Raw genomic sequence first — 122,564 nt, 5'->3', positions numbered from 1 at the left:
ATTTTACAAACGTTTAAGCAACTAAAATTATCTTGAAACATCTCCATCTTTCTTTGAACAATCCTCCACCAACGGCAAGATCATGGGACGGTGATGTGTTTGCCTCTCTCAGCTGAGAAGAGTCAGTCTCGATTAGCACCTGCGATATGTCGAAATGTGTTGCTGCCTCAAGTGTCTGTGTTACATTCCCATGTCTCAGCTAGTAGGACATCATGCACTGATCCAAGGTTACCCGCACCGGCCAAAATGGTAGAACCCTCCTGATCTCAAATTATAAAACAATAAGCCTGTTCTTGGACTCCATCTTATATGCACTGTCTACATTGATCTTTAATTGATTTTGAGGTAGTCTAAGGGCGGCGATGGTGCCGACGAGGCTGTAGCATTGGGATCGCTTTGGAGCCGATGAGGCGCATTGGGATCATTCTTCAGTATGTCTTCCACCAGGCTCATCACTGTCCACATCGTCTCCTGACACGGTGGCGTCAATTCACCAGCGTTCACCTTGTTTCTCACATTCCACTCAAAGTCTTGATCGTATGCGAATTAATGGTGGCTCCCTTTTCATTTGCTTGCTTATCTCGATAGTCACATCATGCATGAATCATGGACAAGACACACGATCGCATGGGCATTGAATTTCTCAACAAATGCGATACATTATTTCTATACGAAGGGCAACACTAGTAATTAGACAGGAGCGTAGCGAGGAGATACATGTGCTGTCGACGAAAGCTGGTCGGCAGTCTACCTTGGGGTATACCCACGGTAGTAGTTTATCGGTATACGGTGCGCAAACTACGAATTCGATGGTGACGCAAGACACGGACAAGCTTTTTATCCAGGTTCGGCCGCCGAGTTGGCGTAATACCTACGTCCTGCGTCTGGTTGTATTGATTTGTGTTGAGAGAATAATGATGTGATGTGTCCTCTAGGGGACCCCTGCCCCTCCTTATATATCCTGAAGAGACAGAGTTACAAGCAAAGTATCCTATTTGGTACAAAATCTTGTAGCCTTGCGGTGCACGCCGACCAGTCGTGCGCCGCACGTCTTCATCTTGTGGGCCGAGCCACCTCTGATGGTGCGGCCCATATAGGCCCATGAGGGTATAGGGGTTTATACCCCCACAGCTAGTCCCCGAGCACCATGTATTATGATGTAACACGTCGTCTTGAGCTTCTTCGATCAGTGAGGCTTGACGTCTTCAATAAGCAGGAAAGTCGCCCAAACAGTTGCAACGGTATTTTGACCAACTCAAAAGATAGTTGATCAACATTGACATCGAAGAAGCAGGTTGTTCGAAGAATGCATGGTGCTCTAAATTAAAAAAGATTTCTTTCCTTGGTGAAGTGTGCCCACTTTACTTTTCTGAAAAGTATAGACGTCAAAAAAGCAAGCATATTCACCGCAAGGTGAAGTGTGCCCACTTAGTCCCCGAGCCTGGTAGTAGGTAACGTAGGCACGTGGTGCCAGGGTCAAAAGAAAAGTCCTCAAAAAAATTCTGAAACTGAGATGCATCGCCAGATGCATCGTACCGATGTAGTCCCCGAGCTTGCCGAAAGGCGAAGTATGAGCCTTGTAACAAGGTCTAAAAAATTGAATTTACCAGTCCGTCTGCAATTGAATAGACTAATCGACCAGTCCCCGAGCATATAACGCTCGGTGGTCGGTACAGTCCCCGAATTCTCAAATTGGTGGGCTGGTCGACCAGTCCCCGAGCGTATAGTGCTCGGTGGTCGGTACAGTCCCAAAACTCTCAAATTGGTGAGCTGGTCGAACAGTCCCCGAGCGTATAGTGCTCGGTGGTCGGCACAGTCCCCGAGCACGGCGTAGGGACCGGTGGACAAGTCTCCGAGCGTGGTTGGGAACGTAAACGTGCTCGGTGGTCGGCACAGTCTTCGAGCACAGCATAGAGAGTAGTCGACAAGTCCCCGAGCGTGGTTGGGAACGTAAACGTGCTCGGTGGTCGGAGCAGTCCCCGGGCACAACGTAGGGAATAGTCGACGAGTCTCCAAGCGTAGCTTGTCGACTGGGCCAAACTCCTGAAAAATAAATATAAAGAATTGGTAGTACATGATGTATAAATAACCTTTAGATAAAAAATCAGTACTAAGATAAGTTTTAGATTTTTTGTTATAAAAATAGCACGAGTAGTTAATTCATCCTAGAGCTTGTACCAGCTCTGGTCCCAACAATCAGCATGAGGTGCGGAACCTAGGCACGCATAGGATTGTCAGCCACGTCAGAGAGCTACTGCCGACCACCCGGAACGCAGAGGGCGGATCTCGTGCACGTGTAGGGAGGAGTCGGAGACAGTACCGGCTCTGGAAAGCTCGTGTAGGAGAAAAAACTAGTCGGCTAAAAAAGTTATTTTGAAGAATAATAATATTAAAAATATTATGTCAAAAATAAATAAAATATTAGAATTGTACTTATCTTTGGACGAAAGTCTGGTCAGGAGAGTTGCTTGACTTGTTGTCGTGATGGTGGTCGCGGCTGTCGTAGCGCCGTTCTTCGCGGCGATTATTATTGCGACTCGTGGTCAGAGCAAGTAGGCCAAACAACTTGGTCGATAGCCTGAGCAGATCGGTGTCGTCGATCTGCCTCCCTTTGTAGCAGAGAAACGGGTGACGCGTTGTCGGCATGGTCGGAGACGTTGCTGGAGTAGTTGGAGTCGTAGCCAGCGTGGTTGGAGCCGCGGCCGACGTCGATGAAGAAGTGATTGGTGCAGATCGGATCTACGTCTCCTCCGTGGTCGTGGCGGTGAAGCTGTGGAAGATGACGGTGAACGTGAAGCTGTCCGCCATGGCCGCGAAGTCGGGGATGATGGCCATCTTGTTCGTCTAGGAGAGCTGTACGCACACCCCCTACCTGGCGCGCCACTGTCGACGAAAGCTGGTCGGCAGTCTACCTTAGGGTATACCCACGGTAGTAGTTTATCGGTAGACGGTACGCAAACTACGAACTCGATGGTGACGCAAGACACGGACAAGCTTTTTATCCAGGTTCGGCCGCCGAGTTGGCGTAATACCTACGTCCTGCGTCTGGTTGTATTGATTTGTGTTGAGAGAATAATGATGTGATGTGTCCTCTAGGGGACCCCTGCCCCTCCTTATATATCCTGAAGGGACAGAGTTACAAGCAAAGTATCCTATTTGATACAAAATCTTGTAGCCTTGCGGTGCACGCCGACCAGTCGTGCGCCGCACGTCTTCATCTTGTGGGTCGAGCCACCTCTGATGGTGCGGCCCATATAGGCCCATGAGAGTATAGGAGTTTATACCCCCACATATGCCTAACACGTTATTACCCATCCAAGACAAATGATACACTAACCTTAACATGGGTCAAAAAAAGATTGACTTATAATTAATCAACTACTCCATAATATGTAATAATATTAACTCAGTGAATTCACGCTCGATGTATAAATACAAGCTTCAAGCTCAGCTTTCTCCTAGCTCCACGCCTCTACCACTACGAGTCACCAAGCATAAACAATGCCAATGAGGGTCAATGGCTTCATTGTGGTTGTGGCAATGGTGTGTGAAAGGTCCAAATGGCTAGAGGGGGGGTGAATAGCCTAATTAAAATTTCTACAAACTTCACTAAGCAAGCGAGTTAGTAAAACAAATGGCGAAGCAAATTTAACACTAGCTCAACTAAGCTATGCAAGCCACCTATACAAACAAGTACAAGGCTAAACACTAAAGCACAACAACAAGAGAAGGCTAGTTACACTCCTAAACAAGAAGACTAAACTAAACTAGCTAAACAACTAGCAAGGTATACGAGTAAGTAAAGGAGTGGAGAGTGATTGTTATACCAACGTTGTAGAGTAGAGATATAACCAACCAATCACTCACAAACACAAGAGAATCCTCGGCAAGAGATGACACAAGATTTTTTACCGAGGTTCACTTGCTTCCCGGCAAGCTACTTCCCGTTGTGGCGATACACCCACTTGATAGATCACGAGCTAATTGGCAATCCAAAGCCAAACCCTCAGCGGGTGCCGCACATCCACTCACAAGATGGGGATCCTCCAAGCCACGAGCAATCCACTAGAGTAGCCAATTGCGATCTCCCGCGGGGAAGGCTCAAGAACCCCTCACAAATCACTTGGTGAGGCTCGAAACAATCTCCAATTACGAGCTCAACACCACCGCTGCTCCAAGCCGTCTAGGGCGTCGGGAAACACCCAAGAGTAACGAGAAATCCACAGCAAACTCAAGAATCAAGTGCCACTAAATGCAACTCTCAAAGCGCAATGCACTTGAATCTCACTCAATCTCACTAGAATTTGCAATCAAGCAAGGAGATGAGTGGAGGGAGTGTTCTCTAGCTCAATGTATGCCTCAAGTAATCAAAAGTGCAAGAGTTGACCTCCCAAAGCCGGCCACCAACTATTTATAAGCCCCTCAAAGAAACTAGCCGTTGGCAGTTTTCACTGGGCTGAAAATGGGGGCACCGGACGCTACTAAGTGAGCACCGGACGCTCGACCCCCTGCGTCCGGTGCACTGGAGTTGGCCACGTGTCGATCTTGTCTCGCGTGTCAGTTTCTAACGGCTACCTGCAACACACCGGACGCTCTGCAAGTCCACACCGGACGGTCCGGTGCTCACCGGACTCGTGCGCAGAGAGGGTGTCAAACTCGCGACCTCACCGGACGCTGGCATCGGACGGTCCGGTGCTCACCGGACTCGTGCGCAGAGAGGGTTGCAAAAACCCCTCACACCGGACGCTAACCACCAGACGCACTCAGAGAGCGTCCGGTGCTCAACCCTAGCAGGGTCAAGCACACCGGACTCTGAGGCCAACGTCCGGTGCCTCCGCACTCAGCATCCGGTGAGTGTTTCTCACTGAGAAAACACTCCCACAACTTCTCCAAATTTTCCACCGGCGCAATAGAAAATATACACTTATTTTTCTCAAAAAGCGCCGAATCCCGCCTCGCAAGCTCGGCGGGAGGGAGAGAGGAACCCACACCCCTCTCAACCCTAGGAACTCCACCTCCTTTGTAAATGTGCTAACACCAACAAGTGTCCACCACCAAAGTGCAAGTGTGTTAGCTTTTCACAAACAATTTCACCAAAGGAGTTAAGTTAGCACTTTACTAGATCCTAATGCATATGCTCAAGATATGGACCTAGTAGCACTTGATTCGAGAGATGACCGTGATTTCCCCTCTTGATAGTCGGCTATCTATCCTAAACCCGGTCAATCACTTCTCTACTCATCTTAGACCGGCAAAAGTAAAACCCTATGTTTATACCTTTGCCTTGATAACTTTGCTCCTCGTCTATCACCATGATCTTCACTTCATGCTTCATCCCTTTGTGATCATGTGGTCACCTTTCCATGTCACCATGCACCTTCATCACATGTATTGCTATGCCTAACTCAAATCACTTAAACACAAGGCATTAGCAACTTGGTGTCATTAATTACCAAAACCAAACTTGGGCTTTCAGTGTGCTATGTTGCCACCTGCCGCACGACATGGCCGCCACTAAGTCTAGTATTTGCGGCAGATGTAGCGGCAAAAGCAGTGGCGCAGTTGGCATGTGCATGCAAGGGCATGTGCTTCCATCTCCATAGCCATTGGATGTGCATTGCTTCCGTCGCCATCGATGGCACCCCCACTTCCCCCGTGTCTCGGTAAGGTCATAATGAACATCCTTTTTGCGATTGCGGGAGCAGTTGTAGTCCATATCTCGACGACCATGCTCCATTGGCGCCACCTGTTTGGAGGTCAATGTCTGTATTTTAGTATTTGTTAGAAATCTGTAGACTCAAAACTCTTTCACAATTGCATGGCTCCAGGGATATTCAACTATCCCTTTTGAATCACAATAACTGGTTACCAAGTTGAGGATGGGGCCGGTGAACATGCAACAAGTAAATTCTAAAAGTGCTGTGATTATGCAAATATTGATTTATTATATACGCACAAGACATGAATAGAACTCTGATTTCCATTTTTTTTCATGGTTCATGTGCCCATTATAGATTTTAAAATGGACTTTTAGTAATTGAATTTTAGAAACTTAAGTAGTATTTATAACTGAATGTTACCTATTTGTTTAATTTATTTCACATAATATTCCTTTTTGTTTCTGGTTGAAATATATTCAGTTTAATATCATACTATATAATTATTTAGACAATATGAATACATTCTATTCAAGTATTGTACCTTTTTTTTATTTTGAAACAATCACTTGTCATTACTAGTACTTCTAGCCATTACTACTCAATGGCAATATATTATTAGAGGAATTACAATAAATACATAGATTAGTAGGGGAACTAAGAGGATTTCCGTGTGTTACCGCGTGGATATGAAGGAGAAATATGAAAATGCTCCATTATAGTCTATCGAGTCTTCTATATATAACTTGATTATTAGTAATTAGTTTTCGAAGAGAAAGAGAAGAAGTTATGTAAGAGAATAATGCTAGTTGTATGTGTATATGGTCATATAAGCACTTAATTACATGTGGCATCAGGAAAAGTAGATAATGACGTGGCGTAAGAAGGTGCAAGATAATTAGTTTATTATGATTTGTCTTTATAAGATATATATAGATATAGATATATATATAGAGTAGCTAACTGCTACAACTACATGTGGTAGGTGCTTGTTGTGCAAACGACCTGTGTTAAGAGCTATTAGGAAGCAGTGTCAATTCTATCCTAGCGGCCTACACGATAGAGAGTTAGGCAGTTGGAAAACAAATGTACACAATCCATATGTCGTTACTTTTTGCCACCATCCTTATCACATTTTAGTATTATTTACCTCTAACCTACCACACACTAGTGTCATCTACCATCAAGATATGTACCTTGTCTTAATATAGGAAAAAGTCTACATAACCCCCCAAACTATCTAAGGTGGAATACTTTATCCCCCAAAGTATAAAACCGGATATTCTACCCCCTGAACTTTCAAAACCGGTCAAATAACCCCCTCGAGTGGTATTAGATGGTGGTTTTGTCTTTTTCTTTTTTATCTATTTCCGCTGAATCTTTGAAAAATCATAATAAATCACAGAAAAATCCGGTTTTTTTCAAGACGAATCTTTTGAGCATAGTTAGTTCATGATTAAATAATAATTATCAAATATAAACGAAAGTGCTACGGTAGCTAAATTTAAAAAAAATCACAAACTAAACAAGATCTTAACACGTGACCTTAACATATGTAAATTGATGGTAATCTGACCAGTTTGCTTATCTTATAAGCCGTATTTTTCCTGCTAGTTAACAATATATTTCTCTCACGATAAATCAGCGAACAATATTTTCAGTTATGATTTTTCTGTGATTTATTATGATTTTTCAAAGATTCAGCGGAAATAGATAAAAAAGAAAAAGACAAAACCACCATCTAATACCACTTGAGGGGGTTATTTGACCGGTTTTGAAAGTTCAGGAGTAGAATATCCGGTTTTATACTTTGGGGGATAAAGTATTCCACCTTAGATAGTTTGGGGGGTTATGTAGACTTTTTCCTCTTAATATATATGAAACTGAATATTCTTGATTTTCTTGCCATCTTGGCATTTCGATGTTTGAAATTCATGCCTGGCAAGATAATTAATTTCGATGTTCGATATTTAGACGTATGCATGGAGTATTAAATATAAATAAAAATAATTAATTGTACAGTTCACCTGTAATTTACAAGACGAATCTTTTGAGCATAGTTAGTTCATGATTAAATAATAATTATCAAATATAAACGAAAGTGCTACGGTAGCTAAATTTAAAAAAAATCACAAACTAAACAAGATCTTAACACGTGACCTTAACATATGTAAATTGATGGTAATCTGACCAGTTCGCTTATCTTATAAGCCGTATTTTTCCTGCTAGTTAACAATATTTTTCTCTCACGATAAATCAGCGAACAATATTTTCAGTTATGATTTTTCAGACTAGCCAACAGTTTTACGCGACGTGACCAAATGGTTTAGATAAAGCAAAACTACATTCCTATTTTTTTTATTTTCATCCCAAAACCCAAAATTTTTCAAAATTTATTGTCACATCGAATCTTTATACACATGCATGAAGTATTAAATATAGACGAAAATAAAAATTAATTGTACAGTTTGGTTAGAATTTACGAGACGAATCTTTTGATGCTAGTTAGTCCATGATTGGACAATAATTACCACAAACAAAAGTGCTACATTGTTACAAAATTTTTCTCTAATAAACTAAACACGACCCATCTCAATAAATTTTATTTTCATGACTTGTTTTTGTCGAAATGAGAAGGAAAACACACACAGAGACAAAAGAAAAACACGAGAACAACGCCGAAGGGCAAAAATGCCCCCACCTTGCTCGTCCGGTTGCGCCGAGTACATCCATACCCTCGGCAATTCCGACTCCGACAGTACAGAAAATCGCCGCGTGGTCGGTCCATCCGGGGCGACCTTGACTTCCCTCTCCAACCTCCTCAGAACCCAGCCAATCCGCTCATCCGCTGATCTCAACTGCCGGGCACTCCGATCCGGCGACGATGGAGGGGAACGCCGACGCCTCTTCGACGGCGCCGCTGGCTTGGCACGACTTCCTCGAGCGGATGCGCCAGCCTTCCGCCGCCGAGTTCGTCAAGTCCATTAAAAGGTCAGCTCTAGCCCCCGCGCCCACTCCCCCTCAATCCCATGGGTGAAATTAGGTTCATGTGAGATTCATTCAGTTCGTGGGTGACGAGATCCGCCGCGAAGCATATTGCGATTGGTTGAGCTCTAGTGGCCTGTGTGGCCGAAGTAGCGGGAGGAGGGAAGTAGGAATTAGATGCACGAACGGGATTTCATTGCCGTGCTCTTCGAAATGCAAGCCAACGGTGTTTGCGAGCTTGTAGGGTCAGTGGGTCTGTTTTTGCAGAGCTTAACCTAGGTTTGGTATTTGGTTGGAGAACCTATCGTCTATGTAGGTTCGAGCTGGATCACAGGTAATTCCTTTTTGAGCCACTTCTGGATTTCAGGATTAGGTTACTTTGTCGGATGCCTTTCAAGCTGCAATATGATAGAGACATCTCACAATGTGAGATAGTTTTGCATTGAGGTTTATCATATGTACCATACCGTAAACCTGATTGATTGTGTGTATGCTTTATCTTTAGCATATGTAGACGATGCCAGAGTTGGTAGAAAATAATGGAGTACATCCATTGGGCTTAATGCAGTGAGTTTAATTTTTTATTTCATTTTAACTGTCTGTTTCCTGTTTGGGGTCAGAGTATGGCTTGAATTTCCCAATAGTGCCTGGTACAAAACCAAGGTTGACTTGAGTTGTGGTATAATCACAATAGCTGAGTATATGTTACTAATTGATCTTATGTTACTAATGGGGCAAGAAGACCAGAGTTGTGAATAAACGTTTCCCGAACTAATTTTCCAAATGCAGCTGTATGCAGTGGAGTTGCCTCATTTTCTTACTAGACTTAGTAGCTATTAATATTTGACATTTATGTAGGTCATTTTTCAAAATGTTTGAAATTAACTAGTTATGTTTCATGCATACAGCTTTATTGTGACATTCTCAAACAGAGCTCCTGATCCAGAGAAAGATAGTGCTGCTGTCCAGGAGTTCCTGGAAAACATGGAAGGGGCATTCAGAGCCCACACTCCTTGGGCGGGCAGTTCAGAGGAAGAACTTGAGAGCGCTGGTGAGGTAATTTCCTTATTCTGCACTCTGTAGTGCTATTAACGTGGCTCAAAATTTTTGTTCATATGGATGCCTGAGTCAGAAATAAAGATGAACTAACTCATGTTCAGCACTGAGCAACCACACTAAATGCCTAATTCTTAAGCAGACTGAGATTCAAATACCGGATGAATAACGCTCACACTGCAGGGCTAGTACTACACATGTTTTTAGTTTCCAGTCAGGGGCGGATCCAAAGGGGGGGCTGGGTGGACTCCAGCCCCCCCTATGAGTCTGATTTTTCCATTAAATTAGTGTTAGTTAATCTTAAATCTTTATTAATCTCTAGCTTTAACCCTAAGTGTTTACTATTTAGCCCCTCCTTTGTCCCCATCCTGGACCCGCCACTGTTTCCAGTGACATTCTTTCAGCCTTTTGAAACCCATCAATAGTCGGTGTTATTTACTTGTCTCTTTCATCTGTCAGTAGCTGAGTCTGCAGGTTTTTTTTTTCCTACAGTCTCATAGGTTGCCAGGATGTTGTGGAGGAGTCACGCCATGGTTATTTTCCACACCAGTGCTGATTTCTCCTTTCATCTCTTAGGAGTTTAGAACCACACATGCTGGTAAAACATTGGCTTACTGAGACAAAGTAATGTTAAAAAGATATTGTATTGTAAGCAGAATTAAAACACAGGGTCACCATGCTCCAAACTGCGGTAGCAAGTTAGCAACTCAGGAAAGATGCAAAATAGTTTCAGATTTATTACAAAAGTACCATATAGGATATCCTGCCATCTTATTTTGGTCATCCTTAATTGAAACAGCATTGTTACCAAATATCATTCAACTATAGAAATGTCTTCTTGGAATGAAATCTTGTTGCTAATCCACTACAATGATCTCTTGAAATATTTGTAAACGTATATTTGTGAGAAGTATTTGCTAGATACCCACCACTCAATTGGGATTTATTCTTTTCTTCGGATATCAGAATACCTAATACAAAGACTTATTCTGTCTTGTTTGGGTACAAGATGACTTTAAATCTTCCCAGCATCAAACATGTCGATATTGGATTTGGTTTCATTGCATATTGTTAGTGCTCTTAATTAATTTTCTTGCCCCTTCATCTTGGTGGACATATTATTGAGTAGTTTCTCTTCTATTTAAATTTGATTACTCTTTTTGATCATTGCTAATTTGTAATTCCCTGTCCAATAAAATGGCATTTGATGTCAAAACTTCACTCATTTACAATAGTCATGCTGCCCTTTTCTTTGATTATGACTAGAAGTGGTAAATAATACTGCCAACTGCTAATCGATTCTACTAATAGTAATACCGTTGTTCTATTCATACAAGCAGCTGAAACTAATGCTTTAATGTTTAATGCATCTTGCAAAAAAAGGTATTAGTCATTCCAGAATTTACTCACTAATAGTTTACCATTTTATTATGCTGTATGCTGACTAATACCTTACCATTTTATTATGCTGTATACTGACTAATAGTTTACCATTTTATTATGCTGTATACCGACTAAAATTTTATCATTTTATTATGCTGTATACCGGATAATAGTTGTATGTGCTGGAGTTTGATAATGTTTGACTTCTCTTTTAGGGACTTGAGAAGTATGTTATGACAAAGCTGTTTAATCGGGTATTTGCTTCAGTCCCAGAAGATGTGAAGAGTGATGAAGAACTTTTTGAGAAAATGTCTTTGCTACAGCAATTTATAAGGCCTGAAAACTTGGATATAAAACCAGAGTACCAGAATGAAACATCCTGGCTGGTATGAAAAAAATTAACTTCCCTCGTTTTGGGGGCATTTTATTTGCTGGATGTGTACTTGTGTCTTGGGTTGGGTTGCCTGCTGGACCTTTCTATGTAATATATGCCTATACTCTATACACTACTATTTATATGCCATTCCATTCAAGTATTACACTTCCATTGTAAATTTTTGCTGTTCAATTTGTTACCACTGCCAGCCACTGAGCTATCCACTCAAGTAGTAGTTAAGGACTCATTTAGTTTTGAAGTAAATGTGAACTTCTATGATTCATTGTCAGTGGATGTGCTGATCTTCAAATTAGACAACAAATGTACATTGCGACCCACTGGCCTAGCCATTTATTTAGGTCCAAGCCATGTATTTAGATAGACCTCATAACAGCTGTTTATTCTTCATATAGGTGTGACTAATTGATACTTGTTCTTGTTTTTGGTATAGCTCGCACAGAAGGAGCTGCAGAAAATAAACATGTATAAAGCTCCAAGGGATAAGCTTGCCTGCATTCTGAACTGCTGTAAAGTTATTAATAACTTACTCTTAAATGCTTCGATTGTGTCCAATGAAAACCCCCCTGGCGCTGATGAATTTCTTCCGGTCCTCATCTATGTCACCATAAAGGTATGGCTTATAGCCTTCGCAAAAGAAGTATCTGTTGTCATGAGTACTTTTTATATCCAGTTCCCCATTGAAGATCAACCCCCATTAACACACAAGGACAAAGTTTCATTGTGCCGGTGTCAGTTTGGTAGAATTACTTAGCTTTTATATATGTTGGAAAAATATCAGCAAAGTGTCTGATAAAATCTGATGCATTGGACATGTCTCTTGTGACTTGTGAGGTGTCCGTAAGTGTGTTGGACTGTCCGTGCATGGTGCATCCTTGCTTTGTTCCTCATTTCCTTTCCCTCAAGCACTATGGCTGCAGCTATCTACTCAGATACATCCTTTGTACGTATGGACTCAATAGTGAGCTAGTGATATGGTGCAGTTGTTCCAGATTAATAACTTTTAGTCAGGATCTGCTTGAGTTTTGCTTACAAGAATGATTATACTTCCAATAGCAGACAAACTATGTATTTCTTAGGTTCTTGAAAAGATTCAAGAAGACAAGAATAGAACCGCTGACTAACATTGTATGAACATAATAATGAGAAACTAGTTGTTGAACTGATCAATAAGGACTTCGAGTTGGAGCATCTTGTATAGGTGTCAGTATTGTTTAGTCAATCACACATAACCAATAAGTGGTCTTAAATAAGTTATTACATTTTGCCCTTCTGCAATAGTCTCACTGAGCACTAGCAAATGTATTGCGGTTATCTTCTAACAGTAATTGAAATTTTTGCCCTTGTGGCCTGAGTAGCTTTAATAGTTTTTGTTTCAAATCTAGACAATAATGTCAGGATCCTTTTGTTGTTTGCTTCAATATTATTCTATTAGTCTTTTTTTTGCTGTTCACATAACAGTCAGGATTGTTGTAATAATCAAGCACATGTTCTTAGTGCAGGCTAATCCTCCGCAGCTCCACTCAAATCTTTTGTACATACAAAGATATAGACGGCAAACACGATTGGTGTCAGAGGCTCAATACTTTTTCACAAACATATTGTCTGCTGAGTCTTTCATATGGAACATTGATGGGGAATCATTATCCATGAATGAACTGGATTTTCAAAGGAAGATGGATTCGGCAAGGGAACGTTTGTTGGGGTTATCAGCTGACTCAGAAAACCAGGATAGTCAAGCCAATCCTGATGTCCAAGATTGGAAATCACAAAATCTTAAAGCTAACAGGAATTCTGATGCCAGCTTATCTTTGAAAGATCACGTCCAAGGTTCAGGACAGGATATGAGAAGGGACAGCGATGTGACTGTGAGTGGTAAACATGTTGAGCAGGTGCAATCTGTTTCTGATTTAGAGAAGAAAGGAGCAGCAGAGCTCCTCAATGAAGATGATTTGAACAAAAAATTCCAGGAGTACCCCTTCCTGTTTGCCCGTGCTGGTGATCTGACCGTTGCTGATGTAGAAAGCCTTTTGAATTCATACAAGCAACTAGTACTTCGGTATGTAGCACTTGCACAAGGTATGGGTGTCAGCCCTGAAACCACTCTTGCTCGGAGCGGGCAGACATCTGATCTTGTAGTGTCTGAGGACCCAGATAATTTGAATAGCGTGGTAAATGACAATGAGAAAAAAGTTGATGATGTTATAAGTGAAAATCATCATTCAGAAGCGGTTGACACAGAAGCATCTGAACAAATGACCCAGAAAACTGCAGTTGATTCCAGTGATGATCTGAAGGTATCAGCCTGAGTTGATTTCTGTGTCATCAGCCTGAGAATGCATGACCTGTTGGTCAAGCCAAGATGAAGTGGCGATACATGGCGGAAGTACTCTTAAGTTTGGTCCTATAGCTAAAGACGACAATGATCACAAAACAGAGTGCACATTTCCCCTAAGCCATATGCAGCAGCTCCTCGAGCCGCAAATGTTCATAGTGGAAGATTAATGCATTCTGCTGAAGCTGTTCTTAGATCCAAATGTTCATTGCATTGTAGTTCTTGGGCTCTGTTGTAATTTCATTTTGTGGCGAGCACACCCTTTCGTGTTCTTATGCTTCTGTAACTAGAGTTTCGGTTAAATGAAGCTTAGGTCATATCAAAATTTTATATTCAGAGCAAAGAGTGAAAATTCCGAAAACTGATGCAATTTTTTGGTATATATTTCGTTAAATTTTGATTCATTGACTCCCGAGAAGCAAGAATGACACTCTTTGGAGAACAAAATAATGGAATATAAATGATTAGATGCATGTATACACCTCTAATCCAACTAGTTGAGTTAGCCACCTAGCTTTACGGATTAGATGTTGGTTACATTAAACCGCTACCTGTCTGGTAGATTCCGATCACACACAAGAATTTCGTCGGCTCAATCATAGGGTATCTACCATTAGGATTGAGAATACGAGATCTACGAGAGGTAAGTGCCCTATAACAATACTTTTCCTCTTCTGTTGAGCTGTACATAACATGCGTACGTACTTCTCTCTGTACCCTCCCAAATCGCTGCGTAGTGACTGTTCGATTCAAAGGCTCAAGAACCGACGCGTGTGCTTCCTAGTTTGTTTGAATACTTGCCGACATCATGGACAATTAAATGTTTATTAGTTATCTTAGATCGTTTTTACGCGGATGCTGATGCTAATTTGTTTTGAGAGAAAAACATTGTTCCATGATTGAAAAGTAATGACTGATAAGCTGAATGACTTGTTCAACAATTTATTGGCCACTACATTATTACACCACACATATATAGATTACTCCCTCCGTCCCCGAAAGCTTCAACTCCTAGAATCCGTGCCAGTCAAACTTTTCTAACTTTGACCAACTTTATAGAAAAGAGTATTGATATCTATGACATAAAATAAGTATCTTTCAAAAATATATTCTATAATAATTTTAATATTATTAATTTGATACTATAAATCTGAGCATTTTTTTTCTATAAATTTAGTTAAAGTTGTAAAAGTTTGACTTAGGACAACTCTAGAAATTGCAGCTTTTAGGGACTGAGGGAGTATTATCTAATAGTAGTAACATGGATCTAAGGTTCTATACGATGGCGTAACTTGTTATCTTTTGTTTGGCCGGTTGGCCCTTGGGGCCTGACTCAATCACCCGAGGTTGCAGCAGCCACCAGGACCAGGTAGCACGATTTTTGACGACACCAGGTACTATGTGTAACTGAGAAGTTTTGCCGATGAACGCACCCGTTTGACACCCTTCCTTTCATATTGCCGATGATTAACCGCAAACCTCTAAAATAAACTAGTAGATGTGTGAAAGGAAACGCGAACGACGGGTGCGCTAGATTCGAGCTGGATCAAAAGCAGCGTGTGCATTCACCTTTACAACACCAAAAACTATGATAGAATCAGCAGTACAGGTACAGCACAGCTAGCGTGCAACTGCAAACTGCTTAAACGCGAAGCCTCCTCAGGATCGTCGGAGACACAAAGCGCGTCCTTCCGAGCACTTTCTGATTAGATTAAGCGATCACGAGAATTGTGATTCAACAAACAAAATGGAGGCAAATCTAGCTTGCAAAAGTATCCAATGCCCTCGCTCGCTCAACAATCCATGCATGCATGAACTTTTACTGTTCAGATGAGTACAAATAATTAAATTTATCTTTTTGATCTTATCAAAAAACAAAAGAATCTTTGGTGGAAGCTGGCTGGCTGGAGGCATGCATGCACCTACTCCAGCTCGGTACTCCTTGCAATTCTGTCATACTGACAGGTTGAAGAAAAAAAATATATGGAACAATGCATGCACACTGGCACGGCATAGCGATTGATCTTTACAGGCCTAGCAGAAACTCCACAGCCTCATCAACTCGCCGTCGTCCTCGGGCTCCTCCCACGTCGACGAGAACGGCGCGGCGGCGCCGGTGTCCACCAGATCCATGAACTTGGGCGAGGCGAACGCCTCCAGGTCCGTCCACAGCTCCTCTCCCTCGGGCGGCGAGCCGGTGCTGGCCGCGGCGGGCGATGTCGTCGTCGCGTGCTGCTCCTGGCGGACGTGATCGCTGCTGCCCTGCGTCGACGACAGCGAGGCAGACGTCGGCGTCATCGCGCAGGCGCTGGAAGAGCACCTGTCGTCGGCGCTGATGCCGCCGGCGTCGGCGTCGATCGCAGCGGCAGCCGCGGCCGCGGCGCGCTGGATGGACCTCGGTGACATGCCACCGCCGGCAGCCGGGTCGTCGTCCTTGTCAGCACGCCGGTGGGACGAGGACGCGGACGCGGACGAGGAGGTTGAGGTGGCGGGGAAGTTGAGGACGGCGTCGGAGCCCTTGAGGCAGAGCAGCGCGGCGTCGTAGGCGCGCGCCGCGGCCTCGGGCGTGGCGTAGGAGCCGAGCCAGATCCGGCGCTTCTGGTTGGGCGCCCTGATCTCCGACACCCACGACCCCCAGCTCCGCATCCGCACCCCCTTGTACGGCCTCGCCGCCGCCTTGCCATTGCCAACTACGCCGCTCTCCGGCCTGGCCAGCTTGTTGTCAGAAAAGGCGGTCGCCGTGAGGACGCCATTGCTGCCTGGGTTCTTCACCATTGTATATGTCGCCGTTCGCCGGGGCGGCGCTCAGATCTTTCTCTGTTCGATCGTGCCTTGGGCGGGGACGGGGAGGGTGACGCTGATGCGTTAGCAAGTCGACTAGTATATATAGTGGCGCGTCGAGCTGGAGTGGGAAAGGCAGGGCAAGCAAAGGGTCGGTCACCTCCACTCCACACACTCACAGTTCACACTAGCTTAGCTGTGGAGAAAGGGTTGGGGCTACCGATTTGGAAGACGCGCGCGTGCTTAGGTGTCATGCCACCCTGCTTTTAACAAAGTGTGTACTTCTTCGATGCTCCGCTTTTCTAATCTAGTTAGATCGTTCACATATACTAGCTGGGACAAATTAAATCTGTGCTGTACTGACTTCTTAGTTTAGTTCGTCGAACACGGTAGTAGTAAAACACATGCGGTGTAAAAGACACACGTTCTATATTTTCGACATCTCATCACGACATATACAGTGAAAACAATACTTTGAACACATCGATCGTCATTTTTGTTATTATTTATAATAAAATCTAGTAGAATCATGATACTGTCTTTGCTAAGAGAAAAGAAAAGGACTACCCATATGGTTTCAGAAGGTATCATTGTTCAAAGTGTAACCAAAGTAAAAAAGGATGTGCTATGCATGAAACGTTTTGAGAGTACTAGGGGTGGCTAGTTGTACAGGGCCTTGAGTGTATTTGTAATGTATGCGTTAAACTTTACAACAACAAATCACGTTGGGGGATCAATATAATGTTTACTAACTGTTGAGTACTTTTGCAGTACCCACATTAAACAGCAAAAGGAAAAAAAAAATCTACAACTAAAAAGCAGCAAATGTTCTGGCAGGACGAATGGAGCTTGTGTGGTGTTTTTTTTCCTCCACCACACGGCATGCCACTACCCAGACTTCGTCACCCTGCCATATGTCACTCCTGGGACAAATTTTGCCCACACCCCGCATCAATGTCACTCCTCGACAATCACATCCACACACATGTTTCCCTTTGGTCCTATTTGTCACCGCACCCTCTTGTTTTTCGACTAGGATTTTCGTTCCATATTATAATTTTCTCTTTCCATCAAATTTCAGATATAACTACCATATAAGCCACAACCACACCACATTCATGCCACAAAAATTTTTGTTTCTTAGTCATGCCATCAATTAGGAAGATGTGAACAAGGAATTGTTTATTTTGACTAAATATTGAAACAAATAAATTGTCATGTTTGACCCCCGCACCTAAAATAAAAATACAATTTCATTTCTAGCTCTGCCTCTTATTACGGTATAAACTAGATTGTTTGTATCTCATATAAAACTTGAATTATATTATAATAATTATTTATGTTTCGTGAAAACTTATGTAATATTGATGATTAACTACATACTGAATGTTGTGAACCCCGTTAGCACAATACACGTTCAATTCAAATTACCATGAATTGTTGTGGAATTATAGATTCATTTTTTTTGTTGCAACGCATGATCATGCCCGTGCTTTGCCCAAGCAGTGACATACATGTGCCGACTTTTGCCCTTTGGCTGCTCTTACTTGACAAGCTAGTGCCTAGCTAGATCGATCGTAGTAGACATGGCATATGGGAGAACGGAGGAATGCAGCAAAGCCCACTGGAGTTTCAGGAATATTATTCTGCATGAGAAAGAAAAAGAAACGCAAACCATCACATGCACGCACTGCCAACATCGCTGATGCTGTCGGAAACCAATAATAATAAAGCCATATTTAGAAATCATAAAACTAGATCGATTAGCTGCCAGAAAGCAAAATACACTGTGGAAGGCTAGAACAATAAGCTTTCTCATTTTCGGTCTCTATATTTTGTTTATAAAAAGGGTAGTGTCAGATCTGCAGCGGAATAAATGACGTCGTCAGATTGTTAATTAGCCTGATTATGGCTGTGGTGACCCATGGAGTAATTTCTCAACTGTCTCCCTACGCTTAAGTGCAGCTTAGCCTACAAATGTGTGTAGGTCCCAGGTTACATCCAAGATGAACTCGTCAACCTATCGTCACATCCAAGCAAGTTCAGACCCGGCCGGTCCCATCGAGGTCCCACCACTAGAACAAAGTGTGGGGCCCCAATTGAAGGCTGACACTGAAATGATCGATTACCCCATATACGTGTAAAGACATAGCAAGCGATTTAGGGAAAGTTTTGCTCCCCACGGCAAGTGATCAGGCCATAATTTGCTAGCGTTCCCGATCGACCCAGGACCAGGAACAACGAGGATATGTGTTATGATGGCGAGCTTCTCGTGTGGGATATTATAATTAGCGTGTTTGTTCATGATAACCCATGGTTTAGTGTTGACAATTAATAATGCCAAACCCCAGATGCGCAAGATGACCACAGGATCGGAGATAAACGTGGGTCGGGTACCAACTAACCAAACCCTGTGCTAGTTGTTTAGTAACATATACAGTACATAACACGCGACCGTGATGCCTCGATGACACGGGATAATTTGCCGCCGGCCGGATCCGCAGGCCGCAGCTCCTGGTTTCGCATGCAGTCATGCAGATCCACTGCATGGTGCGTCCCGCTGCATGTGTCAGCGCGTCACGGCTTGACGCACGGCGGCATCTTTTCAGCGAGAAGACACGCTTGTTCCCGACCATCCATCATTGCAAGATGGAGAGAACCAATCGAGCCACTACCGAAAACGTACACCTGTACGTGTAGTATGCGTATCTCTTCGCGCCGGGGAGAAAGGATTCATTTCAAAAGAGCGATCAAGAGCGTGCCGGGTATATAGCTAGGCTAGGCTAGCTAGTCGGGCACTTTACCTCACGTTTGCACATGGACACGGATCGGAGCGTGCTGCGCTGCAGGCATATGCGTGGGCGCCACGGTGGCTCCCTTGCATGCCTTGCCACGGAAGGAAGCGGGCGCTGCAGTGCTAGCTAGTAGCTACTAGCAGCCGGAGTTCATATCCTCCGGCGAGCTCCCTCTATTTTGCCTTTCTCCGATCCGTCCCAAGGAAAGCCTACTACAAGCTGGAACCCAGCAGCAGCAGCAGCAGCAAAAAGCTTCCTTCGCGAAGGCCGGAGGGTCTGTGTCTTTGACAGGACTGCAGGCCAGACTGTCCGTCCAGAGCATCTACAGGGGCTTGCGGCGGCCTTTCGCCTTTTACGTGGGCCGCACAGTGTATGGGCCTTAGGAACATACGGGGCGGCACTTTATAGCCCATTGCTCGCGCCACGAAGGCCCGACCCATGTATGAGTCCCAACTCCCAACATTACACTTGCACGGTTATACACTAGGCAGGCAGATTCCTCTCAGAATCTCAGAAACAAAACAACCAAAAAATGTAAACAAAGGCAGAAGAATCTTTCGTTCAGGATTTTGTCGATTCGATCACATGCATGTTCCTTCCTCGTAGGCTAGGGCCTAGACACGATATGGATTACTAGGCACTTCTTCCTCGCGCAGCATTGAGCGCTGCTGTTGAGTGCCCACTGTCACAGGCTCACAGCACAGTTCACCAACCACCACGTTTACAAGTTCTTTGTGTGGTGTAGCCATTTGATTTGATTACATTGTAGGCCGTCGTCTGATCTGATTCCTCACAACCGGAGGAGAGGTCCTCGCCCTCATCTCAAGGCATATATGTGCAGTGCAGGGCAATGACATCCACGTTTAATAGTTTTTCGCGCTTAGCGACTTGATTATGCAGGACAGTATCATAGAGGGACCGGTTTGTCTGCTGCAGAGTCCGTGAGCGTCCGATCGATGTCTAGCTCTACCATCCACGTTTAAAATGTTCCCGCGCGTTTGCCTTAGCTATTTGGTTTTTACCTTAGCCCTCGAGATCATATTATAATAATCTGATTCCTGATCAGAAGCAGTACACAAACACACAATAGGGAACCCGTGTTCTGAAGTGCGTGCAGTGCAGTGCAGTACAGCGGCCTGTGAAATCTGAGGATCCACTGAAGACCACACGGTCGTGTGTCTCGGCGAAACAAAACAACCTGATGGCTCTAGTCTCACATGATCGCCTAGTTACTCCCGTCAACTGTAGCCGCCCACAAAAACTAGGCATGCCTTCAAAATTCCAAAAAAAATATAAGATTTTTTATCATATCAAATCTTTAAACACATAATAAAATATTAAATATAGATAAAAAATAACTAATTGCATAATTTATCTGTAATTTGTGAGACGAATCTTTTAAATCTAGTGAGTCAATTATTAAACAGTAATTATCAAATACAAATAAAAATGCTATAGTATCAAACTTAAAAAACTTTTGACATCTAAACAATGTCCTATTGTTCCTTCACCATTCAGTATTCAGAAACCGACGGGCAGGGATGCGCTGTGAGGCTGTGACCTCAGCACATTGCTTTGGGGTGATTTTTTTTCGTTTTTATTTGATAATTATTAATTAATTAGGTTTAAAAGATTTGTCTCATAAATTAGAAAAATTATTTATTATTTTTATTTATATTTAATGTTATATATATATATATATATATGCCGTAAGATTCACCGTCATATCGAATCTTGCAATGTTTTTGATTTTTGAGTGGAACTGAACAATATTTGGGATGGGACCCTGTCGTCACTGTGTGAACAGGAAGGCGAGTTTGGTATCCGGACACTACTTGTGACTCATCGTGAGTGATCTGGCAGGGAGATTTAAATTTTGCAAGTTGCAAACGGCAGGCAACTGGGCAGTATTTTCAGTCTTTAGAAAAACACAAACAAACGCTCCTCCATGTATCTCGACGATGGTTGGAGGAAGGGCACGGGTCGTTGGCATGTCGTCGAGCGATACGAGTACTTAAAAAAAACCTGTGAGTTTTGCATTAGGATATGTATGGTCCGTTGCCAAGGGACATGCAGCATCATTGGCACTCAGCGATAGTGGCTACAAAAACCATCAACTGCTCAAGCCACAAACAACTGGAGCCACGCACCCTGACTCACAGGATTGTCTGTGGGGGTTCTAAACTGCTACCCTTAATCCAACCATTGTTCACAAGAATCTTTTGATTCGCCACAATTATTGAAACAAAAAAAGAAACTTCACGCTTCCAAATCAAGTATAATTCCTTCTCTGTCCCTTGTGTTGTATTCTACTACTGATGTTACATACGCTGCACTTGGTTTTGAGGTCAATAGAAATGTATTTGCCAGCGCATCAGCTTCTTAGAGTATGCCTTGCCAGTGGTTAACAAACTCACATTTGAAAACTGTTGTCACTAAGGAGCAGGTGTCCTACACCAAGATGCATGGGTTATCCGGAAGCAAATTGCATGCAGCCATGTACTTTAGTTTGCTTAGCGCAAAGTTCAAAATCCTTGACACGAAAGGATTCAGATTCTCAGAAGCTATACGTACTCTTTGTTTTGTAGCGAATGGATATGCATTGAGCAAGGATGGCATGAAACACATTCAGTTATTATAAGGGATTGGCATCTTATATGTTTTGGCTTTAACAAGCGAGTACCATATTTTACAATACTAAGTTACTAACTGAAACATGGATGCAAATTCTTTTCTTTTTACTAGCCTGTGTGCGCCTCCCACTATCGCGGGCGAGTCCGTAAACGACTCCACGGGGTATGGCGGCGGCCGGCACCCCCTGTTGGTGCGTGCCTCCCTCCGTCTCGGACGGATCAACTAGAGCACTGACAAAGGTTCTGAACAAAAACTCAACTCAAACAAGTGACGATGATCTCCTTTTTAAAGGCGTCATTGAAGAATATCTTACTGTTGTCTCCTGGATCGGTCGACTCAATACCTTGGCATAAGGCTCAGGCGAAAGCCTTGCCAAGCTCCTGCGGAGTCACCTCTTGCTGCTTGGCTGACTATAATTACGTTGCGGCGTCATTAACCTTCCATATCTATGGTTGTGCTATCGTTTGCCCTTGTGCTGGGACGTGTTTGTTGTTTTCTTATTAGTGGATATGCCACGATCTAGCTCTTGTGCTGGGGCTACTATATTGGTTTTAATCCAGTCAAATTAACCGGACATCAGGGTTTTTACTTATTTCCTATGAATGAGGCTGTTGATCATAATCAGTACTATTCAGGTGAGATGTTTTCCCTTGGTGACAGTTCAATTTTTTTTTCTTTATCTGTTATTATCAAGTAGCTAATATATCGTGTGCTTCTGACATCAAAGAATATAAAAGAAATGGAATATTAGTGCAATTTATTGCATATCTAATTCTATATGATGCAGTTGTATATAGAAAGAAATAAATAGAAGAACATTCCAACAACGATCCATGCAAGCAAGTCAAGTAGCTATGTTCTATAAAGATGATATCACACATCAATTCCATCTTGTGACAAGGAGCCAGTTCACGAAGAGTAGTTCCTGTTAGTTGCTTTGGCAGCACCTCCGGTGGCCTGTTCTTTTTGCTCTTTTAGGTCTTGTTTAGTTCCAAAAATTTTCAAGATTTCCCGTCAAATGAATCTTTAATCGCACGTATGGAGCATTAAATATAGACGAAAATAAAAACAAAATGCTACAGTAGTCAAAAACAAAATTTTTTGCGAACTAAACAAGGCCTTAGTTTCGAGCGTCGGCCGGCTTGCCACGGTAATTTTAAGTCGGAGCCTTTTAGTTCAAGTAGTGGTCTTAACCGAGGTTTTCAGTAGCCAAGTTGTCACTTCTGTAACTCTGTTACTTTCTTTTTTTATCATCTAATAAAATCACGGCAAACCTCTTGACCTCTTTCTTAAAAAAAAAGTTGCATCGATTTCCATTGCGCTACTCTGAAATAATAATAAGCACCTATCCAAAGTTAACAATCTCTATGCTTCTAGAAGCTACAAATCCAGTCTAACTGGAGCAACCTTAAAGTTATTGGCCGAGCCAAAAATAAATTTTCTGATATAGTATTTGTGTTGCTAACTTGCTTGGTTTCGAGGTCATTACGAATGTGTTTGGTTTCTTAGACTACTACTACCTCCACCTGTAAAAAGTGTCACTAGTTTTATTTCAGTCAAATAATCTTAAATTTAACTAAGTCTCCACAAAATAGCGAAATACTAGTATTTATGATACCAATAAATATTATTAGATTTATCATTAAAAATATTACTATAGCAAATCTATTTGATGTTATAACTTTTGATAATATTTCTCTGTAAATTTGGTCAAACATAGGATAGTTTAGCTTAGGTCAAAACCAAAGCATGACTCTTTGCTAAATTGGAGATAGTATCCACCAACATGTTCCTTCCAGAAGTGCTAAGAATTGGCCATTAAAAAGCGCCAGACCATTAATTGTAGTGCGAATGAATAAACTACCGGGGAAAAGATCATTATAATCGTGCAAAACTAGCTTAAGTATCAGTTGTGGAACTATTGGGGTGCAAGTGAATTGTTTAGCCTTTCCTATATACAGCTTAAGTTTCAAATGGTCAATGCATGCTACTCAATATAAGGCCAGAGGCCTTCAGTTCGAAGCTTGGTAGGCACCATTAACTAAATTAACTACTTGGCTTCTATTTCCTGAGGATCCTGCATATATAAAGGAGACTGGGAGAATTTTGAAGTATAAACAAATTACCCACTATTCTTCCTCACTAGATTAAGTTTTTAGGTTGAACTAACCACTGTACGCAACTCAATAGGAACCCATAGTATGCATGCTTGAGTGATAGCAGTTGTTGGGATGGCAGTCCGATATGTGGGTTTGGGTGCCCCTAGTTGTCACACACAATTGGTCTCCGGGTCTCCCTCATTTGTAGCTAGTGTATTTCAATCTTAGTTGTTAGCATAAAATGGCAGTGGGGCTTTGAACAGTATTACTAGTGTTCTCAATAACCAAGAAATTTTTTAGAGCCAGGTTATATAGTGTTAGCGTAAAATTTAGATTGTAGTTTTAAGATTACATTCAAATTAATGTTTCATGCTAATTATATATTACAAATTTGAAATTATTGTTTTCATGCATATAACACATTTAAAACTATTGTGTCACTAAGGGCAAGGTTATCCAGAGATACATGCATTACAGCTATGTCAGCAAATTACCTCACTCTAGTTTGCCTAGCTTGGAAGTTCAACATTTTAGATGCAAAAAGTTACACTGAGACCGAATATGCATTTGCCTATTAAAGGTTGAACATGGAAAAGTATTAATTGACATGGATGATGGATGCCAATCTTTTCTACTCCAAATTAGAAGACGTTTTAGGTTTTCTAGATGTATTATTTTAACATATATCTAGATATAGTATATATCTAATAAGTGCATAACAAAATCTATGTATCTAGAAAAGCCAAAAAGTCTTATAATGCTATTTTTTTTCTCGAATAGTGTGTATCATTGTATTAAAAGAAGAAAAAAGAGTCATACAGAGACCCAAACACGCACCCACACTCACAAACAAACTGACTAAAACTACTCGCCTATGACTGAGAAAGACGACCTGACCAAAGACCTGACCAAAGACCTTCTAACCACCATCCCAAGCTACGTGTAGGGACAGCCCCTTAGCACCAGCTAAAGACCATAAAATGGCCTCCTCCCGAGCCAGGTTCAAAGCCGTAGATAATCTAGGGGTAGCGCCATTGAAGACGCAGTCATTTCAATGCTTCCATATGGTCCAAGAACCTAGGATGATGAGGGAATTCAATCTTTTTCGCGCATCTTCACTTATTGTCAAGACCACCTTATCCCACCAGGCATCAAAGGAGGAATCGACTGGCTACGGGGCAAGTGTTGCAAGACCGAAGCTATGTAGGATGTCATGCTAGAATTGTCTTGCAAACAGACATCCAATGAGTAGGTGTTGGATGTTCTCTTTCTCTTGATCACATAATAGGCACCGGTCAGGGTGAGGAAGGCCTCGCCGAGCTAACCTGTCTGCTGTCCAACAACGATTGTGAGCAACTAACCACATGAAGAAGCGGCACTTAGGGGGCACCCGAGATTTCCAGATGCGCTCATATGGGGCAAAACTGAGGGCTCCCTCAAAGAGCGCATCATAGGCAGATTTAGCTGTATATTCTCCTGAGGATGAAAGTCTCCAAATGTGCCTATCAGGACCCCCTCCTGTAATACCACTCCTAATAAATCCCATAGTTCAAAATATTCCAACAAGGCTTGCACTGGCTAATTTATCATATGCTTGTGATGTAATGGCAAAAAAAAAATAATCCAAGAGGATGATGTGTATTTCCCCGTGAGATGAGGCTATACATGGGTTATCATGAAGCTTGAGCACTAGTTGCAGTGAGTGAATGGATGTACTCCCTCCATTACAAATTATAAGATATTTTGAATTTTTCAGATATGGTAGCTTTTGCTATCCACTTAAGCTTTTGCTATGCACTCAATATAGACTAAGTCTAGATACATAGCAAAAATTAATGTATCTAAAAAAATCAAAATATCTTATAATTTGGAACCAAGATGGTACATGTGTAGCTTCTCAGTTAAGATTACATAGAAATGCGCCACGATTATTGTATAACGCACTGACATCTTATTTTGGTTTTATCAGGCGCATAGCGCAATAATACTATACCTGGTAGGTATGCAGCAATAGAAAGGCTATTTTATCACTGCCAAACTAATAACAAATTGCTCATATCGCGACTAAACATCAACATATGCCGTCGGCTAAATTTTTTTCTTTATATGAAGTGCTTAGATTATATTACAAGTTGCTAAGTATACCCTATATTTTTAAAACAAAATGAAATTTGTACATGTGATTTATCCAAGAAAGAGTAGTATTTCTTCAAAAAAAAAAGAGTAGTACTTTGTCATGCTCTGATTGATTGGACCTTAAGCACGTTGACGCCCTCTTACTGGTTGTACATATGGAAAACAACATATATAGAGCTGAATGACCTAGCATTCCTATGATTCTAGAACCGTACTTGACGTTCGTCCTTTCCGCAGGGAGAAGTAAATTAACTTTCCTGGTTGTGGTCAGCTGCTTACAGATCCAAAGTGCTTCAGTTCTATAGGCTCCCAACTGCAACCAACTTCTTCTCTTTTTTTCTCTTTTTCTTCTTCTTTTTTTTTTTTTTGCGATGGAGACTTCCACAAAAACAACAAATTAAGGACATTTCAAGAAACTGTGGGTGGAGAGTAGAGACACCAAAACACTTTTTCGATGACGAGAGCTCGTTGTGGATGCTTCTCGAGGAAAGGCCAAGAGCTCATCATGATTCAATATTGTTTAGTTGCCTGCCACTACTTCTAGCACAAGGATTAAAACAGCCTCATGATTAGGTGATCAGGGCCCTAATAAGCATACACCTAACAAGTAACTTAATAAGAGTTTTTTCCTCTCTATAACGTTTGGAATATTTTTTAGACAATGATAACGTTTATATTTGAGGGTGCATATATAGAGGCTACTCCTAGGTAGTTTGACCAGATGCCGTATGAGATGACTGAGTACAAACTCTTTGCTTCATCAGTTTTTGGAATATGGATCATAGTAGTAGTTGTTTGAATGTTGCGTAGTTTTTTTCGAATAAAACAAGTATTTGTTACTTTTTCAATCAAAATACATTGAGTTGATACGAAGCATTTAACAAAAACCTTCCGGTATATATCGCCAAACAATATATAGCGAACTCTAGGCACACTCTAAATAAAGACTAGAACACCACTCATGTGTCCGGAAGAGATGATAATGTTAGCCAAGTGCTGCGAAGCCACCATGATCAAACCATGTGAGTCCGGTGTGTGCGCGCGTGGATCAACTCGATCGGAAAATGGTTTCAGGTGCGTGTTAGCTGAAGGTTGCAAGCAAACTCCATGAGCTAGCTGATGTCAAATTAGGATGGTCGCAGCTAGGATTTATAAACAGTTTCGCCGCCCGTTGAATTCATGGGTCGGTTCCACAACCACCGCAAGCAATGATTTTGGTCCCACCTTCGCTTACCGAAGCATATGCATCGGCCATCACCAGAAGCTTAACAAATGAAGAGCATTTTCCTGCTTGCGGCTTTAGTTTATCAGCAACTCGGCTTTCGCTGATGGCGGCATCGCCCGGCATGTTAACGTTATCAGCGTTTGATTCTCGATGCCCTTCTGACCCAGACCGCGACAAGAAACCACTTTATTGAAGTCAGTCATGTAATTTACTTAATTATATTAGTAACCACAAATGTAATCGCGAGGCGGATTATGCCGAGCATATGCCACCGGTTTGGGCTGCTGATGCCACAAGAGACAGTGTACGAGTTGAGCGCCCGTGTTTGCAAACTGGAAAGCTGTCTCATCGAGCATCTTCAAGTTGGCAGATGGAGCTGCTGGAATTGGAATGGGGGTTGGACACAGCTGGAGCAGGTGGTCCAATTAGGGAATGCTATCCTTTTGGAGTTTTGGTTCAATTCTTCTTGAAATAGATTGATTGAGATTTCTCTTCTCTGGTCTCTTGTTTAAGAAATAGAGCATGTAGCATAGCGATGGCGATATGATTTGTCTGCAACGAAAATAGCCAGGGATTTGAATTCCGGTGAATTCTGAACTTCTTTCACGCAAAACATGCAAAATCTTAACTCCCCGAATTCAGATTTGTCGATGAGTAATATCTCAATTAGGCAATTTGGACAGAGATTTCCAAGAGCGTTCTAATTGATTTTATTAGTCAGCCGTCTCTCCGGGCAAAATCAGATAGCGCAAGTAACCTGGTGGATTGAAAGATGCATTTAAAGTACCTAATGCAATGCAACAATAAGAACGCTCCACTTTCTTGAGAGAGTGAGAGACGGCAACAGCAACACTACTTAAAGTAATATCGCTAGATTTCACCCCTTGTAATCGACGACTCTAGTCAACAAGTTGAGAAAGATTTACCTAGTCAAGTGAACATATATATAGCAATCAAGGTTATTTCTTCTTCGAAAGATAGCTCATAGATCAGCTCACTAGGAAAACCTAATTTAAACACCCATCCGCAAGACGACGGCCATGAGCGGCCACCAAATGAATTTTAGCCCCTGTCAGCATCAAAACCATCTATTAATCCTACAATCATCGTTGTACGCCTAGTGCGTCCATCTTGGAAGACGACGCCGGAAGCAAGCATTTGTCTAGTGCCACCACCCTTTAAACAATTGCAGGCATGACGTCTCTGCTCCAAGTGCCCATCAACCCAACAAAACCCATCACTCCACACCAGGCCGCGCGCAAGAGACGGCGCAGCGCTTTTTTGCCTGACGACGTCGTCCTCGCCCCTACTACGGCTCCCGGCCGGTCACTGTCGTCTCCGGCCGGCGTGCCAATCCCGATGCGAGGACCTCGCGACGATGCGATAGTTTTTATCCCCCAGTTCCAGTTGGACGCACGCAAACGCGACGCTGCTAGCTGCTGCCTGCATGCTTCGATCGTGTACTGCAACTGCAACCCACGTACTACTGGGTCATCCGGACCACGGACGGCGACCGCGACGGCTCCGGCCGGAGCTTTGCCGTTTACTAATGGCGGAACGCACGTACCTGGCCGGCCAGCAGCCGGCTGTGGCAGCGTGTGGCGATGAGGCCGCGCTATAGCTTTGCAGCCATGCATGGTGCCACATGTCAGCATCGGAGTTACGTCTCCGTGCTGTGCTGGACTGCTGGTACTTATATTTGGCTTCGATCGGACAACGAGCTGGTAGCAGATGCATCATGCCAGTGGGTAACTGGACTGCCGGCCGGCACTGGCTCTTTCCCATGATCCATGAAATTTTAGTATTTGGTTGACCGCTGGCTGGGAGCGGCATAGGCATATTGGAATTTGGAAGATTCCATAGCAACATGGGATGGAGGATGATGATGGAGGAGTGAGTGAGTGAGAGCTCTCAATCATATGTTTACATGGAGGCGTTAGGCTCTAGGTGGATTTGCTCCAGTGGTCTGGGGGTTGGGGGGCGGGGAAATTAAGCAAGTGGCTTAGGGGGGAAATTGTAAGGGTAGGCTGTCAATTTCTGCTTACAGGTTAACAGTGGTTCATGAGTCATGACTGATTAAAATTTGACGCAAATGGTTAGGGTATTTGACTATTTGTCTCCCGGCACATGTGTGGTGATCTAATTCTATAGTCTCATGATTAATTCAGAATCATTAGAGTGCTGCCGTGCTGGGCAGTTTCTTTATTTGTTTGGTTTAGGCTGTATATGTTTTTGTAGAGGCCGGAAGTGGGTTTTTCTAATAATTATTGTATCAACTCGATGTAATGATTGAGAATTAATAAAATTCTTTCTTTTTTTAAAAAAAATAACTGATTAAAATAAGTTAAATGTTGATGGCCCACTAAGTTGGGATGGAGGTCAAGTTGTCAATTTGCTCTTAACCAAATGCAAACAATGGAAGTATATTTTCCCCATGAAAGGTAAAGAAGCATAGAAGATTGCCAGGTACAGTGACAGGGGAGCATTAGGTGCAAGATCACAGGGATCTTTTTTTTTTTACGGCCAAGACTAGGGATCTTTAATTCGCAACCCATACGGCCGACTAGCAGGGTTAGCATATGGCACTCATATAAGAGTTTAAGACCGTAAAGTGGATGCTAATTGATAAGTAAACTAAGAGTCCTTTTCTTAAAAAAAAGAGTAAAATTCCTTTTGAAATGGAAGAAACTCTACAAAATAATCCAATTTCTGCATAACTTTAAAGTCTTTTTCTACCCATGTTGGACGCTCCTCCGTATCAGGCTATCAGCACTAAAATAACAAGTACTAGCATAGCAGCCTCAGCCCTCCCCAACAGAGAGACAAATATGGGTGATCATTTGGAATCCCATGTGGAAACCTTCTTCGTCATTTGTCGGCCCTGTTAACGCCCTTTAAAAAGCCTTAAATCGACTAGTTCGTTGCGTGCTGCTATTGCAAAAGATTTGGCAAGCACACAAGCCACTTTTGCCGTAAGTTTAAGCTGCAAAGATAAGTTCCCTCTCTTAAGAAAAGCTGCAAATTGTGATATTTCCAGAGGTCTATAATCAGCAATAGATATACATTTGATCAGTTTCCTAGAGCTGGCTATCCCTTCAGCTTCCAATCACCAAGCTTATCAAGGCCTAATCTCCACTTCAGCAGATGAGACATCAATAGAAACAAGCTAGTGCTCACTTACAAAAAGCTTCACTACTTAGTGAGTTGGAAGAATCTTTTTCGATCATTTTATAACCCTACAACTCATCGTGCACTGATGCAACCAGAAACAAGATCAAACAAAAGTAGGGGTTATGTCCAACAAGAAAGACAAGAAAGGAAAGGAATCATGGACAGAAACAAAAGGAAGATAAATTACTACTTTTGTATCGTTTGATGGTACCCAACAGAAAGCCATATGAATTCCTAAGAGTCCATTTGGAGCACGGTAACCCATATACTCCCCTTGTTCCAAATTATAATACACTTTGATATTTATAGATACAATAGTTTTAACTATATCTAGGTGTGTAATAAAACCTATAAATTTAGAAAAGCCAAAACGTCTTATAATTTAAAATGATATGAGTATATTGATAAAATTTTCACTTCTTTGATTGCCCCCCAAATAAGAGCAGTTTAACTTGTTTTAAGCCAAATTATTTTAAGTTTGATAAAGTTTGCGAAGACAATTGTCAATATAGGTATATGCTTTTAAAATATATTTTAGATCTGATATATTTATTTTGTATAATAAAATACTAATTATTTTTTATATAAAGTTGGTCAAACTTAAAATTGGATGGAGGATTATATGTTAATATTTTTTAAAATTTATCTCATAATTTTTGTTGGCATAATATTATGTTGTGTGATTCTTTTAGACTAATGACCTTGGCATGCTTCTGTTAAAATCTTAAAATAATATGCATTGGGGTCATCAATATGAAAATGAGCTCTAGAAACTACATCACCAAAATACTCTCTCCACTATGTCGGCCAAAACACAACACCCTATGTTTGAATATATTATCTTTGAGTTTAACACAACCATTACATTTCCAAACAAAAAAAAATAAAACTATCCTATTAGTTTAATGTTGGTCACCATCGTGCTAGACCCTCCTTCAGCATCCCGAGTATCTCTTCCAACTTCTACGCTTCCTCTTTGCTCGCCGTCATTCTCCATTGGTTCAAGAATGCAGTCATTTTATGAGCAGCCACAAGAGATTTTTTCATCGTACCATTAAAAATCCAATCATTCTTAGTTTTTCATAAACTCTATGCAAAACAACCCACAATTATGATACTCCACCCATTATTGCTATTCCTCACTGTTCCAAGTATCTTTTTCTCAAAAGATTTAAGTGAAAATGGGTTGTTACTTTAGCCACATTGACTCTAATCCATGTCCCACTAGTACACAGAGGTACTATACAGACAATTCATAACCTCTTTTTACAGGTAGATTGACGAACCACCTGTGATGTGGTCTGTGGAAATAAACTTTTCCGCAGGCGGATAACTGAGAACCGCCTGTAGAAATTCGAACCTGAGACCTCGTCTTTGCGTGTAGGCTCCTCTACCACTCCACCTATCACTCAGTTGTGTCTATGTTAGAGTTTAGTTCCCCACATATTATCCTAAACCGAGCATATATTGATTATTTGAGGCCCTAAACAGATTTCAATGGAAAAGTTGTCAACTATAAAGTTTCATAACCTTTCAAGATCTACAACTTCTATATTGGTAGTTTCTCCATCCGAGGTCATTTATAAAATTTGAATTTTAAATTTGAGAAATTCAAACGTAGTTTTCGACGACAAGATGATTTCAAATGAAAAAAATTATCAACTACAAAGTTTCATAACTTTTTGAGATCTACAACTTTCATTTTGATGTTTTTTTCAAACAAGGTCATTTGGAAAACTCAAAAAAATCAATTTTAAATTATTTCTACAGCCGGTTTTCATAAGAAACCTCTTGTAGAAATATGATTTTTACAGGCAATTTCTTAGGAGAACCGTCTGTACAAATACATGATTTCTACAGGCGCTGTGAAAATTGATTTTCACTAGCGGTTTTGAGTTGGGCCCGCTAATTTTTTTTACAAGCGTTCTTTAATTGAAAGCGCCTGTAAAAATTAAATTCCACCACCAGCGTAGAGCTTCTCTGTACTAGTGTCCAAATCATCTGTAAAACAGGTCACTAAAAAAATAGATGATCCCTTGACTCTAGCTTATTTCATACCTTACAATTCTTAGACCATATTCCACTTTCTTCTCTTTAGTTGTTCAGCCATACTTTACGGCTCTATGTCACAAGGTCCAAACAAAAACAATAATTTTTAATGGTAGATTAATCTACTATAAATCCTTCATTCTCATATATTATGTAACCTCACTATTGGTAACAACTGTATATAGTGATTTTGTAGAAAATTTTCTAGAGACCTCCAACTGCCAAACTAATTTGTGTTCTTCCTCATTGGGTCTATCTATTCTAGAACATCTATCGCCATTTTCCACTCTCCACCTCAATGGCTCTAATGGAATATAATGTATTCAAGTTTGTCCTGAATTTGTGTTAATTTTGATCAAAATTATAAAAAAAATAATAATAGTTACAACATCAAATTAGTCTCATTAGATATGTTATCAAATGTATTTTCATAATTTACATCTTTGATATGATACATGTTAATTTGGTTAAACTTTATAGTTTCACTTAGGATAAACTTGGATCCCTTATATGCTAGGATAGAGGGAGTAACTATTTCTAAACAAATTTAAAAAGACAATTCTCAGGTGGCATTCGCCCACCCAACATCATGCAACAATCTCACTCAACTACTTGCCCACAATCTAACCAAAATCCTCCTCATACCAATCTCTCACCTCAAGTAGTTCTTACCAAAATTGTGACACATCCTCTTTTGTCATATCGGTAGAATCTTCTAGAATTCAAGTACTTCTTTGTTAGTTCGTTCATGACGATATTCTCCACTACACTATCCAACTTATAAATTCATCTAGATAAAGGTTGTATTCATGGCTCCAATGTCTATGAACTCAAAGCCTCCAAATTACCTAGGCCTAACCAAAACTTCCCACTTCACCATATGATATTTTCTCTTGTTGCTTGTCCCTTCCTAGAAGAACTTTTCTATTGCAGAGTTAATTTTTTGGTGTGTGCCATCATACATCTAGTAAAATCCCAATATCTCATAGATTACATTGGCATGCTGCTAGCCAAGCTTGAGTTGATTTGGATGGATCTATATATAAGATAAGTAGACACACTTTTAGATCTCTAACCGCTTCTCCATTTTAGTTTCTGTTCATTAAGTTAGCCTTGGATAGCTTCTTGTCATTCATAAGGAGTCCCAAATTCATCATTGGGAATTTAACTAATTTGCAATTAGAGGCATCAATGGTAGAATCTACCACCACCACCTCTATGCATATTGTAAACACCTTTTGTGGTAATCACTCTTCATGATAGAAAGTTCATATAAAACAAAACAATAAGAACCTAAGATTTGCAATATTCTGTGCAGAGTTCTCCATGAGAAGCACTACCATCAGCATAGTGAAAATTAGTTAAACCTCCCTCCACAAGCTCAGGGCCTAAACCTGTGACAACCCCTTTCCTAACAATCACTTTTAGCATTCCAGCTATACCATCAACTAGTAAGTTAAACAAAAGAGGGGACAACATATCTCCACACCTCAATCCTTTATAGCTTGGTAGCCACTATACCTCCTCCATTGCTTTCATTACCAATTACATAAGTTGTAATGGTCTATTCCCACATTTTCACGTGTGCACTTGTTATATAGAACTTCACGAGACAAAAAAATGAACATTTAGTGAATACTCGAGTGTTTGAGGGTCTGTTAGTAATTGATTTATTGGATAAAAAACCAGTCTCGGATGAAGGATCAAGGAATATCAACTAGGAGAGAATGATTAGAAAGTTTCAACTAAAAACACAAACACTAGTCAAAAGTAAACTAAGCACAAGAGATAATTAAATTGGAGAAACCAATTTTATTCCATTGTATTTGTGAACTTTTTGGTCACCCATAACCCAAATTGAGTTGGATTCAATGTTCACCGCTTTTTTATAATGATTATTCTTGATCCTGAGCCAACTAGAACTAGTATCCTTCTAACTTTTGTTACTTAGATTGCACTTTTTCACCAATTTACAATTCCATATCCTACTCTAAAGTTTATGACTTCATTAACTTCCATTATCATCAAAAGTAGTTGTTTCCACTCTGATCAATCGTGCATGATATCTCTCTTTTTCTCTTTTTCAGTGGTTAGATCTATGATCCGGGCGTATATATTTATCCCCAAGCAGTACAACTCACATGCTCTCGTACAATTCCCTTCTATATCCTAGTTACATATTAATATCTCTATCAGTGTCATCTCTTTTCATTAAGATATCAAAGTTTAATAATTTAGCCTTCCTTAATTGCCACATTATCATTCTTATATTTTTAACTTTTCTATTTTTATTTTCAAAACTCTCTCATTCAACTATATTTTTTAGTTATGTCTTCTATCAAAAATAATTTAAACTATAAATTGGAGCCACGTTTTATTTCAGGATAAAGATTAATCAATTAGCTAACATAAAGAAACTACTTTTTGATAATTGCATAGGTAGTAATACACAAATAAATGTAATAACTATTTCAGGTTATTTTTTTGCATAGGGGGTGTTTGGCTGGTTGTTAAAGTTTAACAGGTACTATAACATTTTCGTTTTATTTCACAATTAGTGTCCAATCATGGACTAATTAGGCTAAAAAGATTTGTCTTGCAAATTGCTCTCTAACTGTATTTTTAATTTCGTAAATAGTCTATATTTACTACTTCATGCATGTATCCAAACATTCGATGTGACGGAAGTTAAAGTTTAACAACTAGAACCAAACAGGACTTAGTCTATACCTATCTATAAAGAGGGAAAATTTCAGTCTGCCGATATCTTTCTTCCCTTGCCCAAACCTCCGTCCGTGCCCTGTTCGGGTTTCGTTGCGGGTCCGTTTAAGGCAGATGAGAGAGAAAAGGAAAATAAAATGCTTTCTAGGGTTCCAAATGTAAAATTTTTTATTACGTCCTGAAACAATGGCTAGCCTATCCTATTTGTTTAATTCGGTTGAAAATTAATAAATATATAATAATTCATAGAAAAATCTAAAAATTACAAAATAAATTTTGTTTAGCTCCACATATGTAGATCCATGTAGTAAACAAAAAATAGATGCAAAATATCTGTCCTATTAATTTGTTTTTCTTTTATTCTTTAATTCAGTTGAAAATTGGTAAATGCGTAAAAATTCATAGAAAAATCTAAAAATTACAAAACAAATTTTGTTCAGCTCCTCATATGTAGATCCATATAGTCTATACCTAATAATAAATTATGAAAATTTCAGTCCACCATATCTTTATATGTTCACTAGGCCTTTCATCGGTGTCCATATAAATATATATCTATATGACTATACAAGACTATGTTTCTCTTTTTCGGATCTGGTTTCTTATTATTTTTAACTTATTTTTTGTTTATGGCACAAAAACTCCTGGTCCCATAGGGTTAGCGGGAAAAAAGAAAGTTATGGACTGAATCTAACTCGGAAGCCTAACACGAGTTTAAACCAATTTTAAACCGAAACAAGCGAATAGTTAGACTCAACTAAAATCCAAAACAGAGCTCGATCAAAATTATCTTTATTCTTATAAAAAAAGACATAGTTACTTCAAAGAAAAAAATCACGGACACCTAATTATGAAAATTTCAGTCTGCCAAAATTTTCTTCTGTCCCGTCTCGGCCGGAATCAGCCTCTCCGTCCGTTCCGTTTAAGGCTTGTAGGAGAGAAAAAGAAAGTAGAATATTTTCTAGAGTTACCAATGCAAAATCTCCTTTTAACCCACTCTCGGAATCGCTAGCCTCGGCCGTCCGCTTGTAGAAGAGCAAAATGAAAATAATTTTTTTTCAAGGTTCCTAATGCAAAATCTCCTATATCTATTAATTTTCTTTTCTTTTATTCTTTAATTTGACTGAAAATTAATAAATACATAGTAATTCATAGAAAATCTAAAAATTACAAAACAAATTTTGTTCAGCTCCACATATGTAGATTCATGCAGTAAACAAAAAATAGGTGCAAAGTGTTTGTCCTATTAATTTACCTTTTCTTTTATTCTTTATATCGGTTGAAAACTAATAAATGCGTAGAAATTTATAAAAAAATCTAAAAATTACAAAACAAAATTTGTTCAGCTCCACATATATAGATCCATGTAATAAACAAAAAATATCACAAATTTTAGTATATTTTTTGCTGGAGATGCATGTCTATGCTTTTTATTGTAAAATTTAAATTGTAGTTATCTTGCTCCAATTATTATAAAAATTTTATGGTAGCCTATTTAATGTGATGCTTGATTTGTAGTAAAAGTTTTAGCATCATTTCTGCATATCTCACTTATTTACTAATTTACCTAAATTTATGTTTGCTAAATAATTTAACATCAAATTAAGTGTGTAAAAATATAAAAAAGATACTTCCACTACCTTTGCACGATGTGTTGTTATATCATATGAACACTTCATAATCCCATGTGTTTATAATCTACATACATTTAACTGATATATCATATTTTATAGGAAATCTAAATAAAAAAATAAAGCTAGCAACAAACTTCTCGTGTTTTAATATAATACTATTTTTATTGTTAAATAAATATGTCTCCAAGCTACATAATATTATAAATATTAACTATCTCGTACCATAGATGTCATGGTTATCAATAAAATAAATTATGGACTTTAAATTTTATAAAAAAAGATAAATATAAATAGATATGTAACATTATTTCATTATTTTTATGACCATTTGATGTTTTTCCTCCATATTGGTTTAGACGCAAGTTATTCTAAGTTGTATGAGCACGGGTTATATATATATAAGTCTAGATAAAAGAAACTGTCCATCGTTCGGTAGTTAGAGGAAGACAAAAAAAAGGATGGACGAAAAAAAGAGCATAAATTTTTGCCTATTTATTATTAGATATAGATTATATATAATTAGATAATAGAGATATAAATATAGATTTGATAGTTTTTTTCTCCCATTGCAACGCACGGGCATTTTTTTTTTTGCTAGTGATGAATAATTTCTCAGCATATAAAGGGGTGTATATATATCTCTTATTGGCCAAATGCTAAGACAATATATGGGTTATTCTCTCCATTTTCATAACATAACTTGTCGCATAATGGTGGTTTGCTGAAATAGTAAGACACTCGCGTGTCGAACTGACATGTTTGACGAGTTTATTTGTGAAATTTTTATGACACATACCTACTCTCGTAAATCTTAGGAGCATTCGTTATACCAAACCTTAAAGTTGCCTACGATGACAGTAGAATTAATAAAGTTGTACGGTGGATAAAAATGGATAAAACACAGTACTGTTTGTACGGTTTACCTAAAATAACATGAAAAACAAAAGCCGTCCAGGTCGTCAAATATACTACTCCAAAATGTCATCGTGCCATCGCCGGGCCGTCGGGGTCCCGGCGCCCAAAATGGTCAGTGCAGGTTCCTCGTCCGAGTCTATAAAAAGGCCACTCCCCCCTGTGTCCTCCCGTACTCGTCGATTCCCTGCTCCCCTCCCACCGATCCATCTTACCCTGTTCCCACGCGCCAAAACATTTCCGGATTCCGAGTTCCGAGCACCAAATCAGAGCAGAGCTCGGCACGACACTCACCTACGGGAGAGGACGCAAGCGCACGCCATGGAAGTGACTATGGACGACGTGGCCGGGGATGTCGAGTTCTCTGGCTGCAGCTCCACGACCACCTCGTCGTCGTCGCCGTCGCTGGACGACGGCATGGGGATGTACGCGTGGAACGCTCTGTCCCCGGTGGCCGACTGGGGCTCGCTCTGCCCTGACGACGGCGCCCAGGACCTGCACGGCCTCATCGAATCCATGCTCTGCGACGACACGCTCCTCGGCTCGGCCGACCTCAACCCGGCCATGTTCCCGGACGATGTGTACTACTGCTCCAATGGCTCCGCCCCGAGCAGCACCACCACGACGAACCCCGGCACGCCCGTGAACGGCGGCGACGCCCAGAAGGGCGACTGCCACGAGAAGGGCCTCCGCCTGCTGCACCTGCTCATGGCGGCGGCCGAGGCGCTCTCCGGCCAGCAAAAGAGCCGGGAGCTGGCCCGGGTGATATTGGTTCGGCTCAAGCAGATGGTTTCCCACATCGGCGACAACGCCGCCGTCTCCAACATGGAGCGCCTCGCCACGCACTTCACCGACGCGCTGCAGGGGCTGCTCGACGGCTCCCACCCCATCGGGGGAGTCGGCAGGCAGGCCGCCGCGGCCGCGTCCCACGGCCACCTCCCGCACACCGGCGACGTGCTGACGGCATTCCAGATGCTGCAGGACATGTCGCCGTACATGAAGTTCGGCCACTTCACCGCGAACCAGGCCATCCTCGAGGCGGTGGCGGGCGACCGGCGCGTGCACGTCGTCGACTACGACATCGCCGAGGGCGTCCAGTGGGCGTCGCTGATGCAGGCCATGACCTCGCGCCCCGACGGCGTGCCGCCGCCGCACCTGCGCATAACCGCCGTCTCCCGAGGAGGCGGTGGCGGCGCCCGGGCGGTGCAGGAGGCCGGGCGTCGCCTGGCCGCCTTCGCGGCGTCCATCGGGCAGCCCTTCTCGTTTGGGCAGTGCCGTCTCGACTCGGACGAGCGGTTCCGTCCGGCGACGGTCCGGATGGTCAAGGGGGAGACCCTCGTCGCCAATTGCGTGCTCAACCAAGCCGCCGCGACCACCACCGTCAGGCGCCCCACCGGCTCGGTGGCGTCTTTCTTGGCCGGCATGGCCACGCTCGGGGCCAAGGTCGTGACGGTGGTTGAGGAGGATCAAGGGGACGCGGAGAAGGACGACGAGGAGGTGGGCGGCTTCGTGGCGCGGTTCATGGAGGAGCTGCACCGGTACTCGGCGGTGTGGGACTCGCTGGAGGCCGGGTTCCCGACGCAGAGCCGTGTTCGGGGCCTAGTGGAGCGGGCCATCCTTGCCCCAAACATCGCCGGCGCCGTGAGCCGAGCGTACCGTGCCTCGGACGGCGATGGCGAGGCGAGGGCCGGGTGGGGGGAGTGGATGCGCGGCAACGGGTTCAGGGCCGTGCCGCTGAGCTGCTTCAACCACAGCCAGGCCAGGCTGCTGCTCGGCCTGTTCAACGACGGGTACACGATGGAGGAGACGTCGCCGAACAAGATCGTGCTCGGCTGGAAGGCACGGAGGTTGCTGTCGGCGTCAGTGTGGGCGCCACCGCCCGTGTCCGTGCCGTCGTCACCGACGGAGGGGGCGTTCCAGCCCGTGGGGATGTCGCCGACCAGCGGTGGCGTGGGCCGCATGGACTTTGACTACATCGATTCGTTCCTCGTCGAGCCCGCTTATGCGCTAGTTTAATCGTGGTTGGGTAGAGCGATTCAGCAGCTTTTATCTCTGAGAGATGTTTTAGAGCTGTTCAGGTGTAAAAAGTTCAGTAGTGTTTTGCTATTTCACTGGTTTGTAAAATCCAAGAGGTTGAGAATCGCTAACTCCAGAGTCCAATCTCCTTCCACCTGAATCTAACCGAAGATGGACAAATGCTAAAACCAATTGCGTGGATAAGACTGGATGTACCTATATCTATGGGCAAAACCCATATCTACCATGTTTCTTTGATCTCCTCTGAACAAAATTCTGCACTAGCAATTTCCTACTCCCCGTATGAAATGAAAATGACAAGAGTTCTTTAATGTTGTTTGAAACTACTAATCAATATTTCTTTATTAATGGCAACCGCCTGGCCAGGCTTTCGCCAGCGTTAAGGAATGCTCTGAAAAGTCAAGGCTAAAATTATTGTTAGCTGATTTATTGTGAGCGAAAAATACTGTTGCCTGACAAAAAAAAGTCTACCAGGCCCATCTGCCCATAATGCCAGTGTTTTTTTATTACTACGTTTTTTTTCTATGAATTTGAACTGATTGTTTGAAATTCCTACACGATTTATTTGAAATTCTCATGTCCCTGCAGGCTGTCCTGCTGTCCAGCGCGCTACAATCTGAAATAAAGCTGGTATATCCTGTGATCTGATTTGTGAGCTAGCTTGTTGCCATCGCTAATTTTCCACAACTTGCGCTGGCTTCATCAGTTGAGAGAACTGTTGGTTTGAGTGGCCTTCAGAATGAATGGAGACACCGGTGTTCCACTTCGATGAGAACACCTTCATCAGCCGTGTTTAAGAAAAAAAGTGCAGAGGAGCTGCGGAGTTGTCAGCAATGTGGAGCTCACATAACCGTCCACGCGGCAAAGGATTACCAATGAGCAATGAGTTGCGAATTCGATGCGTTCTTAAGCACTTCCAAAATGGTTCCAATGGCGTTCGTGCTGATTAATTTCTTCTCAAGATCCAGCCCACGTCATCTTGCCACCTCAATTTAAGGCCTGTTAACAGTTTTGGGCCTTGTATTTTATCCAGCCCCGATTTCGTTTGGAGATGGGACAACCGAACTAGGCAGTTCTCGAACGAGCGGGCATCGTGAAAGGACAAAATGGCCGTCGTTGCCTCGTGATTTGTGAAATAAGGTTAATCTCAATACAAATTTTGTAGAAGTTTTATACATATTAAATAGAGTATCACATTAGTAAAAAAATATAACTTTTACATGTATTATCAAATAATAGAGAGAAGAAAAACACTTTACAGAGACAAAACGAGTGAGTGTTATTTCCAAAACATTGGAAACCGATCTAACCCCCGTTGAGAACCTTAATTTGTTTCATCTTGTGCGCATGAGAGATATAGATGGGATTCACGAAGGGTAAAGATAATCTCATAAAACCATGCCGATAAAACTATGCATTAAAAAAGACTTTTCCTGTTAAGTTTCACATTTTAGAAATTAGGAGATAAGTTTTTCATTGAGAGTGACCTAATCACGAGAGTACCGTTGCATATGCATCGCTTTGATTGGCCATTTATGCTACCCTGGGAACTGGGATTTCAGCTGCCAGCAACCGAAGCAGCAGATCAACAGAATTGTCAGTACGCAAATGAAGGCTGCACTGTTAGATTCAAAACACGTGAGACATCACATGGTCCAGATTTCAAAGTTTCAAACCATGTGGTTCCCATGAACTCGAATGCTAATGCACGATACATTCATTGCGTGCCTCATGGCATATGACTGTGCGAGGCCGCTTCGTTTGTCCACAAAATTCAGGCCTTGTTTAGTTCACCCTGAAAACCAAAAAGTTTTCAAGTTTCCCCGTCACATCGAATCTTGTATCGCATGCATAAAATATTAAATATAGACGAAAACAAAAACTAATTACGCAGTTTAGCTGTAAATCACGAGACGAATGTTTTGATCCTAGTTAGTTCATGATTAGATAATATTTGTCACAAACAAACGAAAGTGCTACGGTACCGAAAAGTGAAACTTTTTCGGAACTTGAGTGTTTCTTCCTCGTTTCCGCCGTGCGCCGCATCTTTTTCTCCGGCGCAGACCGCAGAAAAAACCAGCCCGGATATGCCAAAATCACCCCGGCGCGCTCGGGCCTACTGTCCAGTTGCCCAGTCCCGTCAGCGCAGCGGGTTCTTTTGCCGTGCCCCGCGACACTGCCCCCACCCCATCCGCGCACACAAATCTCGCGTCGGAGGCCGCGGCCCATAGGAAAAGCAGCAGCCAGCAGCCGCGCGTTAGGCGTTAGCGGAGCACACCAAGGGGCGCGCCACTTTACACGCCAGCAGCGGCCGCCGGCAAGCGCGGTCAGGTCGGGACTCGGCAGCGGGGAGCTCCCTCCCAGCTTCCCCCGAGCTAAAGCTAGGGGGACGACGCCTGCAGGCTGCGGCACCAACGCGGCCTTCGCCGCGACCCCCTCCCACCTCTCCCTCCTCCCTACCATGCGCGAGGCCCACGCCCACGCTCTCCTGTCGGACACCCAGCTCCTCCCGTGCCTCCTTCGAGATGGCGAGCCGCGACAAGGTCGGGTGCTCATCGGCCCCGCTGCCCCTCGACCGCGTCCTGGCCGCGCTGGTCGCCAGCGCCGAGCAGCTCGGGAGGCGGTGGGAGGCCGCCGCTCGCGTCCGATGCGGGAAGGCAGATGGAGCGGCGGTCGGGAAGGCGGAGGGGAAAGGGGAGGTTATAGAGATGTACACGCCGCTGTTCTACGCTACCTGCGCCCTCGGCGGCGTCCTCAGCACCGGACTCACTCACCTCGCTGTAACGCCTCTCGACCTCGTCAAGTGCAACATGCAGGTCCGTCACCGTCAAAGCGAAAGGCTCCTTTGCTCAATTGCCTGTTCTCCTTCTCCATATCTCAATGACTAATGTGATGGAGCTGCTGCTTGCTTCAATGTTCCTTCACTCAGGTGGATCCTAGCAAATACAGGGACATTCCGTCTGCGTTTGGTGTCATGCTCCATGAGCAAGGCCCCCGTGGCTTATTCAGGGGCTGGATGGCCACACTGGTTGGGTACAGCTGCCAGGGAGCCTGCAAGTTTGGGTTCTACGAGTTCTTCAAGAAGTGCTACTCTGACATTGCTGGTCCCGAGAATGCTGAAAGGTTGAGGACTTTAATCTACCTTGCAGCTTCAGCGTCTGCTGAGGTGATTGCAGATGTAGCTCTCTGCCCCATGGAGGCTGTCAAGATTCGAGTCCAGACACAGCCGGGATTTGCTCACTGCCTGATCGATGGGCTTCCGAAGATTGTCCAATCTGAAGGTGCCTTTGGGTATAGATACTGCATGGCTTGTATGATCTGTGTTATTGTTCAAGGTTTTGGAGAGCAACTCTTTAACACTGGGTGCAAATTTCAGGCTTTACAAAGGACTGCTTCCTCTTTGGGGCCGCCAAGTTCCCTGTAAGTCAAAATGTCTTGTTAGTTCTTCCATTACAGTTGCTTGTTAAGGGATCACTGCTCATTTCATACACCCAGTACTTTGTAATTTTGATCAGTACCAAAACTTATGTAATTTAGCCCCCTGTGCAGCATTTGCGCTGCTGCTTTGTTTCATTGCTTACCCATGTGGCTGGTGCCAAAATACTAGTACGAAATATAGTTTTGGAGAGTTTTTAAATATCCATGCAATTCATTGTACTCTGCACTACTGCACTAGAAATCCAAGCTACTAGTTATCAAAACACACAATGATTACTAGTGTAAACTATGTCTCTATGTATCAGATTCCATATACTTATTCCATTTGTTGTAAAAAATGAAAAAAAAAATGGCACCAATTATTTGTTATGTTTTTCTTACTAAGAGAAAAGTGCAGAAGACAATCTTCGAGGGTGGTGTTTATGGATAACTTGGAATAAATAAATTGTTCAGTTGACTACCTAATGTCCACTCACCTTTGAGGCACTGTGCAGAAAACATTGCCATGTAGAGATAATCTGCACAGAAGCCTTATGTTGTCATGTGCTTCCTAACTCCCTAATTACTTGTGTACTATCCTGCAGACACTATGATGAAATTTGCTTGCTTTGAGACCATTGTTGAGATGGTCTACAAGCATGCAGTACCAAAACCGAAAGACCAGTGCAGTAAGCCACTACAACTAGCAGTGAGCTTTGCAGGGGGATATATTGCTGGAGTATTCTGTGCGGCTATATCTCATCCTGCAGACAATCTCGTATCTTTCCTCAACAATGCACATGGAGCCACCGTGGCCGATGTAAGCTTCTAGTCCTATCTCAAAATAAAGAATACAAATTCAAGGTTGAAAAATTACAATATAATTTAAGCTCATCTAATTGTCAGACCATATTATTCTTTCCATTTTGCTGTGTTGCACAATTTTGGCTTCTGATGAATTCATCATACTTCCAGGCTGTAAGAACTCTTGGAATGTGGGGTCTTTTCACGCGCGGCCTTCCTCTTCGTATAATTATGGTCGGTACTCTCACAGGAGCGCAATGGGCAGCCTATGACGCGTTCAAAGTATTTGTTGGATTGTAAGTAAACCATGATTATGGTCTCTAAGTGTGTGTCTGTGTATGAGCATCATTAACCGTCTATACCATGATATCAAGTCATTTTTCATGTTTTTTTGTTGTATGTACAATTGTACAGGCCAACATCTGGCGGAGTGGTTCGAAGCTGTGCTGCTGCCTCCTCTTTGCGCCAAGAGGGTCACAAAAAGCAGAACTGACCACACTGAGAAAACGTGCTGAACCAGCGGAGAATAGGAGATGTGGCACACTGAGAAGATGTGCTGAACCAACGAAGGAGAATAGATGTACTTCGATTTCACTGAATTTTGTAGCAGTTCGAAATCAGATCGTTTAAGTTTTAGCTGGTAGAGCAAAAGAGCATTCACTTTCAAGGGGCTTTTGTCGGAACCTCTTGAACAGACATTGTAATGATAGACGGCTTTTAGTAATGCAAGTTGTTTAGCCATGCTTGGTGTAGCAGTACGCCTGCACCCTGCCTCTATTAATCAGAGTCAGATTCTGCTTTTGTGACCAACTGGCCATTCTATTTGCCACGCGTGGTTATGGTTATCCAGGAGGCTACAGGTTCGACGTTTGGTTACAACCATGTAGCATGACTAAGTGGATACAATCGTTACCAAGAGCATGTGTGAATGAGCGTAAGAAAAGGTCACAAAGGCACAACTGTAACATGAGAATATGAAATCAGGAAACAGAATACACGAGAACTTGCTATTTTTAAACAAACACTTGGCTTAAAAGTGGATACAAAAAATCCAACAAGCTGGCATCTGAGTACAGTCCCGGAGAACCATGTAAGCCTATGACAACATACAAAGTTTTGAGTTGAAAAACATAAGGCAACACAAGGCAAGCGTGAACCTTTTGCTGACTGAACATCGCTAAGCAGTCAACTACTGCTGTTGCCCAGGAAAGCCTTGCATTGGAGGGCGCGGTGGAGGTGCTCCCGGAGTGAAGTTAGGTGGCGGTGGAATCATTGGCCGCGGACCATTTGCCAGTGGTGGTGGAGGCGGCGGAGGTTGAACGCCCCCAATAGGTGGTGGAGGAATCCTAGGGGGCATTCCCATAGGTGCAGGAGGGGGTGCATGAGGCGGGGGCGGTGGAACTTGTGGCGGGGGTGGGGGAGCTTGCCCTGGTGGCCTTGGTGGAGCACCAGGAACCCCATTCCCATTAGGCAAAGTACCAGGAGGAGCTGGTGGTGGTTTATGAGCTTCTGGTGGTCTTGGCTTGAAGTACAGTTGCAGCTGTTAGCAAAACACAGAATATAGTTGTGAAATCAAGATTGCTAAAAATATATATAAATTCAAGGTAAAAATTTATTAAAAAAAGCAAACTCACCAGGTATTCCTTCTTGTCAGGATCCCAGTAAGAGAAGAATTTGCTTGCTGATTTGTCAATCTCTGTACTTGGTATCTGCAGCAACAAACAGTGTTAATAACACTAATTGACCAGTGTACCTGATGCCCTGACATTAAACTTTTGGAAGAGATTACCTTGAATGCAATGATTTCATAGGGCTCTGCCGCAAAAAGTAGGTATTGATACCTCTTATCCCAACTTTGGACTTTCTGCACAGATGAGATGAATAGATTTTAGTGAACCAGACAGTACAGACGCCAAATCAACACACTATAATTCAAAGGGCATGCTCAGAGTCAGAGATCAGGTTTACCTGTTCATATGATGACATGAAACGATGCCTTGGCTTGCAATTATCTTCGATTTCAGGGTAACCAATCTAAAGTGAAAAATGTCAAAAGTTATTGATCCAAGCCTCCAATGTACAAAAGTATTTAAATGTATCGTAACAAAATAAATGGTAAAGCAAAATTTGCAAATTATGAGGTATGGTGTCATTAGCTAGTGTTGTATTCATCAAGACTGTATTGTATCATATTATTCAGTCAAATGCATAAAACTAATTACTTCTAAAGATAAGAACAGTTTCACATGAGAAAGACTAGTCAAGGAACAGAGTTGAGAAAAATATAGGCAATTACTTGCATATTATAATTTGGAGAACATATCAACTATGCTAATTTATCAGAGAGACTGCGTTATCAGAAGATAAATTCCAGATAAGATAAACACTAGTTTCAAAATTTGAGCTTAAGCATTCTTTTATATATAAAAAGAGACTACTATGTGAAATGATCTTTAAAATGCAAATAAGTATCTTAACTGAAATCAATACAAGATCATTGGCATATGAAACTTGTTAGGTGCCCTAAATTACATGAGAAAAATAGAAATACACCAAAAAATACAAGCAGATATGTCTGATTGAAGTTAAACCAAATTCCTGCATTTTACAATATTCAACGTAGAACCATGTGTGAGGTGAGGACTTTGGTAAATAATGCAAACGCAAGGAATACTAACCTCAAAGAGAAATGAGTGTTGCTTTGTCTCAGGATCATATTGTTTGGTTACTTTATACCCGGGTCTGCCAATCTTAACTGCAAAGGGAGGAAAGAACGCTAATGAGAACAACTGACAAGAAAATACTCTGTTGATAACTTAAGTTGTACTGTACTACCAAAAGGTGACAACAAAACAGGAGGGACTAATAGCTTATAAAAAAATTGCTTGCAGTAGAGTAATCACTTATCACTAACTCAAATAAATTTTCTCTCAACGAACATTCATTGGTATCAGGGAAACCCAGAGAACTTCAACTTAACAGGAAATCTAGGAAAGAAAGCTAATGAGAACAACTGACAAGAAAATACTGTGTTGATAACTTAAGTTGTACTGTACTACCAAAAGGCGATACAAAAGGAGGGACTAGTAGCTTATAAAAAATGCTCGCAGTAGAGTAATCACTAACAGTAACTCTGATAAATTTTCTGTCTCAAGAAACATCCATCAGTATCAGGGAAACCCAGAGAACTTCAACTTAACAGGAAAGTTTTTTATTGGGGATTGTGCACTAAAGAATAACAAGTTAACTTTTCAAAAAAATAAAAAAAAAACAAGTTCAGGTTTGTTCTTCATACTCTTAGGCCTCCTTTGGAACCCACAGATTTGACCAAAAATTTGCAGTAATCGGTTCAATTCCAGCAGAATTCAGGGATGGAAAACACAATCCAAAGGAGATGTACTGTATTAAGTGAAATTATAAGAAAAAACAAGGAAAGGTCGGCACATCAAAGTTGAAGTTGAATAATCTTCCAGGTCCATTTGCTATGCATCAATATTGGGTGAACTAAATTCCTTTGATAACTTGATATGGGTATAATTCTGCTTCAATCTTTCAACTTACATATTAACCACAAAGGAAAGAGATTCAACTCGTGTCTTCATTCTAAACACTCTGAACAAGCATACTAGCATACTTCTACCTAATTGGAGAAAGTAAATAAGGAGACCTAGTTGGTAATTGACGATTCTAATTAACAGCAACAATGTTGCCGATAAAAGGAGAGTGGAGATTCTGTTTTTTTTCACGCACCAGACTTGCGGGGGGCAAGCTTGCGCTTGTTGGGCTGGGGCTGCGCGGGCGCGTCCTTGGCCTCGCGGGCAGCGCGCTTGGCGAGGTTGGTCTGGTGCCGCTTCCCCTGAGTGTGTGCCAGGTAGTTCCCCTCGTTGTTGTGCAGCGTCAGGCACAGCTTGCACTCATAGCTACAAACAAGCAGAATCAGCGCATAGATCGAAGCAAATCGAGACGGGCTCGAGTTAGAAGAAGAAGCTAGGGTTTAGGGCGGGTTACCTGCCGAGGTGATTGCGCATGAAATAGGGGTCCTTGGCGAGGTCGATGGTCTCGAGGGCCAGGCGGCGGAGGCGCTCCCGCCGGTCGATGGCCTCATTCTGCGCGGAGGCGGCGCCGCCGCTGCCGGGTTTGGAGCCCCACTCGCGATCCATGGCGTCCGCTCGGTTTGGCTCGCCGTCTCTCCCCTCCTCTGTTCGACTTTTATTTAGTCCGGCTCAAGTCGGTCACTACTATGTCGGCTAAATCAAACCGAGCCCAACTCGCGGCTCGCGGACCCGTGACAACAAATCCTTTCAGATTCGGCCCAATCATATTTTGTATTGCAACTCTAATTTGAGATTTTTGTTCCTTTTCTGTTCTCTATAAATTTGTAACCTAAATCTGGATTTGAAAGGTCATTTACTCCAAGCTGGAGCAAATCGTAGAAAAGTGAGAGCTGAACACGATTTGATTCAAAAAAAAATTGCGAGGGGATTTGATTCAATTAGTATGCTGCTGACAGCATCAATGACCATTTTTATTTAATCTGAATATGTCCATTATTATGTCAATTTTGCCAAATCTATATCTCTTAATAAACCCACTAACCTAATTCTCTAGCACCTCCTTGCGCCATATCATCCAGGAGTCCCACCACCGTAAAGATAAATCTCACTATCCCAATTCTCTAGCACCTCTTTGCACCACGTTATCCAAGGATCCCACCACCACAAGTCTTAAGCAGCCATAGAATCAAGGATTGAAGCATTCATTTGAATCCACAGACATTTGAGGCAAACTGACGACATGAAGAGGAAACAGCGCTATGTGAAACTGATCTCTCCACCAATTAAATTTATTCTCTATGCAATTAAATAAAGTTCTACTATATACTCGCGGCAACACACGAGGATCCTCCTAGTTACAAACAAGATTACCACCAGTCCATTTATATAGGCGTAGTACACATGCTAGGAGGCATTGAAACATGATCATGGCTAGTCCAACGGGTAGGGGATGGTGGCGATGTGATTGTGCGCCACGGTGCCGATCCACAGCTTGCGGTCAACCTCCCGCACCTCGCTCACCAGCTTCATCACCTCGCGGCCCCGGTCCTCGAGCACCTCCACGACGCGTCCGTCGCGGTCGAGGAGCGCGAGCACCGTGTGCATCCTCTTGGCGGCCCTCCTCGTGAGCATCTTGAGCGTCAGCGGGAACTTGAAGTAGAGTGTCCGGAGCCACGGCCGCTTGGCGAACACCGCCTGCGCCCGCGTCCGGCAGCAGTCGATTGCCACCCAGAACTGGCCCTTGCCGTTGGAGCGCACGTTGTCGGGGAAGCCCGGCAGGTTGGCAAACACCTCTACCTCGCCCGTTCTTGGGCCTTCCAGCCAGTACCTCATTATCCTGATCAAGGCCAGATGTGTGCTTTGTGTTCATATCTATCTATGAATATGGTAGAATCATGAACATTATCAGATTATATTTTTGTTACCTGCAATTTGTTGTCTCGGAGAAGAGAAGAAACTGTTGGTCCTCTGAGATCTGCACGCCGTTTGGGAAGACCAGCCCCTTGAGCACGACATGGACGGCATTTGTTTCTGGATCATATCTGAGCAGCCTCCCGGTGCCTTCTCCTTCTAACAGGATGTTCAAATGGTCCCTGCAAATTCAGCTCTTGTCTGGTTAGCTACTCTGATCTTTCAGCAGAAATACAGAGGCATTTTTTACTCGACTGAAAGGAGAAGCCAGAGTGTTTCGCTTTACTCACTTTCTGCTGTATCTCATGCTCGTGTCGGTGAAGAATACGGATCCATTCCTGTGGATATCGAGGTCGTTCGCGAACCGGATGAGGTCCCCGTCGGCTTCCCTCGCAACAGAGGACGCCACGCCGCCGCTCTGGCCAATGACCATCAGACCGTAGTACGCGTCGGCGACGTAGAGCTCGCCGGTCTCCCTGTGGAACCTCAGACCGAGCGGCCGGCCACAGAATTCCTCCTTCTCGTGCTGCTTCCTCGTCGTTGAGTTCACTCCGTTCGCACAAACTTCCTCTGACCTTTGCCAAGAAATAACAATCGTACATTGCATGATGTTTCCCCAAGAAGAATGCAACAAATAAATCAGATCAAACATCTTCGAGTTTCTTCGTAGCAACAAACGAGCTGAGCGGACGCGCGCCGGAGCAACTTACCATTCAGGATTCATGACGGCAAACGTCTCCCAGCCGGCCTCCTCGCCCATCCACCGCACGACGCGGCCGTCGGCGAGGCCGGCGTACGGCCCGCGGCCCTCGCGATCGAACTCGATGGACTCCGGCCCGAACACCTCGCCGACGAACTCCAGCCTCCCGCGCCGGAGCCGGCTGGCATTGTCTCTGGGCCAGCTGCCCATGACCTCCGCGTACGGCGCGAGCTCATGCTTCACCGGCCGGTAGTCGACCCCGGCCAGCGGACTGAGGCCGAACGGGTCCGCGACTACGAGAGCCAGCGCCAGGGCCGCGAAGAAGAGGTGAGGGTACTGCACGATGCCATCACGCCCTCGCCGCCACTGCAGCTTCCTCTTCTCTTCCATGGTGGACGCTGGACGAAAAAGATCGGCAGGGGTTCGGTTTGCATGCAGAGGGAGGAGAGGGAAGCGGTCACAGGCTGTGATCTTAATGGATTTGTTCAGGAAACGTATGTGCGTGTCTCCATCGACTGTTGCATGGAAGTTGCATGGGTAACATGGATTGTTTGGGAGTAGGTGTCCTCTTGGTTCAGAATAGCCAGGGGACGTGGCACTTATAGAGTTCTCGGAGTTCATGTTTTCGTTGCTTGGACGATGGTACAAGACGAACGGTTGAACAAGCATAAGCATGTCTGCCGTGTGAGATGGCACAGCCTGTTTGGTTGGTGTCGTATTTTGTCACATCTTACTTTTGGCAGTTTATTGTTGTCACGGAAAGTATGACGAGTAAAATCAAAACCACATTTGTGATAAAATTTAATTAGCACTCTATGACATTTGTGATACCAACCTTTAGGAACCAAACAGCTGCGAGAAAAAAACTATGATATGACCAACATTTGGCATGGCAAGATTTAGGCAGGAATGAATAACACTTGTTTGGCAACTAGAAGAATCATTGTCAACGGCACATAGTGAGTGCTTTAAGGACAAACACTCAAAACCGATTTCTTCTTTTTCAGTAATCTCTGAGAGTTTTCAAAATCCACACCCAATCTAGATTTTTTAGATAGATTAAAAAACTGCTCTCTAACAATTTCTTATCTCAACTCTCAATCTCTACGCACTTGGAAAAACAGTCCAACGTGCAAAAATATCTACGCAATGCAAATATACAAGAGAAAGAAAATATAAAAATAGTTGAAGTGATTTACAATAGTTCGAGATTTTTGTATGGACCAATTGTGCAACTACCCCTGTTTTGGAGCTTAACTCCTCGTTTGTCCTTATTTTTTTAACTTTGCTCGTTTGCCCCTATTTTTTCAAAACGAAGCCAGCAGTTGCCCCCATCCAGTTAAGTCCACTTAACGGTGTTAAGTTTGGGCTGAAAAGACCAAAACACCCTTGGCTGAAAATTGCTCATTTGCCCCTGTTTTGGAACACATGAACGCTTGCACTCCAGAGAAGCACACCGCCCTCCTCCTGCGCGAGGACGAAACCCGGCCGCAGGACCGCCCGCGCGAGGCCGCGCCGTGCGCCCGTGCGAGGCCGCAACGGCTGCCCATGCGAGGCCGTGTCGTGCGCCCGCGTGAGGCCGCAACGGCTCGCCGCGCCGGGTTTGCCTCCCGCGGGTCGCTGCCTGCCTCCTGCGGCTCACCTGCCTGCCTCCTGCACCTGCAAATCCCCAGCGCCGGAACCCTAGCAGTCGTCGTCCAGCCGCAAGCGTCGCGAGCGACGGAACTCGTTCGCGAGCGAAGGGACGGGAACGAAAGGATAAGGGGCATTTTGGTTTTTTTTTTCTCTTTTTCTTTTTTCTCAATCTTTTTTTTTGGGTCTAAATGTTTCACCAACTAACGGATGAAGAAAAGAGGGGCAAATGGTGGATTCGTCTTGTAAAAACAGGAGCAAACAAGCAATGTTTTAAAAATAGGGGCAAACGAGAAATTGAGCTTCAGAATAGGGGCAGTTGCACAATTGTCCCTTTCTGTATTGGATAACTATAGTGGGATTTGAACACTCTTGAAGTGTCTTTGTGAGAATAACACCTATCAACTGTTTTTTACAAACTATTAGAGATGCTCTAAGAATCCAGCAAACTAGCCAAACAATTTTATAAAAGTGATTTTGATTTATCAGGACAATGTTTTTGAAGAAAATCTAGATCTAAAATGTTTCTACAAGAATCTACAACTATGTTAAACGCACTTTGAGACGAAGAAATGACTTTGTGGTCAAATTATAAAATTAGATAATAATTAGTCGATCGTGTGACGGTGAAGAAAGAATGAGCCACCAAGGTAAAATCTACTCAGCCATCTCCGGTGTCTCTTGCACTGTCACTCACACTTGTTCATCATCTTACCATACTTCAACAGCAATAGACGCAACAACTGAGTTCAGTAAAGCCACACAGGGGAAAGAGAGGGTAGAAGCCTAGTTTCACCTCCACTAGACTTCACCCCCTGATGCCCCCACTTAGTTATTTATTATAGCTTTAACTTCTAAATAAACTAGAAAAATGCCCTGCATTTTGCTGAAAGATCGTAGATGAAATTATACTACTTATATTTACTTATATGAACTAATAAATATCGTAATACATGTTAGTGGGTGATTTTTAGAATAACTAAATATTTTAGTAAATAATGGGGTTTGTAAATATGAATAGTTCGAATGAAGACATATTGACATGTACTAGTTCGATGTGCTAGTGGATGTTGATGTGTGGACACTTTGCATAAGTAAATAGTTACATGTGTTAATGGATGCCAATATAGACACTTTGCATGTTAAGATAGATTGTTTGTGGCGATTCAAAATTTATAGATATAGATATAGATATAGATATAGATATAGATATAGATATAGATATAGATATAGATATAGATATAGATATAGATATAGATATAGATATAGATATAGATTTCAAGACCTGCAATGGCCCTTCTACCGCTCTAACCCACTAGACAAGTTCCTTCGGCCCCAATTGTCTCTAGTACTATCTATCCTCTACTAAGCCAAGATAATTCTAGGTGTTAATTTGGAAATCCAAATTTGTGAATATGAATTATTTGACCTGAAAGGGTAATTAACATTCAATCATAACCAAAGTCCACAACCAAGCTAGCGGCAGGCAGCAACATGCTATAGTCAATTACAAACCAGACTACAGGGCTAAGCCAGAGGTAGTTGCTATCCAGACAACAGAGGCCATGGCCCTCCAAGTGGTGGCATGGGTGGAAGCTTGCAGGAAGTTATGGCAACCCTGATCCCAAGTTGTGCCTACACACGTATCTTTTTATGCGTCTCGATCAAAATTTCCAAGTGGGGAAAGATTTAAAGTTGGGATAAAAAGTTGTTAGAGAGAGTTTTATCCAAAAAAAATAAAAATTGGGTGAATTTTTGGAAACCTTAGAGATGCTCTTAGGTAATGTAGATATGCTCAACCAATGTGCCACACAAAAATTTAATATTTTTAACTCCCTCGTCTTTCATAAAACTTACCTCTGTTAGAAAGATGAGACCTTTTCTAAAATATGGAGGTGGTTACATGCAATATAATGTAAGCAACTAAACATGGTGTACCAAAATACAACTTTCTTTTGTATGACAGTCAAATGCTAGCAAACATAGTTTACTAAATAAAACTTATTTGTGTATGATAAACAAACATCAAGACACTGGATATGTTTATATTTTGCTTTGAATTATGTTGCATAAGGTCTATGGCTCTGCTTGTTTCAGTTTTGAGTTGTATTTTTTTAAAAAAAGCAAGAAAACTACCCTTTGAGAAAATAAACTAAAAATTCAACACATGTTCTAAAGAGCCTTTCTAGCTTTTTGGTGCACTAAGTAATTCAAAGTTTACTAAAAAAACTACTAGAAAAAACAACAACCTGAAGTGAAATTCCATAAAACCATCTTAAAAAAATCTAAAAGTTGTACTTCAAACACTCTCTGATACATAATACATAATATAAACAACCCTTCATATTCACAAGGTATAATTCTCTGACATCATCGCCAAAAGCAAGGGCATTCTTCAACGCCTCCCCCCTATACGATAATCGTAACTGCTGAACACACCGTTCTAGACATAGAACTTGATCGACGCCGAATCAATCCAGGCGATGGCCCCAACGCTCATCGAGCTCGTGCCCAAGCACTACATCTGACGACAAATCATAGCCAAGGTGCTACCAAATAGAAATTGGATCCTCCAAAATTACCGTGATGCTCACTGTCCCTACCATCACCAAGTACCTGACTATCTGGGAAGCGCTCTAGAACGTGCAACTCGGTGACACCACTGATGGACTAGTTTGGAAGTGGACATCAATGGCATCTTCATGGTTAGATTTACATACATGGCGCTACACGCACCCTCATATCCCTTGCTTGGCTGCACCTTAGCCTTGGACACCTAAGATCTCCTTGGGGTCAAGCTATCCTTGTGGTTGGCGTCGAGGAAGCGACATTGGACAGGCGACCGACGACAACGTCACAGACTCCAAGCAAACAACCTTTGGTTCCTTCTGTGACTAAGATAAATCATCGACCACATTGTCGTCTCCCAATTCGTGGGGATCACAATGGAACAGAGCTAGTAGAGCACGATGGGGACTCTATCTTCATCAAAACTGTGAAAGGGGAGGAATGTGAGATGCTTCCGAGGTGTCAACCCCAACTACCAAATCTCCTAGCAGTCATCAAATATGAGGCAAAACAATGGCCATAATGTAACATCCCAAAAATTCACATTCAAAAATCACTCGCCTTAAAAAATTATTTTCAAAATATATTTCAAAAACTATAAATCATTTGAGCTCTATAGTATCTCCATCTAATTCTTTTTCCATCCATTCTAATTATCCATCTTTAAATATAACTTGCACCGCATGGCATGAGCATCATATGTCCGCTACATATCCCTCTTGCTCGCTCGCTCTGCCCGATACCCGGCAACGGCGCGTGCGCCGACCCCACCACCATCAGCGCCGCAGCGCACTCACGCCCGGCCCCCTCGCCGAGCGCACTCGCTCGCGCACGCACCGCGGCATGCGGGCCCCACCTCTTGCCTTTTTTCCGCTTATCTTTTGCTGTACAAAAAGATAGCAAGTCGCAACGCACAACTGGGCACCATCCATATTTTTCGCGCACAAATAATAGCAAGTACCAGCAAGCTTACATGCGAGAAAACATAGCAGTGCACCTACACGAATATATATCTCATGCATGCATGCAGGAATGCCACCGACCATTTGCATGCACCTGCATGCAAGGACACGGTGATTAGGCACCGTCCATTTGCATGCAACGTGCATGCAAATGGGACATCGTCCTTTGTATGAAATTAGGCACCGACCATGCGCTACAGTAGCATTTTTAATGGCACGCAGCTGAGCGCTTTGGCCTATAAAAAGCCAGCCTCGGGTGCTCACTCTCACCACCCGAGAAACACGTTCACTCACTCGCTCTCACTTCGCGTATACCGTATACGGCCATACGCATAAGCCGAGCTCGACTGTCGTCGCAAAACGAGGTGAGCAGCTCATGAGCATCTCCTTGCTCTTCTCTGTCTTTCTGTAGTATTTTTCTGTATTTTTCCATGTATTTGTCTGTACCGGTTCACTGCCAAGAACTCCACGAATAGAACCATGACATACAGAAGAGTTCTAATGACCCATGCTAATTTCTCTCTAACCATGCATGTGTGGGCCAAGCATTAACTCCAAATAGTACATGCATGCATGCAACATGCACTACCAGCCAAACAAATACCCACGTGAAGCATTCATTCCTTAATCATCGTTAGCCTTTTTCGCATGATTAAATTCCGGTCATTTCACAAATGCCACATGCTAACTCTGATTTTAATAATTCTTTTTCCTAAATTCATCTAAAATCATGATCTACCTCCCATATTAATTTCATGATTTTTGGAGCTCATTTGAATTTATTTGATTATTTATCTGTGTCTATTGTCTGTGTCGTTCGTCGCGTATTTTAGTTGACGGAGTGAACGAGCCGGAAAACGAGAACGTTGGAGACAAGTACCGCGAGTTTGACGCCGAGGACCCGGACTGTCAGCAGGAGTTTGCCGAGGACGCCGACGGAGGCAAGTCCAACCGATCCCCTTTGATGCATATTGATCCTATTTTTAAACACAACCCGTAGAAGCCGTTTTAAATATTGCATGTACGATATATGTACGAAGTATTTTCGCTGCTTAGATAAAACCTGTTAAATAGCCATCCTGGAATTGATATTACCCGGTAATTGTCTTGTTCGAACCTAGGAACAAATAATATGCTATGACAGAAATATTATTATTTAGTATGCTTAGGACTTGTTACTCATTCTGGATACTCATCGCTATATTTTTGTAAATATAATAATTTTAAAAGTAAAAGGTGTGAGTGGTGGAAATAAATTGTGGGTATTGTGAAAGGGTTAATGAACAAGTTACAGATGTGATTACTATGGAGATGGGGCGGATGGGATCTCTTTTGGGGATGCCCTGGTGTTGTGGCTTATACCTTGCGGGGTTAAGCGTGAAGATATCCGCCTTGTCTCGATTAAGGACTGAGTTGATGATTCATCTTGCCTAACTCATTTATCGTACAACTACTCGTCTTGCATGGGAAAGACTTAGTCTAAATCCTTCTAGTTAGTATGGCAATCACCTGGAGGCAGGTGTGCAACGGGACACTAAGTGATGTATGTGAAATTGTGAAAATGTATGAAAAGAGCTTTGTGAATTACTGTGGTATCATGAGATGTGACCTTAGTGTTCCTGTGGTGAGCGCCATTACTTAGCTATGGAGGGTAATGACTTTGATGGATTTGTGCTTGCACGACGGTGTAAGTTATGGTGTCCTACTTGTGGGAAAAGTGTACAACCTCTGCAGAGTGTAAATCTATCTGGATAGCCTTGTCCGCGGTCTCGGACGGGTTATGGTTTGGTTTCAACAACTAGATGGGTTGGTATGAGTGAAAACATGTGAGAGAGTGTGATTTTGGAAATAAATGGTTGACTGCCATTGTGTTGTGGGGACAAGGGTTCAACAACACTTAAAATTGTGATCAAACCCCCATTTTCAGAAATACTATCATATGTGAAAAAAGAGTTCTTTTACAACAGTATTTGTGAAATGAAACTTTGCATGTGTAAAAAGATAGCTTTATACAAATAAAACTAAGCCTCATCCTTGATTTATCCATATGCATATATATTGTTATCCCCTTCCGTAGGGTAAGGTTGGATTTGCTGAGTACTGTGTACTCACCCTTGCTTTATTAAATAGAGGAAGATCCGGACTTTGATCCCGAAGTGGCGTTCGAGTAAGGTCGTGTCTGCACCCAACTAAGCCTGTGGCATTGGGACTCGTCAGATGTTCGATGGCGATATCGTTTGTTTCTGGGTCCTTTGGACCTGTGTTGTATTTTGGTGTCTTATTATTATAGCGTGCCTTCCTTGTCCACGCTTTCCAAGACTACTGCGCTGAAACTTATCTGATGTAATAAATGTGTTACTAGCCTCCTGGGACTAGTATTGTATCACATTTGAGTTCCTGGTTTACCAGGGGCGCTTCACATAAGCTAGCGCTATGAACCTTGGTTGTGTTGTCTAGAGTAACAGGCTAGCATAGTTGCACGGGTTCAAACGCTTACGATTCTTATTGTGCCATCAAAGTACATTGTAAATAATTTTCCTCTACTATAATATAATAAAGCATGTAAATCTTTTGCGTGTTCGAACATTTAAGCTTGTTCATTTGGCTGATAAGTCATGGCAGAAAATATTGTTGGCTGATTTATTATGAGAGAAAAACACTGTTGAATGACTGGCAGATTCGGCTGATAAGTCCATCTTCTATGAGAGAAAAACACTGTTGAATGACTGGCAAATTCTGTATAACACAAGAATACTTCAAACCTCGTGATATTGATTTTCTATGTTTAGTTTCTCACCTAAAAATTTTTCATCCGTCCCATTGAATCTTTGGACACATGCATGGAACATTAAATGTAGATAAAAAATAAACTAATTATACAGTTTAGTCGGAAAAAAACACGAGACGAATCTTTTAAGCCTAGTTACTCCATAATTAGCCTTAAGTGCTACAGTAATCTACTTGTGCTAATGATAGATTAATTATGCTTAATAGATTTGTCTTGCAGTTTCCTGACGAGCTATGTAATTTATTTTTTGTTAGTGTCTAAAAATCTCTCCTGACATTCTTTCAACATATTCGATGTGATATCTAAAAAATTTTCATCTCCAATCTAAACATGACCTTAACGGCGGACATATAGGAGTAGGGATGAAAACGGTACGGATATTTTCCGACCGTATTCGAGACCGAATTCGTTTAGAGAGGTTCAGATGTGTCCGTATCCGAGTCCGAATGTTTAACATCCGATACCGTATCCGTATCCGAATGCTTAAATCGTATATTTATGATATCGACATCCCATCATATCTTATCCGACATGATTGACATTATCCGTATTCGCATCCGAATCCGACTAGAAATATGAAAACAAATATGATATCTGTGATATCCGTCCGTATCCGATCCGTTTTCATCCCTATATAGGAGGATGCAGGTAGCCCCACCGCTGTCCGCTGTACACACCAGGTTCGAGGGCTCGAGCCTGGTTGACCTGAACCTGCGCTCGTCAACGAGTCCCGACCGCATCGGTCTGACGGTCTCTCTACGCGCAACGACGAAGGTTCTCGAATCCCCTCCTCCCTTCGGCCTCGCCTTATTATTCTCCGCTGAACAAGCCTAGTTTACATCGCGAAGGGCGGCAAGGCAGATCCAGGGCGACCATGGCTTACGTCGAGAGAGGTAATCTGATTTCCGAAGCAATACCCCAATCGGTTAGGAATGGCTTGTTTATGGTTTCTGCTGGTGGGTTCCCTTGGCGGTCCGATCTGTTTATTGATCTGATTATTCGCATGATGCTATCGCGATTGTCATCGGGGTTCATCTAGTCCTATTGATTCGGGTGCTAGGTTATCGATTCATGCTGACTCTATGCTGCCTTAGAATGGATGTTTACCCATGTTTTTTCTACTTAGCAAGCAGATCATTCTTACTGTCATTATCTCTGCAAAACAAATGCAATTTCAGCTGGAATTCTAGCTAGTAGGTGTTTGGATGAAGGGGAATTTGAATTCCCCTGTCCAACCAGGTCCCTTAGGGTTTGGAACTTCTAGGCAACAAAATATTGCTTATTGCACCCTTCGGCCTAATTTGGAACACCCAGGGATGGAAAACCCTCCATGAAGAACTAAAGAAATGGGTTATTCAAATGACATCCCTATGGATTGGCCACCCTGGAAAAAGTCATGGGTCCCAAGGGGATTTGAGTTTCCAAAGTATCCCTTAGAGTGGTACGAATTACCGGCTGCAGCAGTGCATGCAACTCTAGAATTGACTGGATTACATACGTTGGTTATGTAACCATATGTTTGTGTGAGGCGTTATGAATAATTTCTGTGAAGGAGTCGCTGATAAGCAAAATACACGATTAATGGCTGGAGCACTAGACATCTGAACAGAACTGTGATTCCATGCTTGTGCGGATTCATTACCCGTCTTGACTTTGCAGCCCCAGTTTTACAGCTGAACTCACTAGAGGTAGGACCCTTATGTATGCACCAGTATCACTGATGGTTTTATAACAAAGAGGAAAATTTGCTAATAGGGTCGTCGGAATTTTCGTACATACTCAATATTTTGAGCAGAAGTGCTACTGTAGTTTGTTGTTTTTGGCTATCAATTATACTGAGTCAAGAAAATCAGTGAGTTATTTCCCTTCAACTACTGGTACTGAGTGCAAAAGATGTAATTTTGTAGACTTGCTTGTACTTGCTATAATGTTAGATAATGAATATAAGCTGAAGTGCCTTGCAAATTTGGTAAGCTTTTGCTTTGAGTTAGTCACTTGGGGCCTCATCAAGTAGGCTTGTAGAAAATGGAACACAACAAAAGATATCAGTTGTACATTTTTTAATGCAAGTGTAAAAGGAATTCTCGTGTATATCTAAATCAGAATGTTGCATGCATGCTGGTCGTGGTGGTAAAGTTTCTGAAATATCAGTGGAATCCAATTCCCCTGCATAATAAGGATAGACGCATATGCTATGTACGGGACTATAAGCATAACGCCTAAGGATAGTGCATTGGGGGGTTCTGTGAAAGTTGGCTCTTCTTTTTCTATTTCCATTCCATGCTTATCAGTGGTTTTTCTTTTGCACTGATCTGATCATTCACCATCATAATGATCCATGGCTCCTAATATATTAGACACGTTGGTGGTGAGCACCTGTATCACTTAATATCAATATGGAAAGGTGATCTTTGAATGCACTTCTGTAGATGAAGAGGAGTTTATTAACTCATTTGAAACGCCATTTTTTTTACAGTTTTCTGCTGAGACCTAAAGTAAATAAATTTAGAAAGTAGTATTAAGTTTCCTGGAGATTATTCCTTTTTATCTCATCCTGGAGATTATTCTTGATTTAATAGAAGTTGAAAGTTTGAGGTGGTTTTTTTTTCTAAAGCTGTTAAGTGTTTGATTTGCTGTCGTTAAATTTAACATTGTGGTTTTGGGTAGTGAGGATACAGAAAGTATGTAGTAAGTAGTAACATATCACATGTTTACAAAAGTATTTCATTGTAGCAAAACATCAAAGGATCAAAGTATCTGTTTGTGGTAGTTTATGGTTGCTTTTCTTGTAAAACAAAGGTGCAACTCTGATCTTCCTGGGCTGAGTTTCTGTGTCTTTGTTGGGGTTTGTGAATGTTTGTGTGGTTTCTTGTTTGTTTGGGCTCTTTTATCCCCCTTTTCCTTTTCCTAACATAAAGATTCGAGAAAAAGAACAATATTTGGGTCCTGATTTTAAACATCAAATTACAATCAGGTAGCTCATAATTGTTTCTGAACAATATGCAGTTATTTCGATATACAACCTTGGGTAGTTGCATCAAATTTGAATGCTTGTCTAGTGGCTAAGTATGTACTAGTGGCCAGGTTATTTTTGAAAACCTTTTGGCAAAGCTGATAGAGGTACTTAAACTCAGGTTGATGCAACAGGAAGTCATTGCATTCTGTTTTGAAAAATTTGAAGGGTCTTTGATTTTTTTTTTTCTGAAAAACATGCAGTTATTTGGATAAACCACATCAGATATGCGTCAAATTTAAATGCTAGTACTAAGTCTGTATAGTGGCCAAGTCATTTTTGAAATTGTTAGGATTCCATTTTAGTCCCTCCCCTCCCTCTTCCCTCATAAACACAAACGGTGCCTTTTTTTTATTCTTACTTATAGGCCGGGGTTGTATTTATAATCTATCAATCAGAGGAAAGCTCATTTTCATCTGTACTGTTTTGCAGGTGTTGTGAAAGACAAGCGGACTATATGGCGACTGAGCATAATCTCAGACTTCTTTCGGGCTATTGTGAACTTCATCAGAATCTTCTTTGACACACTGTTCTCAGTAAGTAATTAATCTCACGGCTAACTTTCCATTTTGTTGCATGTAATTTCAACATTTGAGAAACAGAATCTAATCCTTGTACTGGGACCTTTTAGGTGGACAAAACTGACAGCTACAAGAAAGGATATGGTGCTGGTAAGAAGTGGGATGGTGGACCCGGGGGTGGTGGTGGGCGGGGCCCATATGGCGGTGGAGGTGGTGGTGGAGGTGGAGGATTTGGCGGCGGAGGAGGTGGTTCACGCGGTCCTCGCACTCTATCTGACATCCAATCCAATGACCACAGTATGTGCTGATTTCTGGACTATACTGTCCCAATTCACCATCGTGAACTTCAGTTTTCTAAACATTCAGTTCTGATTTCAGGTTCTCTACCTGCTTGTGGATCCTGCTGCGGCTAATAGGCGCACAACGTTCTGCTTGATGACTGCTTAACAGATGAATAAACATGCAATATGTCCTGAAGGACATCATAGCAATTGATATGTATTTCACTGTCAGACTATTGTATTATAATCAGTGAGTCGTTTATTAACAGCCTATTTACTCTGTAGCTTGACTCTGGCACGATTCACTTGGTACATTCATGGTTTATCTTTCGTGTACTGCTGTCTGGTTGCATAGTAACTATACCAGTTGGAAAGTCTAATAAATTATCTGGTGTGATGTTCCCTTAATATCTTGTGTGGTAGTAATTGGTGAGTACAGACGGTGAGGCACCTGTGGCCTGAGGGTAGTATTTTTTTTGACAATAAACATCTTCTTTAATTAACAAAAACGAGCTGTTAGCACCATTACAGAGTTAATGGTTACATTTTGGAGTACCAATTTTTGAGGACGCTCTTGCTCATGAGCAGAGTTGGAACAGACAAAAGATAATGAAATTGGAATGTATACCAGTAAGTGTCTGTCTAGCTAGCAAATCTGCTGTTAGATTATGATTTCTTTGAATCTTGCTGAAGGATGCTCCTGGTCCTCTCCTTTTGTTGCTTATAATTTGAGTACACGGTTTGGTTCTCCAATCGGTTGGATTGGATTGATTTTAGTCATTTAACAATTAGACCAACTGTTGGTTATCAGAGAGGAAGCTGATTTGGTTCCGTTGTAATTCCTGCGCCACTGTGACTGCAAGCGCAAGTGCAACAACTTCTGCCATGAGAACTGAAGTGGAATTTCTCGGACTGAGGGTAGTTGTATTTAGGTCATCAGGAACAACATGAAAATGGAATAGTTTACTAGTTCTTCCAAGCATACAATTATCTGCATAACCTTCCTTCCTCAAAACTTTTCCTTCTTAAGTCTATCGGAGTTGTAGGACATGATAGAGAGAGCTCACCATAACCTTAGCTCGGAGATCTAGGGGAGGAGAACAAGAGAGAGAGAGAGAGAGAGAGAGAGGAGGATGAGATAGAGGATGAGGAGGAGACTTACCTTGCCACCATGGCCGGCGAGGTGCGTGGGGAGGAGCTTGGCGTGGGTGGGGGAAGGAGCTTGACGCGGGCAGGAGGAGGCGGTAGGGCATGAGCGCGGCTGCGAAGAGGTCACCTGGGAGGGAGAGAGAGAGAGAGGGGAGGTGGAAGACACGCAAAGTGGCCGTGCAGGGCGACAAAGAAAGTGGTCGTGTAGGGTGACAAAAAACAGATGGCCATAACTAAGTCATTACCTATATTCGTTTACTTAATTTATCTCATGCAATGTGTTCTCGTGCGAGCAACCAAACACCATCTTAACTTGTCTATACTAGCTAAGTGCAAGCAACAAAAAATGACAATGTTGCATGTACTTCGTCTGTCCTCTAGGTTGATATATATACCAATCTCATCTGTAAGGGTTAAATATTTTTTATGTGTTTAGGATGCAATAGGTTCTCTTTAATTGGAACATGCTAGGCCAGTATGTCAAGCATGAGGTTGGTCTAGTGAAGGTGGTTGATGACTTATTGCTAGATTGCCCTGTTCGTTTAAGTTTATCCGCTAGCCATTGTTTTTTGTCATAATATTTTTAGTCGTGGCTTTTGCCAAGCGAACAGTCGTATCAAGTTTGCTAGTATACAAGGTACACTACTCTTAAGGATGCAAAGATAGGCTTGACCTAGGCTACAACGAAGTGACAACAAGACCCTTGAAGATAAGCAAGAAGCTTGATACACTAATCAAGTGAAGTATGGACATATGGATGTGGAAAAAACATTCTCAGAGGGCATCAAAGCTATCCAGTAGTCATTGGCGTTTCTAGGCAGGTACGGTCCGAGGCAGAGAAAAGGAGCCTAATGTATACTTCTGGTGTGATCATCAGAGGAACGATCTAGAGGCACTTTTGGAGGCATGTCATAGAATAGTGGAGCTCTCCGGTACATGCATCATAGAATGCACTAGAGAATAAGGATGTGTTCTAAAAGGCGAGGACAACACTAGATAAAAGCATCAATTTTATCGGATGGTGCACCAAAAAAAATACTGAATAAAAAGACCTCTGACAGTTGGTTATGGCTAGTCAACGTGGTAGGACACTATATTTTTTTGATACGATCACCGGAGACATCCTATTCTCACTGTTTTTTTGCTCCACGTGGATGCTCGTATGCGTGACTTAACTACTCATGTTCGAATCTTGGATTCAATATGATGCTCATACTTACAAGCTTAAAGCTTGATTGTTGTCCTAATAATAAAGCACTGTGTCGATGGCTTTATGTGATGTTGTTGATGACTTTATCAATCATAAAATTTACCCATCTATTTCATTATATGCATGGTTACATTATGTGATGATGTTGTTGATGGATTTATGTATGGTTACATTACACACCTACACTTATACGTGAGCGTCTATGTGTGGGCTCCATTTGGCAAACAAAAGAGTTTAGATAAGTCATTAGTCAAACGTCGAGAATATAAAACTATAAATAACTTTTAAGTTGTTGAGTTTTGAAATATAAAACCATATAGTTAAATTTGTCTATTTTATAAAACAATATACATTCACTTTTTGATAAAATATACTTATAAAAATAAGAAGTTCAAGTTATACTTAGATACTAGCCAAACTGACTTTTTTTTAAGTATGGTGGAGTATCTCATATGCTATATGTATTTTGATGAAAGTACAGGGGTGTTAGCAAAAATCGGTAAACCACCTATGTAGCACCTGGTGCATTGGCAAAGACAACTATTTCCTACTGACCTGTGGGGTCATTAAACATGGCCCAGTATGTCAGTCACAGATCTAATAAGTTACTATGTAGTAGGACTAATGCCTAACTCTGTATTCCTAATTCTCGTTTTTTTTTCCATTTGCCACCCCCAACTTCTGAAGGCCCATTTCGTCGTCTCTCGCTCCCTCGGTCCCTCCCCCCTTCTCCCCCGCTCCTTTCCCCTCACCTCGCCATCTCCTTGTTCCTCACCTCGCCATGGCGTTCTTCTCTCACCACCATCTCCAGCAGCCACACCCGCAGCAGGCGCCACCGCCGCATCAGCAGCAGCCGGTCCTTCCTTCCTTCAGGTGAATGCTCGACCTCAATTTTATTTGCACCCCTTCTGTCTAGAATTGTTGTTTAAGGTGAGAATCGCGCTGAATTTCCTCTTCGGATGCCGCAATTCTGGGCAGGAACGCGCTACCGGTGCCTGTGGATGGCCAGATCCCAGCGCCCCTCACCTTCTTCAACCCGCCGCCTGCCTTCCCGGAGCAGCCCGCGCAGGCACCGCGTAAGTTTTCTCCGCGAATCCTCTCCCCGCTTATTGGAATTCCGCTTAAATTGGCCGCTGATTTTGGAGGAGTTTCGCTTTGCTCTGGGCAGTGGTGGATGCGATGGGGCTGACGGCAGCTGCGGGGCTTGGATGGAGGCAGCCGAGGGAGCAGGAACTGCTTGGGGAAAACTCCCAGATGTCATCCATCGATTTTCTGCAGACGGGCTCGGCGGTGTCGACGGGGCTGGCGCTGTCTCTGGAGGACCGGCGCCACGGCGGCGGCGGGGCTGGGAACTCCTCCGGCGATTCACCGCTGCTCCTGCTGCCCATGCTGGACGATGACATCTCACGCGAGGTCCAGCGGCTTGACGCTGATATGGACCGCTTCATTAAAGCTCAGGTCACCCTCTCATCTTTCTTGCTAACAAACATAATTGTTGATGCATTGCAGTGCCAGTGTGAACTGTTTGCTGTGTTCTTTGTGTGGGTGTCCTTAATCAAGTCATGTAACTGTTTTGGGAACTTACCGAAGGCCTACTGTTTGCATGCCGTGTTCACTAATCTGGGTGTACATAGATAAAATTTGGTAAGGTTGCCAATGGATCACATAGATAGTCTCTAGATCGAGCTTTGACATCATCTCCTCTCTTATGTCTGATTTCACATCGAGGTTTCCTTCTCTGTCTTGTCTATTCTTCCTAGACGGAGCTTTGATATCATTTCCTCTTTTATGTCTGATTTAGCATCCAGGTTCCCTTCTCGCTATCTTCCATGTTTTAGTATTTAGTCTTTGTTCAGCATCACAACTAATATCAGGTTAAACTTGATGCCAGTAGAATAGGTGTGCAATTTGATAACAATAATATCCATGAATGAAGCATGTTCGGGACTTGGGGTAGATTTTGCAGTTTCAAGTATAACACAGTAACACACTAACACATCAAGGAAACTGAAGTGCAAAAGGAGGATTTGCCCCTAGAACAACACAGTTTGTGTCATTTCATTAAGAAGAGAAAAAAATACAGGAGGATTTTCAGTAGAAATGAATCTGGATATTATTCTCTACGTATGTTGCACAAGTGTAGGGACCTTTGTGATCCATGAGCAAAAGTGCAAGATATTTGTACTTACCTAATAACTATAAAACAAAGTTGTATCTGTGCCATTGTGTACTTTTAGGCCTTATGCCTGATATGGTTGTATTATTACTGACATACAAATAAACATGTGGGTTGGGTTTCTTAGTTCATATCTAACTAGATGATACCCGCACAGACTTTTCAGGATGAGAATTCATGGAGTTAGACATATAGGGATTCGTGATAGAAAATCATGTTATAATATGGTTGTGCAATCTTCTAAACTGGTAGGATAAAAAAAGTTTTATTTAAAGAATATTTGAGGGCAAAAATTAATTAGAAAGGTATCGTAATGCATAAACCATAGTTGCACTTATGCCTCAAGTACTAATTAGTAAGTGGCATCAAAAGATGTTAAACAGAGCTGCATCTCAGCAGTCATGTCTGCCCAAATGAACATGCTGATGCAGATGGAAATGACGCTACTTGCCTGCATGTCATTGTCATTCGTCATCCTCCATGGTCGTGTAGATTGGATCAATCCTGCAGATGAGCCTTCAGGCACTGAATCTCGGCACCAGCGACTTCTCTGGCCCCAGGACCTCATCTCCCACATGTGCCATAGCTGCGCTCTGGCCCAGGTACCAGCATAACCACACACCAGCTCCCAGCCGCCATGGCACTGCCGCATCTGCAACGCACCACCTCCATACCACCACGCACCTCCACCATGGCCTGCAGGGCTGTCGATGCAATTACTAATTTCACGATGAGGATGCCCACTTGCGCACACCGCACAGTTCGCAATGACGATGCAAATCCCGTGCAGCCTGCACGCGCTCCATGTGAATTGCGACCAACAGATGCACAGGTGGAGGAAGTGTTCGGGGAGAGCGGAGATGTTGATAGAACGCTCGGGGTGCCAGGCCTCCTGCTCCATCATGCCCATGTGGTGGAAGGCACGCTGCTGCCGGAGGCTCTGGTTGATGACGTGCAGCTGTGGGATCTCACCCTTGGTGAGCCCTGAGATGGTGCCAGGCTGCTGGCACCCTTCTTGCCCAGCAGCTCGCACATGTTTTGCAGCTGCGACACAATGACATCCTTGAGACACTGGAAGTGCTGCGACATGGCTTTCTGCACCAGCACTCTGTATAGGGTCATCACACCAAACCCCACCACCGAGTTGAAGAAGTTCACCGCCATCTGCATCTGGATCATGCATATCAAACCAAGCAAACAAAAATTACTTCTTCCATCCATCAGTTAAATTATTTACGATTCATCCTTAGTAAAGCAAAGTCATCAAGACATGAAAATGAAACGTTGGAGAGGGGAGACGAATGGCTCAGGTCATGCGAATTGCAACCAACAGATGCAAATTGGAATATAACATCAATTGCCTGGCAGTTCCTGATGCATCAATTGCTGGGAGTGGGAGTGGTTTCCTCATGCATCAGTTGCTGGGAGTTGGTGTGCCCGTGTCTCTTCTAAGTCCGAGGAACGAAATATGCTAGTGGGGGTCTCCTATTTAGGTATAGTAGATTACACATTGCAGTTACATGATCATAGGATTATTGATCAATTAATGAGTTATATATATAACTGTAACATGAGGCCATTGTAGCGTATCTTCACCAATTTCCCAAATGACCTAATGATGTGTCCGACTACGATTTTGCTCCTGAGTTGACATTTTGGTGTGTGACTTCGTGGTGTTCAGGTTTCAGAAGAACTCATTGTTGTAAATGGTATTAACCATGTGGGTTGCAATTCTTCCTGATAGTTTTTAACATCTTCATATTGAAAGGTCTTTTTTCATATTTGTTTTAAGAAGTATGACAAATGTTCTGAATGTGGTTACTGTGACGACAACCCTGTCAGTTAAAAAAAGGAGGGGCTGTACCCAGTTCTAAAATCTCCCACATATTGTGGGATTGGAGGAGGGGAATTTCTTGGCAGGCTTACCCTTGATTTTTTTTTAAACAAGGAGGCTGATTTGAACCAAGACCTCCAGGAAATAAGTAGAGAAACTATTGTACAATTTGGTGCCCCAATTTTCCATAATCCCCCCCTTACTATATCTCTGTATTTACTCCTGAAATGTTAATTTTATCTAAGCAGATACTGTATAAACTCCATATTACTTGATGGCACTTATTTCTAGCTGAACTACCTCCAAGTGAATTGTTTCAATGATTTTCTTGAGTACAGATTACTTGCTTCTCGAGTTGCACGCATCCTGACAGGGGCAAACCCAAGATTTTCCCATGGGGTATGCCACACCAAAATTTTCACATGCAACTTAGTAAAATACATTTAGTGATTTGATAATCAACCTTAAAATTGATGTGCAATTCAGCATACAAATACTAAATAACACAATAAGTCTCAAATTCAACAGTTAAATTAACTTCACCAATTACAATAAAATAGTTCAAACAACATACTAATGGTTCGAAATATGTATAAATATATCTACATCTAGATATCTAGTCATCTACTGTTACCTAGGGGCTTTTGCATATATGTTGGGGAGTTGCCAAGTTGGGGCAGCCGGGATTTGGTGTGGAGAAGTCCACCGGTCTCCAGTCAATCCACCACCACCCATTGCGCTTCAACTGGATTTGGTGAGGAGAAAAGTTAGGGATTGGAGTTTGGAGAGGACGCTGGGGTGTGTGTGTGTGTGTGTGGGGGGGGGGGGGGGGTGTTAATTTGCAAAGGGTGGGCAGAGGATCATCACTGGCAGGAAGCACTTTGATTCTGGTGGTCCCGTGCGGCGATGGACAGTGACCGGCAATGGGCGCAAGCCCTGGGTCACCCACTCAGCCTGGACATAGCACTGTGTTGAGCAGCGGAGGAGACGAGTGGCTGAGCATGTGGTATATGTTCTTTTTTTTACATAAGTAATGGGCCTGCTGGGTCTGTCCATGCATCCTGATGCAGCTTCAGTGGTGTATGGATGCGCATGCCCCTGGGGAGACATGGTTTTCCTGATTTAGTGGAAGTTATATGTTTGAATCTTGTTTGGCAGGAAAAAAAATCTGTTTTTTGGGCAAAAAAAAAAAGTTATTAGAACAATGGTGTTGCATGGACTTCACTTTCAGATGATAGCTTGTGGGTATGGACAGTAGGCCATGTTGATTTGGTCATCAGCCTTCACCATTGAAACAAGCAAGCCAATGCTATGTCATGATTGTTTGTGCATTTATTGAGGATTTCATATGTTATTGCAAGCATTAGTTGTGAATTGCTTGTGATTAATGATCTAGCTGTACATTTTTAATACTAGAGATAATCTTGTAGCCTCCTTAGTGCTTATACTGATGGACTGATGGTTAAAGGATGAGTATAAAGGCAATCCCAGTTTTATATCTCATGTTACTGTCCTTTGCCTGTAATGCCGATGCTGAATGGATTGGGCATGGATGGGCCAAATGAACTGGTGTATGCAACATGATTTAAAAAATCTAATGAATCCTCGTTGATGGTAGAATACATAGTCTTTGAGCAGATCTGGACTTCTGGAGATGGAGGTGCGTTCATGTACTTGTACATTGGCTGGTGGGCCTTTTGGGTGAACGATTTTTTAAAAAGTTTGCACAATTGGCCATGATGGTTTTCATTTGAAGTAGGTACTTAGCAATGGAAAGCATGCTTTATGGTGGAAATACATGTGTTGCTTTTTCTTTAAAACCACAGCATAGAGTTCAATAATTGAAGGGGAGGGTCTAAAGAAAAAGAGGGTATGGGCAATAGTGTGGAAACCAGGAAAGTTGGGAAGCTTGGTTGCATGTGCTTCAGTTGAGGCGTCAAACTTTACATCTCGCCGCAATGCAATCAGAGCGCACACGTGTGTATGTGGCAATAGAGTTTCTTAGGCCAGTAGGCAGACCAGTAAAAAACACCGTGACATATTCTTATGCTTTCTACATCCTGAGAATTATGTTGCTATTTTGAAAGTTTTCTAAAACCTTCAAAGGAACTAGAGCAGGAGAGGACTTTGTGAAACTTTGAAAGAATCGAGATACACTGGCAGAGGAGCAAGTATTTCAGATGCCAATATATGTCACTTCAACATTCTATTCTCATTTGCAGCATTCCAGTTTTATTATTCAGTTCTATCTTTATTGATACAGTATTTGGTTAATTGTTCTATCCAAAGTCCGAACTTGGCTATCAATGCCTAGAGTACTGGATGCCTGAACTATCTTGCTTCTAGGAAGCAATGCAAGATTTTTAAGCCTTGATGAATAAGTTATGCACTGCTTTATTTATCAATTCTTGCAGTTTGGTCCCCAGTAAGGTGTGTTAGGTCATAGCACTGAGGTTATTTTAGGTCGTAGCACTGAGATTTATTGCTAAATAGGATTCTGTATCAGTTTGTTTGGGTTGAACACTTATGTACAGTGTTCACTTAAACTTGTTTAAACCGTTCTCTACACACGTGTAGACACTAAACTGTGGGTATAACTGTAGCTTATGCTCTAAACGGTGAATTAAACAAAAAAAATCTTTAAACGGTCAAAGCATTAAAAACTGTTTAAACAGTGCATTTAAATGTGTTTAAACACTGATTGAAGTGTTCAAACACTAATTGAAGCGTTCAAATGACTGTCTTGGCGATAGAGAACTCACTCGTTAAAACTATTTGATATTTGATTCTTGTTAGAACTTAATGTCTAATGTAATGTTATTGCGCAATGACACCTAACCATTCACTAATGAGAACTACATGTCTACTATCTATGTCATTATCCTGTCTAATGTCGATGTGTTATTATGTAACTGTGTGCATGTCTCAAGTCACATTTAAAAAAATTACTATATGGAATTATAGTGTTTGTATGCGTATTTATTACTAAAGTGCAAATTGTTTAAACCATCTAATTTATCGTCTACATTGACTAAACGCTAAGCGAAGGGTTACCGACCCTCTAGCATTTTGTGTCTAGGAAAACACTGCTTATGCAGATGTCTAGATCTCATATTAAATCTTACCTGGGTGATTATTATATTGTTAAAAAAGCTTGACATTCTTTGTTTGATACTTGTTTTAGAGTTCTACTTCTAACGTTCTTTAATTTGCAGAGTGAACGGCTGAGGCAATCTATACTGGAGAAAGTTCAGGCAAAGCAGTTTGAGGCACTGGCCTCAGTTGAGGACAAGATACTCAGAAAAATACGGGATAAAGAGGCGGAAGTGGAGACCATCAACAAAAGGAACTCTGAACTAGAGGACCAGATTAAGCATTTGGGAGTGGAAGTTGGTGCTTGGCAGCAAAGGGCCAAGTACAATGAGAGCATGATCAATGCACTCAAGTACAACTTGGAACAGGTATGTGCTCATCAGAGCAAGGATTTCAAGGAAGGTTGCGGCGATAGCGAGGTAGATGACACGGCGTCCTGTCGCAATGGTGGTGCTGTCAATTTGCAGCTGACACCGAAGGAGAACAGACAACAGAAGGATTTGACGGCTTGCAGGGTCTGTAAATCAAGTGAGGCATGCATGCTCTTGCTGCCTTGTCGGCATCTTTGTCTATGCAAGGAATGTGAGAGCAAGCTGAGCTTCTGCCCCCTGTGCCAGTCATCCAAGATACTTGGCATGGAGATATATTACGCGTAGAATAGAATTTATGTATCACATGAGTATCTTACGAGATACTGCTATGTTAATACGTCAATGTATTGCCAAACTTTAGAACCTATGTACCACTATGACTTGCCACTGGATCTAAAAAGACTGCCGTTTATGATAGATTTACCCGCAGCAAATTTCTTTGAGAAGCTCATCCTTGATTTATGCTCCAAGTAAACTTCTCGGCAGAATTTGTCTTGTGCCACTGGTTGTTACCATCTATCTATGTATTTCCATCAGCGGACTTTTTCAGGCCGGCCCTGTTTGGAACTCAGGAAATTTCCCAATTCCTGTGTTTTCGCTGCTAAATTGAATTGACTTTTGTGAAATTTCTATATGATTTTTGTGAAATCCCTATAGTCCAAACATGGCCCCAAAGTGCGGCTGTCCTCTCCTCTCTTTCTATGGGGTAAGTGCTATACAACTCGAAAGTAAGCGAAGTTGTCTTCTGGTTGGCTTTGTAAATTTTTAATTACCTGTAAAATAAGAAGTCTAAGTGTTGTGTGAAATGCAAAGCATCTTCCATTAAATAACTGTTCGTTTGTCTCAAAAGTTATGACTAAAGTACTGTTTGCAGCATTGAATGGCTGACAGATTCGATAAATAAGTTTATAGCGAACATGCTTTGAACAGATCAATCTCTTAAAAAGAGTCAGCCGCAGCTGCTGCTTTCACATTTGCGAGTTATATATATATATATATATATATATATATATATATGGACAGTTATATGATTGATCTCGGGTCCCAGGCCATGGCTTGTACTTGCAAGCTCATTCTACCAAAAAGAACTGGCAAAATTTGTTTGCCGTACACGCATTAAGCTCTGCCATTTGATTACCTATCTTGGGGCGGATTCCGGCAATTATGACCTGGTAGTTAGCAGAAAGCACCAATAGCCTTGTCTTTCAAGCCCAGCAAATCAATTGCTTAGCCACTCAGAACCTCCTCCCCTGTTGACTGTTGCCTGTTGGCCCGGCTATCTCATAGGTTAGGAGCATGGCATGGGTGAGAAATGCATAGTGCAGAGTTCGCTTGCTAGCTCCAGAGAACTCGAGCTAAATAAAAAAAAAGGTTCGAGAGAACTCGATCTTTCAGATACGCCCTACCAATATTCTTTTGTTTAGATTCTGACTCTCTAACTCTACACGGACTATAAAAAGCCACAGACAGTCAGACATATGGTTTTCCCACAAATCGCCCCCGTGCCCTAGATAGATGAGATGGTATTGGTTTTCCCACAAAATAGTGGTAGACGGCGATGCCTTGTACAGCTGTACTCCCGCCGCGCCCAGCTTGTCCAGTTGCGTTTTGACGCCTCAGAAATCCAAATCAACGGTCCCAACAAAGGTACCGGGGCCCGGACCACGCCAGCTTTGCCGGCACCACCCCCAGCTCTGCCGCCTCGCGCAACAAGATCCCCCTGCCGCTGTCGCCGCAGCTGTACCACTCCTCCACCAGTCCAACAGCAGCACAGCGACGCCCCCCGGCCGCCATCGGCGAGCAGCTAGCGTATCTTGCGTGGCTCCAGCTCCAGCCCACACCCGCCGCGCCGATGTTGACCAGCACGGGGGCGGAGCGCCCTACTATCCATGTGAGCTATCGAACGTTGCGAGCGAGCCAGGCTTGCCAACGCAGCAGTGCCACCCCTCGTGCCCCCTCATCCACCGTCATCATTACCATCGCCTCCTCTCGTTAGCAGCAATAGCAAAGTAGCCAGCCGAGCACACGGCTCCGCCGCCCCCTCCGCTCCGCCCTCCCCTCCCATCCCATCCCCTCCATCCTGACCGGGCCCACCCGGCATTCCTGAACTCCCCCTTCCCGCATCAAAATCCCCCCACCCATCCACCCGTGCCGTCGCTGCGCCCGCCCCGCGTGCCCGAATTTCGCCGTAATCCGGCTGGTTTTTCCCGTGCGCAGCGAGCGGGCCGTACCCGTAATGGCGCTGTCCGCGTCGGCGGCGTCAGCCGGGCGGGGGTCGCGGGCGGAGAAGGTGAGGAGGATCTTCGAGCGCTTCGACACCAACGGGGACGGCGGGCTGGACCGCAACGAGATGGCCGCGCTCGTCGTCGCCGTCAACCCGCGGGTCAAGTTCAGCGAGGACCAGATCTCTGCCATCCTCGACGAGGTGTTCCGCACCTACGCCGAGTTCATCCTCCCCGACGGCAGGGGCCTCTCCCTGCCGGGGCTGCTCCGCACCTACGACGACGGCGCCGGGGACGTCGACCGCGACTTCCTCGCGCTCTCCCTGCCCGTCGTCGACTCTGACGCCTCATCCCCGGAGATCGCCGCGGGGGACGCCGCCGCCCTCTCCTCCCCGCCCTCCGGAGCTGCCGCCGCAGCGTCGCTGCTCGACGACCACGCCAAGCCGCTCGGCGCCGGCGGCGCTCTGCCGTCGGTCAGCTCCCGCGCCGCGGCCGCCGCGCCGGCGTGGGCGACCTCCCCTAACCACGGCATCGCCTTCGACTCCTCATGGGGGCTCCTCGACGACCTGGAGATACTCGTCAAGCGCCTCCGCTCAAAGCAGCTGCGGAAGGGCTCCGTCGACGGAAGCGGCGGCGCCGGCAACAACAACTTCGACTCCTTCTCCGAGGCCGGGTGGTCCAGGGAGATCTCAGGCGCTGCGGATTCGGCATCCACCGCCGCTCCGTGGGACGAGACGAGCCGCGACTACCTCACCTTCGTCAAGGAACTCGCCGTGCTCCGCACGCGCGCCGACGCCTCCCGCTCGCGCGAGGAGGCCTTCGACAACCACATGGTCATCGGCCGGGCGCTTTCTGAGCACCGCCTCTTCCGAGACGCCCTAGCCAGCTTCCGCCGCGCCTGTGAGCTGCAGCCCACTGACGTCCGTCCCCACTTCCGCGCGGGGAACTGCCTGTACGCCCTCGGTCGCTATGCAGAGGCCAAGGAGGAGTACCTCCTTGCCCTTGAGGCTGCGGAGGCTGGCGGCTCACAGTCCGCGGACATCCTCCCGCAGATCCATGTCAACCTTGGTATTGCCATGGAGGCCGAAGGGATGGTGCTTGGTGCCTGTGAGCATTACCGAGAAGCAGCCATATTGTGTCCATCTCATGCCAGGGCACTCAAGCTCCTGGGGAGCGCTCTCTTTGGCGTTGGGGAGTACCGAGCTGCTGAGAAGGCACTGGAGGAGGCCATCTTCTTGAAGGAAGACTATGCTGATGCGCACTGTGACCTTGGGTCGGCCCTGCATGCGGTAGGGGAGGATGACCGTGCAATCCAGGAGTTTCAGACAGCAATTGATCTCAAACCTGGCCATGTTGATGCCTTGTACAATCTTGGTGGATTGAACATGGATGCAGGCCGCTTCGTACGGGCTGCGGAGATGTATACTCGTGTGCTGAGCATCCGACCAAACCATTGGCGCGCACAGCTAAACAAGGCTGTGGCTTTGCTTGGACAGGGTGAATCTGAGGAGGCCAAGAAGGCACTCAAGGAGGCGTTTAAGATGACACAGAGGGTGGAAGTGTATGATGCTATCTCACATTTGAAGACATTGCAAAAGAAGAAGCCAAAGCCTTCCAAAGGAAAAGATGATGGTCAAGGGGAGCAGGCTTATGTTGTTGTGGAGGCATCCAAGTTCAAGAGGGTTGGCAGGAAGACTACCTTGCGGCAGGATTTGGCCAATGCTCTAGATATAAGGGCCTTCGAGAGGATGACGAAACTAGGCCACTGTGATGTTGAGCTTCTTAGAAAAGAGATGAATGAGACTGATGTCCCTGTATCTTACTCAGGCACTGGCATCCCTGAGAAGTCAATACGCAAAGCAGCTCTTGAGGTTATTCTCCGCAGGCTCCTGTCTTTTCTCAAGCCAGATACCTTTCAGGGTGCTATCAAGGCAATCAATGAAAGAATTCTCTCTGTCCTTGATGCTCCTGGCTCTGGTCGTGTTGATTTGGGAATGTTCTTCGCCATCATTGCTCCAGTCTGTTCTGGCCCTGTGGATAGGCGCAAGCGTATCGTCTTTGATGCACTTCTTTGGCGTCCTGCTAGCGAAGGTAGCAATGGTCAGATAAGGAGGAGTGATGCGTTAACCTACATTAAGCTTCTTCGGGCTGTTTATATACCCACACATGGGGCTAGTGACATGCTTGAAATGCATGGGGAGTCTGACCCTACTATGGTATCATACACGGAATTCTTAGAGATGTTCAATGACCCAGATTGGGGATTTGGGATCCTGAGCACTCTGGTGAAGCTTGAAGAGAGTGATCACATACGGCATGGTCGCTACACATGCTCCATCTGCCGGTACCCTATCATTGGGTCACGGTTTAAGGAAACAAAACACTCATTCAGCCTGTGCAACCGATGCTACAGTGAAGGGAAGGTTCCGTCAGCCTACAAGTTGGAGGAGTACAGGTTCAAAGAATACGGTAACGAGTCTGAGGCCCTCATCGATAAGTGCATGTGCTTCAATTTACATTCTAAGAAGCTGGAAAGTGATGCTTGATCATCCAAACTTTGATCTCAAGTGCTTAAGCATGAATCTGTGTATTTTCTAGGTGCAAAGATGTCTAGTTAGCTCTCCCACTCTCTTGTAAACTAAGGTGGCTCGTTCGGAGTTAAATGTGTCCCGGTTACTAATAACCCTAATGTGTTAGCTGTTGTTTTAAGTGTACGGGAACGAGTAAATGTGAATTCCATACACTCTGTTGCCCCAGTCCAATACAATCTTGCTGACCCTTGCATATTTTTGTTCGAGCAAGAACAATTTTGGGATTCTCTTTAATGTTTTTCTTCTTTCGTCTCATATTACTGCCATCGTGATGTCTCTCGTTTTCATTTCTATCTAAGCCAGCTATGGTGTGATTGTTTGCGTGGCACTGGTGAGTTCACCGTGAGCAAAAGAATTTGAACTTTCCCAATTCTGCTTCCTCTATCTGAGCACCTGTGGATTGATAGTTTATCAGCCAAATTAGCTAACCATGAAACAATATTTTCCTCTCACAGTAAATCAGCATCATCAACCAAAAAAACAGCCAGACGAACAGCCCAGCTGAGCTATGTAAATGTAAGAAGCCAGCTATGGTGTGATTGTTTGCGTGGCACTGGTGAGTTCACCGTGAGCAAAAGAATTTGAACTTTCCCAATTCTGCTTCCTCTATCTGAGCACCTGTGGATTGATAGTTTATCAGCCAAATTAGCTAACCATGAAACAATATTTTCCTCTCACAGTAAATCAGCATCATCAACCAAAAAAACAGCCAGACGAACAGCCCAGCTGAGCTATGTAAATGTAAGAGAAAGGGCGGTTTGGTATAACGAACTGAGCCAGGTAAGAGAAGGGCTGAACGGATGGGCCCGTTTGGGTGGCCTACGTTATCAGTATATCAGGAAGAAATAACGCAAGACCTCCCTGATAGAAATAATCTGTGCATAGGATCGACTAGTAGTAGATCTAGACGGGTACAATCTTTAACTGGTAAACAACAAGGTACATATTCTATACAAGATCTAAAAAGGAAACAGTAAATACGATTAAATGGGTCGGGATTAATAGGATTAGACCGTCGAGAGAAGTAGCAGCAGGGGCGGCGGAAGACGATCCCGAGGCCATCACGTCGGTGGTGGAGTGGATCTTCGAGGACGTCGATGGTGGCGGTGATGCGGATGTCGAGGTGGCGCAGATCCGGCGTCGGTGAGTTTTCCCGTCGCTGGCTGCGCTTCCCTGATCGGCTAGGGTTTTCTAGGGTTTGTGGATGTCGGTGGGGAGGAGTGGCAACTGTTCAACTCGTGAACAGTGCCGCCGGCCCCCACCTCTTATTTATAGCGCAGTGCGACGGGGCCCACCAACCATATAGGGTTGGGCGCCCCCGATCAGGGCGCGAGACAAGGCCCAATAAGGCCGTTGGGCCATATTGGTGGGAGATCAAACCAACACTCCCTATTGCAATCGACATGTATCAATTAAGGGGGTGTTTGGGACTGTTTTGCTTCACGTTTTTCAGCTTCGCTCCATGTTTTTTAGTCAAACGGTTTCAGCTCCACGCACTCAGTTCAAGAAAAAAGGTAGAGTTGTGACAGCAATTAAAGAGGTATTCCACAAACTCCAGTTTTTGTAGAGCTACTCTACGGTGGAGTTTGTGGAGCAGAGTTTATGGAGCAGTCATAAACACCCCCTAAGAATCGCAAAGCAAAGCCCCCCTGTCGTGAATCTTAACGACTGTTCGACTTCGTCTCCGGGAGGAGGCGCACGGCAGTTTTTTTTTCCTCCCTAGCATCTCCAATATATTAGAAAAAAAACTAACCGAATTTACTGATTTAGTTACTCTCTAAAATCTAGATTTGTTAAAAAAAATACTAGAGTACTTTAGTAAAACTAGGACTCCATATTCAAAAGTGTCACGCCATCAACTAGCATCCAAAGTATACAGGGACAGCCGAGTAACAAGAGTGCAGCGATACCGGCTATCCAAAAGTAAAAAAATGAATGAGATGTAATAGAGCGCTATTAAATTTAGAGTTATTTATAGTCTCTTGGAAATACTTTTTTTAATAATAGCCAATTTTACTTTTAGAAAACGATTTGGCTAATCTCTTAGAGATGTTCTGAGGACCAACAGCTTTCTGATGTGTTTTCTGCGACAACGGAACAACTAAGCTTAGGTGGTGGACAATAGAACAACAAGTCTTAGATGGCGGATAATAGTTCTTTTGATAGATCGGTCACACACGATGGATAATAGAACAACTTGGTTGTGTACTTATCTCTTTGGTTTACTTTCCCAGAGGCTAAGACCTCATCCTGAAGTGAGCCGTCTTGGTCCTATCAGGCCTTTATAGTAGTCTGAAGTGTGCATGTGAGCATACATGACAGGTTTAGCCCACGGACCCATGGCTAATTAGGAGAATCTGTCAAGGGTTAATCACACTCTCATGACAGTAATACAGGGTTTAGATAACCCCCTTTGCTAGGCACTTAACAAGCTACATCATCTCCATCACATACCAGCAAGGCCCAAATTGTCTGATAACCGATACACATCACGATGCAGAGCGACAAGATTTACAGGCAAACTAGTGAAGGATAGCTATCATTGCTGACATGACGAAGAACTCTGGAGCCTTGTTTAGATGTGAAAAAAATTTGGATTCCGTTACTGTAGCATTTTCATTTGTTTGTGGCAAATATTGTCCAATCATAGACTAATTAGAGTCAAAAATTCGTCTAACGATTTACAAGCAAACTGTGTAATTAGTTTTTATTTTTGTCTATATTTAATGCTTCATATGCCGCAAAATTTGATGTGACAGGAAATCTTAAAAACTTTTTGGTTTTTAGAGTGAACTAAACAAGGCCTAGTTTTTGGAGAAACTAGGAAAAGGAGCCATCAAAACCCTCATCTATTAGGGACCTTATCTAGACAAGAACATCAGCAGATTGCCCTAGGTTGGCCAGCAGTAGTAGGACGCTATCATTGGCTGTTGATTAAATGATGAGTGGCGACATATTGGAAGAGCTAAAATAGAGAAAAAGTAGTAGATTGTTTTTTTGTTGATTTTTAGTGGATTACCTCAATTAGCAATGATCCTCTATCATATATATATATACGAGCGAAATCTCCAAGTTCCCGCACGAAATTGGGCAAGTTCCCATCGAAATAGATTTGAATTGGACTCGAGACTTATTTTTTTGTGTAATAGTTGGACTCAGACTTGGAAAAGTAGCTTAGCCTATTTCAGAAACCGGCTTATCCGATTTCCTCAACGAAGCCTAGCCATATTGCAAAAACCGGCTAAGCATGTTTTGCCACTTCAATCTCCAATTTGTTGTCAATGCACAATTCCTTCATCCGGGCTCCAAATTAGATGATCCATATATGTTTTTTGATTGCCTCGACAGAAGAAACACAATGGTAAAATCCATTCTTCAATTTGGATTCCTTCACAAAACCAATTTAGCCTGTTTAGAAAACATGCTAAGCCTGCTGCTGGATAATTTTTCTAAAATTGCACTTTCTTCGTCTGGGTCCGGGTCCGGGCTCTAAATTGGACGATCTATATATGTTTTTCTACCATCTCTGACAAGAGAAACACAACAATAGTCTCACAGAGTGCCAAAACCGGCTTAGCCTGTCGCCTGTTTCTATTGGAAATTCTGGATTCAACCTCCTCTGACAATTTTGGCTGTCAACAAGATAATTTGTACCTCCAAGAAACTATCCAAATACATGTTAGTGAGCTGAATCCAAACAGCTACTACTAATAATCAGGTAGCAAATACGTCAAATTAACATCACTAGAGCATTTCCAACAAATTACATATCCTTTATCTTCTAAAAGTCTATATAAGTGATCTTTTATTATTGGTACTGTAGTTTTTTTCTCTTTCAAGAAATATTGGATGGATCTCCTACATTTGAGGGAAAGAGGGGGTGGGTTTAAAGTAGTTCCTTAAAATTTCTAAGAGCAACTCCAATAGATTTAGCTAAAAAAAAAAGATTCCAAATTTTCTGGGAACAGCTTGGGTTTATTCCCAGACGGGGATGACCTCAACCTATGACTCCAAAGTCCAAACCAAAGATTCACAAAATTAAGGTCGCCCCATCCCATTCCTATTCGTCCCTGGAAGGCTGGAACCAAAACACATGCTTATATTTTACAACGAAGGTTGTAGACATTGGTTCTTATTAGCGCTAGTGGATCCAAATTGGGGTTTAGTCAGTGCCCATCCGTACATATCATTGTCAAAAAGTAGCATCCATATTGCGTAATTTGATATTATCTCAATCTGGCTAGATTTCAGACATTTTCAATACATTTCAGCCTCCTTGCATTTATAGGAGTATACGATTGTATAAATATTAATTCAGCCCTGAAGAAACATAAAGTCACGAATAAATTTAAAACATACCCAATAATATGAATATTGCTCCATTGAATTTGATTAGTTCAGAGTACAATTCATTTTTTTATTCTATACTAGTATTGAAGTCTAATTCGAGATAATATCAAACCAAATTGGATCTAAACTATACCTCTATCACATTGCGTAGAATAGGGATAACACTACTCAAAAAAAATTATAGCTGCATAAAGCTCAATGCACATCACATGAGATCATTAAGATACAGGTGAGATTTACTCCCAATCAAAAGAATCAATTTATTACCATCAATTAGAACTAAATCTACTCACAGGTGAAGTATATTGAACATGGTACAGAGGGGGTTCTTCAAGCTTCAGGAAAAAGCCCTTACGCCCTCTCATGTCTTTCCCCATATCAAAAAAGGTGAACCAAAAATTTTTGAAGGAACCTTCAAGTAAGCTTGCTAGCTATACCCGTCATGTATAGGACCTGCTCCACTCTCGGTCTAGCCATGTTTGATATCATAAGGCAATATACAGAGATTAAACTTTCCTATCCATGCCCGAGACTTACCAAGATCAAAACAATAAATTCTGGAAGCAGGCATAGAAAAGTATTGGCGAAGAAATGACACGTTGCAGATGTCAAAGAATGAATCTCCCATTACTCATCATCCTCGGAATCTGCATTGTAGCAAAATAAAATAAGTTGAATTCATGCAGAAGCCTTCGCACTAGGGTTTCTATCCAATGAAAGTTCACATATCTATGTTATTATACTATTATGACATTACGGCTCATAAAATGTGCATCAATACATTTTGCCAGAAGAGAATCTGAAATAGAAATGCTGGGCCTGTCAATAACACAGATGCCATAAGGATCCTCTACTTCTTTTACCTAAATATAAATACTGTACTAATAACATAAATTGTCTCTTGTTTCAAGAAAGATGTGCCAAAAATAACATCTTATGATTCATGGCTCAATGCAAACCAACAATTTAAGTAATTCCCCCAAAGAAAAATCTCTTACCAGATCGAACATCATCTGTAACTTGTCCTTTATTATTCAATTGTCTCATTATCATCAAACATATGAGTTTCCACCAGTACATATGGAATACAAGCAATGTGAGAAGCATTGTGTTCAAGATGTAGTACAAAGCTGTTGGGAATTCATCCAGCTTCCTCAAGAACGCGATGGAATGATAGCTGGCATTGCAACGACAACAGTAAGTCTAAAACTACAACTACATAAACAAGTAATCACAAAGAGAAGTAGCAAACAAACCTCGAGGCTTTGATTATCCAAAATGGGAAGTAAATTAGACGCAATAGAAGCCAGGAGATAGCGAAGAGACCAAAAAACAAGCTAGCCCCCAGCTCTTTTTCTGTGTACTTGCATAATTTGGCAGTCTCAAGAAACACATCACTTGCATCATGAAGAGCGAGAATGATGGTCCCAATTCGGAAAAATCTGAAAGTCAGCATAACTTTAATTATCTTAAAGTAGCAATACCCTAGGCCTACCAGAAGCACATAATACCCTAAAAAAATGAGGTGGAAGCAAAACTGGTAATACCATGCTAGTTAAGCACACAGATTATCAGACAAGTAGTACTCTTAGGCCAGTCTAATTGGGGTTTCGGATCCCAGTTTCCACCACACTCATATTTTGGAAACAAAGAGTTTCATCCCCATGAAACTCTCTCTACTCCCATAAAACTTTTATCATCTCTCTCTTTACTAATACAGTGCCATGTCAACATATTTATAATTTATTAATGCCCATAAAACTCTCATGAAACCCCATTGAGATTGGCCAGTACATAGTTACACTTCAAGAGAGAAAGGCCAAATTAAGGACCAGAACTAAAACATCAAGATCAACTGATGCCAATACTCCTTTACATCTCATTGCCATTGAGAGTTCGCTTCTATATTGTATATGTATAATCTTAGATCCAACCGTTTATCAATACATTTTGACGAATCAAACCACCATGTTTTTCTCACTCTAGAAAATATTGACTACTCTAAAGATCTGAATAATTATCTAAGTTTATTAGTTTAGTGTATCCTTGAATTCTTGTGTAAGTTATGGACTAACTGATTACTCTGTAGCCTCATAAATTCACAATATGATCAGTTGGCACCAAATAGACAGCACCAGAATATGAGAGAATGAAGTTGTGAAGTGCAAATACATCATTAAGTGCACGGAAAAAGATTTACCCGGTCAGATATGAAACTCCAATTAGAGTAGATGTTATTACATGATGAGACATCATTACAGCAAAATCTTTTCTGCGGGTTTCCCAAGCAACAAGAGCACCGATGCTGTAGATATAAAATCCACACTGGCACATGTAGAAAAGCATCAATGAGGACCTGAGAGAAAGCAGAATATACATTAGAGGGGGCGTTACATTTATGATTTATATGGTTACAGCTGGTAGCGGTTTAGCAATATAAAATTCGAGATGCATAAGCTATGAAAACAACCATGCAGAAGAACTGAAGAAAAGACAGTAGTATGTTTACAGATTTTGTTTGTAAATTGAATGCATGCGGCATGCCCCAATATCACCTTTGACTACATAAAAAATGGAAGACTAAATAACAACAGTGTATGAATAGAGCTATACAAGTAAGCTACTCCCTATTGTTCTTACTTACAACTTTTCAGGTGTAACTATCAAAATGGAAGAGTAAGAACACGCAGGTGTTGCAGTGTGAAATCCTAAATAGGTACCGTTGCATGAAAAAAAGTGATTTTTTTAACATTCAATTTTATCTTGTTGCCTTAACAAATAACAAGGAAAATGTTGATAACAAGCAAATGATGATTTCCACAGTAATCGCACCTTGCCCTTGGAAATTCCAAGGGCTACACTTCTAAGAACATTCGGAGGATAATTTACCCTAATGATGTAGTCAAGTGTTATCTCTTCAACTTCAAAGAGACTGGATATAGGACATGTCAAATAGCTTGCAATAACTATACAGCGAAACCTAGAAACCGAAAGTAAGGTAAAATGCTCCGGCAGGACTAGTATATTTAAGTAATTTATCGAAGAAACAGTATGCACTCACGCGATGGGTTGATTCGGCCAGCCATCAAAGTATTGCATCATATCCAATGACCATGGTTCCTGCTTTATTATCATGAGGACCCATGCTTGAACAGAAGCATAGTAGGTAAGTTTCCAACTGGACTCTGAGAACTTGACAATCTTTGCTTGCCTGGCCTCATCATTCATCAACTTAGAAGCTTTGGTGTTGAAAAGGTAGACTGCCAATGGCTGGAAAACATAGCTAAATGTTAAGATGTGTAGCTAAACTGCCATGTAATGTCAACGGTACTGTTCACACAGAAATTTTAGAAAAACGATCTGATGCCAAGATAATCAAGAGGTTTACATATGGGCACAGCAATATGAGTACCGTTGCCCTTATATAGAAAAAAAAAAAACTTGTAAATACAGCACCTAGCCACCATACTTACATCATCACCTCTATTTTGGGCACAAACCTTCTAGACAAAGAGAAGACATATAGCTGGCTTGCAGAAATTCAGGAAAAGATCATGCAATTGGCAAGCCATGTCAGATGTAGATTTGTTAGGTGCAAGGTTCTATTGCAAGCAATCCTTGCATAAGAACAAAGTTACTGATCCATGCTCTACCGCGAGCACATAATAATGCTCTACTGCTTAAACCGCACCCAGGGCATGAGAACGGAAACGCAAGCTGTTATAAGCCAACACCGTTGATCCTCAACAGAGTAGCAGCCACCAGTAACGCACGACCGGTTTCCAATTCGGAAACAGGCGGGAGCATTACGTCACCCGCACTTGGATGATCCCCCCGCCGGATGAGCGGGATCAACTGATCGATTACGAAGATGCAACGAGCAGCTGCCCCCGCGCCCGCGTCGCGACTCGCGACGGGGAGTATTGGGGCACGGGAGCGAAACCGGGGAGACCAGAGATCTCGCGGAACCCGGCGCGAATCTGGCGGTGTCGGGACAGGGGGAGATTATACCTTGTAGACGAGGCGGTCGAGCAGGAGGCGGGCGCAGAAGAAGGCGAGGGAGAAGAGGAGCGCGACGGAGACCGCCTCTCCGCCGCGGACCGCCGCCATCGTCGCCGCGGGCCAACCAACCAACAGAACGACCTCCTCCCCGGCACCGTCACGCGTCCCGCACCGGCACCAAGAGATCACCGTCCGCACGGCGACGCCACCCACACGCTACGGCCGCTCGCTCGCGCGCGCGCGGATAATGTGAAGGGCCGGCTGCGAGTCGTGGCGTGGCGAGTGGGGGGATTAACCGGAGGAGGAGCGAGCGGCCGAGGCGGGGTGGCTCGCGCAGGCAGGCAGGAGGAGACGGGGTAGGGGCGCGCACGCGCGAGGCGAGGGGGGCAGCGGGGAAGCCGGGAAGGGAGGAGGACGATGATGCGCGTGAGCGTGAGCGTGAGCGTGGCTGCGGGATGGAGATTTGGATCTCTCTCTCTCTCGCACACACAGTCTCACATAACACCACCACCACCCCTGTCGTTCTCCCCGGCTTCCGTTGCGTTTCCTCGTTTTGGATTTGGATCGGCTTGAGCAGATTCGATTCTGGAGTTAATTAGGAAGACGTTCAAACCGGAGTCGGGCTCGGGCGCCTCCCTCTGATCTCGTACGGGGGGGCGGTCCTTGCTTCGATTTAATGCCCAGGTCTCTCACACTTGAAGAATGTTGTTGGGTTTTCTTTTAAGAAAGATACACTTGAAGAATGTTGTTGGCAACTGATTAGTTAGTTGCGCTGTCTTATTATTATTAATCGAATAATATACAGTATATACCAATAAAAATAGATATGTGTATATAGGAGTATGAATCAAGCATAGGAGGCGTACGTGTTGGATGCACATGATAAGGAAACATGTGCTTAGTTCAACTAGACCTTTCCTAGACTAGACTAGTGTAGAATGTTGGCTGGATACATCTGGTTGTATTGCTAAAGAAATTGAAGTTTCTAGGGGGGAGAGAGAGTATTTAGAATGAAAAATTTTAATGAAAAAACTATCCTCTAACAATCTTTTAAATTGAATATCCAAATATAGAAATCATCTATTCTAGATTTCTCGCTTGTGAAAGATGAAGAGCGAAGATAACTCTCTACAATGCGCATAAAGCATCTCCAACAGTTATGTAATTGGACTATGCATTCTAGAAATTTGTCAAAAACCTTAAAAATTACTCTCCAACAGTTATGCATTTGACTTATGCGTTTTGGCAAACTTGGCATTTCATGGACCAAACTTGGCATTTTTGCATAGGCACAATGGCTTGACATTTTTTATATTCCGAGTTTCCTGGACTCCTTGTCGTGCGCGACCTCCCCACGCGTTGCGGTAGTTTCCCGCGAGGACTCCTCCTCCCGCGCGAACTCTTCTTTCCCGCGCGACGTGAACTCTGCGACCTATGACTTCGTGAACTACTGGCGCGCGACGGAACTCTGGCGAACTGCGACTTCGTGGACTGGCGGACCGGGAGGCCGCGATTCACAGAAACAACGGTGACTTGCAACTTCGTGGACTGGCGACGACGGACGACGGAAATTTCCGCGCAGAGAAAAAATATCACGCGAAGCGCACTAAACAAAAAAAGATCCCGGACAAAAATAGTTGGGTCCACTATTTTTGGGAAATGCCAAGTCAAAAATGTCAAACACTTGGAGATGGACTTATTTTTCTTTTGGCAAAACGTTTAGGGACTTGGCAAATTCCAACAGATGGCAAATTCCAATTGCATAACTGTTGGAGATGCTCTAAGATATAGAAAACCCCATTGGAGGATACAAAGATGTAAAAAAATATTTTTTATTCAAATGGCTTTGTAAATAATAATTTAGAGAGTAGATTTAAAGAAAAAACTCTTGAAGGTGCTCTTTGAGTGGGTGGGTGCAACACATTCCAATTTTTTATCTCTCCTAGCTTACATGAATCTATTGCAGAGTAGATCAAAGCATTAATCCACATACTGCTCTCTACCCGCCCCCCTCCTTGTGGTGAGTGATTTGTTATTGCTCCTCTTGGCCTCCAATTTTGGAGCAACTTTAAGTGTGTGATTTGGAAGCATGAGGATGGATGGTGTTGCTAGGTACGTGTCCAGGTCACCAACCAACATTGAAGGAGGGAGGGCCTAGCACCCTAACATTCTCTATGCACTCCCCTCAATTAGATACTTGATAGTCCAATTACCTAGTTAACAATTCTATTTGTGCTTTTATTCCTTATCCACCCTACATATTAATTTTCTCCATCTCTTTAGTGCCTTTTATTATTTCCTACCAAACAACTAGTTCATCCACATTACACCATCTAATTAGCTAGTTAATTATAATTAGTGTTTTGATCGTTTGCTCTCTTTGAATTAATTTCCAATGTCATCTATATAGGATTAGTCTTCCTGTTATTTTTCATGTCTCCTTTTGTTCTTGTTATTATCGTGATTCTTTTTGTAGCCGAAGAAATAGATTAATCAGGTGAAGGTTAGGGACCTAGGAATAATTAATTTTTGTTAACCCTTTCTATATAATATTCAATGCTCTTTTTATTTAGTTTTCAACATAATTTCTTTTGTATTTTGACATAAATGTTTATTTGGTTGTTACACTCTTTTATCATGCATGGTTGTTGTCGACTTGAATGACACCCATATGTTTAGATCCTAGCTCCTTTGGGCAACAAAGGCCAAATCATATGAATTAAGTTCCATAGAAATGTTTAGACAATAGAGTGTTCATAATGGAGATCCTTTGGGCAGCATACCCGACTAGAAAAACTTTCCATAAGGCCAATCTAAATGGGGGTTTCATAAACATTAAATATGCTTACATGCCATTGTATTGTTGAAGAAAAAGATGATAAAAATTTTATGTGAGTAGAGAGAGTTTCATAAGTATGAAACTATTATGCACTATTTCGGAAATATGAGTATGTTGGAAACTTAGACATGAACCTCTATTAAGACTGGCCTTAGTATCTCCATGTGCCTCTTGTAGGAACAAATTGGAGGACAACAAAGACCAAATAGAGGTGAATTAAGTTCAATAGGAATGTTTAGAGAATGAAGCGTTCATATCATAGAAATGCTAACCCTAATTGTAAAAAATGATGTCTTGTTTGTTCTACGAAACACATAAAATCAAGTAAAACAATCAATCTCTTTATAAGGTAATTTAGATCCTACTTACCAATAGATAATATTTTGGACCATATCTTATCTATTTCGAGATCAACTTCTAGCATACTTTTATTTGATTTCTCTTGCAAACAAGAATATTTTTTCTTGAGCTAAACTTTTTTCTCCTCTTTAGCTTAATATATATACACAAAATCAACTGCAAATATGCAAAATATCACTCGTCTCGTGGAGCAAATATGTAAAACAAAATAGGTAGTGAAACCTTGTGAAACAAAATTGACTTCGTGTGCTCGCGAAGCACGATGATTGAAGGCGGGCCTAGCTATCTAATCGACATCAGCTCTAATGATTGGAGGCGGAGTTTCAGAAGAGGAGTCCATGGTTGAGGATTTGGTTACTTTCAGTTAGTAGAGATTAACATGAGAGAATCAGGGAAGTGTGCCGACTTGTCAACCCTCTTTGAAGTAAAAGAGCTTTGCACAACAAATCTAACCAATAAAATTGATAGACTATTGTCCTTCTTTCATTCTAAATTAGAAGATATCTTGACTTTTCTATATATATATATGCATTTATGGCTTGTTTGGAGAGGCTCTGAGCAGTTCTAGCCCTGTTACTATAAGGTCAGTCTCAATGCATAGTTTCATGGCACATTTACCAAAACTATAAACTAGGTAACGAGCCATATGAGTTTCATGGAGATAAAACTCCTCTCTCATCTGATGAAACTCCTTTATTTAATGACTCTGCTAAGTCAGCAATTTTGCATATATGATACTCTATTTAATATGCATGACACTCTCATGAAACATGCTTCGAGACTAGCCTAATAGTTGTACAGCGGAGCCGCCGAAGCCACAATGCAATGACTCCTATCTGCTCCACGCCCCAATACAACAACTTCTTTTCTCCTCCACTTTCTCAATTGTTTTTTTATCGAAACCAAAGTTGTTTTGAGTATGCTATAATACGCTATAGCATAAAACTATGTGCTATAAGTACATTAATGGAAGGAGAGTTATGCCAAACGACCCTTTAGGGTGTCCCAACGGGGTGACGACGTCACCGACTCACGTCACCTTGTGTTTGATGTGGAAGAGAGAAGTTATTGAAATCATCTCGTTAGTAAGGGGGAAATCACTAGTCTCACATGCTTCTAAAAAATCTTACAGCGTTTTGTTTTCTATTGTTTCATAGTTCACATCAACTGGCAACTTCGCTAGATCTACTGAGGACACCCTTAGATATACACTAGATACATAATAAAATTAATGTATCTAGAAAAGTTAAACCATCTTACAATTTAAATTTAAGCGAGAATCATATATGCATGTCAGTTAATTTATCTTAAACATTGATGCTTTTGTAACATTCACACAACTCCTGCTTCTCGTGTTATTGACAACTATGAACAAACCGTCTCTAGCACCTCCTTTTGAGTTTTCGATCCCTTTTTTTTGTCTTGTTTAGTTCTCAAAATTTTTTAAGATTTTACATCATATTGAATCTTTGAGCGCATGCATAAAATATTAAATATATATATATATCAAATAACTAATTGTATAGTTTGTTTATAATTTGTGAGATTAATCTTTTAAACCTAGTTAGTCTATGTTTAAATAATAATTACCAAATATAAATAAAAGTACTATAGTAGACAAATCTAAATTTTTTTGCGAAGTTTCGACCCCTTTCAGAGTCGTGTCTTCCGTGTGACAAGAAGCAGCATATTATGTTTTAAGATCAGAAGCAGCAGCATAGTTATCCCCTGAATTAATTTATTTAAAGGTTGACTTACGTGGAACTTGACTCTGATCTTACAGGTGGCATTTGTTCCGCATGATGTGCATCCAGTACCGCGGGCCACAATTTTTTGATACAGTACTCTCGTCACCATCTAGTAAGCCAGTCAGCTCTGTTTGCTCGTTCAACGCCGGACCTAAAAAATGGTTTCTCGAACTTGATTTTTTACTTGTTAATTACGACTGCGACTTCTCTTGTGGATTTTCTTTGAAATAATGTCTTTAGGGCGATTTTCTTTCAATATAATTAAGAAGCAAGCATCGCAGAGAAGAGGGGATGACGACGGCCAAGTAGCTCGACTGCTCGAGAAAGTTCAAGGAAGAAACTCAGAGACAAACAGCTCGTTCGTCTAAGTTTATTAGTTAAATTTATCAGCTATTTAATAGTATTTTTCTCTCGCGAAAGAACCAGTTAACGACATGGCTTATCAACTAAATAGACTTAGGCCATGTTTAATTCTCCTTGCTAAATTTTAGCTAACTAAACTTTAGTCACTTTAATAGCTAAAGTTCTAAATACATTGATTAAAAGAAGCTAAAATAGTTTAGTTTTATTAGTCACTTAAAAGTAGCGAAAATAATTTTATCTAGCTAAAATTTAGCAAGTAAGCAACCCTGAAGCAACGCTTAGAACATCTCCAGCCGGCCACCTAAACCGGAACAAAATTGGGTGAACCCGGGGTGCATGCCATCTCATGTGCGCTCCTAGCCCCGATAGCCGACACGTGTTACGGAATAAGATCCCACGTCCGAAGATATGGCTCCTCGAGAGCACCTTGCACACCACTGGCTTCGTGCGTATGGACGGCTCGGCTGACACGGCTTCGGTTCCATGGCTCCATCTCGGTCAGGCTCCAAAATTAATCTGGCACCGCTCTTCATCTTCAACTGACGAACACCACCGGCTGCCTAGCAGACACCAGGTCTTGTTTAGTTGCAATTTTTTTACAAAATGGATATTACAGTATTTTCGTTTGTGTTTGACAAATCTTATTCAATCATGAATTAACTAGGCTCAAAAGATTTATTTCACAAATTACAGATAAATTCTACAATTAATTATTTTTTATCTATATTTAATGTTACCGTAAGATTTGATGTGACGGAAATTTTTTTTTGAAAACTAAACAAGTCCGCCTCACTAGCGCCAACTCCCATCACCTGGATGGCAGGTGTGCAGAACCACGACGTCGTGTGCCATGGCGGCCAACAGAACAACTACTTCATCTTCTCTGTCTTTTCACGCTCGCAGCCTCAGACGGACGAATCACGGATGGCCGGCTGAGGCTTTGATCTTGCTATGGGGCACCAGCAGTGGTGCTTGCGGCTTTGCTTAAGGAAAAAATTTTGTAACACTGTAGCTGGCGGTGCTCGTCGGTAGCAGAGATGGCTCACGGATTGATCTTGAAGGCGCCAAAAAGTTTTTAGATTTCCCGTTACATCGAATCTTTTGACACATGCATGGAGTAGTAAATATAGATAAAAAATAATTAATTACACAGATTGTCTATAATTTGCGAGACGAATCTTTTAAGTCTAGTTAGTCCATGATTGGATAGTAATTATCAAATACAAATAAAAGTGTTATAGTAGCCAAAACCAAAAATTTTCTTTAACTAAATAAGATCTAAACTGACTTGGGTGATGCAGAGCCAACTCAGCCGAGCCGTATGTGTACGCAAGGAAGCACTCCTCCAGAGACCTGCGAGCCGAAGTCAACTGAGCAACTACAGAGCCGAGGCCGTGTCAGCCGAGCCGTGCATACGCAAGCAAGGTGCTGCCGAGAAGCCATCTCTCCCTGGACGTGGGATTTTGTTCAACGACACGTGTCGGCTATCAGGGTTAGGGGCGCACCAAATATGTCATACACCCAGGGTTCACCGAATTTTCTTCCCCTAAACCCACTACCTATCCTAAATTTAGGTAGTGAAGGAAAAAAACATCTCCAACAGGCTACCTATCAGACTACCTATTTTTGTTGACCCAACAGATTTCTCCTCCCACTACCCATATCTGTTGACCCAACAAAAATGACTACCAATTTTTTCCCTTCATTCTCTCTTCCCCATGTTCTCCTTCGTACATGCGCAGGCGCATGGAGTGCCGCAGGGGAGCCGCCGCCGGCCTACCCCATGGGAGCCATCGTCGGATCCAGCTGCCCTTGGTTGGCTACTCCTTCCTCAGACCTCTGTGCCTCCCCGACATGGCTGAGCTCTATGGCTTCCTCCTGGCGGACCTCCATGGCTTCCCCTGCGGGCGGAGGTCCCGAGAGGTGCCGTCGCGCAGCCAGCCTTGCCTGCGGCAGAGCTCAGCGGCGCTCCTGCTAGCGCGGGCGGGCCTCTCCTTGCGGATGGAGCCCCAACGCCGCATGCCGGAGTGACCTTGCGGCGTGACCTGACATAGCTTCCTCGACGGACTTCCCTGGTGGCAGGCCTCTCGACGGAGCTCCCTGGATGGCGATTCCAGGCGTGGCAGGCCTCTCTACGGCAGATCCAAGCACGGGTGTGGCTACCGACGGCGGATTCTGGCAAGGGCACAAGCTCCTCTGCTCGGGCCACGGCTGCTCCGGCGAGGAACACAAGTGAGGATGACATATGGGACCGAGAAGTCATCCTCTGCTAGGACAAATATGGGTAGCCAATTTTAGATAGTCCTGTTGGAGTTGAGAGCAAAATTTAGGTAGTATTAAAATAGGTGGCTACCTAAATAAATATTTAGGTAGTCTGATTTTGATAGCACTGCTGAGTCTCGTGTGAACAGGAAAGAGATAGACGTGACGTGCGGACCGATGACACAGCAACCTGCGTTTAGCACTCCAGCATTTTGATTGGGAATGCGAGAGCGGCTTGTTTAGGCCTTGTTTAGTTTCAAAAGATTTTGCTAAAAATTTTAGATTATTCGTCATACTGAATTTTATGACACATGTATGGAATACTAAATAAGACGAAAACAAAAATTAATTATACAGTTTACCCGTAATTTGCGAGACGAATCTTTTGAGTCTACTTAGTTCATAATTAGACAATATCTATCAAATACAAATAAAAATGCTACCATACTCGAAATCCTAAAATTTTGCCAACTAAACAAAACCTTAGTACGTGGATGAATTTTTAAGTCACATCAGATGTTTAGATAATTAAAAGAGGTGTTCGATACAAATTAAAAAATTAATTACATATTTCGTCTGAAAACCATAAGACGAACCTTATTAAGTTTAACTAATCCATCATTAGCACATACGTGTTTCTATAGTAATTATGGTTAATCATAGACTAATTAGACTTAAGATTCGTCTCACAGTTTCCGTACAAAGTTACAAACTATATAACTATAAGGATTCTCCGCGCGTTGCTGCGGATATGAAGAACGAATATAAATATGTTAGAATGTTAATCACTAAAAATTTATATATATGGTGTTGGTAATGCAACAGTATATGTTAATAAATGATATAGTTTGTTAATGTAAATAGCTTGAATAAAGATATAATGACATGTGTTAGTGAATGCTAATGTGGATATTTTACATGATGAGATAGTTAAACGTGCTAGTGCGATGTTCTAAGAAATACTGGTGTGGACACTCGTAGCCAGTAAAGTTTATCTTTATAAAAGGTATAGATTAATTATTTTTTATTAAACATGAAACGAGTGCCTATGAGGCCAGTCTAAATAGAAGTTTTATGTGAGTTTCATTTGCATTAAATAGGTTGCCACATAGGCTTTTCTGATGACATGACAGTGTATTTAAGAAGAGAGAAGAAATGAGTTTCATCTAGATGAAAACTCTCTTGGCACGGTTACCAACTCTCTATGAGTCTTGGAATTAAATGCCTATAAAACTATGAAATGAAACTCTCCATTAAGAGTGGGTGTTTCATCCAAGTTTCATTTCATTTCACATGACATGTCAGTCTTGAAAACAACGCCATAAAACTTTCCATTGAGACTGGCCTAAGTCATGTCACTCTGGCATGGAGGGATGGATGATCAACCACCTACCAGTAGCGCAATGCTTCGTCGCCATTGGACTGAATTGAGCAGCTAGTAGCAGTAGCAGCAGCATAGCAGTACACCCTCACGGCCTCATCTCATGTCGGCGCGCGTCAACGTCAACGGTCAACCTGCGTTAATTAGTGGCTTTATGCCTAATCTACCCCTACATGACATTTGGAAACGACTAGTAGTCTGATACTAAATTCCAATGAGATGTGAAGCTGGAGTGGGCATTCTGACTTCTGGCTTCTCGAACATTCAATCTGTTCAGTTCTCAAGCATTACTGAGATCTCGTTTAGTTTTGATGAAAATTTTTTAGGTACTATAACACTTTCCTTTGTATTTAATTATAAAATAATTAGATTTAAATGATTCGTCTAATAAATTATAGATAAATTATACTCAATCAATCCTAAATTGTAAGTCGTTTGACTTTTTTAATATCAAGTTTGACCACTCGTCTTATTCAAAGTTTTATACAAAATATCACTTTTTTTATTGTGTATTGGTTTATTAATAAAAGTTCTTCAAAAATGACTTAAATTTGACTATATTTATACAAATTTTTTGAATAAGACAAGTGGTCAAACTTGGGATAAAAAAAAGTCAAACGACTTACAATTTGGGATGAAGGGAGTATAATAGTTATTTTTTGATTTATTTTTAATACTCTATACACGTATCATAATATTTGATATGATAAAAATCTTTTTTTAAAAAATTTTAGGCCTCGTCGGATCTTTTGACTCAAGATCTTTCGACCAAAAGGTTGAAAGGAAAACAAAAATGTCACGACAATTTCCAGTTGACCAAAGTTTTGGGATTGTACGGTGGCCGGTGGGAGTGGACGGACACTGGACTCGCTGGCCGTACACATGCTCGCGCAAGGGAGCAGCGCCGCTCATCCTTGCCTTCACGTCCGCGTCGCGTCTCACACGGTCAGCGGCGGACTCCCCCCACCAGTCCACCACCCCAGCCGGTGTTCAATTTCCGGGCCACACCGGTGGGGCGCTGGGTAGGAGAAGTACTTGGGTCGCCGGTTTTGGTGGCGCTACAAAACTTGGACTTCCACGGTGTGGTGGGTGGCTGGGTGCGGGCCGCCTGCCGATCTGTGACCACGCGCGTCGCCACAGAGACAGAAGCGAGCAAAGAAAGCGGCAGCTAGGCGGGGCACGGCGGAACGTGTTTATCAAGAAGACAGCCAATCCCCCCTTCACCCTGTCCGCGGACAGGCAGCGTCGGTGCGCCGGCGGTGCCAACGCGGAGGCGGACGGAGCGCTGGGGCGCCAGCGCGCGGGGAGGGAGGGGAGCGGAGGAAGGAGACAGCCCGGAGCTTCGGCTGTCTGCTTTTGCGGCCTGCGGGAGCGATCCCGTATTCCGTCGACCAGGTTCTTGCCCGATTCTTGCCTGCTACGGGGAGCAGTATGGCGCATCGAATCCAGCTATTTCCATGCGTTTATCAAGATTCTTGCTCATTTTGTCCTCGATTTCGCCTCCCTTTTTCAGTAGTTCGTCTATCGACACCTCGACGCGCTAAAGTAAACAAGCTTTTACAGTTTTACTGTATTTACTAATAGCCTCGCACCCTCTGCGCAGTTCCGGGCACGAACTAGAACTGCCTTCACATAAACTTCTGGAGGAGGCAGCGGGATTGGGATTTGGAACATGGGGAGTTCGGTCGGCTGCCTGTTAGGCGGCTCCAAGTCCAGGCAAGATTCGTCTCCTCGTTCAGGTACATCCGTTCTGTGAGCGCATGATTCGAGGAGATCACTGCTCAATAGTGTCGTGACTAAACATTTCATCATCGAATTGAAGAACTCTTGTGTTGTGTCGGGATACATTAAAAGTGTGGACAACATTGTAAAATCGTTTTCTTTTTTAGCTACACGGTGATGCAGGGCATAGTAGCACACCCAACATAACAAAATAGTGCATAATCCATGCTTCATGAGTATAGTTATGATCCCAAAAGTTATTCATCAGGGTATCAAACTGCCTTTCAGTGTTCTTATGTATTCTTTCTTGTAAACCATGCATTGCTGTGTGCAAGTGAGGCTTCAATGAGATGTAAATCATAGCCAGTAGCACTAGAACTCTAGGAGTAGCAAGCAGCATTCTCATACCAAGGCGAGACATTACTTTTTAGTAGCCATTTCCTGTATTAGGGATCCTATTATCCTGACAGAAACTTAAGGATACCATGACTTAGACGTTAGGAATATGATGATAGCAATAGAATTTAATACACCTCTTGCACAAAGATAAACTTTTTTTTCTGTTGGTCAAACTAACATATAAAGATGTTTGCTAGTGATAATTCATCATCGAATATTTTAGTCATAATAACTATATACCATTGACCAAAGTGACTGTCATCCTATTTCAGTGCACTTCTGTGCTAACATTTCTTTCCTGTCTGCGTTCTTTGCTTAACAGCAATTGATGATGCAACTCTGATAAAAGTGCAGGTCATGTATTATCAAGAGCTGGAAATAATGTACAGGTATTCTCCCTAAACGAGTTGAAGACTGCCACACGAAACTTTCACATGTTAAATTGCATTGGCCGCGGGGGTTTCGGAGCGGTGTATAAGGTGAGGCCCAGGACTTGTTTATGCATTTTTGTTTAAAATTCGTGCTTTATCTGTTGCTTCTACTCTAAATGCATGTTTCGAGGAACTTTGCAAATACTGTAGTCAATGACTAACAAATGCTGTTCCTCACTTAGGGAAACCTGAAAGATGGCACTCAAATTGCAATTAAAAAGCTTGCAGCTGAGTCAAAACAAGGAATTAGTGAATTCTTGACAGAGATTAATGTCATATCAAACGTTAGGCACCCAAACCTTGTCAAGCTGATTGGCTGCTGCGCTGAAGGGAGTAACAGACTATTGGTGTATGAGTACGCCGAGAATAATAGTTTGGCAAATGCTTTGCTTGGTAAGTTCAATATTTATGTTGTACTTTCTAAGTTGGTCAATCGAAATGTATTAAGTTTACCTTTGTGAATTATGGCCAGGACCAAAGAATAAATGTATCCCATTGGACTGGCAGAAAAGAGCTGCTATATGTATCGGAACTGCTTCTGGCCTTGCTTTTCTTCATGAGGAAGCACAACCACGCATTGTCCACCGTGATATCAAGGCTAGCAACATTTTACTTGATAAAAAACTGCTGCCCAAAATTGGAGATTTTGGATTGGCCAAGCTTTTTCCTGATACTGTCACTCACATTAGCACGCGTGTTGCAGGAACAATGTTAGTGCATCTCTGGATCTTTTTATGTATCTTCCTCGCAAAAGAAAACATTTTCCTGTATTTACTTGCTTATACAATGAAGTTATGTGTATTTCATGTCACTTTTTTCATTGTGCTATTCTGATTTTACCAAGTGTAGCGATTTTGTTATTTTTTCTGCAAGTTTGCCAGTGCGCCGATCGACTAATTGTAGTTTGCATAGTCTGGTATAACATACTTGCATTCAACTCTCAGTATATAATTTGTTGCAGGGGTTATTTGGCACCAGAGTATGCTTTGTTGGGACAGTTAACCAAGAAAGCAGACATATATAGTTTTGGCGTGCTTCTTCTTGAAGTAATAAGTGGTGAAAGCAGCAGCAAGTCGACTTGGGGGCCTGATATGCATGTTCTTGTGGAATGGGTAAGTCATTTTCCCCTCTTGTTTTCCATTGTTTAGTTCCCCAAAAAATTTGCAAAATTTTTCAGATTCTCCGTCACATCGAATCTTTAGACGTATGCATGGAGTATTAAATATAGATGAAAATAAAAACTAATTGCACAGTTTGGTCGGAATTGACGAGATGAATCTTTTGAGCCTAGTTAGTCCATAATTGGACAATATTTGTCAAATACAAACGAAAGTGCTACTATTCCTATTTTGCAAAAAAATTTGGAAGTAAACAAGCCTGCCATGATTGCATAGCTCTTGATGGACTGTAGAATCACACATGCACCTAATAAGTAACTTTTTCCATGACAGACTCACAGTTTATATTGAAGATGTAGCTACTTTGGAAAAATGATTGAACTTATTGCATGGGTTAAACTGCAGACATGGAAGCTGCGGGAAGAAGGAAGACTCTTGGAAATTGTTGATCCAGAGCTGGAAAACTACCCAGAGGAGCAAATGCTTCGTTTCATCAAGGTGGCACTGTTGTGCACACAAGCCACGTCCCAGCAGAGGCCATCCATGAAGCAGGTTGTCAATATGCTATCTAACCAATCAGAAATTGATCTGCAAAATGTAGTTCCACCAGGTGTGCTGAAAGAACCTCGGCCGCGTACCGGTGGCTTTGGGGGTTTGACAGCAGACACGTCCTCAAGTCAAAGCACCAAAGGCAATCCAGCTGAATCATACAGTACACAGACCAACATGAACAGCTGTCAATTTAGCACAACTGACGTATCACCAAGGTGACGTGATAGACTATCACCTGCAAAGCTTGTTTGACGTCTGCAGAGGTGTTCCACACCTCCCACAAGGTTTACTGTGCTGAGCCCTGACATATTCTCTTCATATGGAAAGGCCTGATCCATTTTCATCCTGTTTTAGAGCTACATAGGATGCGAAGGCCGCTGTGAATTGCTGATGTACAGGAATTGTAGCTCGTCTTTTTTTTTTGTGCAAAGGAGGGGAATTGTAGCTCGTCCTTTTTTTTTGGTACAAAGGAGGAATTGTAGTTCAATTTGACTGTTGCTTTTATGTTCTTTATTAAAGCCTGTTGTAGGGACACATTGCAAGAGTACAAGACTAGTGTATTCGAAAATTCAAAAATTGTGCTCGGAGTATGAGCAAGAAAGCTGTGAAGAACAGCTACGATGCACAATATGTTAATGTTCCATACATTTTTTTAGACTATCACGGCTTAAAAGTACGATCCTACTTTATCTTCATTCATCTCGCTGAACATGGTCGCCTCCTGCATAATAATTCTAACAATATTAATTTAAGCCTTCATAGCTAAATATAGGCGCTCAGGCTGAAAACAACACTCCAGCAGGCTTCTATTAGAGCCCCTAACTTAGGGTGAGCATCCAAATCTCTCCTGCAGACCTCATTCTTGTTGGCACAACACCCCAGCCCCCATCCTGCGTGGTTGGCCATTACCTCCCCACACCGCACAGATGTAGCATCGCCCACCTCCCTCCATCGCCAATCTTCACTACCGCGCTCCCTCCCTCCACCGCTGGGCAAATTCGCCGGTGCACAACTCCGGCGCGGCCCCTTCCCCGCCACACAGGGCGCTACTGAAAGGTCCTAATATGGCTAGAGGGGGGTGAATAGCCTATTTAAAAATTCTACAAACTCACTAGAGCAAGAGGTTAGTAAATAACAAAGCGAAGCTTTTTGCTCTAGCTCTAATGGGTTGTTTGCAAGCCACCTATCCAACAATTCTAGTTGATATAATCACTAGGCACACAAGAGCTATGTCACTACTTACACTAGAAAGCTACCTAAAGTTTCTATACAAGTAAGTAAGCTACTCTAGTTTACGAGAATGTAAAAAAGATAGTTTGAACTTTATACCGCCGCGTAGAGGGGATGAACCAAATTTAATAATATGAAGTCCAATCACCGGGAGAAATCCAATGAACAATCACAATGGAGACACACAATTTTTCTCCCGAGGTTCACGTGCTTGTCGGCACGCTACGTCCCCGTTGTGTCGACCAACACTTGGTGGTTCGGTGGCTAAGAGGTGTAGCACGAACCTCGTCCTCACTAGGACACCACAAGAACCTACCCACAAGTGAGGTAGCTCAATGACACGAGCAATCCACTGATGTTGCCTTTGGCACCCGCCGAGGTAGGCACAAACCTCTCACAATCACCGGGAGATGGACACGAACAATCACCAACTCGTGCCAATCCTCCTCCGCTGCTCCAAGCCGTCTAAGTGGCGGCAACCACCAAGAGTAACAAGAAAACCACAGGTAGAACGATCCCCAAGTGCCACTAGATGCAATCACTCAAGCAAATGCACTTGGAATCACTCCTAATCTCACAAAGATGTATAATCTATGAAGGAGATGAGTGAGAGGTGTTTGCTTAGGCTCACAAGGATGGCAAGTATGTTAGAATGCCAAGAGAGTAAGCCCCAAGCCGGCCAAACACGTATTTATAGCCCCTCAAACAAATAGAGCCGTTGGCTCTTTACTGGACAAAACTCGGGGTCACCGGACGCTCTTAAAGGGGCACCGGACGCTCAGCCCCTGCGTCCGGTGCTCCAACGTCAGCCACGTGTCGCCTTTTGAACTTCTCGTGTCAGAGTCTAACGGTCACCCGCAGTGCACCGGACGCTGAGCAAGTTATCTGGTGCACACTGGACTCATGCGCAGAGAGTTCCGCAAACACGCAGGGTCATTGGACGCTAAGCACCGGTAGCGTCCGGTGCTCACCGGACCCATGCGCAGAGAGGGTCGCAAAACGCCCGCACACCGGACGCGCACCACCGGACGCTCAAGCCAGCGTCCGGTGCCTTACCCTAGCTGGGCCAGGCACTGTCTGCACCGGACGCTCAGACTCGGCGTCCGGTGCTCCAGAAGCTAGCGTCCCGCGACTTCTCCAAATTTCCCACCGGCGCAATAGAAAATATGCACTTCATTTTCTCGAAAAGTGCTGAGGAACCCATCCTCTCTCTACCCTTCATTTGTTGAGGGAGAGAGGAACCCATCCTCTCTCTACCCTTCAAACTCCACCTCCTTCTCAAAGTGTGCCAACACCACAAGGTGTGTACCAATAAGTGTGCACGTGTGTTAGCATTTTCACAAACAATTTCTTTGAAAGAGTAAAGTTAGCTCACTAGGTTCTAAATGCATGCACATGAACAATGACACCTAGTGGCACTTGATAATCGCTTAGCCAAAGAATTCCTCTCTTTATAGTACGGCTATCTATCCTACATGTGATCACACCCTCTATGGTGTCTTGATCACCAAAACCAAAACCCTTGATCTCCATAGGGTTTTGTTTTTCTCTTTCTTCTTTTTCAAGTTGAGCACTTGATCATCTTGTGGTCATCACCATCATCACCATGATCATCACTTGCTCCATCACTTGGCATGTACCAGCCTCGTTAAGTCTACACACACTTAGTATAGAGATTAGTACTAGGGTTTCATCAATTATCCAAAACCAAACTAGGGCTTTCAGCTACCCGATGCGCTGATAGCTCTCATCTTCTTTGCTTCTTTGCGTCCTAGCCTCTGTGTGGAGGATGTGGAAAGAAAGATTTGACCCAATAATTAGTGGGTCCCACATGTCATTGTCTGCTAATTTAGATTTGGAGATGTTGTTAGAGTGGAAGCAAAAATTGTAGACACCTAAAAATAGAGAGAGCGCCTAAATGAAAAGTGGAGGCCCCTGTTTTTTTTTCGACCGCTGGAGTTGCTCTTGTAGCCATACTGTCTGCAAGCACTCCTTTCCTAAAAAAAGAAAAAGGTGAATGCTCGCTGTCATCGATGCTCTGGAAGGAAACTTCAAAAATTCGTCTCTAAGTCCGCTTGATGCTCTATAATCGCTTTTTCTTTTCTTTTTTTTTTTCATGGTGTTCCCCTCGTGAGGCCTGCTTCTGTCGATGAAAACTCCTCTCTTTAATCTATGGCAGAGCTCACACATTTATTACGTTTGGCAGGTTATATTCAACATTTTTTTTAAAAAAAACATACTATTCAACATTGAGTTTCAATTGCACATGCTTGTTTCTGGCAACAATACTAGCAATACAATGAACGTAAAACTTAAATTAGAGATGTGGGAGAAGGAAGATACCTAGCATATAACTATGTAAAATATGCAAGAGGACCACAGGAGTTCTATTAAGAGTCTATACTACTCTACTAAACCTACCTTATCTAACAAGACATTTGCATACTCTAAGGTAAGGGAGGAAATCTAGCTTCGTACTGAACAGACGACATTCAAAGGCCATAACCTCAATTCCCATATTTATTCAATTCCTTATTGCTCTTCTCCACCCACTAATGACATCTTTCTTAACGGAAAGTGGGTAAAGAAACATGAACAAGAACTAATAAGCAATTCTAACAACACGCTATTCTTTGTCTACAAAAGCTGACTCTGCAAGATCGATGGCCCGAGCTAGTGCTGCAGCCTTATTCTCGCATTCACGTTGTTCATCATCTGGGCAACTGTCGGCAACAATGCCTGCACCAGCCTGGAGATGAGCAACCCACTCCCGGCGCCTATCTGCATCTTTGTAGGAGTACATCGTGTTGTGGCTTGGCGCTGTTGAGAATACCATGGTGCGCAGAGAAAGTGCAATTTGCATATCGCCATCAAACGATATTCCTCCTAGACCACCACTATATGGTCCTCGCCTTGTAACTTCCAACTTATCTATCAACTCCATGGCTTTTACCTGATCACATAAATAGATTTTCTTTAAGCAACAGTATTTGAAAGAGAAATGAACTCTTTAAACAACCGTTTTGAACCGCTTTAAATGAACTCTTTGAAAGAGGATAATAAACTTTTTGGAAAAAAGAAGCGGTAGAATTGGGATGGTTTTAGAATAGCTACAAAGATGCCAACCGCTAACCCGAGCAACATAGCCAGATAGATCTATCAAATGTCTTTGCTTGCAATTAGAGCAGATAGATTAAGAACCTAGATCAGACACATGCCAAATTATAATAAAAATGCTAAAACCGCTGATGACATTTTAAGCCGACATTGTCTGAATTAAGTATAAACATATATCAAGAGGCAGAAAATTTGGCAGACATGTCACACAAAAATATGAGTTGTATAGCAAATTATTATACAAATAAGAATATTGGAAGGGAAACTTCACCTTTGGAGCACCACTGACTGTTCCAACAGGCAACGCAGCTCTCAGGGCATCCCAGCTCTGGAGATGATCATCCAACTGTCCACTGACCTGCAAGCATTCAACTAGATGTTATTATTATTATTTTTATTTTTGGATTACATTACAATATTTTCCAAAGCCTATAATCTTTCACCATGTACAAGTAACCAAAATCTCTTATGCATGTTAAATATGATGGGAGACAAACAAAAAGGTGACCAAAGTGCACAATCAGAAGGTGCTCATACAATAAGCCAAACAAGATAATTAGAAACAACATTGCATGTAGCTTGGTCAAATTGTTTTTGTATTTTTCAAGCTAAAACCAAATTGTAGGCTATTCCTGAATGCCAAATAAAGAGTATTACTCAAGAATCATGATAACTTAATGTCTTATTGTATATTTGAGCTAAACCCTTACTGTTAACAAACCCTTAATCTAATTAGATATTATTGCCACACGAAACATGCTAAATCAAGTTTAATGAAGGTGGTTATTTGTAATTATCAAGCATGTATAAATTTCCAAAGCATAAAATTTGATATATTATAAGAACTTTATTATATAACATAAGAAAAGCCTAACCGTTGAGCTGATGTGCATAACATGGGAGTATCGCTCAATGTTCATCAACTTCTCCACCTTTACTGATCCAGGTTTGGAGACCTGTTAAGACATAGTCATCAGAAAAGCATCCAATAAAATCACTATTGAAGAGCAACAAAGCAGTAAACATATTCATTTTCCTAACTTCTAAAGAATGGATAGAATTGCATACTAGCCTGGCATTGCTATTACGTCAGAATGTGAGTCAACAACAGAAAATGATTCAAAAGAAACAAAAACAAAATAGCATTGCTATTACGTCAGAATGTGAGTCAACAACAGAAAATGATTCAAAAGAAACAAAAACAAAATAGCATTGTCATTATGTCAGAATGCAATGTAGTAGATATTGTAATAACAAGGCAAAAGAAATACATACCTTGCCAACATCATTCCTTCCTAAGTCTACAAGCATTATGTGCTCGGCACACTGTTTTTCATCACTTAATAGTTGTTGCTCTTGCATTTGATCTTCCTTCTCTGTTTTGCCCCTTCGAGCAGTTCCAGCAAGTGGTCGATTAATAATCTTCCCCTGAAAATTTTAAAAGATGTGCATATTAGCGAGAGGACAATTTTGAAATCTAATGAATAGCCATAAAAGGTCCAAAATTCATATACCTTACTGACTCGTGTAAGAATTTCAGGACTAGATGCAACCAACACACATCCTCTTGCCTAAATAGACAGTCAAAGGGTGTTGATTAGAACCTCAAAGGCAAATTGGTGCACATAACAATGTTCAAATAGGTCGTACTTCATGCTTCTATGTATACCTGTACATACGCCATGTATGGGCTAGGGTTCACAATTCGCAAGGCTCGATAAACCTCAAATGGGTTGGCATATGTTCGTCTCTCGAACCTCTGGCTTAAAACAATCTGGAAGATATCCCCAGCCATAATATGTTCCTTAGCCTGCATAACAACATGCTTATACTCATCACTTGTCATGGTTGACTTGTTCAAAGGTGCACCAAACTGGCGAGTGTGCAGCTTCACAAATCCAGGAGAGAGTGTGGGGCTGAAATCCAAAGCAAATAGATCTATGAGTATCAAACTAAATAAGTAGCAGGATAAAATTAATATGGGCAACGTAGCTTACACATTGGAATTGTGCACTTTAGATAGCAACAGGTTCAGCCGGGACCTGCCATCTTGGTATGCTTCCTCAACAGATGCATGCCGGTCCACATTGACCCAATGGATAACATATACTTTCTAATAAAACAAGAAAAGAGCCATGTCATTTGAAACGAACACATATTTTCCACAAATTGTCTCAAAGGGATAAATGCCAAGTCAAATACGGCTATAGGAAACATTATTTTGTCTCATAAGGTGCAGATTACTTAAATGCATCAACACTAAGTGGTGTATTTTCTGCCTGCTGTCGATGTGAACAAAATATAAGATGCAACAATGACAAACTACATGCATTTAAAAAATTGGTGCTCCAACACGAAGTGATTAACTAAATGGAAACTAATACTTAATCATAACTGGAACTGGTGGGACAATGCCCTCTCTGAAACACTGAGACTATCATAAGTTAGTTACGGATGAGACGAGAAAACAGGAATTCTGGAATAAGTACCTTCTCAACATTGTCGAAGACTAGAACATCATCATAGAGCCCCAAGTGCACATCAGGAAGGTTCCTATCGTCCTGAGGAGCACCAGAGAACGGTAGCTTCTTCTTCTCAACATACCGAACCGTATCATAGGAAAAGAACCCAACCCATCCACCTATCACAAAAAAAAGGAGTGATGATTCACATAACATCATCAGCAACATCAAATCTTCTCTGTCTCAGCAATGAGGGCTGCTCACCGGAGAAGGATTCAGGGAGCTCGTCGATCTGCTGTGGGTGCCATCCCTCCATCATGTTCCTGGGGACCTGCATCGGGTCGTCCACTACCTGCTCCGTCACATGGCCCTTCTCGTGGTCCATGATCGTAACCTTGTGCTCTTTGGCCACTATCTCCATCACCGGGTGGGCTCCTACCATGCTGTAGCGGCCCTGCAATACAATCCAATCAGTCCCGCATTCTTAACGAGGATAAGAATCGATAAGGGAGCAGCAGATTTGACAGGGAACATGGGAGACGCACGACGTTGGTGGTGCCCTGAGGCCCCTGCTCGACGGACTCGAAGAGGAAGCTGGGGGCGTCGACGTTGTCCTCGGGGACGAGGCAGCGGTAGGCGAGCACGGGGGTGAGATGGTCCGACACGATGCACTCCCACATGGGCACCAGGTTCCCCTTCCCGCTCCCCCGCGCCGCCGCCTCGAAGAACCGCCTCTTGTCCTCCTCCGCCGCCTTCGCCGCCACCGCGCTCCTGCTAACCGCTGAGCTCGCCTGCGGCGCCACGGTAGAGCACTTCACCCCGATGGCTCCGCTCCTGCTGCTGCTCCTCCGCCTGGTTGATACCACCGTCCCCGCCCTAACCCGGGCCCCCCCCGCCGGGACGGCGGCGCGGGAGGGCGAGAACACGGAGGTGGCGGCTAGGGATTCCATTGCCGCTGGCTTCACGCTCCCCACCGTGCACCGTTTGATTTATATATATAATCCCGATTTGGTTGGCGGTTCGGAGAGAGCGAACTCTGGGTGGTGCGCTTATATAAGCAGTTGCAATCTGATCCGGAAATTCAAAACGAGCAACTAGTAAAGGATGGGGGATTCGGATCCTGGGATTCGCCAGCAGATTTCCAAGGAGAAAAAACGATTTTCAATGGAAACGAGTGATGCAGGCTGCTGGCGAGGCTGGGGTTTTGGGTTTGACCCTTTCTTCGCAGGAGGCTTCCCTTCTTCTGATGGGGAGTAAGGGCAGGAAGAAGCAGCCACCGACGCTTGCCTGACGGAGGATTTTTTCTAGGGCTTGTTTAGTTGGTGAAAAAAATTATTTTTGGTTATTATAGTATTTTTATTTATATTTTATGATTATTATTTAATTATGGACTAACTAATTTAAAAAATTTATCTCGCAAATTACAGATAAACTATACAATTAATTATTTTTTATCTATGTTTACTACTTAATATATGTTCCAAAAGATTTGATATGATGAATAATTTTAAAAATTTTACAAAATTTTTCAGGAACTAAACAGTTCCTTAGAGAGCAACAACTACTACTCCTACGGTCATGCGCAGTACTTGCTTGTTGTGTCATATGGGTAGTCTATGGGCTACTCGATATTAATAAAAAAAAATAAATTACAGATTTTATCCCTACTTGAGACGTAAGTCTAGTTAATCCATCATTAGCATATAGGTTACTGTAGCAATTAATATCTAATTATAAACTAATTAGATTTTAAAAAACATCTCGTAAATTACTTTCTAACTATACTTTTTATTTTATAAATAATTTATATTTAATATTTTATGTATATGTTCAAACATATCGAGACTAAAGTTTAACCAAACAGGTCTCTGTCTGTCTATCTGACTGCACCCATAGTGACCCTATCTTGTTAGAGACAGGGGCGAATAGCAATGCAAGGCTCTGTTTAGTTTATCCCAAAAACTAAAAAGTTTTCAAGATTCTCTATCAAATTAAATTTTGCGTCACATACATGAAGCATTAAATATAGACGAAAACAAAAACTAGTTGCACAGTTTATCTGTAAATCGCGAGATGAATTTTTTGATCTAGTTAGTCTATAATTAAACAATATTTGTCACAAATAAACGAAAATATTACAGTAGCGAAATCCAAAAAATTCACTTCTAAACAAGGCCCAAGTTGATTGCGGCGAAAAATCCCGGTGTTCGTCTGGGTCCCCCACCATCCACCAACCGGGGGTGCCGCAGCGCGGACGGCGATGGCCAGACGGAAAGGTAGAAGTGCGGCGTCGCGGCGGCATCAAACGTTAAACGGCAGTGTCATTCCGGCGTTGGCCGCCGCCCTGTCGCGCGTTGGTCATTTGGCTGTGAGTTCGTGACGCGGGAAGCTGCGCGGCAGCGTGCCGCGAGCGCCCGAGGCACCACGGCGCGCATGAGCGTGTGGCTGGTAGGCGACAATTTTCGCCGGGCCACATCAGGCATCAGCTTGCTGCTGGCTTGTGAATTGTGATCTCCCCACGAGGGAAACGAGGAACAAGAGTGTATCGGGTCAGAGTGGCGTCGGCGGCCGCGCTCTACAGGCACCTGGATGGATAGGGCGGGACGGCCAGCGTGGCAGCGTGTGTATCTCGTTCCGGAAAGGAGAGTTTGGGATCGGGGTGTGTGTGTGCGCGCGCGCGCTCCGTTCCCTATTCGTAAGTCTTCGCGACAGTCGCACAGTACACACACGCTCTACAGGTACGAGTACGACTCGTATTCGTACCAAAGATCGTGACCATCGGCCAGCAACTGTTGAGCCGATAACAACGGTCTTGAGACGCTACCGGTTCTCCCAAGTAAAAACCATCGGGAATTCGGGACTGAACTCTCCGCTCGCATACAGAAATCAGTTTTTTCTTTGCTGTTTTCACTTCATTGATCGTTTCAAATAGAATAGAAAATTTACAGCTTCAAACAACTTCCTTCAAGAATAAATATAGTCAAAACTATTATTACAATTTAGCAAACGTGTTTACGTGTTTTTCAATAATATATACATTTTACTCAGCAAAACGACTTGTGGCTCGAAGATTTAGCGATTAGGACATTTATTCTACTCTCTCCATCCCAAATTGTAAGTCATTCTAAGAATCTTGGAGAGTCAAACTTTTCTAAGTTTGACCAAATTTATATTATAAAATAATTATTATTATGGTACTAACTCGGTATCATTAGATTCTTTCTTAATTATATTTTCATAGTATACTCACTTTACGTTACAAATATTAGTATTTTTCTCTATAATTTTGGTCAAACGTAAAAATACTTTGACTCTCCAAGATTCTTGGAATGACTTACAATTTGGGATGGAGGGAGTACTATATATTCTACTATATACCTTGAAATTAGGATGTGTATCATATTTATACTCCATTTGTCTATGAATAAATGCATTCTTAGAGTTGTCTTAAGCAAAGGACAGAGGGGCTAAACAATGAAGATTTATTGCTAAAGTTAGAGATTAGTAATGATTTTAAGACTAAGTAATAGTGATTAAGGTAGAAAATCATGCTTATAGGGGGGCTGCTGGCTGCAGCCCACCCAGCCCCCATGTGGATCCGCCCCTGGTCTTAAGTTATTTTTAAAAAACTTTGGTTGAACTTTTAGAAAAAAACATTAAGATATATAATATCAAATTAGTATCATTAGGTATAACTATAAAATATATTTTCATAAGATGCTCATTTTATGTCATAGGTGTTATTGTTTTTTTCTATAAAGTAAGTCGATACGGATTCTAGGAATTAATTTATTTGGAGATATTGGGAGTAAGTTTTAGCTCCTACGAGCATAAGTAAAATATGACCGTTCGAATTATACCTTTTTACTATAGATTACGCATATTGACATGAAAAAATGGCTAGTAACCATGGTATCATATTGCACTAGTGTATAATATAAAACAAAGAGTATTTTTTTAAAAAAAACTTTAAAATAAGCTTGCGTAGTCATCCTTTCACGGGATTCCAAATTATCCAATTTCATCTAATCACTTGGGTGATAGCTAAACTGAGCCTTAAGCAAAATCCAACATAGTTGAATAGAAACCCACTTAGACCTTGTTTGCATGTTGTAGTATCAAGAAATTGTAGTTTTAGAACATTAGGTGTGCAGAAATGTGGTTTAGAAAAAAAAAGGTCTAAAGTAGAATTTTTAAAACTTCAAAAAAAAACTACAGTTTCAGCAATACCATAGTATCTAAAAGCATAAAGCTTGTTGCACCCAAACACTTCATAACACTTTAAAACCAAAGTATTTCACAAAATAATAATATTTTTCTTAAAACTCCAAAAATACTTTGTAACCAAACAGAGCCTTAGTTTAATTGGCTCTAACAACTGAACAAAAACAGCTCTAATACAAACCTTGCCCCCCCCCCAACTATAGAGGCCGTTAAAATACATAGCCACATCTTCTAAGCATTGCTCACCTAAAAAAGTCATATAGGCCATTAACACATGTAAACACTACGCAATGGTATACCGTTTTCACTTAATTAGCTGTTTAGCTCATTTAAACAATCATTTTATCTAATTAAGTGACTGTTTACACTAAATAACATTATGCCCAAATGTTTATCGTTTTACGTATAGGATAAATTTACTCCTAAGATGGCACTGCAAAGAAAATCATGTTGTAGGATACTATCACCAACCATTCCAAAACTGGCAAAATGGAGCAAAGTTTTCACCTTGGATAATAGTATAGGCGGAAGGGTTGGAGGGGACAATGACAACACCTCAAGGAGAGAAGTGATATCTATGGACTACGGGTGTCACAATCCTCGTGTCTACTATAATCTTGCCAAGTTTTTCGCCAAAAGGCACCAATACCCAATCAACACCACCATACTACATGAGTAGCATGCCCCAAGGGGCACCAAGCCAGCCTAATAGGTTAGACAACATCGGGTGAGGCTATATGTCAAATGACCACTTTGACAACTAGGACTGAAAGGATCTGATAGCTAGAGAGGGGAGTAAATAGCCTACGACTTTATTTGGTAGAGCTCCATCTAATTCTGATTCTCTATGGAACTTGATTATTTGAGATAAGTGATTCTTGTGACTGAAAGTGGTTCTCTTTGATTCTTTAGCATGAACTCTCAAAATCACGATGGATAATCACTTCATAGAATCAAGAGAAGTTATTTTTTTCAGCTTCTAGTCTCTTAGTTCGTTTTAGAGAATTCTCTTTTGAAGAATTGTTTGGTAGGGCTCCTGCGAGATTCAATAAAGAATCAGCTATGAGAGCTCTCCGAACAAAGCCTATTATCAAGTGACATGATCATGATTGAATGACACTTATGTCCACACCAAATAGTATTAAGTATAGTGCAATCACATGATACTCGTGTTGTCATCAAAGTATCTTGGTCGCTAACGTATACTTCCTCCATACCCGAAATTGTTTACATTTAGGATATGATTGTGTTTATAAAGGAGTGATTAATTAGGAGATATTTTTTCATGTCTATCCCTATTGAATAGAGTTACAACTGCTCTTTAGACAAGAAAGTTGTCCAACTCAAGTGCAGTATTTTTGCCGGTGTGGGCAGCCAATGCGGCAGCCCGAGCCTTTAATGCGATAGGTAGCGAGAGCAGTGTGGGTAGCCAATGCGGCAGGTTGCCAGCAACGATGTGGCAGTCAAGAGACGCGCAGCACCATGGGCAAACACATCAACTTCGTATCCATTGCGGCCACAACGTCATTTTTTTGCGAAAATTTGTACCTGTTGCGGTCACAACATCATTCTTTATGAAAATAAACTCTTAGCCCGGGACGTCAAGTATTTCAGGTACGAAGATGATCATTATAATAGATAATAAGGGCTTGTACTAAAAAATAAGCACCAAAACGAGTCTACTAAAATTCAAATAGTTTCAAGCTCACTGTAAGATAGAGCATGATGTTAGAAAAAAAGTCTAGAACTAGTTTCGTAATTTTCTGATGTAGAACAAATTTTCTATGGATTTTGTATGACTAAAACAGATTTGTAGTTGTAATATTTTTCCATGTAAAAGTATTCAGATATTTTTTTTGAAAAGTATTCTTATGATTTTTTTTTATTTTTTAAAAAAATATTTCTCTAGTCCGATTATCTTCCTGAATTTTTAACTTGGTTAGTTTTATATTTTTTGAACATGGCGTCATATCAGTAAAACCACCCTCAAAACTCCCAAGGTGCAGTTTTAAAATTTGAGGAGGATAAAGAAAAACTAATCTTGTAGTCCAGGAAGAAAAATCGGATGATTGCAATAGTTAAGAAAGATAAATTTGAATTTTTCTCTTTTTTGAGGAAAATTTGATTTTTTTTTTCTCGTCTGAACACTTTTGATACCAAGCCATTTGCGGCCCAATAAAATATGGAAGACTCCAGGGCAGTGGCTGGGCCGAAAAATAGGCCTGCATAGTGAGTATTAATCCTTTTTGCGGCATTGTGTAAAGAAACTCGCCCTAAAAAAATAATGTCTTTTGTCACTGAAACAAGAAAGCAAGATCTTGCTCTTAAAGTGTTTGTAGCTTACACTTTTTGCCTGATATAAATCCCATTCAGCACGGCTATGACTTTTACTACAGTGCATTGATGAGTCGAAGGTGACAACTGACAAAGCAAAAAAAAAGTAGTAGTTTTATTGACTTCTAGTTGTTTTTTTTTAAAAAAAAACTTACTAGTGCAAGGAGAAGTCGGCTAAAGCTCCACCAAACAATTTTTAAGCCGTTTTGGTTTCTATATACATATTTTTTTTATTATGTACCTAGATATATAATATATATGTAAGAGTTTAGCAATAGCTATGTATATCTAGAAAAAAAATAGAAGGATTTATAATTTGGAACGGAGGTTGTCACAGCCGGGAAAACAGGTAAAGGGACGAAAGAATTTGTAGTCGGGAAAAAACAGAGGCAAACACGAACACAGATCAACAGCAAATGAGAAGTCAGGAGGATAATTATGCAGAAACCATTAGACCATGTAACCGGGGACCAACACTACTACAAAAATTTTTTTGCGAGGCGTTTTGCAAAAAGCCTCGGAGGCGGACAAGATTTCCAACCGCCACGGTAAATGTCTCGAATTAACCGTGGCGGGCATTGTTTATTAACCGAGGCGGTTATCAGTAACCGCCTCGGTTAATCGATTTACTAAGGCGAGCAAATTAAAATACCCGCCTCGGTAAATATAGATTAACCGAGGCGGTCAATCTAACGCAACCGTTCCAGTAAATCATTTACCGAGGCGGTTCATTGTAATGCAACCGCCTCGGTAAATTAGGCCCAGCCCAATAGCCCACAATCGTTCCGATATATAAACAAATCAAAAACCCTACCTGCTCCTCTCCTCACTCCACTCAGCCGCCGCACACCCCTGTCCTCTCCCGGACTCTTCCCCTCCACTTGCAGCCCCCATGCGCGCCCCCTTCCCTCCCCGACTCTTCCCCTCCACTCGCAGCCTCCATGCGCGCCCCCTTCCCTCCCCGACATGCGAGCCCTCCAATCCTGGACGGCGACGCTCCTCCCCGCGTTTGGGATCTCCACGACGTGTGCCTCCTCCCCTCCCCTCTCCGACATGTGTATCCCTTCGTCGACGTGCGTGCCCCCTTCCCTCCCTTCCCTGCGCCTGGGATATCCACGACGGTGCCCCCCTCCTCCGGCATGAGAGGCCAGATCCGGCGAGGACAGCGCGGATTCACGGCGAGGACAGCGCGGATCCACCCCTCTCCTGGTCGTGCCCCACCTCCCCCTCCTCTACATCTGGCAGTGGCACCCAACCCCTCTCCCGGCGGCGCCCCACCTCCCCTCCTCTGCAGCAGGCAGCGCGCACGCAAGGTGCCCTTCTCCGCAACAGGCAGCGAGGTCGGCGGCGGCAGCGGCGGCACGCTGGTCGTGGGCGCAGCAGCAGCGGTGGATTGGGCTTAGCGGGCCCATCGATGGGCTCAGCGGGCTCGTCGACAGGCTTTTCATTTTTTTTTTATTTTTTCTAAATTATTTACCGTGGCGGGCAAACAAACGCCTCCATTAATACTTGATTAACCGTGACCTTCTGTTGGAGGCGTTTATCTTGCCCACCTCGGAAAATTGTTTTTGCCCGTCTCGGAAAAATATTTATGTAGTAGTGCAACAAAGAGTGACAGCTACAAAAACATGCCAGCCACAACACTACATAATAACTTAATAACATTATGGTTCTGGCGCGTCCCATTCGCATATGGTAGGCTCAACTTTGTATCATCACGATTCACAGCACTTGGCTACCCACCCTATCAAGCTTTCGATCGGATCCGGCATATATTAGACGACGGCATCGGCCACTGTTGATTGCATTGCACGATCCAACAGAAACTCCAGAGCGCCACGGTGCGTGCCCGGTGACCACAGCGGCGGCGCTGGCGCAGCCACCAAACGGTGGGGATGCAAGGAACAGTGGAAAGGCTATACACTAGTACTGCGTGCAGGCTGGCCCGCCTCGTGCTGGCTGACGACGACTAGCTGCTGCTGTAGAGGATGACGAAGCACGGGAGCACTGCTCTGGGGTTGTACACCAGCAGCTCGACGTCGTCGGCCCCGACAGCGCTGCTGACGCCGCCGCGCACGGGGACCATGGAGTCGTAGGCCACCTTGTCGTCCGCGGGGCCTCGGGCGACGCGGCCCGCCACGACGCGGCACACCAGCATGGCTCGGCGCACCTGGAGGAAGGCGAACTCGCGCTCCACGTCGCCCGGCAGGGACGCGTGCGCGGCCCACGCGGAGGCGTAGGTGGCGATGCCGTCCACGTCGGCCTGCTTGCCCGCGAAGCCGTGCCGCAGGGTGCTGCACACGCAGCAGTAGGGGCTCCCGCACACGCCGCCGCCGCCCAGGGAGCAGAGCATGGTGGAGCAGTGGAACCGCAGGCGCTCGTTGCCGTCCGCGATGCAGCGCTCCTCCACGACGGCGCCCTCGTCGCCGCAGCGCCGGGCGGCACGGGCGCGGACGAGGTCGCGGTACTCCTCGAAGCGGGCCAGCGCGCGCGGGTTGTGGTGGATCCTGAGGATGCGGCGCACCGCGGGGGCCTCGCCCGCGCCGGCGCCGGACGCCGCGGCGGGCTTCCACCCGGCGAGGAAGATCATGCGGATGATGTTGAGGCTGGAGTCCAGGTGGGTGAGCTCCGACAGGGAGTGCTTCATCGCCTGGTGGAGCTCCAGCAGGTGCGGCCTGCCCAGCACCTCGCCGCACACCTTGCAGGGGAACACGTCGCCGCGGGCGGCGAACGACCGCGACGACTGCCTGCTCGCCTGCAGCAGTTTCTGCGGCGAGGACGGGACGGGGGTGGCGCTGAGGGAGCGCACCGAGAGCGGCGACATGAAGGGCGACGACGCGCACGGTGACGACGGCGTGGACAGCACCACCGACGTCGAAGGCTGGTGCGGCAGAGACTGGGCCGCGAGCGGCGAAGACACGGTGGTGGTCACCGCCTCCTCTTCCTCCCTGCTGCCCGCGACGGTGCCGCCGTTCTTGGCCCCGGACCCGGAGGAGGAGGAGGAGAAGATGCGGTGGAGGTAGAACCGGAGGCTGGTGGCGAGAGACGACACGTGCCTGCGCGGGGCTCCTCCTCGGACGCTATCGCTGGTAACGGCAGAGGACGACGCTGCCGGAGAGAAGATCAACGGCGATATCTTCCTCCTCTTGCTGCTCCCACCTCCGCCGCCGCCTACCTTCCCATCGCCATCGCCGTCCGCTGCTTCGTCCTCCTCCCGCGCCCGCGCGGCAGGGCCGCCGGGGGAGAAGCAGCAGCTGGCGTGGCCAATGTGGAGGAACAGGAGGAAGAAGAGGGACAGGAATCCGCGCAGCAGCGAGCCACCACCACTGCCCGCCATCTCCGATCGATCTTTACCGGCAGCTTGCCTATTGCTATCACCTCAGTCGTCACGGACTCAACTGATCAGATCATGTCGGCGGCGCAGCGCAACGAGAAGTCGAGAAGCATAAAGGGAGCTAGGAATCCTCTGACAGGTGAGTGGAGGAAGCAAAGCTCAAGCCGGCCGGGAAGTGATCGAAGAACGGAGGTGGAACGGTGGAGGGGAGAAAAAGGCAGGGTGCTTAAAAGAGGAGAAGGGAACGTGACGACGCGGTGTGCTGTGTGCTGGTAGGGTACGGAAGCCGAGGGCAAAAGGCGATCCGGCCCTGCCGGCGGCGAGACAGCAACAGGGTGTCTATACGCAGTAGCACGCAGGAAGGGCAAAGCATGCAGCTACGGCTGCTGGTGTGGGCATGACAGCGCTAGGCTAATCTTGCGCCAAATGCGCCATGCATTGCACCGTCAGCTCGTTACACCGAGGACGCTGTACGTGTAGACTTGCATAGGCGGGGAATGATGCCCATGGATGTGGACAAGCTACCGATCGATCAATCGGGATCGGGACTGGTTCGAGGCCGGAGCCAGGTTGATGGCGCGCCTCATCTCGCCGGCCGGAGCCTGGATTGGAATGGAACGTACGTGTAAGCTTGGAGGGAGCCATCATCATTGTTGAGAGGCCTGACCTGCGCTCCGTCTGTCTCCGCTCTCCGGCCGCCTACCTCAACATCGATCTCCATGGCTCATCATGTCACGTCTCACTGACCCACGCTCCATTATTCACCGCATGCAGGTGCCGACTGATGTTAGATAAAAATGGCTGATCGCTCTGCCCAACGGCACTCGTCTCGTCGTCCGCGGGGAGCACGCATGCGGCTGCTGTCCCTGCCGCGCTGCCCCTGGCTGTGGCGGGTAACGGGCGGTGAGGCGAGACGAGAGGAGAGACAGCGGGCGAGACAAGATGCGACTGTCCACGCCGCACTCCCCAACAAGGCGTGAAACGTGCAGCGGCAGTCTGACCGCGCAGAGGCAGAGATCCCCGTGCTGGTAAGGTAGCGCTCGTCTGCAGCTGCCGCCACAGCAAAACGAGCTGTATTTTGGCGGAGAGCTGCGTGCGTCTCCACTCCAGGATTCGTATCACGCTGTGTGCCGAGTCCTATGGTACAGTAGTATGATGGAGGCTACTGTACGCAGCTAAACGGATGGGAGAACGAACGTCGTCAGCGCCGGTTCGTGATCATCTGCATCAGCGTACGTTGTACTCGAGTAGCATAGGGGATCCGAGAGACTCGCGAGCTACCTGTGTTACCGCATCTCAAATCTGAGTCGTACACTGCACAGAGGGGCGAATGATATGGTGGTGGCGTGCCCGGCGCGCACAAAGACAGACCGGGGTTATCAAGATTCGCTGTTATCACTTTGTCGTGCTGGCTTACGTACAGTTTATCTCTTATTCTTATCTGAACAAGATGTTCTGATGGTTTTCTATATGTTTTTTTAGCGAATGCCTTGTGGTACGGCTCCATGCATGACCTGAACCAAAAGAGCACTCGAGTGCCCATAGAGCGATAGGCCTCAATGCGATTGCCGGACCTCATCATGAAACAAGAAAAGTTGCGAGCCAACCGAGAAGTTCAGCGTCTTAGCAAAAACACTTGTGAACGGATCACCGTGTTGTTCTTAACTTCTTATATATATAGATTGCAAGCTAGGCATATGAACAACGCCACTTTGTCATCGTGGCATACGTACCATCTTATCTTTTCTATCATTCAAATGAGGTGTACGTATGGTTATTGTATGGTTTTGGGCTTGGCGAATGCTTTATGTCATGGCTTGCCATGTTGCCATGCACACAACACTCCATGGAGACACTAGAGTATCAGACAATGTGATTCCCAGACCTCATCATGAAACAGAAAATGAAGCTGCCAGACAAGTAGTAACTAGTAGGAGGAACTTATCGTCAGAATTCAGAAATCATTTAGTTCCAGTTCACGCCAATAGCATAATTTCAGTTTATAACAATAACAAAGACTCATACAGTATCCATCGTAAAGATCCCATCTAAAACATGATAATTCCAGGCGGGTCCATGCTTATGACGTGCTACAACACCAAAGCTATATCGTAGTATAATCATCAAGCAAACCTATTTGGACCTCTGTGGTTCTACTGTGTCAAGTAAAATCATCAGCACTATATGTCCAGTATCAAGATATTTTTGCAAGGAAATATGGAGCTGTATATACGGAAGTTAACCATCTGTCCAGCTACACTTCTGAGCTCAAAAGATTAAAGATTGTTTCCTAATGTGGCTATAAAATGGAAGGGTATCAGTGCCATCATGTATGACCATGCATCATACGTGAAATGAAGCATCATATGAACTTGTAAACTATGGTCAGTACAGAACACAATTTACTGCACATATATGAATTTCAGCAAGCTCAACGTAGACAAAAACAATCTATGGTTGGATTTGAACTTTCAAAGTACTACCCCAACAACAAAAGAAAAGGTCGCAGCTCATAAGTGAGGTCGAACAATGTATGCATAGGGAGACACCAATCACGATTTTTAGGCGACATATTCCTTTCTTGATGATTAGCAAGATACACCAAAATAAAAAAGCCTTAAGTTCTCTGATAATGAGATTGCCCAAGATGATGAAAAGGGAATAGTCAATAGTAACCAACCTGCTCGTGGTGAGTGGTGACTTCACTGAAGCACTTGCCACAGCGTCATCTTTCAAGGAATTGCAGCAGTTTCTTCAAAAGATATACTACAGCTAGAATGAAATGAATCTGATTTGCAAGAGATAAATCATTTGGCTAGGGTAATGTCTCTACCAGTCTCCCAAACACTTCCTATATGGTTATGCCCATGGGATTAGGATATTTCAATTTATTGTTTGGAATATGAAATGTCAAGTACCTAGATTATTATTTTACTCCTCTTCAGTCCTAACCAATAGCTTCTGAAGACAGGATAGCAAGAGGTCACTTTCATGCCAGAAAATAAATCATTCTAGTACATTTATCAAGATTAGAATAATAAGTTGATATCATACTCTCAGCTCAGGATTACTCCTTTTGTTTTAAGATTCATTGCATCATTGTTTTTTTAGAGTTCAATGTATCGTTGATCTTTTTTTTTTCCCTCAAACTTTGACCAAAAAATTCATTCAATTATTTGACCACTAAAACTGTCACCAAAATAACTTTGAGCATACCTTGTATGTCCTTTCACTCAAAAGTGTATAGATAAGACAAATAGTCAAACAAATTGAAAATATCGAAGTTGCCATATATTTAAAAACAGAGGGTATCCTTAGAAAAATACTACTAATAGCAAGTAACAACACAGCAGCATAGTAACTATATTGCTACATAAATTGCTAGCATTCACACTTTAAAAGACTATTTGTATCATTCCATTGCTGTGGAAAGATTTGTCAAACTTTGAGCAAAAGCACAGTAGCAAAATAAGGCCATGTTTAGTTTCCCACCCAAAAATTTTTCATCCATCCCATCGAATTTTTAGACACATGCATGAAACATTAAATGTAGATAAAAAAATAAACTAATTACACAGTTTAGTTGAGAATCGCAAGACGAATCTTTTAAGCCTAGTTACTCCATGATTAGCCTTAAGTGCTACAGTAACCCACATATGCTAATGACAGATTAATTATGCTTAATAAATTTGTCTTGTAGTTTCCTGACGAGTTATGTAATTTATTTTTTTATTAGTTTCTAAAAACCCCTCCCGACATCCTTCCGACACATTCGATGTGACACCCAAAAAATTTTCATCACCAATCTAAACAGGCCCTAAGTTTGTTTCATGAAGCATAGTGACAGTCTACCCAAATACTTCCTATATGGTTGTGCCCAAAGGATCAATACATTTACATTTATTGTTTGAATTCTGCAATATCAAGAAAGTGGATTATTATTTAACTATTTATTCTCATAAGTCCTAACCAATAATTTGTAAAGATAAGAACAGCAAGAGGCTACTTTCATGTCAGAAAATAAATCATTCTAATACATTTAACAAAATTACAAGACCAAGTTGGTATGGTGCTCTCAGTTCACGATTGCTCTGCAGTATAATTACAAAGATACATGATACCTAAACATATTGCAGTGAATCAAGAATGCTATAACTTCTTCACAAATGATATTGTAAAAGCTAAGACCTTCGTGCTAAGATATTAAGAAAAGAGTTTTACATCAAAGAAGATTATTTCTTTCTATACTCATGCATTTACCATGACATGCAAATGCAGAAGCAAGATATGTGATACATGATATATCTTGGGAGGCAAGACTACATAAAACACATATTTGTTGTGCCGAATTATGTAAGAAGCCATCAGCCAAGAACAAGAATGGCATCATGCACTTTCAATTCTCTTGGTAGACCTACTGAACGGTCATTCCATGTGCACAAGAGGAGAATGCTATGAGAGAGAAATAGAACCAGCAAGGCGGGAGGTCTCCCACACTTCCACACCTGGCGTCTCTTCTCTTGTCACAAACAAGCGGTCTCCACCTCCTCCAATCATCTGTATCATCCCGCGTTTAGCATCCTCTTCTGTGTCCACATAGCAACTCCTATAAAATCTTTCATCAATTCCTTCACTTTTGGGTCTTTCCTTTATTCCTGATTGCTCTGTCAATTCACCTGTGTTGTGGCGGTGCTCTTCCAATCGGGACCAAACCTCCAATCCATCCTTTCGGCTGACAAAAACTTGAGACCGGTGACAACACAGAACACTGCCATAGCCTCCTGCGCTCCCTCGTGGTCCTGATGACATATACACCCAAGGGTCACTACCAAGGCTTCTCAGGTCTGCCACTGCTAAATCTCCTGACTTTGAGCAAACCTTGTATATTGCCTGCTGCTTCACATCCACATCTGCATCTGCAAATGGATCCCCAAACCTACTGCTTCTTCCACCTCCCCCTGGCTCGCTCGTCTCCCACACCACATTCCCAGACCGAATATCCCATAGCCTCATGTAGCCAGAGTAGCCAAATGTCCCGGAACTGACGAATGAGGCAAACACCAGCCCAAGTGCCGGCAGGTGCACCACTCGACCTGGTGCCGATGACTTAGCCGCACTACCACTTTGCCGGCCAATCTCCTGTGTGGGCTTCAGAGTTACAGGGTCAACCGCCAGGATGCAGTTTTCCCGGTGAGGGCACTCAAACGTCGCCAAGATGGGTGAATTCTTGTCAGCGGCATCAGCAGGAGGACGGGCCGCAACGGCGACGACCTTCGCCTTGCTGACACGAGTGTCAGTGGGATCCAACCACTGAACAGAGGCGACATGTTCGCCATCGAGAAAGTCGTACACGTGAAGCCCAGGAGCGGAGTCGGACCCAAGGACGGCGAGTCTGGGGGGCAGCTGCCGGAGGGAGGTGATGCGGTGGAGGTGGGTCCGGAAGGTGGTGTGGTGATCCAGCGCTGGGGAGTAATAGCTGACCAGCCCGGCGCCGTGGGCGAGGCATAGTGACCCGTCGTGGTGCGGCGCGAGGGCGGTGGGGAAGGGCTCGGAGGCGGGGCAGAGAGTGGAGGCGAGGGAGGCTGAGAAGCCGCGGAGCGGCGGCGGAGATAGCGCAGCGAGGAGCTGGGCGTGGAGGCCGTAGAAGCTGGCCTCGTCGAGGAGGACGCGCGCGGGGAAGTCGGGCGCTGCGGAGGACGGGGAGCGGATGGCAGCGAGGACGGCGGATAGGAGGGCTGGGTCGCGGTCCACGAAGGTTGGGGTGGGGGAAGGGGAACCGAGAGAGAGGGAGAGGGAAAGGGAGCTTGCCTCCAGCGAGAAGAGCTTGCCCCCCACGTTGAGCTGCTTCATCGTGCCGCTCCGGCCGCCGCCGCCGACGGTTCCCATCGCTGCTATAGCTGCTGTTCGGCTGTCCGACGAGGCGACGACTTTTCTTCAGACTTCAACAAGTTCACAAGCGTATGAATCAGACGCAGCATTGGGCCTGCTGGAAGGCTAGGCGGCCCAATCCCCGTAGGCCCCAGGATGGGGCAACAGTACAAACGAACAAATTGAGCCATATTCCAAATTCTCTTCACCTCAAAAAGAAAAAAAATCCAAATTCTCTATCTATATAGAAAGAGCCATTTGTCCCCTCAAAAAAAAAAGAGAGAGCCATTTTCAGATAATAATGAGACACTATTCTCAAAAAAAATCTCAAAAGAAAAAGATAATAATGAGACTGTCGTACTTCATGGGTACCTCAAAACAACAATATTATGTTTTCAAAAGGAACATAATTTTTTTTCTTGTTGAGCGCGGGACATCTACGGTGTTGGTTTCCTAGTCCATTTTCTCGTGAGCCATCTTCCGTTACACACCTAGGTGGGCAGGTAACAGTGGTTACACCTCCAAATTTCTGAACATGTTTGAAACACATGGAGCAATGTTTTGCACCGCTAGAATCTTTTTCCTTAAGCTGCAATATTACGGATTTGAAAATGAAGTATTAATAACTGCCAAAAAGGCCAAGAGGTGGAAGGGAAGTGAAAGAGATGAATGAGAAACGTTCTTGATGTGGAATAACAATCGATAAAAAAATAGATGGATGGGTGGCACATTGTTAGGGTAGATAGCACCTAGAGATGGCAATGGGTAGATAGCACCTAGAGATGGCACATTGTCCAATCATAAACTAATTAAGATTAAAAAATTCGTCTGGTAAATTACAGACAAACTATATAATTAGTTATTATTTTTATCTATATTTAATGTTCCATGCATGCACCTTAAGATTCAATGTGATGAAAAATTTGAATTTTTTTTCAAATTTTTTTGAGAACTAAACAAGGCCTTGTTTGCCGACTTGCCGTCGAATGTTATCGAGCACTCCTTTCCTTCCACAATTCTCAGAAAACTAGCATGATGGTGAATTTAAATCCTTTGGGTGGTGCGGACCTACGTCCACCATTCCTCAACTATGGAGAAATAATCCCAATCCCAAGAGATTTTGCTTGACAGTTGTTTCAATACTTAAGAGTAGATGCTGTCGCAATACGAGAAGAGTATCGGCAATATACCATGTGTGGATTGCCGTTTGGTCATGTGTTTGGTAAGGACCTAGTTGAACCATCCTCGGATAATGAGTCTAGAGGCATACTCGTCATAAAAAAAGGGATGTGACATTACTAGCTATTGGAATTTCAATTTTGATATCAATGGTTCATTCTATCTTGCAATATCCATGATACAATCAATATACAACAAAGGATAATTCACATAACTTTACAGAACAAGTACATGTACCCGGGCCTAACTGAGCAGAAGATCCCGAACTCTCACTGGTCTTTTCACAGCATTTGTGAAACCCTGCACATTGCATAGTCACCTTCATGAGATAATGGCAAAAGAAATGAGGACAAATGTAGCCGAGTCTTGGAAAATCCTAGTCGAAAGATAGTGCAACTAAAGGACACTGTAATACACAAAGATATCTCGGCAACAAAAAAAATTAATTGGCGATTCGCTTTGATCAAATCCCCCCCCCCCCTCCCTCT

At 43.1% G+C, this 122,564-nt stretch overlaps 15 protein-coding genes across 16 annotated transcripts in view; 7 read left to right on the top strand and 8 right to left on the bottom strand.

Annotated features, from left to right (window-relative positions):
- Positions 8,372 to 14,214, top strand: LOC8054296 (vacuolar protein sorting-associated protein 9A). The gene is made up of 5 exons (XM_002468096.2): positions 8,372 to 8,648; positions 9,551 to 9,698; positions 11,297 to 11,467; positions 11,909 to 12,088; positions 12,978 to 14,214. Exons 1-5 carry the CDS (start codon positions 8,542 to 8,544, stop codon positions 13,782 to 13,784), a joined length of 1,413 nt encoding a protein of 470 aa, XP_002468141.2. The 5' UTR covers positions 8,372 to 8,541; the 3' UTR covers positions 13,785 to 14,214.
- LOC8078813 (ethylene-responsive transcription factor ERF014) lies at positions 15,642 to 16,709 on the bottom strand. The gene has a single exon (XM_002465466.2). The coding sequence runs from the start codon at positions 16,583 to 16,585 to the stop codon at positions 15,845 to 15,847; it is 741 nt and encodes a 246-aa protein (XP_002465511.1). The 5' UTR covers positions 16,586 to 16,709; the 3' UTR covers positions 15,642 to 15,844.
- Positions 37,899 to 40,114, top strand: LOC8078812 (nodulation-signaling pathway 2 protein). The gene has a single exon (XM_002468095.2). The coding sequence runs from the start codon at positions 37,989 to 37,991 to the stop codon at positions 39,981 to 39,983; it is 1,995 nt and encodes a 664-aa protein (XP_002468140.2). The 5' UTR covers positions 37,899 to 37,988; the 3' UTR covers positions 39,984 to 40,114.
- On the top strand, positions 42,206 to 45,006 carry LOC8054295 (mitochondrial phosphate carrier protein 3, mitochondrial). The gene is made up of 6 exons (XM_002468094.2): positions 42,206 to 42,820; positions 42,934 to 43,295; positions 43,381 to 43,424; positions 44,027 to 44,241; positions 44,397 to 44,521; positions 44,640 to 45,006. The coding sequence occupies exons 1-6, from the start codon at positions 42,530 to 42,532 to the stop codon at positions 44,716 to 44,718; spliced, it is 1,116 nt and encodes a 371-aa protein (XP_002468139.1). The 5' UTR covers positions 42,206 to 42,529; the 3' UTR covers positions 44,719 to 45,006.
- Positions 45,199 to 48,441, bottom strand: LOC8054294 (splicing factor 3A subunit 2). Its single transcript, XM_002465465.2, has 7 exons — positions 48,234 to 48,441; positions 47,976 to 48,145; positions 46,904 to 46,980; positions 46,194 to 46,259; positions 46,015 to 46,089; positions 45,860 to 45,934; positions 45,199 to 45,765 (listed from the first exon to the last, which is right to left on the bottom strand). Exons 1-7 carry the CDS (start codon positions 48,383 to 48,385, stop codon positions 45,415 to 45,417), a joined length of 966 nt encoding a protein of 321 aa, XP_002465510.1. The 5' UTR covers positions 48,386 to 48,441; the 3' UTR covers positions 45,199 to 45,414.
- LOC8078811 (protein STRICTOSIDINE SYNTHASE-LIKE 13) lies at positions 49,010 to 50,814 on the bottom strand. Its single transcript, XM_021450900.1, is given in 4 exon segments — positions 49,010 to 49,616; positions 49,705 to 49,872; positions 49,981 to 50,265; positions 50,365 to 50,814. Coding segments are annotated over 4 exon segments (1,275 nt in total). The 5' UTR covers positions 50,781 to 50,814; the 3' UTR covers positions 49,010 to 49,210.
- Positions 58,997 to 62,563, top strand: LOC8078810 (glycine-rich selenoprotein). The gene is made up of 4 exons (XM_002468093.2): positions 58,997 to 59,233; positions 61,786 to 61,889; positions 61,985 to 62,171; positions 62,253 to 62,563. Exons 1-4 carry the CDS (start codon positions 59,215 to 59,217, stop codon positions 62,285 to 62,287), a joined length of 345 nt encoding a protein of 114 aa, XP_002468138.1. The 5' UTR covers positions 58,997 to 59,214; the 3' UTR covers positions 62,288 to 62,563.
- Positions 65,177 to 72,458, top strand: LOC8078809 (probable BOI-related E3 ubiquitin-protein ligase 3). Its single transcript, XM_002468092.2, has 4 exons — positions 65,177 to 65,387; positions 65,493 to 65,590; positions 65,683 to 65,972; positions 71,740 to 72,458. Exons 1-4 carry the CDS (start codon positions 65,296 to 65,298, stop codon positions 72,271 to 72,273), a joined length of 1,014 nt encoding a protein of 337 aa, XP_002468137.1. The 5' UTR covers positions 65,177 to 65,295; the 3' UTR covers positions 72,274 to 72,458.
- Positions 73,840 to 77,054, top strand: LOC8054293 (uncharacterized TPR repeat-containing protein At1g05150). Its single transcript, XM_002468091.2, has one exon. The coding sequence runs from the start codon at positions 74,225 to 74,227 to the stop codon at positions 76,754 to 76,756; it is 2,532 nt and encodes an 843-aa protein (XP_002468136.1). The 5' UTR covers positions 73,840 to 74,224; the 3' UTR covers positions 76,757 to 77,054.
- Positions 81,149 to 85,771, bottom strand: LOC8078808 (ASC1-like protein 3). The gene is made up of 6 exons (XM_002465463.2): positions 85,163 to 85,771; positions 84,213 to 84,421; positions 83,352 to 83,507; positions 82,408 to 82,593; positions 82,150 to 82,328; positions 81,149 to 81,798 (listed from the first exon to the last, which is right to left on the bottom strand). Exons 1-6 carry the CDS (start codon positions 85,259 to 85,261, stop codon positions 81,779 to 81,781), a joined length of 849 nt encoding a protein of 282 aa, XP_002465508.1. The 5' UTR covers positions 85,262 to 85,771; the 3' UTR covers positions 81,149 to 81,778.
- LOC8054292 (putative serine/threonine-protein kinase) lies at positions 95,055 to 98,991 on the top strand. 2 transcript variants are annotated; one of them, XM_002468090.2, is made up of 7 exons: positions 95,055 to 95,501; positions 95,710 to 95,845; positions 96,582 to 96,706; positions 96,841 to 97,051; positions 97,131 to 97,368; positions 97,620 to 97,770; positions 98,182 to 98,991. In XM_002468090.2, exons 2-7 carry the CDS (start codon positions 95,779 to 95,781, stop codon positions 98,545 to 98,547), a joined length of 1,158 nt encoding a protein of 385 aa, XP_002468135.1. In that variant the 5' UTR covers positions 95,055 to 95,501; positions 95,710 to 95,778; the 3' UTR covers positions 98,548 to 98,991. The 2 variants fall into 2 exon arrangements, with proteins under 2 accessions (XP_002468135.1, XP_021307674.1); XM_021451999.1 differs by lacking the exon at positions 95,055 to 95,501 and having other exon boundaries at positions 95,713 to 95,845; positions 96,577 to 96,706.
- LOC110431603 (anthranilate synthase alpha subunit 2, chloroplastic) lies at positions 101,890 to 106,087 on the bottom strand. The gene is made up of 10 exons (XM_021450745.1): positions 105,683 to 106,087; positions 105,402 to 105,591; positions 105,165 to 105,316; positions 104,673 to 104,788; positions 104,345 to 104,591; positions 104,190 to 104,246; positions 103,951 to 104,103; positions 103,551 to 103,631; positions 102,947 to 103,033; positions 101,890 to 102,511 (listed from the first exon to the last, which is right to left on the bottom strand). The coding sequence occupies exons 1-10, from the start codon at positions 106,085 to 106,087 to the stop codon at positions 102,185 to 102,187; spliced, it is 1,815 nt and encodes a 604-aa protein (XP_021306420.1). The 3' UTR covers positions 101,890 to 102,184.
- On the bottom strand, positions 113,343 to 118,580 carry LOC8054291. Its single transcript, XM_021457754.1, has one exon. It carries the CDS (start codon positions 115,030 to 115,032, stop codon positions 113,665 to 113,667), a length of 1,368 nt encoding a protein of 455 aa, XP_021313429.1. The 5' UTR covers positions 115,033 to 118,580; the 3' UTR covers positions 113,343 to 113,664.
- Positions 119,075 to 120,986, bottom strand: LOC8054290 (BTB/POZ domain-containing protein At3g09030). The gene has a single exon (XM_002465461.2). It carries the CDS (start codon positions 120,913 to 120,915, stop codon positions 119,482 to 119,484), a length of 1,434 nt encoding a protein of 477 aa, XP_002465506.1. The 5' UTR covers positions 120,916 to 120,986; the 3' UTR covers positions 119,075 to 119,481.
- LOC8078807 (chromosome transmission fidelity protein 18 homolog) overlaps positions 122,197 to 122,564 on the bottom strand; it is a 9,417-nt gene continuing 9,049 nt past the window's right edge. The window contains exon 24 of the mRNA XM_021450842.1: positions 122,197 to 122,376. Coding sequence (XP_021306517.1) covers positions 122,320 to 122,376 — 57 coding nt within the window. The 3' untranslated portion in view covers positions 122,197 to 122,319. The remainder of the gene's footprint in view (positions 122,377 to 122,564) is intronic.

Source organism: Sorghum bicolor, chromosome 1 (assembly GCF_000003195.3).
Source record: "Sorghum bicolor cultivar BTx623 chromosome 1, Sorghum_bicolor_NCBIv3, whole genome shotgun sequence".
NCBI lineage: Eukaryota > Viridiplantae > Streptophyta > Magnoliopsida > Poales > Poaceae > Sorghum > Sorghum bicolor.
The sequence above is the reverse complement of the archived record's forward strand: the minus strand, read 5'-3'. Positions and strand labels throughout refer to the sequence as shown.

Bases quoted from the DNA above. Each gene is read 5' to 3' on its own strand.
- LOC8078809 (XM_002468092.2), top strand. From the start codon at position 65,296: ATGGCGTTCTTCTCTCACCACCATCTCCAGCAGCCACACCCGCAGCAG. The intron at 65,591-65,682 runs GTAAGTTTTCTC...TGCTCTGGGCAG, and splicing joins GCAGCCCGCGCAGGCACCGC to TGGTGGATGCGATGGGGCTG. The intron at 65,973-71,739 runs GTCACCCTCTCA...TTTAATTTGCAG, and splicing joins ACCGCTTCATTAAAGCTCAG to AGTGAACGGCTGAGGCAATC.
- LOC110431603 (XM_021450745.1), bottom strand. From the start codon at position 106,087: ATGGAATCCCTAGCCGCCACCTCCGTGTTCTCGCCCTCCCGCGCCGCC. The intron at 104,789-105,164 runs GTACTTATTCCA...TTGTTTTATTAG, and splicing joins TCTTCGACAATGTTGAGAAG to AAAGTATATGTTATCCATTG. The intron at 102,512-102,946 runs GTGAAGTTTCCC...TTATGTGATCAG, and splicing joins CAGTCAGTGGTGCTCCAAAG to GTAAAAGCCATGGAGTTGAT.
- LOC8054291 (XM_021457754.1), bottom strand. From the start codon at position 115,032: ATGGCGGGCAGTGGTGGTGGCTCGCTGCTGCGCGGATTCCTGTCCCTC.
- LOC8054296 (XM_002468096.2), top strand. From the start codon at position 8,542: ATGGAGGGGAACGCCGACGCCTCTTCGACGGCGCCGCTGGCTTGGCAC. The intron at 8,649-9,550 runs GTCAGCTCTAGC...TCATGCATACAG, and splicing joins TTCGTCAAGTCCATTAAAAG to CTTTATTGTGACATTCTCAA. The intron at 12,089-12,977 runs GTATGGCTTATA...TTCTTAGTGCAG, and splicing joins TCATCTATGTCACCATAAAG to GCTAATCCTCCGCAGCTCCA.
- LOC8054295 (XM_002468094.2), top strand. From the start codon at position 42,530: ATGGCGAGCCGCGACAAGGTCGGGTGCTCATCGGCCCCGCTGCCCCTC. The intron at 43,425-44,026 runs GTAAGTCAAAAT...ACTATCCTGCAG, and splicing joins TTGGGGCCGCCAAGTTCCCT to ACACTATGATGAAATTTGCT. The intron at 44,242-44,396 runs GTAAGCTTCTAG...TCATACTTCCAG, and splicing joins ATGGAGCCACCGTGGCCGAT to GCTGTAAGAACTCTTGGAAT.
- LOC8078810 (XM_002468093.2), top strand. The intron at 61,890-61,984 runs GTAAGTAATTAA...GGGACCTTTTAG, and splicing joins TCTTTGACACACTGTTCTCA to GTGGACAAAACTGACAGCTA. The intron at 62,172-62,252 runs GTATGTGCTGAT...TTCTGATTTCAG, and splicing joins CATCCAATCCAATGACCACA to GTTCTCTACCTGCTTGTGGA.
- LOC8054290 (XM_002465461.2), bottom strand. From the start codon at position 120,915: ATGGGAACCGTCGGCGGCGGCGGCCGGAGCGGCACGATGAAGCAGCTC.
- LOC8054292 (XM_002468090.2), top strand. From the start codon at position 95,779: ATGGGGAGTTCGGTCGGCTGCCTGTTAGGCGGCTCCAAGTCCAGGCAA. The intron at 97,369-97,619 runs GTTAGTGCATCT...AATTTGTTGCAG, and splicing joins ACGCGTGTTGCAGGAACAAT to GGGTTATTTGGCACCAGAGT. The intron at 97,771-98,181 runs GTAAGTCATTTT...GTTAAACTGCAG, and splicing joins TGCATGTTCTTGTGGAATGG to ACATGGAAGCTGCGGGAAGA.
- LOC8078808 (XM_002465463.2), bottom strand. From the start codon at position 85,261: ATGGCGGCGGTCCGCGGCGGAGAGGCGGTCTCCGTCGCGCTCCTCTTC. The intron at 83,508-84,212 runs GTGAGTGCATAC...GCTTTCTCTCAG, and splicing joins TGGCCGAATCAACCCATCGC to GTCCTCATTGATGCTTTTCT. The intron at 82,594-83,351 runs GTAAATCTTTTT...GCTGACTTTCAG, and splicing joins GGAGTTTCATATCTGACCGG to ATTTTTCCGAATTGGGACCA.
- LOC8078813 (XM_002465466.2), bottom strand. From the start codon at position 16,585: ATGGTGAAGAACCCAGGCAGCAATGGCGTCCTCACGGCGACCGCCTTT.
- LOC8054293 (XM_002468091.2), top strand. From the start codon at position 74,225: ATGGCGCTGTCCGCGTCGGCGGCGTCAGCCGGGCGGGGGTCGCGGGCG.
- LOC8054294 (XM_002465465.2), bottom strand. From the start codon at position 48,385: ATGGATCGCGAGTGGGGCTCCAAACCCGGCAGCGGCGGCGCCGCCTCC. The intron at 46,981-47,975 runs GTGCGTGAAAAA...CTCCCTTTGCAG, and splicing joins GCTTGCCCCCCGCAAGTCTG to TTAAGATTGGCAGACCCGGG. The intron at 45,935-46,014 runs GTAATCTCTTCC...TTGTTGCTGCAG, and splicing joins ATGAAATCATTGCATTCAAG to ATACCAAGTACAGAGATTGA.
- LOC8078812 (XM_002468095.2), top strand. From the start codon at position 37,989: ATGAAAAACAAAAGCCGTCCAGGTCGTCAAATATACTACTCCAAAATG.